Below are 144179 nucleotides of genomic sequence, written 5' to 3'. Positions count from 1 at the left end.
ATGGACAATTTCATACTCTAGTGGAACTGCAGCGCTTTTTCCACCATTTAGCTGAGCTCCGACAACTTATCAGCACCCTTCACCCTTTCTTTTACATTGCTCTTCAGGAAACTCGGTTTCCAGCAATGCGAACCCCCGCCCTCCGTGGCTATCGGGGTTATTACAAGAACCGGGCAGCTTATGAAAGGGTGTCTGGTAGCGTCTGCATATATGTCCTTAACTCTCTTCACAGCGAGTCTGTCCCTCTACAAACACATTTAGAGGCTGTCGCTGTTCGGGTGTGGTGGACGCCACAGTCTGTCACCATCTGCAGTCTTTACCTTCCACCGGATGATGATGTTGCGCAGCATGTCCTGGCTGCACTGATAGCCCAATTGCCGCCCCCTTCCCTGTTACTGGGCGACTTCAACGCCCATAACCCTCTGTGGGGGGGGGTCGGTGGCGACAGGTCGGGGCGCCACCATTGAGCATTTATTGACACAGCTCGATCTTTCGCTTTTAAATGATGGTTCCTTCACACACTTCAGCGTGGCGCATGGCACGTACTCCGCCATCGACCTTTCGATCTGCAGCCCTAACATCTTACCGTCTGTCGACTCGAGCGTGCATGACGACCTGTGTGGTAGTGACCACTTTCTGATCTTTCTGTCACTGCCACAGCGTTAGTCTTCTGGGCGGCCTTGCAGGTGGGCCATGAATAAGGCTGACTAGGACTTGTTTTCCTCCACTGCCGCGATAGAGCGTCTCTCTAGTGATGACATTGATGCGGTGGTTCAATCGGTCACCACCGGCATCGTTACTGCAGCCGAATATGCCATTCCCCGTTCTTCTGGGTCCCCTCGGCGGCGGACTGTGCCTTGGTGGTCGCCTGAGATAGCTGAAGCGATTAAAGATCGCCGGTGGGCGCTCCAGCGTCACAAGCGACATCCCTCCATCGAACACCTCATCACCTTCAAACGGCTGTGTGCGCGGGCCCGCCGCCTTATCTTCCAAAGCAAGCAGGAGTGATGGGAGTGGTAAGTGTCCACCTTTGGCCTCCAGGTCTCGCCATCGCAGGTCTGGGCCAAGATCCGACGCCTCTATGGCTATCGGACCCCTGTCTGCGTCCCTGCGCTTTCACTGAATGGAACTGTTTGTATAGACTCCGACGAAATTGCCAACAGCTTGGCAGAGCATTTTGCTCTTAATTCCGCTTCTTCCAATTACCCACTGGCCTTCCGCTCCATTGACGAGCGGATGGAACGTCGGAGCCTTTCTTTTCGCACCTACCATTGTGAATCCTACAATGCTCCATTCAGTGAGTGGGAATTTCACAGTGCCCTTGCCGCTTGCCCTGATACCGCTCCTGGGCCCGATCGCATTCACTGTCAGATGCTGAAACACCTTTCAGTGGACTGCAAGCGACGCCTCCTCGACCTGTACAACCGTCTCTGGGTCGAGGGTGAGTTACCGTCGCAATGGCGGGAAAGCGTTGTCATCCCCGTTTTGAAACCGGGCAAGAGCCCTTTGGAGGTGGACAGCTACCGCCCCATTAGCCTCACCAACGTTCTTTGCAAGCTTCTCGAACGGATGGTGAGCCGGCGCTTGAATTGGGTACTGGAGTCTTGGGGCCTTCTGGCTCCGTGTCAGGGTGGGTTCCGTGAAGGCCGCTCCGCCGCCGACAATCTGGTGAGCCTGGAGTCGGCCATCCGTACTGCCTTTACCCGCCGTCAGCACCTAGTCGCTGTCTCTTTCGACATGCGGAAGGCGTATGATACGACATGGCGTCATCACATACTTTAGACGCTTCATGGATGGGGTCTTCGGGACCCTCTGCCACTCTTTATCCGAAATTTTCTGTCGTATTGTACCTTCCGCGTACAAGTCGCGGCCCCTCATAGTTCCTCCAGAGTCCAGGAGAACGGGGTACCATAGGGATCTGTCCTCAGTGTTCGCCTGTTTTTAATCGCAATAAACAGGCTAGCTGCAGCGGTGGGAAATTCTGTCTCCGCTTCCCTGTACGCTGACGACTTCTGCCTTTACTACAGCTCTACTGGCATTGCAGCTGTTGAACGTCAGCTACAGGGCGCTATCCGCAAGGCGCAGTCTTGGGCTGTAGCGCATGGTTTTCAGTTTTCGGCTGCCAAGACCCGCGTTATGCATTCCTGCCAGCGACGAACAGTCCATCCTGAGCGGGGGCTTTATCTTGCCGACGAACTCATTGCTGTGGTGGAGACCCACAGGTTTTTGGTTGTAGTTTTTGATGCCCGGATGACTTGGCTGCCTCATATTCGGCAGCTTAAACAGGCGTGTTGACGGCATCAAAATGCTCTGAGATGATTGAGCCACACGCGCTGGGGCGCCGACCGATCTACCCTGTTGCGGCTCAACCAGGCGGTATTCCAGTCCCGTCTGGATTATGGGAGCCTGGCTAATGGCGCAGCATCCCCATCTGCGTTGCGGGTGCTGGACCCAATACTACACAGCGGGATATGGCTGGCCACTGGTGCCTTCCGGACCAGCCCTGTAGACAGCATACTTGTGGAGGCAGGTGTCCCGCCACTGCGATTGAGGCGCCAACATTTGCTGGCGGCTTATGCTGCCCATGTTTTTAGCTTTCCCGGGCATCCAAACTATCGTCTCCTGTTCCCGCAATCGGTCGTCCATCTGCGAGAACGTCGGCCCCGGTCAGGTTGTACGATCGCGGTCCGTGTCAAAGAACTTCTCTCCGGGCTTCGGGTTTTCACTGTTCCACCTCCTTTCCGGGCCACTTTGCGTACACCTCCATGGTGTGTTCCTCGCCCTTGTCTTCAGCTCGACTTGGCACAGGGCCCGAAGGACTCAGTCCCTCCAGAGGCCTCCACCGCCGCTTTTATTCCATCCTGGCCACGTATCAGGGCTCGGACGTTGTTTACACTGACGGTTCGATGGTTGCTGGTCGTGTCGGTTATGCGCTAACTCTAGGGGACCATTCCGAACAACGTTCCTTGCCGGCTGGCTGCAGCGTTTACACTGCTCAGCTGGTCGCCATTTCTTCGAGCCCTAGAGTATATCCGCTCCTGCTCAGGTGAGTCCTTCGTGATCTGTAGCGATTCCCTGAGCGGTTTACGAGATCTCGACCATTGTTTCCCTCGTTCTCGTCTGGTGATGGCTATCCAAGAGTCCCTCCATACTCTTTCCCGTTGCGGCCGCTCCGTGGTCTTTGTGTGGACCCCCGGTCATGTCGGTATCCCAGGCAATGAACATGTTGACCGCCTGGCGAAAGAGGCCACCAGTCAACCATCTCTGGATGTTGGCCTCCCAGAGACTGATTTGAGGGCAGTCTTACGCTGCAAAGTTTTCGATTTATGGGACACTGAACGGTGCAACCTGCCCGTGAAAAACAAACTCCGTCGTATCAAGGAGACGACTATGCGAGCCAACCGCAGGGACTCAGTCGTCTTTTGTCGGCTCTGCATTGGCCACACCCGACTGACGCACAGTTATTTCCTGTGTCGTGAGGATCCACATCTTTGTCGTTGTGGGGTGTCCTTCCCGGTGGTCCATATTCTGTTGGAGTGAGCCCTTTTAACTGTGCTCAGGCAGACTTTTGCGCTGCCCGATACACTCCCTGCGCTTTTAACTGACGACTCTCCCATAGCGGACTTAGTTTTGCGTTTTATTCGGGCAGGGGGTTTTTATCATTTAATCTGAGTGTTTATGATTTTTAGTGTTGATTCTGGCTTTTAGCCTCTGATTTTAAACTGAGTTTTTAATGTGTTCTTGGTGGTCGGCTTTTCCTTTTTTTCTCTATGGTCGGCCAACCACCGTCACACTCTGTGTGTTTTCATTTGTTTTGTCTGATCCTTGTCGGAGTATTTCTTGTCCTGTGTTGTTTGTTGTCTCTGTTATCAGTCTTTTACTCTGTGTGGTAGTTTTTTAGGTTTGGAACAAGGGACCAATGACCGTTGCAGTCTGGTCCCTTTAATCCCACAAACCAACCAACCTATCAAGGAGATGACGAATGTGTGGCAGTCATCCATACGAGCCAATCGCAGGATCTCAGTTGTCATTTGTCGGCCCCGCATTGGTCACTAACACTTAACACACAGCGATTTACTGCACCATGATGACCAATCTCTGTCGCTGCGGATCCGCTTTGTTGGCGTTTTACATTTCGTTGGCGTGTCCTCTTTTTAACTGCGCTCAGGCAGACGTTTGCGCACTTCCAACATATGACACTGCCATGGCAGGCTTAGTACTGCGTTTTATTCCTGCTGGGGGCTCATATTACTTGATCTAAGAGTTTGTCTTTGTTGTGTTGAGACTGGCCTTTGGTCTACGATTTTAGCTAAGTTTTTTAGTGTGTTTCTTGGCGGTCGGCTTTTCCTTTTTTTGTCTCTATGGTCGGCCAACCACCGTCACATGCTGTGTGATTTTTACTTCCTTTTGTCTGGTCTCTGTCTCTGTCTTCTTCTCCTATGTCGTCTGTCGTCATCTTCATGCTTCGACTTTATTCTGTATGGGTGTTGGAGGTTTTGGAAAAAGGGACCGATGACCATAGCAGTCTGGTCCCTTAAATCCCACACACCAGCCTGAAACACATCAATTGCATCGGGATTGAATACAAAACGCACAATGCCGACTTCTGTCCAGGAGGAGTAACGCCTAAAAGAGTCGGTGTTATGAAAATTTCCTGGGATGCCAATGTTCGATTCCGATGCACCACTACAGGTTTTCTACAACCCTTGGACCTTCACATAGACGATGAAACTCAGAAATTGCATAGGGATTGAATACAAAAGGCACAATGACGACTTCTGTCCAGAGGAGTAATGGCTCAGAGAGTCGGTGCTTAGAACCTTTCCTTGGACGCCAGTGTTCGATTCCGATGCACCACTTCCTGTTTTCTGCTTCCCTTGGACCTTTACACTGACGATGAAACACAGAAATTGCATCGGGATTCAATACAAAAGGCACAATCCCGACTTCTGTCCAGGGGGAGTAACAGTTTAAAGATTCGATGCTTAGAATCTTTCCTGGGAGGACAGTGTTTGATTCCGATGCACCAATAGAGGTTTTCGGCAGCCCTTGGGCACTAACATTGACGATGAAACACAGAAATTGCATCGGGATTGATTACAAAAGGGACAATGGCGACATCAGTTCAGGGGGGAGGGGGTTACGCCTCAAGGAGTCGGTGCTATGAAATTTTCCTGGGATGCCACTGTTCGATTCCGATGCAACACTATAGGTTTTCTGCAACCCTTGGACCTTCTTACTGACGATTAAATCAGAAATAGCACCGGGATTGAATACAAAAGGCTTAATGGCGACTTGTGTCCAGGGGTAGTAATGCCTCAAAGAGTCGGTGCTTATTAGCTTTCCTGGGAGGCCAGTGTACGATCCCGAAGCACCACTACAGGATTTCAGCAACTCTTGGACCTTCACATTGACGATGACACACAGAAACTGCATCGGGATTGAATACAAACGGCATAGGGCCGACTTCTGTCCAGAGGGAGTAACGCCTCAGAGAGTCAATGCTTTCAAACTCTCCTGGGAATCCTGTAGTACGTCCCGATGCACCACTGCAGGTATGTTGTAACCCTTGGACCTTCACTTTTACGATGAAACACAGTAATTGAATTGGGATTGAAAACAAAATGTACAATGCCGACATCTGCCCAGGGGAACTGATGTTTCAAAGAGTCTAAATTTGGAACCTTTTCTGGGAGTCAAATTGCAGAACCCGATGGACCACTGTAAGTTTACTGTAACCATTGGACCTTCACAATGACGATGAAATACTAAAATTGATCGGGGATTGAATACAAAAGGCAAATTGGCGACTTCTGTCCAGGATGAGTAACGCTTTGAACAGTCTGTGTTGGAAAATTGCCTGGTAGTCCAGTAGTAGATTCCGATGCACCACTGCAGGTTTACTGTAACCCTCTGATCATCACATTGACGATGAGTCACAGATATAGCATCGGGATTGAATACAAAAGGCACAATGCCGACTTCTGTCCGGGAGAGTAACGCCTCAAAAAGTCGGTGCTATGATAATTTCCTGGGATGCCAGTGTTCGATTCCGATGCACCACTGCAGGTATTCTGCAACCCTTAAAAATTCTCATAGACGATGAAATACAGAAATTGCATCGGGATTGAATACAAACTTCACAATGCCGACTTCTGTCTAGGGGGTGTAACGCCTCAAACAGACGGTGCCATGAAAATATCCTGACTTGCCAGTGTACGATTCCGATGCTCCACTGCTGTTTTTCTATATCCCTTGGTAATTCACATAGTCGATTAAACACAGAAATTGCATCGGGATTGAATACAAGAGGCACAATGCTGATATCTGTCTAGGGGGAGTAACGCCTCAAACAGTCAGTCCTTAGAACCTTTCGTGGGACGCCAGTGTTTGATTCCGATGAAACACTAGAGGTTGTCTGCAACGTTTGGACCTTCACATTGACGATGAGACACAGAAATTGCATCGGGATTGAATACAAATGGGACAATGCCTACTTCTGCCTAGAAGGTGTAACGCCTCAAAGACACGGTGATTTGACAATTTACTAAAATGTAGTGTTCGATTCCGATGCACCACTACAGGTTTTCTGCATCCTTTGGATATTCACATTGACGATGAAATACAGAAATTGCATCGGGATTGAGTACAAAAGGCACAATGCCGACTTCGTCCAAGGAGGAGCTATGAAAATTTCCTGGGATGCCAGTGTTCGATTCCGATTCACCACTACAGGTTTTCTTCAACCCTTCGACCTTCACAATGATGAGGAAACACAGATACTTCATCGGGATTGAATACAAAACGCACAATGCCGACTTCTGTCTAGGGGGTGTAACACCTCAAAAAGTCGGTATTTAGAACCTTAATGGGGGGGGCCAGTGTACGATTGCGATGCACCACTACAGGTTTTCTGCAATGTTTGGACGTTCATATTGACGATGAGACACAGAAATTGCATCGGGATTGAATACAAATGTCACAATGCCGACTTCTGTCAAAGAGGAGTAACGCTTTACAAAGTCGGTGCTATGAAAATTTCCTGGGATGCCAGTGTTCGATACCGATGCACCACTACAGGTTTTCTGCAACCCATGGACCTTCACATTGACGATGAAGTACAGAAACTAAATCGGGATTGAATACAAAAGGCCCAATGCCGACTTCTGTCAACGACGAGTAACGCCTCAAAATGTCGGTGCTATGAAAATTCCCTGGGATGTGTTCGATTCCGGCGCACCACTAAAGGTTTTCTGCAACTCTTGGTCCTAACCATAGACGATGAAACACAAAAATTACATCATGATTAAATACAAAAGGAACAATTCCGACTTCTGTCATGGGGACAAACGCCTGAAAGAGTCAGGGATATGAAAATTTCCTGGGATGCCAGTGTTCGAATCCGATGCACCAGTACCGGTTTTCTGCAACCCTTGTACGTTCACATCGTCAATGAAACAAAGAAATTTCATCAGGTATGAATACGAAAGGCAGAAGCCTTTTTCTGTCCAGAGGCAGTAACGACTCATAGGGTCGGTACTTTGAACCTATCCTAGGAGACCATTGTGAGATTCCGATGCACCATTAGAGGCTTTCTTGAACCCATGGACCTGCACATTGACGAGTAAACACAGAAATAAATCGGGAATGAATACAAAATTCACAATGCTGACTCTGTCTAGGCGTGTAACGCCTCATAGAGCAGTGTTATGAAAATTTCCTGACATGCCAGTGTTCGATTGCGATGCACGATTACTGGTTTTCTGCAACCCTTGGAAATTCACATTGACTATGAAACACAGAAATTGCATCGGTATTGAATACAAAAGGCGTAATGGCGACCTCTGTCCACGAGGAGTAACGCCTCAAAAAGTCGGTGCTATGAATACATCCTGGGATGCCAGTGTTCGTTTCCGATGCACCACTACAGGTTATTTGCAACCCTTCAACCTTCACATTCATGATGGAACACAGAGATTGCATTGGGATTGAATACATAATTCACAATGACGACTTCTGTGTAGGGGGTGTAACGCCCCAAAGAGACGGTGTTATGAAAATTTCCTGACATGCCACTGTTCGATGCTGATGCACCACTGCAGGATTTCTGCAACCCTTGGAAATTCACATTGACGATGAAACACAGAAATTACATCGGGAATGAATACAAAAGTCACAATGCCAACTCTGTCTATGTGTGTAACGCCTCATAGAGACAGTGTTACGAAAATTTCCTGACATGCCAGTGTTCGATTGCGATGCACCAATATTGGTTTTCTGCAACCCTTGGAAATTCACATTGACGATGAAACACAGAATTTGCATTGGGACTGAATACAAAAGCCACAATGCCGACTTCTGTCCACGAGGATTAACGCCTCAAAGAGTCAGTGTTATAAAAATTTCCTGGGATGCCAGTGTACGATTACGATGCACCACTACAGGTTTTCTGCAACCCTTGTACCTTCACATTGACGGTGATACCCAGAAATTGCATCGGGATTGAATACAAGACCCACAATGCCGACGTGTGTCCAGGGGGAGTAACCCCCAAAGATTCGGTGCATTAAATTACCTGGGATGCCAGTGTTCGATTCTGATGCACCAGTACAGGTTTTCTGCAACCCTTCAACCTTCATATTCATGATGAAACACAGAGATTGCATCGGGATTGAATACAAAAAACACAATTCCGACCTCTGTCCACGAGGAGTAACGCCACAAAAAGTCAGTGCTATGAATATTTCCTGGGATACCAGTGTTTGAATTTCCAAGGGTTGCAGAAACCATGTAGTGGTGCATCGGAATCGAACTGACGATGAATCACGGGAATTGCATGGGGATTGAATACAAAAGTCACAATGCCGACCGCTGTCCACGAGGAGTAACTCCTCAAAGAGTTGGTGCTATGATAATTTCCTTGGATGCCAGTGTTCGATTCCGATGCACCAGCCCCCAGGGGCTCAGCATTCCTTTGCTGGGTACGGGATTGGCGATCCCGGGGTTCCTGAGCTGGGGACGGGTAAGCGCCGCCAGTCCCCTGTCACCGTAAGCTCTGAGCATACTTCAGCGACCACCATATTTCGCGGCGGTGGAACGATGTGTGTCTCAGGGAATGGGGATCTTGGCTTGACCGCCCGGATCACGAGGATGGAATAAACCTCTATAAAAAAACCTCAATCTCAAGGTATGCTGCGCGCCGCGAAATGCATGGATGTTGAGGTGGAACAGTCGTTAGCGGGCAACCTCTGGGGAGCCTGCCGCACCTCAGTTGTATAAGGCTTACCTAGGTATGCAGGGCGCTGTCTAGGTGGACTCCTAGTTCCCTAGCTGCTCGTGGGACTGAGATGGAACCCTCGAAGTTTTCTTCTTCTCCTCCCAGCGGAAAGGGTGGGCCGCTGGTAGGTTCTAACACCCAATCTCACAAGAGGGCTCGTGTAGCCAGTCCTCCTGATTCAGGTAATAGTAACAGAACGCATGGTGCTTCGCAGAATGTCTTTCTTATAATTAGAAGAAAAGATGGGAGTTTTGAAAAAGTTTCGCCAATTTATATACAGAAGGGCTTAGAAGGTATTGCTGGCACATTAAAATCTGTAAAGCGCTTGCGAAATGGCACCTTGTTGGTTGAAACATCTAGCTTCCAGCAAGTCCAGAACCTTCAGAAGGCATAATTTCTTGGGGAGTTTGCGATAGAGACTGAATTTCACTACACCTAGAACAACAGCAAGGGTGTTGTGACTTGCAGAGATCTCGTTGACATTCCCCAAGACGAACTGAAGGCTGAATGGTCCTGGGAAGGAATTGTCGACGTGCAACACGTTATGAAACGGGTGGATGGTACTCTCATAAGGACTAACTCATTTATCCTTACATTTAACAGCACCAAAATGCCAGAGCATGTGAAGGCAGGTTTCCTACGTCTCAGTGTACTGCCTTATTACCCCAACCCCATGCGGTGTTTTAAATGCCAACACTATGGACACACTACTCTCGGCTGTAGAGGGGAAGCCACTTGCGGGAATTGTGGTAACGCCGCCCATGAGGGCGTTAGTTGCTCCTCTCCTCCCAAGTGTGTCAACTGCTCTGGGGATCACCCTGTGTGGAGTAGGGAATGCAGAGTTTTCCTTGAGGAACGGAAGATCCAGGAACTTAAGACTACAAAACGCATCCCGTATGGCCAGGCGAAGAAAATTTACAAGTCCCTGCAGCCGCCCACGTTCGCTGCTTCCTTTTCTTCCGTTCTCAAACAGCCAGTCTTGAAAACCGATGCCGCTACACAAACGGAGGTTGCTACTGTCAGCACTAGTACCTGCGTTTGTCAATGTACGTGTGCTGCTGCCGTTACTGTGAAGCCTGCTGCTCCCCGCCGGCCTTCTGACCAGGCTGTGGTAGCTGACATCATGGATCTTCCTGCCCCTTCCCGGGTCCAGTTTTGTGCACTGCCCAGTGCTGCTACACCCCCTACTGCTTCTGAGGTTTTGGCTCCAATGCCACCTCAGGCCAGAAAATCGAAGCCAAAGACAAAGGTGAAGACTCGCCCACTAAAGGAGACAAGTTCTACAGTCTGCTGATGTTGATGTCATTCTCTCTGACGTCTCTCTCGACTCCTCTTCTGAGGCGATGGAGGTTGATGTCAGACTGGGGCAATCATCTCGCCCCAAAACTGAGCCTCCACCTGTTGTGGGCTCTCTTCCCCGACAAAAAGTGAGAACGAAGGTACTCCCACCCTGATAGATGGCTCCCATTATACAGTGGAACATGAATGGATTCCGGGCACACGTGGAGGAACTGAACCTCCTAGCACGGCAACGCCCCCTGTGCTTGTGTTTACAGGAAACGCATTTCAAACCATCTGATGCTCCTGTACTAAATGGCTATACGTTATATCACCGGGATGACCTGACTGGAGACAGGGCCAACGGCGAAGTCGCCGTGTTTGTCAATAATGAGCACCACTCCTCTGCTCTCCCACTGGATACTGACCTGCAAGCAGTTGCAGTTGAAATTCATTCCCGTCGGAGGCTTACCGTTTCCTCCCTTTATTTACCCCCTCTGGAAGCAGTGAACTTAGAGGCTCTCACAGACCTTATCGACCAACTCCCCCGCCCGTTTCTCCTCCTGGGAGACTTCAATGTCGATCATGTCCTGTGGGGCTCCACTTCTCTTTGCGCTCGGGGTCGAATTTTGGAGAGCCTCCTCACATCTCAAGTGTTGTGCATCCTCCACACAGGTACTCAGACTCACTTCTCTAGTGCTACAGGGTCATTCTCAGCCATTGACCTATCTTTCTGCTCTCCAACCCTCACTGACTCCGTTCACTGGGAGGTCACTGACGACCTACATTCCAGTGATCACTTCCCTATCCGCGTTCATCTCCTGGATGGTGTATTGCGGGAGCAGCGGCCACCATCGTGGATGATTGGCAGGGCTAACTGGCCATTGTTCACTCGGTTGGCTGTCTTTGACCGCCACAATAGCGTACAGGAATGGGTGGATCACATCATGCTTGTGATCCACCATGCTGCTGACCTGTCCATACCACAGTCTTCTGGCACTCTTAAGCGGCGCCTTGTGCCTTGGTGGACAGAAGAGTGCCGTTCAGCCATCTGGGACAGGCGTGCGGCTCTTCGCCGATTTAAATGCATCAATGGGGCTTTCGTGGCCGCCGCCCGATTTTCATTCGGTCTTTCCTGTCTCAGCGGTTTTTTCGGACCCGCGTTGGTAACACACTGTCTGATCGCTTTGAGCTAGAGAACGGTGCCCCCAGGGCAGTGTTTTAAGCGTTACCCTCTTTGCCATAGCCATCAACAGTATAACGTCTACAGTGAGGAAACCAGTACAGTGCTCCTTGTTTGTGGACGACTTTGCTGTTTTCTGTTCCTCCTCTAGTGTTGCATCCGTGAGCCGTCAATTGCAACTAACAGTGCGGCGGTTAGAGGAGTGGGCTGCAAACACGGGTTTTAGGTTTTCTGCCGATAAGTGTGTTTGTGTTCATTTTAATCGTTCTCGTCGTCTTTTTACGTTGCCTGCCTTGCATATGGGGGATACTGTCCTACATTTTAGAGACACAGTGCGGTTACTGGGCCTAATTTTTGACTCCAGGTTGTCATGGTTGCCACACCTATGTGACTTGAAAGCCAGAACCCTGAAGGCACTGAACATCCTCAAGTGCCTCTGCCACAGGTCTTGGGGAGCGGACAGGGCGCGTCTCCTTCAGTTTTATCGAGCTTTCGTGCGCTCACGGCTGGACTATGGGTGCACAGTATATGGGTGAGCGAGGCCGTCTTATTTGCGGATCCTTGACGCTGTTCACCATGCTGGGATTCGACTGGCCACGGGTGCTTATCGGACCAGTCCCGTACCCAGCGTCTGTGCTGAGGCTGGCGAACCGCCACTTACCATCCGGCGGCAGCTCCTGCTGGTGCGCCAAGCTTGTTAGTTTCTTGCAGCTCCCAGCTCGCCTGCTCACCATCTTGTGGCCCATCCACCTTTGGACCGCCTTTTTTCCCGCCGCCCCCGGGCTACGTTGCCGTTTGTGATCCGAGTGCAACGTGTGCTTGAGTCCCTTGGTGTGGAGTCTGTACAACCCCAAATCCTGGGTTTTAACCGCCTGCCACCCTGGTTACTGAAGAGGCCCCGTGTGATTTTGGATTTATTGCAGTACAAGAGAGATTGCACTCTTGCCACCGTTTTTAATGCAGCATTTTCTGCCATTTTATCTGAGCACCACGACTATGTAGCTGTTTTTATGGATGGGTCGAAACAAGGGGATTCCGTGGGTTGCTCAGTTGTTTCTCCGGATCGTGTCCTCAAGGTCCGACTGCCTCCGACTTTTACTGTCTTTGATGCAGAATTGTCTGCGATCTTGCGGGCACTGCAGCAGATGAGACTTTCTTCCTCTCCTAAATTTCTTGCCTGTTCCGATTCACTCAGTGCCCTTCACTCATTGCAACGTTTGTATCCAGCGGACCAAATAGTCCAGACCATCCAGGATGCCCTCATCCGATGACAGCGACTGGGGAAGGTTGTAGCTTTCTGCTGGGTTCCGGGGCATGTCGGCATTGCTGGGAATGAAAGGGCGGATCTCGCAGCCAAGGAGGCGTGTCCCGAACTACAAGTATCTCAGTGTGCTATCCCCTTGCACGCACTCACCTCGCTGTTGAGCTCACGAGTCATGCGTCGGTGGGAGGATGAGTGGCTGGAAGTGACTGACAATAAGCTCCGTATAGTCAAGCCCACAACGCGTGTGTGGTGTACTTCCTTCCAGCCCCATCGACGGGACGAGGTTCTCCTCACGCGGCTCCGGATAGGTCACAGCCCTATGACGCATGGCTTCCTGCTCCGGCGAGAGGACCCTCCAATGTGTGGTGCTTGCGGCGTCCAGGTCACTGTGCGCCACGTTTTATTGGATTGCGTTTTATTTTCTGACCAGCGGGCCGCGGCTGACTTGCCGGCGGAACTGCCATCTCTTTTAGGCAACACTCGGACCAATGTGGTTTAAGTTTTAAAGTTCTGTGCCATGTCACATGTTAAAATCCTCTCCCTAAAATCTTTGTAAAAACATGTTTACTGTGTGAAAAGCTCGCCCATATTTTATGTAAATGGCCAGCCAATGACAATTTCCTGTGGCATTCTTGTTGCTAAGTTTTCCCTTTCCTTCGGTTTTACTTTCTTATGTAGTCTTTTCCTTCATTTCCTGCTTTCTTTGAGTGTGTTTTTCAGTTTTATTAGGTCTGTCCACATTCGTTCCTTTTAATGGGTGTCAGGGCGCTGATGACCTCGATGTTGAGCGCCCATAAGCACACACACACACACACACACACACACTCCGATGCACAACTACAGGTTTTCTGCAACCCTTGGAAATTCACATTGGCGATGAAACACAGAAATTGCATTTGGATTGAATACAAAAGGCCCAAAGCCGACCTCTGTACACAAGGAGAAACGCCTCAAAATGTCGATGCATTGAAAATTTCCTTGGATGCTAGTGTACGATTCCGATGCACTGCAAACCTTGTACCTTCACATTGACGATGAAACCCCGAAGTTGCATCGGGATTGAATACAAAAGGCACAATGCCGACACGTGTCCAGGGGAAGTAACGCCCAAGGATTCGGTGCTATAAAATTACCTGGGATGCCAGTGTTAGATTCTGATGCACCAGTACAGGTTTTCTGCAACCCTTCAACCTTCACATTCACGATGAAACACAGAAATTGCATCGGGATTTAATACAAAAGGGAAAATGCCGACCTCTGTCCACGAGGAGTAACGCCTCAAAGAGTCGGTGCTACGAAAATTTCCTTGGATGCCAGTGTACGATTCCGATGCACCACAACTGGTTTTCTGCAACCCTAGGAAATTCACATTGACAATAAAAAACAGAAATTGCATCGGGAATGAATACCAAAGGCGCAATGCCGAAATCTGTCCACGAGGAGTATCGCCTCAAAGAGTCGATGCTATGAAAATTTCCTCGGATGCCAGTGTACGATTCCGATGCACCAAAACTGAAAATCTGCAAACCTTGGACCCTCAGAATGACGATGAAACCCAGAAGTTGCATCGGGATTGAATACAAAAGGCACAATGCCGACGTCTGTCCAGGTGGATTAACGCCTCAAGGAGTTGGTGCTATAAAATTATCTGGGATGCACCAGTACAGGTTTACTGCAACCCGTGGACCTTCTCATTCACGATGAAACACAGAAATTACATTGGTATGAATACAAAAGGCAGATAGCCGACCTCTGTTCAGGAGGAGTAACGCCTCAAAGTATCGGTGCTATGAAGATTTCCTGGGATGCCAGTGTTCGATTCCGATGCACCACTACAGGTTTTCTGCAACCATTGGAAATACACATAGACGATGAAACACAGAAATTGCATCGGGATTGAATGCAAAAACACAATGCCGACCTCTGTCCACGAGGAGCAACGCTTCAAAAAGTCGGTGCTATGAAAATTTTCTTCGATGCCAGTGTACGATTCCGATGCACCACCACTGTTTATCTGCAACCCTTGGACCTTCATATTGACGATGAAACACAGGAATTGCATCGGGATTGAATACAAAGGGCACAATGCCGACCTCTGTCCATGAGGAGTAACTCCTCAAAGAGTCGGTGCTATGAAAATTTCCTGGGATACCAGTGTTCGATTCCGATGCACCACTACAGGTTTTTCGCAACCCTTGGAAATTCACATTGACGATGAAACATAGAAATTGCATCGGGATTGAATACAAAAATCACAATGCCGACGTCTATCAAGGGGGAATAACTCCCCAAGGCGTCGGTGCTATAAAATACCTGGATGCTAGTGTTCGATTCTGGTGCACCAGTACAGGTTTTCTGCAACCCTTCAACCATCACATTCACGATGAAACACAGAAATTACATCGGAATTGAATACAAAAGGCAGAATGCCGACTTCTGTCCAGTAGGAGTAACGCCTCAAAGAGTCTGTGATATGAAAATTTCCTGGGATGCCAGTGTTCGATTACGATGGACCACTACAGGTTTTCTGCAACCCTTGGAAATTCTCTTTAACGATGAAACACAGAAATTGTATCGGGATTGAATACAAAAGGCACAATGGCGGCCTACATCTACATCTACATTTATACACTCCTGGAAATGGAAAAAAGAACACATTGACACCGGTGTGTCAGACCCACCATACTTGGTCTGGACACTGCGAGAGGGCTGTACAAGCAATGATCACACGCACGGCACAGCCGACACACTAGGAACCGCGGTGTTGGCCGTCGAATGGCGCTAGCTGCGCAGCATTTGTGCACCGCCGCAGTCAGTGTCAGCCAGTTTGCCGTGGCATACGGAGCTCCATCGCAGTCTTTAACACTGGTAGCATGCCGCGACAGCGTGGACGTGAACCGTATGTGCAGTTGACGGACTTTGAGCGAAGGCGTATAGTGGGCATGCGGGAGGCCGGGTGGACGTACCGCCGAATTGCTCAACACATGGGGCGTGAGGTCTCCACAGTACATCGATGTTGTCGCCAGTGGTCGGCGGAAGGTGCACGTGCCCGTCGACCTGGGACCGGACCGCAGCGATGCACGGATGCACGCCAAGACCGTAGGATCCTATGCAGTGCCGTAGGGGACCGCACCGCCACGTCCCAGCAACTTAGGGACACTGTTGCTCCTGGGGTATCGGCGAGGACCATTCGCAACCGTCTCCATGAAGCTGGGCTACGGTCCCGCACACCGTTAGGCCGTCTTCCGCTCACGCCCCAACATCGTGCAGCCCGCCTCCAGTGGTGTCGCGACAGGCGTGAATGGAGGGACGAATGGAGACGTGTCGTCTTCAGCAATGAGAGTCGCTTCTGCCTTGGTGCCAATGATGGTCGTATGCGTGTTTGGCGCCGTGCAGGTGAGCGCCACAATCAGGACTGCATACGACCGAGGCACACAGGGCCAACACCCGGCATCATGGTGTGGGGACCGATCTCCTACACTGGCCGTACACCACTGGTGTACGGCCAGTGGGGACACTGAATAGTGGACACTGAATAGTGCACACTGAATAGTGCACGGTACATCCAAACCGTCATCGAACCCATCGTTCTACCATTCCTAGACCGGCAAGGGAACTTGCTGTTTCAACAGGACAGTGCACGTCCGCATGTATCCCGTGCCACCCAACGTGCTCTAGAAGGTGTACGTCAACTACCCTGGCCAGCAAGATCTCCGGATCTGTCCCCCATTGACCATGTTTGGGACTGGATGAAGCATCGTCTCACGCGGTCTGCACGTCCAGCACGAACGCTGGTCCAACTGAGGTGCCAGGTGGAAATGGCATGGCAAGCCGTTCCACAGGACTACATCCAGCATCTCTACGATCGTCTCCATGGGAGAATTGCAGCCTGCATTGCCGCGAAAGGTGGATATACACTGAACTAGTGCCGACATTGTGCATGCTCTGTTGCCTGTGTCTATGTGCCTGTGGTTCTGTCAGTGTGATCATGTGATGTATCTGACCCCAGGAATGTGTCAATAAAGTTTCCCATTCCTGGGACAATGAATTCACGGTGTTCTTATTTCAATTTCCAGGAGTGTACTCCACAAGTCACCCAACGGTGTGTGGCGGAGGGCACTTTACGTGCCACTGTCATTACCTTCCTTTCCTGTTCCAGTCGCGAATGGTTCGCGGGAAGAATGGCTGCCTGAAAGCCTCCGTGCGCGCTCTAATCTCTCTAATTTTACATTCGTGATCTCCTCGGGAGGTATAAGTAGGTGGAAGCAATATATTCGATACCTCATCCAGAAACGCACCCTCTCGAAAACTGGCGAGCAACCTACACCACGATGCAGAGCGCCTCTCTTGCAGAGTCTGCCACTTGAGTTTATTAAACATCTCCGTAACGCTATCACGGTTACCAAATAACCCTGGGCCGAAACGCGCCACTCTTCTTTGGATCTTCTCTACCTCCTCCGTCAACCCGATCTGGTACGGATCCCACACTGATCAGCGATACTCAAGTATAGTTCGAACGAGTGTTTTGTAAGCCTTCTCCTTTGTTGATGGACTACATTTTCTAAGCACTCTCCCAATGAATCTCAACCTGGTACCCGCCTTACCAACAATTAATTTTATATGATAATTCCACTTCAAATCGTTCCGCACGCATACTCCCAGATATTTTACAGAAGTAACTCCTACCAGTGTTTGTTCTGCTATCATATAATCATACAATAAAGGATCCTTCTTTCTATGTATTCGCAATACATTACGTTTGTCTATGTTTAGGGACAGTTGCCACTCCCTGCACCAAGTGCCTATCCGCTGCAGATCTTCCTGCATTTCGCTACAGTTTTCTAATGCTGCAAGTTCTCTGTATACTACAGCATCATCCGCGGAAAGCCGCATGGAACTTCCGACACTACTTACTAGGTCATTTATATATATTGTGAAAAGCAATGGTCCCATAACACTCTCCTGTGGCACGCCAGAGGTTACTTTAACGTCTGTAGACGTCTCTCCATTGATAACAACATGCTGTGTTCTGTTTGCTAAAAACTCTTCAATCCAGCCACACAGCTGGTTTGATATTCCGTAGGCTCTTACTTTGTTTATCAGGCGACAGTGCGGAACTGTATCGAACGCCTTCCGGAAGTCAAGAAAAATAGCATCTACCTGGGAGCCTGTATCTACTATTTTCTGGGTCTCATGAACAAATAAAGTGAGTTGGGTCTCACACGAACACTGTTTCTGGAATCCATGTTGATTCCTACATAGTAGATTCTGGGTTTCCAAAAACGACATGAAACTCGAGCAAAAAACATGTTCTAAAATTCTACAACAGATCAGCGTCAGAGATATAAGTCTATAGTTTTCCGCATCTGCTCGACGACCCTTCTTGAAGACTGGGACTACCTGTGCTCTTTTCCAATCATTTGGAACCCTCCGTTCCTCTAGAGACTTGCGGTACACGGCTGTTAGAAGGGGGGCAAGTTCTTTCGCGTACTCTCTGTAGAATCGAATTGGTATCCCGTCAGGTCCAGTGGACTTTCCTCTGTTGAGTGATACCAGTTGCTTGTCTATTCCTTGGACTCTTATTTCGATGTCAGCCATTTTTTCGTTTGTGCGAGGATTTGGAGAAGGAACTGCAGTGCGGTCTTCCTCTGTGAAACAGCTTTGGAAAAAGGTGTTTAGTATTTCAGCTAAACGCGTGTCATCCTCTGTTTCAATGCCATCGTCATCCCGGAGTGTCTGGATATGCTGTTTCGAGCCAGTTACTTATTTAACGTAAGACCAGAACTTCCTAGGATTTTCTGTCAAGTCGGTACATAGAATTTTACTTTCGAATTCACTGAACGCCTCCCGCATAGCCCTCCTCACGCTAACTTTGACATCGTGTAGCTTCTGTTTGTCTAAGAGGTTTTGGCTGCGTTTAAACTTGGAGTGAAGCTCTCTTTGCTTTCGCAGTAGTTTCCTAACTTTGTTGTTGTACCACGGTGGGTTTTTCCCGTCCCTCACAGCTTTACTCGGCACGTACCTGTCTAAAACGCATTTTACGATTGCCTTGAACTTTTTCCATAAACACTCAACATTGGCAGTGTCGGAACAGAAATTTTCGTTTAGTTCTGTTAGGTAGTCTGAAATCTGCCTTCTATTACTCTTGCTAAACAGATAAACCTTCCTTCCTTTTTTTTATATTCCTATTAACTTCCATATTCAGGGATGCTGCAACGGCCTTATGATCACTGATTCCCTGTTCTGCACATGCAGAGTCGAAAAGTTCGGGCCTGTTTGTTATCAATAGGTCCAAGATGTTATCTCCACGAGTCGGTTCTCTGTTTAATTGCTCGAGGTAATTTTCGGTTAGTGCACTCAGTATAATGTCACTCGATGCTCTGTCCCTACCACCCGTCCTAAACATCTGAGTGTCCCAGTCTATATTTGGTAAATTGAAATCTGCACCTAAGACTATAACATGGTGAGAAAATTTATGTGAAATGTATTCCAAATTTTCTCTCAGTTGTTCTGCCACTAATGCTGCTGAGTCGGGAGGTCGGTAAAAGGAGCCAATTATTAACCTAGCTCGGTTGTTGAGTGTAACCTCCACCCATAATAATCCACAGGAACTATCCACGTCTACTTCACTACAGGATAAACTACTACTAAAAGCGACGAACACTCCACCACGGGTTGCATGCAATCTATCCTTTCTAAACACCGTCTTTACCTTTGTAAAAATTTTGGCAGAATTTATCTCTGGTTTCAGCCAGCTTTTTGTACCTATAACGATTTCAGCTTCGGTGCACTTGAAGTTCCGGTACTTTACCAATGTAGCTTCGACAGTTGACAATTACAATACCGATTGCTGCTTGGTCTCCGCATGTCCTGACTTTGCCCCGCACCCGTCGAGGCTGTTGCGCTTTATGTACTTGCCCAAGGCCATCTAACCTAAAAAACCGCCCAGCTCACGCCACACTACCCCTGCTACCCGTGTAGCCGCTTGTTGTGTGTAGTGGACTCCTGACCTATCCAGCGGAACCCGAAACCCCACCACCCTATGGCGCAAGTCGAGGAATCTGCAGCCCACATGGTCGCAGAACCGTCTCAGCCTCTGATTCAGACACTCCACTCGGCTCTGTACCAAAGGTCCGCAGTCAGTCCTGTCGACAATGCTGCAGATGGTGAGCTCTGCTTTCATCCCGCTAGCGAGACTGGCAGTCTTCACCAAATCAGATAGCCGCCGGAAGCCAGAGAGGATTTCCTCCGATCAATAGCGACACACATCATTGGTGCCGACATGAGCGACCACCTGCAGATGGGTGCACCCTGTACCCTTCATGGCATCCGGAAGGACCCTTTCCATATCTGGAATGACTCCCCCCGGTATGCACACGGAGTGCACATTGGTTTTCTTCCCCCCTCTTGCTGCCATTTCCCTAAGGGGCCCCATTACGCGCCTGACGTGGGAGCTCCCAACTACCAGTAAGCCCACCCTCTGCGACCGCCAGGATCTTATAGACTGAGGGGCAACCTCTGGAACAGGACAAGCAGCCATGTCAGGCCAAAGATCAGTATCAGCCTGAGACAGAGCCTGAAACCGGTTCGTCATACAAACTGGAGAGGCCTTCCGTTCAGCCCTCCGGAATGTCTTTCGCCCTCTGCCACACCTTGCGACGACCTCCCACTCAACCACAGGTAAGGGATCAGCTTCAATGCGGACAGTATACCAGGCAACCACAGTCGTAGTCCGATCGGGGGATGCGTGGGACGAGCTGGCCGTCCCCGACAAACCCCCATCCGGACCCCCACAGTGATGCCCATTGGCAACAGCCTCAAGCTGTGTGACTGAAGCCAACACTGCCTGAAGCTGGGAGCAAAAGGATGCCAACTCAGCCTGCATCCGAACACAGCAGTTGCAGTCCCTATCCATGATAAAAACTTGTGCAAAAAAACGTCTGAACTAATCTACAGAGAGCGCAAACAAATCGACAAAATTTAAACGGTTATTAAAATACAAGATTGCCTAGTAAATGCAGTAATGCTGCTACTTGCGCACTGCTGGCACACTGCTCGGCGGCGGAAGGAGACTACGCGATTTTACACTATTCAGGTACAAAAACGCGATCCTACAACTCTCAAATACTATAATACGTCCGAAATTTATGAATTAAACAATGCAAGTACCAAAAACACGCAAAGAAATTGAGAATTAAACTATGTAACAAATGAATGAGCTGAAGTATACGACTTGCTGCTGCAGCTGCTTATAAACGGCGGCAGGGAGCACACTGACTGTGACCAACCGACAACGGCCGTTCAAAACAAAAACAGAAGACAAACGACTACGCGACTTTACACCATTCAGGTACTAAAACGCGATGCTACAACTCCCAAATACTATAATACGCCCGAAATTTATGAATTAAACAATGCAAGTACCAAAAACATGCAAAGAAAGTAAGAATGAAACTATGTAACAAATGAGTGGGCTCGGAGTATACGACTTGCTGTGGCAGCTGCTTATCCAATGGCGGCAGGGAGCCTCTGTCACGAGAAGAAACTCCTCAAAAAGTCGGCGCAATGATAATTTCCTTGGATGCCAGTGTACGATTCCGATGCAACAAAATTGACGATGAAACCCAGAAGTTGCATTGGGGTTGAATACAAAAGGCACAATGCCGACGTCTGTCCAGGAGGAGTAACGCCTCAAAGAGTCGGTGCTATGAAAATTTCCTGGGATGCCGGTGTTCGATTTCGATGCACCACTACAGGATTTCTGCAACACTTGGGACTTCACATTGCCGATGAAACACTTATATTGCATCGGGATTGAATACAAAAGGCACAATGCCGACGTCTGCCTAGGGGGAGTAACCCCCCAAGTAGTCGTTGCTATAAAAACACCTGAGATGCCAGTGTTAGATTCTGATGCACCAGTACAGGTTTCCTTCAACCCTTCGACCTTCACATTCACGATGAACACAGAAATTAAATCGGTATTGACTACAAAAGGCAGAATGCCTACTGCTGTCCAGTAGGAGTAACGCCTCAAAGATTCAGTGCTTCGGTGCTATGAAAATTTCCTGAAATGCCAGTGTTCGATTCCGAAGCACCACTTCAGGTTTTCTGCAACCATTGAAAATTCACATTGAAACACAGAAATTGCATCGGGATTGATTACAAAAGGCAGAATACCGACCTCGGTCCACGAGGAGTAACGCCTCAAAGAGTCGGTGTTACGAAAATTACCTCGGATGACACTGTTCGATTCCATGCACTACTACAGGATTTCTGCAACCCTTGGAAATTCACATTGACGATGAAACACACAAATAGCATCGAGATTGAATACATATGGCGCAATGCCGACCTCTGTCCACGAGTAGAAACGAATAAAAATTTCCTTGGATGCCAGAGTACGATTCCTATGCACCATCACTTAAAAATATGCAACCCTTCGACCTTCACATTGACGATGAACCACATAAATTGCATCAGGATTGAATGCAAAAGGCACAATGCCGACCTCTGTCCAGGAGGAGTAACGCCTCAAAGAGTCGGTGCTATAAAAATTTCCTGGGATGCCAGTGTTCGATTCCGATGCACCATTACAGGTTTTCTGCAACCCTTGGAATTTCACATTGATGATGAAACACAGGAATTGCATCGGGATTGAATGCAAAAGGCATAATGCCGACCTCGGTCCACAAGGAGTAACGCCTCAAAGGGTCGGTGTTACGTAAATTTCCAGGGATGACACTGTTCGATTTCGATGCACCACTAAAGGTTTTGTCCAACCCTTGGACCTTCACATTGACGATGAATCACAGAAATTGCATCGGGATTGATAGCAAAAGGCACAATGCCGACCTCTGTCCACGTGGGGTAACGCCTCAAAGAGTCTGTGCTATGGAAATTCCCTGGGATGCCAGTGTTCGATTCCGATGCAACAAAATTGACGATGAAACCCAGAAGTTGCATTGGGGTTGAATACAAAAGGCACAATGCCGACGTCTGTCCAGGAGGAGTAACGCCTCAAAGAGTCGGTGCTATGAAAATTTCCTGGGATGCCGGTGTTCGATTTCGATGCACCACTACAGGATTTCTGCAACACTTGGGACTTCACATTGCCGATGAAACACGTATATTGCATCGGGATTGAATACAAAAGGCACAATGCCGACGTCTGCCTAGGGGGGGTAACCCCCCAAGTAGTCGTTGCTATAAAAACACCTGAGATGCCAGTGTTAGATTCTGATGCACCAGTACAGGTTTTCTTCAACCCTTCGACCTTCACATTCACGATGAACACAGAAATTAAATCGGTATTGACTACAAAAGGCAGAATGCCTACTGCTGTCCAGTAGGAGTAACGCCTCAAAGACTCAGTGCTTCGGTGCTATGAAAATTTCCTGAAATGCCAGTGTTCGATTCCGAAGCACCACTTCAGGTTTTCTGCAACCATTGGAAATTCACATTGAAACACAGAAATTGCATCGGGATTGATTACAAAAGGCGGAATACGGACCTCGGTCCACGAGGAGTAACGCCTCAAAGAGTCGGTGTTACGCAAATTCCCTCGGATGACACTGTTCGATTCCGATGCACTTCTACAGGATTTCTGCAACCCTTGGAAATTCACATTGACGATGAAACACACAAATAGCATCGAGATTGAATACATATGGCACAATGCCGACCTCTGTCCATGAGTAGAAACGAATAAAAATTTCCTTGGATGCCAGAGTACGATTCCAATGCACCATCACTTAAAAATATGCAACCCTTGCACCTTCACATTGACGATGAACCACATAAATTGCATCAGGATTGAATGCAAAAGGCACAATGCCGACCTCTGTCCAGGAGGAGTAACGCCTCCAAGAGTCGGTGCTATGAAAATTTCCTGGGATGCCAGTGTTCGATTCCGATGCACCATTACAGGTTTTCTGCAACCCTTGGAATTTCACATTGATGATGAAACACAGGAATTGCATCGGGATTGAATGCAAAAGGCATAATGCCGACCTCGGTCCACAAGGAGTAACGCCTCAAAGGGTCGGTGTTATGTAAATTTCCAGGGATGACAGTGTTCGATTTCGATGCACCACTAAAGGTTTTGTCCAACCCTTGGAAATTCAAATTGACGATGAAACACTGAAATTGCATCAGGATTGAATACAAAAGGAACAATGCCTACCTCTGTCCATGAGGAGAAACGCCTCAAAAATTCGGTGTATGAAAATTTCCTTGGATGCTATTGTACGATTCCTATGCACCACCACTTAAAAATATGCAACCCTTGGACCTTCACATTGACGATGAATCACAGAAATTGCATCGGGATTGATAGCAAAAGGCACAATGCCGACCTCTGTCCACGTGGGGTAACGCCTCAAAGTCTGTGCTATGGAAATTCCCTGGGATGCCAGTGTTCGATTTCGATGCACCACTACAGGTTTTCTGCAACCCTTGGAAATTCACATTGACGATGAAACACAGAAATTGCATCGGGATTGAATACAAAAGGCACAATGCCGACCTCTGTCCACGAGGAGAAACGCCTCAAAAATTCGGTGCTATGAAAATTTCCTTTGATGCCAGTGTACGATTCCTATGCACCACCACTTAAAAATATACAACCCATGGACATTCACAATCACGACGAATCACAGAAATAGCATCGGGATTGAATGCAAAAGGCACAATGCCGACCTCTGTCCACGAGGATAAACGCCTCAAAATGTCGGTGCAATTAAATTTCCTTGGATGCCAGTGTTCGATTCCGATGGACCACTACAGGATTTCTGCAACCCTTGGAAATTCACATTGACGATGAAACACAGAAATTGCATCGAAATGGATTACAAAATGCAGAATGCCGACCTTGGTCCACAAGGAGAAACGCTTCAAAGTGTCGGTGTTACGAAAATTTCCTGGGATGACACTGTTCGATTCCGATGCACCACTACAGGATTTCTGCAACCCATGGCCCTTCACATTGACAATGAAACAACGAAATAGCATCGGGATGGAATACAAGAAGCACAATGCCAACTTCTGTCCAGGTGGAGTAACGCCACAAAGAGTCAGTGCTATGAGAAATTTTTGGGATGCCAGTGTTCGATTCCGATGCACCACTACATGTTTTCTGCAACCCTTGGACCTTCACATTGACGGTGGAACACATACATTGCATCGGGATTGAATACAAAAGGCACAAAGTCCATCTTCTGTGCAGGGTTACTAACGCCTCAAAGATCGGTGCTATAAAAATTCCTGGGATGCCAGTGTTCGATTCCCATGCTCCAATACAGGTTTTTCTGCAACCCTTGGACCTTCGCGTTCACGATGAAACAGAGAAATTGCATTGAGATTGAATACAAAAGGCCCAATGGCGATTTCGATACAGGGGAGTAACGCTTCAGAGAGTCGGTGCTTTGAATCTTTCCTGGGAGGCCAGTGTTTGATTCCGATGCACCAATACATGTTTACTGCAACCCTTGGACCTTCACAGTGACAATGAAACACTGGTATTGCATCGTGATTGAATACAAAAGGCACAAAGAAGACTTCGGTCTAAGGGGAGTAACGCTTCGAACAGTCTGTTTTGGAACGTTTATTGGGAGACAAGTATTAGAATCCCATGCAACACTGCAGGTTTACTGTAACCCTTAATCGTTCACATTGGCGAAGAAACACAGAAATTGCATCGGGATTGAATACAAAAGGCTCGATGCCGACTTCTGTCCAGGGCGCGTCACGCTTCAAACACTCTAAGTTCTGATTCTCTCCTTGGAGACCAGTATTAGATAATAATGCATCACTGCGAGTTTACTTTAACCCTTGTAGCTTGACACAAAAGGCACAATGCCAACTTCTGTCCAGGGAGAGTAACTCCTCAAACAGGCTGTGCTTTGAGGGTTTCCTGTGAGACCAGTATTAGATTCCGATTCACCATTGCAGGTTTTCTGTAAACCTTAGACCTACCCATCGATGATGGAACACAATAATTGCGTCTGGTTTGAATGCAAGAGGCACAAGGCCGACTTCTGTCCTGGGGGGCGACACGGCTCAAACAGATTGTGATTTTAGCCTTTCCTGGGAGTCCAGTAGTACATTCCGATACTCCGCCGCAGGTTTTCTGTAACCCTTGGACCATCACATTGACGATAAAACACTGTCACACAGAAATTGCATCGGTATTGATCGCAAAAGGCACAATGCCGACTTCTGTCCAGGGGGAGTAACGCTTCAAACGGAATGTGCTTGGATCATTTCTTGGGAGTCCAGTAGTAGATTCCGATGGACCATTACAAGCTCACTGTAACCCTTGGACCTTCACACTGACGATGGAATACAGAAATTACATCGGGATTGAATACAAAAGGCTCAATACCAATTTCTGTCCAAGGGGGTGTAACGCTTCAATCAGTCTGTGCTTTGAAACTTTCCTGGGAGACCAGTATTATATTCTGATGCACCACTGCAAGTTTACAGTAAACCTTGTACCTTCACACAAAAGGCACAATGTGGACATCTGTCTAGGGGGAGCAACGCTTCAAACGGTCTGTGATTTGAACCTTTAACAGGGTCTAGTAGTAGATACCAATGCACCACCGCAGGTTATTTCTATGTTATGTTATTTCTAAAAGGTGGATATGTTCCGCCACTTGACTTTATATTTACAGTGCAGCTTATGTATGATTTACATGCATATCCCGTATCAGAGCTGTCGATGAGTTTGCAGTTCAAAAGTTTCTAGCTATATAAAAAAAAATAGCATTCCGCAGAAAATATCCAGTGAGACAAAACACTGTTTTCGATAATTTACTTTTAGAACCAGTGTTTCAAACCCCTTACTTAGGCGTCGATACTGAAAATTTTATTTTCAAATTAATGCACATTCGAACTATCTTTGGAACCAATAATAGACAAATGACCCCTAAAGTGCAAAAAGAAAGCACTACGAAATTTTATAAAGTGATGGTGATTACTTCCTTAGACCTGCCAGGTTAGTCAAGGGCGTTAATGCGCTGCTTCCTGGACTCGGGTAGTCGCGCCGGCCCTGGATCGAATCCCCCCGGCAGATTACCGACGAGGGCGTCAGCCTGGATGTGGTTTCTAGGCGGTTTTCCACATCCCACTAGGTGGATACTGGGCTCCCTCCGCCCCCCCCCCCCCCCGCCACCCTTACGTTTCGCATACACTACTCGCAGACATTTGAAAACGTTCGCACTATTTCATGGCTTACACTAGACACATACAGCTGGGGTACACCAATTCCATCCCAGGGAGTACGGAGTACAGCAGGAAGTGCATCTGGCCATACTCTGACCCTAACATCGCCAGATCCATGGTAACAAGACCGACTCCACGCTAAAGTGTGACAAAGACCCAAAGGAAATTAATGATGATGATTACTTTGTTACACTAGTACGGGGTACAGCAGGAAGTGCATCTGGCCATCCTCTCACCCTAACATCGCCAGATCCATGGTAAGAAGACCGACTCCACGCTAAAGTGTGACAAAAACCCAAAGGAAATTAATGATGATGATTACTTTGTTACACTATGTAAATGAAACTTTGGAGACCATGAAAAGAAAGAAAAGAGACGTGATAGGAAATGAAGGAACAAAATTAAATATTCTCAACATGAAAATCAAATGTATCTTGAAAAATAGACACAAAACCTGATGAGAATGCCAGGTTCTCCCGAAAATCGTGAACTACAATTCGAATGGGAAAAGAGTTGTTGGAGGACTTCAGAAAAGATTGAAATGATTCTGTTTGTTAGGTATGGAAGGGGCAATAGCCTAATTCTTGAAAGGAAAATGATGATGTGATGTGTATCCATTGGCGTAAAGCATTTTTGGTTAATCGTTATTGGGTAGAGGGGATGAAAAATCGCATTCCTGACTATGGTTACAAAGTTAATGTTAAGTTTGTGGTCATGGATACCCAACCCATTACGTTCAGACTTTATAGTATGGCCCATTTTTGGATGTACGATCTTATTGACTTTATCTATAAAACTGAAATTTAGGAATAAATGAAACACTAAAAGTATTTCTTACTCATATTTGCTGCGGACATTGTAATATTACTGATGTTAGGCAAATGATATTACAACCAGTGTCTGCTGATATCAACATGAATAAAGATTACAAGTCAACCACATATGCAACGGTAGTTTGACGTGTGAGATGCATAAGAGAAGGTAAATGTGCACTTACCCTGCGTATGTCCTTTTTATTGCAAGAGTTCCCGTGAAAAATGGTAGGAAGTGAACACGGTGAATAATTAGCGGATGTGGATAAAGAACAATACTGCTTCTTCGTAACTTTCTGTGTTTCATAAACGAAGTTGATTTATACTTTCTTTCACTCGGAGCAATTTTAACCACAATTTCGTAAATGGAGATATAGTCGGAAAAAAACCGAAGAGACTGGTGATAGTACACAGTAGCAATTGAAAATCAGACTGGCTACGACGTACGACAACGAATTACCAACAGGAACGTACAATGGTTGAGCTGCACACGCTATACGTTCACGTCAGTTCAGCAAATTGTTAATGAAACGCAAAATAGATACAAAATGGAAGCTACAGTGATTAAATTCTAGCACTTCGAAATGTGTATGAACGATAAGGGAATTTTGATAGTCATATATAACGTCTTTTACATTTCGTCTATTTACGAACAGCGTAGCAAACAAAACCACGCAAATCGCTCCGCATTTCAAGCAAAGAAATAAAGACTACACTGCACTTCAGTATCTTTGTCTCTCATAATAAGTAATATCGTTGAATGAAATTCCAAAGTCGCTGAGTCCATGAAAGTGGGGCGGTGCACACTGCATGCGAATGCTGCAACTTCTAATCAGTGCACTTTCCACTGCTACGTATCTTACCTGAAGCCGTGTGCAACACATCACTTACCTTTCCGTACTCGCGCCACGGCGAGCAGTACGGCTTTCTCTTCGCCTCGGGCACAGCGACAGGAACACTTCCCGACGCTCTCCGTCATCTTCAAGCGACTGAAGGGATGCGATTCCGCGGATATGACTTCAGCGATCGTCAACTGTCATTCGTTGTTGCGTGTGCCGTGGGTTCGATGTTATCGCTTTGGAGGATGAAAGTCAAGCCGTCACATAGACTCCGTGACCAAGAATAGCGCGTGTAATCATTTCAGAGTGTTAAACCGGTAAGGAGATTCTCGCAAGTGACATGCGAAACCCGCATACAGCCGCGCAGGAAGTATTTGAGGCTTCTTTTACACTGTTTGTCTCAGTTGTTTATGTCAATAACTAACCACACCCGTTAGCAAAAGGTGAGCTTCGAGCTCAATTGACATCCAACTATAATATTTGTGTCGAAAACTGAATTTAACTTTGCCGTAAATAGGATCGATCTAAAATTGTTACCACTCTCCGAGAGATTATTAGTTGGCTTTTTACCGACGAGTTAAAAAGCATGTAATATTTTGGATCTTTACATTAAATGAATATAGTTTCTGGATAATCGAAGCTGTTCATTCGAAAACCTTTTTTTTGTGTGTGTGTGTGTGTGTGTGTGTGTGTGTGTGTGTGTGTGTGTGTGTGTGTGTGTGGTGACCACGTGTTTCATCTCAGTTATTTGATGTTTTCCCTTTGAGAATGCTATATGTCTACATCAACACCTACAAAGAGGCGTCACGGCTTAGGAATAGTCTGAGGTAAAGCCATGAAACTTAGTAGGTAGTAAATAAATTTTATATGCAATCCAATTTCTGAGTAAAAAGTAACAATAATTCAATTTTTTCTTTCGTACGGGAAACGTACCGTACTCTAAAATCTGTGCCAATCATTCTACAAACGACGACCTAGAAGTGAAGATAGTTTTAATTACAGCTATTCTCGTTACAATTTCCAATTGGGAAACATTAAGCTGAATGGTTTTAACGCACAACAGAGTCGGTTAAAGGTGGTTGCGTTGTTAGAGTAAAGACAGTGTTTTGCCTGGCAACAACACTGTCTTGCCACTGTATAGTAAAAATCCTATGTGCAAAATCTTCATAACAAATTGTGCTGTCGTCCTGCAGCAGAAGAAGTGGAAATACGAATGAAACGGTAATCTTTTGTGATTGGAGTTTAGTGTCGCACCACACGCGTAAAAGTTTTTAGAGTACTGCGTGTGCCGAGTAATGGAAAATTGTCTTGTTTAAGCAGTTATTTTCCCACAAGTTTCGTACCAGATTAGAATACAGAAAAGTGTTGGTAATTGTACAGCGCCGCTCCTTGTTGACACGACTCATTAAAATTACAGGTGGACTATAGGTGTGATAACATTGTCGTCCCGGATGCCCGGGTCCGATTCTGGCGGGGTCAGGGATTTTCTCTGCCTCGTGATGACTGGGTGTTGTGTGATGTCGTTAGGTTAGTTAGGTTTAAGTAGTTCTAAGTTCTAGGGGACTGATGACCATAGATGTTAAGTCCCACAGTGCTCAGAGTCATTTGAACCATTTTTTAAACATTGTCGGCCAGTCACTTTCTCTTACTAAATGCGCAACCTGTGCATTTGTCCAAATGATTAGCAGTTTTCATACACTACCAAGATATGTCTTATATTCTACCAATTCTCGTATTTCACATATTTATTGCTAAATCTATCGTGATTATGCAATACTGGGAAAGGAAAATTAACTGGAGTGACTCAGATTGTTTTACATTGCGATGCCAGTTCCTTAGTAAACGCTGAAGCAGTGCAGGATAACTTTTTATATGAATTCTCTAGGAACGTCATCATTTACATTCAAGTTATCGCTACGTGTTTTCTGTTGTTATCTTCGCCAGTTGCCCAATTAACTGAAAGAGCAATTGCCGGCCGCAGTGGCCGAGCGGTTCTAGGCGCTTCAGTTTGGAACCACGCGACCGCTACGGTCGCAGGTCCGAATCCTGCCTCGGGCATGGATGTGTGTGATGTCCTTAGGTTAGTTAGGTTTAAGTTGTTCTAAGTTCTATGGGACTTATGATCTCAGATGTTAAGTCCCATAGTGCTCAGAGCCATTTTTTGTAAGAGCAATTCTATGAAAGACATAACAATAAAATAAAAAATAAGAATGACCATGAGGCACAGCGTTTCATTACGCGCCCATGTTATGTAAGAAACTCGCAGCGGGGAGCAGCTTTCAACAGCGAGTCATGGTTTTCGTTATGTCTGAGGTCGAAACGCATCAGCTTCTTATGGACTATGAAATTATCCGGTAGTTAAAACATAATTTCGAAACAATACTGTGGCCATTATGCTTATTACGTCATTAATTATTGCTAATTTGTTTGATAATTAGAAACCACTCAGCCTGCAAATCCGGGCAATCACAGAGGGTGGGATTATCGGTAGTTCGGAGCTCCAACTTTATGCCCCTTAGGGACTTAGCTGACAAGAAGGGAAGGAAAACCAATGTTCAATCCGTGTGCATACCGGGTGGAGTCATTCCAGATGTGGAAAGGGTCCTCCCGGATACCATGAAGAGCAAAGGATGCAGCCAACTGCAGGTGGTTGTCGGTAGCAAAGATTTGTGTCACTATGGATCAGAAGAGATTCTCGCTGATATCGTGCTGCTAACAGAAGTGGTAAACGCTGCCAGTCTTGCTTGCAAGAGCAAGGCGGAGCTGACCATTAGCAGCATAATCGACAGGACCGATTGCGGACCTGTGGTACAGAGCCGGGTGGAGGGTCTGAATCAGAAGCTCAGACGGTGCTGCGACCGTGGAGGCTGCAGATCCCTCGACTTGTGCCAAAGTGTGGTTGCGTTTCGGGTTCCGCTGACTGGGTCAGGTGTCCACTATACGGAGGAGGCTGTTACACAGGTAGCAGGGACTGTGTGGCGTGGACTGGGCGGTTTTTTTGGTTAGAGGATCTCGGGAAATCACAAGAAGGGCTTCAGTCACAAAGGGGCAGGGCGAACACAAGAAAAACGTAGATAGAGGAACCATTGGTATAACAGTTGTAAATTGTCGTAGCTGCGTTGGGAAAGTACCAGAGCTCCAAGCGCTAATAGAAAGCACTGATGCTGAAACCGTTATAGGCACAGAAAGCTAGCTAAAGCCGGATATATGCTCAGTCGATATTTTTGCGACGAACCTAACGGTGTTTTGAAAGGATAGGCTAAACACTGTTGGCGGTGGCGTGTTTGCTGCTGTTAGAAGTAGTTTAACTTGTCGCGAAACAGATGTAAATACTTCCTGTGAGTTAGTATGGGCAGAGGTCATTGTTGGCTACCGAAACAAAATAATAATAGGATCCTTTTACTGACCTCCCAATTTAGATGGCGCAGTTGCTGAAAGGTTGAAAGAAAACTTGAGTTTGATTTCAAACTCGTACCAGGGTCGTACGGTAACAGTTGGTGGTACCCTCGATATGTTGGCGAAAATACATGTATAAATCCGGAGGTACGCATAAAATATTATCCGAAATTGTGCTAAACGCATTCTCTGAAAATTATTTCGAGCAGTTAGTTCATAGGCCCACGTGAATCGAAAACGGTTGTGAAAACATACTTGACATCTTAACAACAAATAATCCTGTGTTGATAACGAGCGTCAAAACGGATACAGGGATTAGTGAACACAGGGTTCCCGTAGCGAGATTGAATATTGTAACCCACAAATAGTCCAAAATTAAACCAATAATATACCTATTCAAAAAGGCAGATAAAAATTCACTTGACGCCTTCCTGAGAGACAATCTCCACTCATTCCAAATTAATAATATAAGTGTAAACCAGATGTGGCTTGAATTCAAAGAAACAGTATCGGCGGCAATTGAGCGATTTAGACCAAATAAATTAACAAATGACGAAGCTGATCCTCCTTGGTAGACAAACGGGTTAGAACACTGTTGCAGAAACAACGAAACAAACATGCCAAATTTATACAGACTCAAAATCCCCGAGATTATTATAAGCATCTCGCATTGAAGTCCGCGCGAAATTTCAAGCTTCTGTGAAAGTTCGCCAGTTTCCACAACGAAACGTTGTCCCGAAACCTGACAGAAAATCCAAAGAGAATCTGGTCGTATGTGAAGCATGTTAGCGGCAAGAAACAATCAGTGCCTTCTCTGCGCGATTGCAATGGATATACTACTGAAGACAGTGCTGCCAAAGCAGAGTTACTGAACACAGTCTTCCGAAATGCCTTCACAAAAGAAGACGAAGTAAATACTCCACAATTCGAATCGAGAACGGCTGGCAACATGAGTAACGTAGAAGTAAATATCCTCAGAGTATTGAAGCAACTTAGATCACTTAATAAAAGCAAGTCTCTGGTCCAGACTGTATACCAATTAGGTTCCTTTCGGAGTTTTCTGATGCATTATATCCATACTTAACAATCATATACAACCGTTCGCTCGGCAAAGATCCGTACCCACAGACTGGAAAGTTGCACAGGTCACACCAATATTCAAGACGTAGGAGTAATCCACTAAATTACAGGGCCATATCGTTAACGTCGATATGCAGCAGGATTTTGGAACACATATTGTGTTCGAACATTATGAGTTACCTCGAAGGAAACTATCTATTGACACACAATCAACATGGGTTTAGGAAACATCGTTCCTGTGAAATACCACTAGTTCTTTATTCACATGAACTGTCGAGTGCTATTGACAAGGGATTTCAGATCAATTCCGTAATTCTGCGCTTCCGGAAGGCTTTTGACACGTTACTACACAAGCGGCTTATGGAATACCGTCTCAATTATGTGACTGGATTGGCGATTTTCTGTCAGAGAGGTCACAGTTCTTAGTAATTGACGGAGAGTCATCGAGTAAAAAAAAAGTGATTTCTGGCGTTCCGCGTGGTAGTGTTATAGGTCCTTTGCTTTTCCATATCTATATAAACGATTTGGAAGACAATCTGAGCTGTAATATTAGGTTGTTTGCAGATGATGCTGCAGTTTATCGACTACTAATGTCATCAGAAGATCAAAACAAATTGCAAACCGATTTAGAAAATATATCTGTATGGTGCGAAAATTGGCAACTGGAACTGGAAGGAACACATAGAAAATGTTGTGGGAAAGGCTAACCGAAGACTGCGTTTTATTGGCAGGACACTTGGATAATGTAACAGATGTACTAAGGAGACTGCCTACACTACGCTTGTCCGTTCTCTTTTAGAATACAGCTGCGCGGTATGGGACACGTACTAGGTGGGACTGACGGAGTACATCGAAAAAGTTCAAAGAAGTGCAGCACGTTTTGTATTATCGTGAAACGTGGGAGAGTGTGTCACAGAAATGATACAGGATTAGGAATTTCGTGAGAAGAGTCCGTCGCAGCTAAACACGCCTTACTTTATGTGATGTCCAGCCCAATCACCAACTTTCTCCTTCGAATGCGAAAATATTTTACTTACTTACATAGGGAGAAACGATCATCACGATAAAATAAGGGAAATCAGAACTCGTACGGTAAGATATTGGTGTTCATTCCTTCCGCGCGCTATACGAGATTGGAATAATAGAGAATTGTGATGGTGGTTTGATGAAACCTCTGCCAAGCACATAAATGTGATTTGCAGAGTATCCATGTGGATGCAGTCGCAGAATGATGGTGTGAATGGGAAGTAAGATATTACATGATTATTATTATGCCTATTGACTAAGTACACATAAGCGTGAGAACTGTGATTGTACAGAAAAAGTAAATTACAGTCTCAAAGATATTTTGTAATGTACAACAATGGAAGTTATGGTATTGGGAAAACAAGAAATACATTTCGAAAATTCTGTTATTTAACCCTCCGTTAGAAAGGTGAATCCTATAACACCAACAGAAAGGAGGGGTGAGGCATACATTTCATTGTTCGAAGTGTGTGAGCGCTCGGATGTAGGGAGTTTATGTAGTTTAAAACGGAAATGAAGGAAAGAAAACCATTTTACCATGTACTTTTGTCCGTCTGTTATCACAGTAATAGCTTCGAAGTATACCAATATACTTGAGATCCATATAAACCTGTTCAGAGTTGCATTAATTAAACGCTAGTGATGATACAGCTTTGCGGTCTAATACACATTTAAAATTTCATAGATATAAGAGTGAACGTGAGACACGAAAAATAATACAAGCTGACCTACTCTCTCTTTCTTACCACGCATTAATTCCGACTTGCGGGGTCTGCTGTTTTGCTGCATCTCCTTCATTTCTCCCTGTCGTTGACATCTTCTGGTGTTAAGCCAACAACGTGCTTGTCACCCCTGACATTGTCAGTCCATCTCTTTGCCGGTCTTCCTCGTATTCTTGTTCCTCCAGGGTTGATGTGGAGCGCTGTTTTTGCGACTGAGTTGTCTTGCTTCCTCATGACACAAGCTAACCTACTGCACCAGGAAAAAATATCACTCTTGTTTTTGGTAGAAAGTACTGTGACTAAAGAAGTTCAGAATAAATTTTGGCTTTGACACCGATTCACCGTTACGGTATTAAACCAAGAAAAGGAAATATGTAAAGCATTCATTCCTTGTACACTTCAGTGCATTCTCGCAAAAAGCAAAAATAGCATACAAAGAACACGCATTGTACAAGCACAGTTTATGAAAATACAACTCTCGTACCAGCAGTTTGGCCCCAGTATGTATATGTCATATACAAGATATGTAAGAAAAAACTTCACTCTCATTACTTTTGTATCATAGTTTTAATTTTTTCAACAAGAATATTGTCCACTCCTAAGTAGTTCCGTTCAGGAGGTGCACTCCGGTGGAGTCACTCCAGTCTTGGTATAAGACCTGAAGGGCTTCAATTGTTAGGTCATTTAACATGGTTGTCACAGTCCTTTGAATGTTGTTCAGAGTTCTAAAATTACGCCCATTTAAATTATTCTTCAGTTTTGGGAAAAGAAAAAGTGGCAGAGACTCAAATCAGGTTAATAGTAGGGGTTATGGAACAACAGAAATGCCGTTTGATGTCAAAAAATCTGTGATGGATGAGACCACTTGAAGTGGACTGTTGTCATAATCCAGCAGCATCCACCTGCCTGTAATGTCCAGACTCACTCGATTCACCCTTTTCGTGGCTTTTAAAGGACAACTTTGTGAAACTCTTGCTTGATGGTTTGTCGTGGATGAAGTATCTCACAAGAGCCCACACACGTTCGATCTTTTGGCCGGATTTTGAAGTTGAAGGCTCTCTCTGAGCACAGTCCTTCTTCAACGTGTTCTCGGTCTTCCTAAATCTATTAGTGAGAGTGAAAAACTTGCGTTCTTTGTAGAATTGTTTCTTAAGGACCAGTTTCTAGTTATCTAAGGTCACACTCGCGGATTCCCCAATTCAACATCAAACTTGATGGCATAACGTTGCTCTAAATTCCGCCGTTCCATTTTCGGACCAGACAATAAAAACTCAACACCACTGATGGCACTATCAGGAATCACATAATGTGTGTACAGAGGTGAAACTCAGAGTATCAGGGAGGTATTAAAGCATTGGTCTACGCAAGAACAACAAAACAGCGTTTCCAGATCTCTCGCATTGTTGCACACACTTTGCTGCAGAGTTAAAATCTCATTCAGAAAAGCAACGAGACTGACAACACTGCGAACAGATCTGGCAACGCTGTCAAGTTCTACTTGTGCAGACCAACGTGTTCATCCCTTCCAGATGCTCATCCGAGTTTCAGCTCCATGCAGCCATGAGGGGATGTTCGAGGGTGCCATCAGCGAAGTAGTATCCTTGTTGTGTGTTACGAAAATGGAACAGTGGAATTTAGAGCAACGATATGTCACTACGTTTAGTGTCGAACTTGGGCAATCCACATGTGTGACCTTTGAGAAGTTGAAACAGGCCTATGGGGAACATTTATAATAAAAGGCCCAAGCTTTTTGATGGCACAAGTCATTTTTGGAAGGCCGAGAACACGTTGAAGATGAATCTCCCTAAGGGAGACCAGTTTCATAAACCAATGAAAACAAGGGAAATGTGTGTGCTGTTGTGAGACTGCTGCTCCTGGAAGAACTGACAACCAAGAGTTGTAAAAAGCTATCTGTGAAAGACTCAGGGAAAGGGTGACACGAGGGAGACCAGACACTACAGACAAGTGGATGCTGCGTCATGGCAATGCCCCATGGCACAGGGCCACTTCCATCACGGAATTTTTGGCCTCAAAAGGGACCCCTGTCATTGAGCAGCTCCTGTTTTCGCCTGATATAAGTCCTTGTAACTTTTTTATTCACCCTAAACTGGAAAATGTCTTAAAAGGACGTTATTTTGGTATTTTGTGACTTGGAGAACACTGTCAAGAATGTGCCCGGCACGTTAAAGGCCTTTCAGCGCCGCTACCAAGACTGGAACAACGACTCCACTAGTGTGTATCTGACGAAGGGAAGTACTCTGAAGAGGAAAATATCGTTGTTTGAAAGCAATATAAACATTGGTAGATAGTAAAATCAGTCTTATTGCTTTCCTTACACATCTCGTTAATTCACTCATAGCCCTGTGCCACATTCATCCAGCTAACGGCACCCAGCGTTAGATGGCATTTGGAATACGGCTGGCAGCCAGTGGCCACTGAAGGCGAGGAACCTCTCAAGCATAAACTGTTCTGATCTTGACGCAGCCGCGAGCTGTTTTAAAGAATAGTTTCTGGAAGGTTTTGTTATTACAACTGGATTAGAAGGTGAAGCGTACCATATTTCAGTCAATCTAAATGCTATTTGAAAATAAAGGGAATGGAGTGAACAAAACTCGAAACTTTATACCTACATTGGACGGTGCCTAGCACTATCCCCTGAGCAGACACAGCACTGAGACAGCTCGTGGAGGGTGACAGCACTTCCTCCATACACGTTTGCATCCTACAGTGTTGCCAGATAGTGCATATGGCCAGACATAGGAAGCTTATGGGCGGCTGGTTATAGTGGCCATCTTGAGTGAACGATTCTGACAGCCTTTGCGGGAGCTGGACACGGGCCAGGTTTTACGTCTAAGACTGTACACGATCCCTGGTTGTAGACAGTTCCATAGGCAGTCAGCAAACAGCATCTTGAACCATGGTTCATCAGGATTTCAGCTCAATTTTTTCGGGAATCCCATTTAATTGGGTATTGTTCCTTTCACGTCCTACATCCTGCTTTACTGCAAAGTTTTCACTGCGTGCAATTCCATCTGTATCTGCGAGATTTTTTCTCACAGTCTGAGACTTAAGCCTCGATGTCCTCCGTATTTCACAAAACGAAACTCACAATACAAAACAGGCACTGTTTGTGTGAAGGTGTTTAATTCACGGCAAAGTTCACTTGTACATATGGCCACATGCTGTGATGTCAAAGCAGTCTTACGTGAGTACTTAATTTTGTACTGAGGTTGTAATACAGACAAATACTTATTGCAATAGCTATCCATATGGGGCAACATAAATTTATTACTTGTGAAATACTGAGTATTCATTGAAACGGAGTGTGTGTAGATACTGACACGAAGATTATAAAAAAGTGTGTCAGTGCTTTACGTGTGTTGTGATGATCGACGTGGATGAAGGGTATCAGACTGATGCCATATTCCTTGACTTCCGGAAAGCTTTTGACTCGGTCTCCCGCAGCAGACTCCTAACTAAGGTACAAGCATATGGGATTGGTTCCCAAATATTTGAGTGGCTCGAAGACTTCTTAAGTAATAGAACCCACTACCTTGTCCTCGACGGTGAGTGTTCAACGGAGCTGAGGGTATCATCTGGAGTGCCCCAGGGAAGTGTAGTTGGTCCGCTATTGTTTTCTATCTACATAAATGATCTTTTGGATAGGGTGGATAGCAATGTGCTGCTGTTTGCTGATGATGCTGTGCTGTACGGGAAGGTGTCGTCGTTGAGCGAAAAAATGGTTCAAATGGCTCTCAGCACTATGGGACTTAACTTCTAAGGTCGTCAGTCCCCTAGGTTGGTTAGGTTTAAGTAGTTCTAAGTGCATCACGCACATCCATGCCCGAGGCAGGATTCGAACCTGCGACCGTAGCGGTTGCGCGGTTCCAGACTGTAGCGTCTAGAACCACTCGGCCACTCCTACAGTCACTCAACGAAGCCGGCCGGAGGATACAAGATGAATTGGACAGGAATTGTGATTGGTGTAAAGAATGGCAGCTAAATCTAAATATAGATAAATGTATATTAATGCAGATGAATAGGAAAAAGAATCGAGTAACGTTTGAATACTCCATTAGTAGTGTAGCGCTTGACACAGTCACGTCGATAAAATTTTTGGGCGTAACATTGCACAGCCATATGAAGTGGGACAAGCAAGTAATGGCAGTTGTGGGGAAGATGGATAATCGTCTTCGGGCCATTGGTAGAAATTTGGGAACATGTGGTTCATCTGTAAAGGAGACTGCTTATAAAACACTTATACGACTCATTCTTGAGTACTGCTCGAGCGTTTTGGATCCGTATCATGTCGGATTGAGGGAGGACAAATTTTTAGTCACCACTGGTTGCATAGCCTAAAGCTTTCTTAGTACGTTACCTCTGTGACTCGTGTGTTGACGGCTTCTTCGCGCAGCCCCTCCATCCACCTGCAGCGGTCCTGGGCGCTTCCGAAATGCTTCAGCACCCACGCAGACACCATCTCGTGCTTCTCCTTCGTGTAGGTTTCCTGCAACAGAAAACCACAGATTAATTCAGGATTACTTTCCCCGTTAACGAAACATGTACCGATCACAACAAAGAGGTGTCACTGTTTGTATTCCAAAAGAAAACCGATTTTCCGATCTTCTGATATTCATCTAGTCTACACTTCCGTCCTGCAACAGGTGACGACACTGAAGTCAGTATAGGGTTAACGAACCGCTAGGTCTGTTTAAATAAAACTTTTCTTTATACTGAGTGTTAGATCACTGTTGTAAATGGTGGCGTGAACGAAGAATGCATAGAGAATGCGAGCCATTCGGTGTTGGTCCGTAATGATCTTACAAACTCTCAGAGGTGATGGAGAGGGATATATATATATAAATCCGACGCATCTCGTCTTAATTTGCAAGCGAAAGTACTTTTGATACCTCTGACAGTGGACTACTTCTACTGTAAATTCTTGGTTTTTCATGTTTTGGGATTAGGTAGTGTGAACCAAAACAACAAAAATATCCAGTAAACAAGGGCTCTAAAACGCATACCTAATGAACCATGAGTAGTTTTTCAGCAGAAGAGATCTATTTCACAGTAGCAAAAGTTAACAACTGCTCATAGCTCTTCAGGTAAGCATATTTACTGAACCATTTTGATTTTTTCGAGCCATTCTAATTTCTCCCCACGTACGACTACGAAGGATCTGCAGCAGAAGGGCGACTGACAGACACACCGGAGCAATTTCCGCTTATAACATCCGATTCGGTCGTTTCCTGACCATGGCTGCTTTCGTCCTGTTGATACAGTCTACAGTCTGATTCCATGATGAAAGTAGGCCTAAAAGCTCTCAGGATTGATAGAAAAAGATAAATGAATGTTATCCTCCAATGATAACATTGCCGATAAGTACCATTTGTATACTTCATGGGGACAATATTATGGACTTTGTTTATGATTCAACACTTCATACAGTAGCATCTATGCTTCCTATTGCTAATATATGAAGAGTTGAATGAGAAACAAAATATGTCTACATTAACGCATCTTCTTGTATATGTAACTAATCAAAATGGTCAGTACTCACACACCCTTTCATTAACGTATCTACAATGTGTGTATTAATGCGTCAGGTAAATTGAGAAATACGTGACAATTGTGAAATTTTGTGTTGATTACGCCTGTTCTGTATGTATCAACGTGCGATATAGAGGAATAAAGACAAGAACTTTTCAGATTGTATGCTAGTATGTAAAATCCCAGCCCGTCTTTATCTGCAGGAAATCCCAACGTCTAACGCAAGTCCTTGTGTCCTTAAATATGTAGCATTTCTGGTTGACATATGAGAACACATCAGTTTGGATGTTACCAGCCAGCAGCTAACGCAAGTGCAATTTGACCTATGATATACCCAGAAGGTTTAATGTAGCCAGGGGATTTCTTGATTTCGAATAACGGAGAGGTGGCTGCAATAGCTTACAAACAAGACAGATCTCCGAAAACAGTGGACAGAACCAGGCAATTGTAACCCCCTTTAATTTTGATTAGATAGAAACGTGACCCAGCAGGAATTATCAAGGGCATATTCCTAAGCATGTGTAACAGGGCAGAGTCGGTGATTTTCCTGACGAGTGTTACAGGTAAACTGCAAATGGTGAGAAGATAGTGAAGATTACTGAGTTACAATATCAAGGCTATCAAAATTTCGTCTCAGAAAATGTCACATTCAGTAAAATAAATTAAAAATTATTCCTATTCCCCTGTTGCAAACAAGTATTTCGAAAGCTTACCTTAATTTAAAGACATATTCCAATCTGGAAAACTTCGCTAAATATTTCCAGATGGGGAACCGTCTGATTACTACCAAGTCAGCTGCCCTGTAATTGACTGTGACTGTGGATCCTACCTCAGACAACCAACACTACTATATGTGGTAGAGAATGAAAAGTATAAAAAGATGATAATTTCAAATTTTTACTTTTTACCATTTCCTTAATTGCAGAATATCATTTCTTTTACAGGTAGAGCCATGGTTATATCGTGACTCATACATTAGACCGCATACGCAGACTGAGTTACTATTTATTGCTAGTGTTTTTTCAATTAAGCTTCGCTAGGCTTCTGTCGTGATGAGTACAATTAACCATATATTTTCTTTCAGGTGAAATGATGCCAAGTACCCTCTATCATTACGCAGATAACTATTAATCAAACTAAAGAAATGGCTAGGGAACAAGCAGTGACATCTTACATGCCTTTACAAAGATGTCATAAGTTTTGTATGTGTTTCTTTCAATACATACTGGGTTTTTGTTGGCTGCGCTCACTTCCTTAGGCTGACTACCTAGTGTCGGCGTTTCTTCAGGATGAACTCTGAAATAAATTAAATATTTTTAGTTTTATTTATTCGTAAATTTAAAATCGTTTTTACACAAATTATTCATACAATAAACTAGGCATGTAGCTTCCATGCAAAACTGTTATATAGTTATCTTTACATTATTTTGATTAAAACACATACATGATTATCTCACATAAATAACCCAAACTCGTTGATACTTGAGTTACTGTTACAATTTGAATTTTTCTCATTCTTCACAGGCATTCTTTGAACTTGATTGAGCTATTTCCCTACAATCAAAATTCTGAAGAATGATAATTAACACTCAAGTCCCTGCACACAGCTTCAGAACATAAATTTGGATAATCCCAAACACCCCTCCCGCACTCCCTCCAACCCTAGAGGTCACTGTGTGGGACAGTAATGACGGCATATTCACGAACTGAGCTGCGCTACACGGTAAGTGCCACGCTGAAGAATTCTGTAGACATGGCACAACAGGCGAGACTCACCTGCTGGTCCTCCTGGACCTGCGGCCTCCTGGCAGCCTAATGCAGAGGCAGGCCAGCAGCCGCCGCGGCTGGACTTGGCCTCCCTCACCTCCTCCTCCTCACTCTGCCTCAACCACATCGCGGTGCTGCTGCGGCTGCTGCTGCTGGGCTGTTTCGCCTCCGCCTTGCCTCTCTTGCACCTTACCTGCCGCCACGTTTCGTACTACGTACGTGAGCGCGGGTCTCGGGGATGGCCCAAACTACGTCGTGGCGGTAGAAGTGTCCTGAAAAATAAAAGTTCACCACTAATATCAACAACATGTATCCGCCAAAGGTCACTGTCATCCACTGCTACAGACTAATAATGTGTCATCATTGCAGTATGTACTGTCTTAGTCTCCGTGGCGGCCGGCTGGCGGTCAGTTTTTATGTCTAAGACTGTACATAGACAGCAGTAATCCAGAATGAGATTTTCACTCTGCAGCGGAGTGTGCGCTGATATGAAACTTCCTGACAGATTAAAATTGTGTGTGGCAGACCGAGACTCGAACTCGGGACCTTTGCCTTTCGCGGGCAACTGCCCTACCATCCATCTTTTTTTTCCGTTGCATCTGCTCGGGGCGGACGTCGTAAGAGACCCGTTTAAGCCTCTTGTTGATGGCTTAACTCAGTTTTTTTTATTACAGAGGGCAGCTAACTCTCTGACCGAAGCATCTGAGCTACCCAAACACGACTCACGCCCCGTCCTCACAGCTTTACTTCTGCCAGTACCTCGTCTCCTACCTTCCATACTTTACAGAAGTTCTCCTGCCAACCTTGCAGAACTAGTACTCCTGAAAGAAAGGATATTGCGGAGACATGGCTTAGCCACAGCCTGGGGGATGTTTCCAGAATAAGATTTTCACTCTGGAGCTGAGCGTGCGCTGATATGAAACTTCTTGACAGATTAAAACTGTTTTCTGGTACACACTTTTAATCTGTCAGGAAGTTTCGACAGCTATAATACTTGATATTACTGCTCGTGCATGTCAGAAAAGGTGAATACATCTTCTAGTACTTACTGCTATCCAACGTTGCTGACGCAGTTGGCGGACAAATAATAATGAAGTTAGTACCGTCTGTGAACAGAAATTTATTTGACATGATCAAATAATCATGAAGTGATCTAGTGTTTAAGAAGTATGAGACACCAGTGATGACCATCTCCTTTCCACTAAATACTGTACTGCTAATGGACAGTACACTGTCCTCTATGACACAACCTTCTGTTTTAGAACCTCTGTAGTGTATTAAGATCTCCTCGTTGTTTTCTCTAACTTTGTTACTACCACATGGATCTAGCTGATAGTTACATCAGGAAGGAGTGCACTCAATGACAGAGGAGTAGCTAGGACAAAGTCCATGAATTCCGTCTGTCAGGCTAATGAAGAGAATACGACCTGTAAAAAGTTGATACTCAGATACAAGTGGTCGGTACAGAGCTATTTGCTGTAAGACTAGCAGAACTGAATATCCTTCCCATAGCAAATATAACAGATTCCCCAAATCACGTTACGTATAAAGCAGACTACAACAAAGTAACAAAGAAGTTCCAACGCTACATTCATTTCGTGTTTATTTGAGCAGACACAGATGGGATACGGAAACAAGTTGCTGATAACAAACGTAAGCTGTGTAACAAAGCCACTTCATCAAAACCATTACACTACTAGAATCATTACTACTCGTATCCTCGGCACACCAAAAGGTACTCACGGTACTGGAACAAGACCCCCACGTCTTGCTCCCGTACAGGCCGTAGAGGTGGATTGGTCCTACGCTCTTCATCACTACTCGTGACAGAGATAATGAATGCAGTGAGTAATTGGTGTCACGCTAAATAAGAAGACACGGAATTTTATGAATAGAAGTAAATGTTTGTAAAACCTCCAGAAAAAACTTTTGACCGATATTCAATCCAGTAATAACTCCTACACAGTGATATTAGGACAAACTCGTATGCAATATTGTGAATGCGAAAAAGGGAAAAATCGTCTGCTTGCATCGATATAAAAAGGAATTCTTTTAGCCATTTGTTAGTCATGACGATAGTTTCCGAGTAGGGCATGTCGGTAGAATGTACCTACATTCGGCAGCAGTACTTACGACCTGGAACAGAGACACAGAATGCAATGACTGAGGAGTATTATGCTGTATCAAAAGTGACGGTATTTTCTCAATGTTAATCAACATATTGTAAAACTCACATCAAAATTTTTGTCAACATTCAGTTCAGTAATTGTTATAAAAAGTATTTCATCATGCACCATCATTAATAAGAACAAGATAAAGCGTCTTGCACCGACGTGCTAAGTGAAACTTTCAAGATTCTTATGTAAATTACGTATAAAGCACTTCGAATGAATGGTTATTAGTCATATATCTAGTTATGTCCCTATCTCCTATTAAATTACTGAATAATATTGCGGAAAGATTTTCTGAAGTAACATTATATATTTTTATTTCTGTACCAGCAGAGCTGCAAATTATTTATCAGTGTCCAAGGCGTATGAAGAAACGCAGCAGGACCACGAAACTATACGAAGAGTTATGCGGTAATCGCAATCGATTTTTGAAACACGATTTGCAACACCAAACATCTACTAGGACATTATCCTTTAATCACATTACTTTAGGTTCCAGAATTACGAAAAATTGTAGCTCGCAATCACCAAACCTCAGTCGTATGATTTAATTTCTTCTGCTTTTCTAATTGTAACATTACAATACAACATAATTGAAGACAGAGAATAGTTTTACTGAAAGTGACCTGCAGATGAGGAGGCCGATCCACAGGGGGAACCTCCGTCGTCGTTCTGCTCATCCACTGTGTTAGAGATTAAATGGCGAGAACACAGATAACATCAGATTACGTGTCATACGCTGCCATTACAACTAACCGACACTTCTTATAACCTTCGTCGAATCTTCTTGCGTTTTGAGCTAAAAAAGCATTTTAACACTCAAACGAAGTAAACGTTTCTAAGCGATATTTGTCTACCAACACCATTTTGTGTGGTGCATCACAAAATTTGTGAGTTTCTAGCCTGTACTACCGGAAAAGAAATATCCTTTTCGATTAAGAAAATTGGAATGGACAGTGTCTTGGAAGAAGGATACAAGATGAACACCAACAAAAGCAAATAGAGGGTAATTGAATGTAGTCGAATTAAATAAGGTGACGCTGAGGGAATTAAATTAGAAAATGAGACAGTTGAAGTAGTAGAGGAGTTTTGCTATTTGGGAAGCAAAATACCTGATAATGGTCGAGCCAGCTGGAGTGGCCGTGCGGTTCTAGGCGCTACAGTCTGGAACCGAGCGACCGCTACGGTCGCATGTTCGAATTCTGCCTCGGGTATGGATGTGTGTGATGTCCTTAGGTTAGTTAGGTTTAATTAGTTCTAAGTTCTAGGCGACTGATGACCTGAGAAGTTAAGTCGCATAGTGCTGAGAGCCATTTGCACCATTTGATAATGGTCGAAATAGAGAGGACATAAAATGTTTCTGAAGAAGAGAAATTTGTTACCATGGAGTAAGGATTTAAGTGTCAGGAAGTCTTTTCTGAAAGTATTTGTGTTGAGTGTTGCCATGTATGGAAATGAAACATGGACGATAAACAGTTTACACACGAAGAGAATAAAACCCTTTGAAATGTAGTGCTACAGAAGAATGCTGAAGATTAGATGGGTGGATCACGTAAGTAATGAGGAGGGTACTGAATACAATTGGTGAAAAGAGAAATTTGTGGCCCACCTGACCAGAAGAAGGGATGGTTGTGTAAGACATATTCTGAGGGATCAACCGATCACCAATTTAATACTGGAGGGATTCATGAGGGGTAAAAAGCGTAGAGGAGACCAGGAGATGAATACACAAGCAGATTGAAAAGGGTGTAGGTTCCAGTAGCGACTCGGAGATGAAGAGACTTCCACAGGATAGAGTAGCATGGAGAGCTGCATCAAAGCACTCTTTGGATGGGATATCACAACAACGGCAACAACAGCAACAAACAAAAATTTTCACTGCTTGGCTTAGCATTCGTCAAACAATTTAACATTTACCATATATCTTACAGACAATTACCATGTGCTTCTAACAATTTATTGTTCGCTGTCTAATTGAATGCAGAAACTGCACGGTAATAATTCATACTGATGGAAATAAAATCAGACTGACAACCCCTTCTAGAAAAATCTGTAGAAACTTTGTCGCAAAACTGTGATTGTTGCCAATATCAAGTAATTGTAAAAAAACGTCTTATGTTGAGATTTATACTGAGAAAACGAGACACTTAAATTCAATGCAGCTGCGCAATACACACATCAAAAAAGTTTTGCATCATCCCGGTTTCCAGACCTCTTGAAGATAGACGTTGATTGTGGATACTGTATCACAGACACAGTCCCTTTGACTGTTCAGAGATGTTACTAAACCCGCCCAAAGATGTAAACAACTATGCATGAGCAGCGCCTATTAGACGGAGGGCGTCCGCTAGCCGATCAGTTCCAGTCATTCCACCAGGAGGGAGGTACACGGCTCGTAGTCAACCATGCCTAGACGGTTAATACCGCGGTTCGATCACGTCCGCATTGTTACTTTTCCCTTGTTGATAGCCCTTCCTGGGATGGTGTCCAGGCGTTTCGGAGTGAACCAAAGTGATGTTGTTTGCACATGGAGGAGATACAGAGAGACAGGAACTGTCGATGACATGCATCTCTCAGGCAGTCCAAGGGCTACTACTGCAAAGTATGACCGCTACCTTCGGGTTTTGGCCTGGAGGAACCCAGGCAGCGAAGCCACCATGTTGAATAATGCTTTACGTGCAGCCACAGGACGTCGTATCCAGCTCAAACTGTGCACAATAGGCTGCAGGATGCGGGAATTCTCTCCCGACGTCCATCGCGAGGTCCATCTTTGCAACCACGACACCATGCAGTACGGTGCAGATGAGCCCACCAACATGCCGAATGGACAACTCAGAATTGGCATCATGTTCTCTTCATCGATGAGTGTAGCAAACGGCTTCAACCAGACAATCGTCGGAGGCGTGTTTGTGTCTAAAGCGTACAGCCTGACGTGGTTACCCCCATTGTCCAGCGAGTGCCGCAAACTGGAGGTTCCCTGCCGTCTTGGGTGGGATTATGTGGGGACGACGTACGCCACTGACGGTCATGGAAGGCGCCGCAATGATTGTACGATACGTGAATGCTATCTTCCGGCCGGTACTGCAACTATATCAGCAGCATATTGGCGAGGTATTTGTCTTCAGGGCGACAATTCGCGCACCCATCTGCACATCTTGTGAATGACTTCCTCCAGGATAAATACAACGCTCGACTAGAGTGGCCAGCATGTTCTCCAGACATGAACCCTATCGCAGATGCCTGGGACAGATTCAAAAGAATTGTTTATGGACGACGTGACCCACCAAACACTCTGAGGGATCTGCGCCGAATCGCCGTTCAGGAGTGGTCCAATATGGACCAACAGTGGTTTGATGAACTTGTGGGTAGTATGACATGACGACTACAGGCATGCATCAATGCAAGAGGATTCGCTACTGGGTATTAGAGGTACCGGCGAGTACAGCATTCTTGACCACCACTTCTGAAGGTCTCGCCGTACGGTGGTACAACATGCAATGTCTGGTTTTCATAAGGAATATAAACGGCGAAATAATGTTTATGTTGATAAGCCAAACACAGAATCGATATGCAAACGCATCTCACACCTCCTGTCTTGTCAGGACTCACTTCATTCACCCTGGTTGCTACACAGCATCGGTATAAGCCCAAAGTAGTTCACCGGAAAGACACATAGCGGATTCGTTCTCAAATCTTACCGCAAACAGAATCAAATACCGTCAGATCAAGTTGTTCCGCAAGCCAATTTTGCAATTCGAGGTACCTTCGCGCCTTTCAGTCGAAGCGTTGTTGGGAAGATCGTGGTTAAAGTGATTTTCTTGTCGATGCAACAAGTAGTGATGAACTTGTGTTTCAACGAAGGTATATTAATTAATAATGGACCAAACGCGGGGGAGGGGGAAAACGAGAGGCACTTTATACCCGCCTTTTCGAAATATTGCTATCGAGTCATTTACTAGACTTGTGTAGACTTAGAGAAAGCTTTTGACAATGTTGACTGGAAGGAGTAAAACACACGGAGCGAAAGGCGATTTACAATTTGTACAGAAATCAGATGGCAGTTATAAGAGTCGAGGGACAAGAAAGGGAAGCAGTGGTTGGGAAGGGAGTGAGACCGGGGTGTAGCCTCTCCCCGATGCTATTCAATCTGTATATTGAGCAAGCCGTAAAAGGAACAAAAGAAAATTTCGGAGTAGGTATTAAATCCACAGAGAAGAAATAAAAATTTGAGGTTCGCCGATCACATTGTAATTCTGTCACAGACAGCAAAGGACTTGGAAGAGCAGCTGAACGGAATGGACAATGTCTTGAAAGGAGGATTTAAGATGAACATCAACAAAAGCAAAACGAGGATAATGGAATGTCGTTGAATTAAATCGGGTGATGCTGGGGGAATTAGATTAGGAAATGAAACACTTGAAGTAGTAAAGGAGGTTTGCTTTTTGGGGAGCAAAATAACTGATGATGGTCGAAGTAGAGAGGATATAAAATGTAGACTGGCAATGGCAAGAAAAGCGTTTCTGAAGAAGAGAAATTTGTTAACATCGAGTGTAGATTTAAGTGTCAGGAAGTCATTTCTGAAACTATTTGTATGGAGTGTAGCCATGTATGGAAGTGAAACATGGACGATAAATAGTTTAGACAAGAAGAGAATAGAAGCTTTTGAAATGTGGTGCTACAGAAGAATGCTGAAGATTAGATGGGTAGAGCACATAAGTAATGAGGAGGTATTGAATAGGATTAGGGAGAAAAGGAGTTTGTGCCACAACTTGACAAGAAGAAGGGATCGGTTGGTAGGACATGTTCTGAGGCTTCAAGGGATCATCAACTTAGTATTGGAGGGCAGCGTGGAGGGTAAGAGTTGTAGAGGGAGACCAAGAGATGAAAACACTAAGCAGATTCATCTCCCAGTACCTACTGCAACCTACATCCTTCTGAATAAGCTTGCACATGGGAGAGTTGCATGGAGAGCTGCATCAAACCAGTCTCAGGACTGGAGACCACAACAACAACAAGAGTCTTTTACTTTACATTTTAAAATTTAGAATGAAATTGTTGTTTTTAATTAATTGTCCTACCAGATTACATTTTTTTTAATTTTTCACTTAAATTTAACCCAAAAATTTAAGCTGTAATTGTGGAAGCCATTTCTCTGATGTATTTTCAAGTTGAGGACATCACTTACGCATCTGTACCTCTTTAAATAGTAAGTTGTGAGTAAAATTCAAATTTGCGTTTCTTAAATAAAGTAAAAAGACCAGTTTGGATTCCGTAAAGATAGAGGAACCAGAGAAGCAATATTTGCTCTAAAACTAATAATAGAGAAACGACTAAATAAGAACCTGGACATCTACATTCGTAGATGTAGAGAAATCCTTTGATAATGTTAAATGGAATAAGATATTTGAGGTACTCAAAAAAGTAGGAATAGACCATAAAAATACAAAACTGATATGGAACCTGTACAAAAAACGAGACAGCAGTTATCCATGGACGGACAAAACAAGAAGAGGTGCAGATACGGAAAGGTGTCCGACAAGGTTGCGCACTATCCCCTGTTATCTTTAACGTATACAATGAAGAGGCGCTGAAAAAAGTAAAGGAAAACTCACAGACATGTGTAGTAATTCATTTCCAACGAATAGATATGATAAGATATGCCGATGATATAGCTGTCCTGGCTGAAAGTGAAGAAGATCTTGTAGTCCTACTGAATAGAATGGATAAAGTTATGGGTGAAGAATATAACATGAGAATTAATAAAGCAAAAACAAAAGTAATGGCATGCGACAAAGAAGGTAAAGTGAAAGTGAAAGTCCAAGTTCATGTAGGCAATGAACTGCTTGAACAAGTTGATAAATTTACTTATCTGGGCAGTAATATTACAATGGGTGGAAGGAGCAAGGCAGAAGTGAGAAGTAGAATAGCTCAAGCAAAGGCTGCTTTTAGCAAGAAGAAAAACATATTAACATCTAAGAGCATCACCCATGAAATCAGGAAAAGATTTTTTAAATCATATGTGTGGAGTTTGGCATGCTATGGGTGTGAAATATGGACTCTCGGGACAGAGGAAGACCAGAAGCTAAATTCTTTTGAAACGTGGTGCTATAGACGCATGTTCAAAATAAAATGTATCGACAAGGTCACAAACGAAGTGATTCTGGAAAGAGCAAGTCAGAAGAGAAGCTTCTGGAGTTTCATTGTTAAAAGAAGAGTCCAGTTTACAGGCCATCTATTAAGACATAAAGGACTCCTGAACACAATCATAGAGGGATATGTCGAGGGAAAAAGACCAAGAGGAAGACCACGACTGAGATACATGGATCAAATCGTGAAAGATGTGGGATGTAACACCAATAAAGAAATGAAGAGAAAAGGTGAAAGGCGCACAGAATGGAGTCAAGCTGCCATTGTAGCTGCTGCAAACCAATTCTTGGATTGACCACTACAGAAGAAGAAAAATAATGTACCCCATCCCGTTTGTAGTACACGTTACTGAAGGTGTGTTGTTATTGTGAAGTGTGCTAAGAGATATTTGCAGGTTCTGGAGCCTACTTAACATCAGTATGTCTTCAAAAACTATGTTGCTGATACAGCTCAAAAATAAATAACGAATTTTAATAATTATTTCGATACTATTTTAGGGTTGACAGTAAGTACGCCAAACCCGCTGCCCTTGGTGAAGCGCGTTATGAAAATTCGTTGGTATTAATACTGCCAAATTTCTCACCAGATGTGAGCTGTCACTTGATCGGAAGCCACTTGAAGTGAGAGTTGTGCTAATGCATTACTTTTGTTGTATTAACAAAGACATGTTCGTAAAAGAGGTTTGGAAGGTAGGAGACGAGATATTGGCAGAAGTAAACCTGTGAGTACCGGGCGTGAGTCGTGCTTCGGTAGCTCAGATAGTAGAGCACTTGCCCGCGAAAGGCAAAAGTCCCGAGTTCGAGTCGCAGTCGGGCACACAGTTTCAATCTGCCAGGAAGTTTCATATCAGCGCACACTCCGCTGCAGAGTGAAAATCTGATTCTGGAGACATGTTCGTACATTGCAAGAAATACAGAACCGAGGTCATTATGTCAAGCAGGCACAGAAAGGGGCAAAAGATATTTATTTAATGTACTGCAGCGTCATTCATTAATATTTTCAAAGTACCCAGGTGTGATTACAAATTCTTCTTTTCAGTTTATATGGCAGGAGCATAGCAAGTTCATTGTCAGGCCCTGATCTGCACCATAGGCTTATATAGGCAGGATACAGGCAGAAATAGAAAAGGTATTACAGCAGCGTGTCATTGAACCAACGGTTAGGTCTTACAATAATCTGTTGTTAATTACCCCAAAGAAAAGAGTCAGAATTTTATCGTCCACTGATTTGAGATAATGGTATTGGCAGAAACGGTTGCATCCGTCATGTCCAAGATATACGTCATCTTTGTGTAATGCCTCTTGTCATTACCTTCACAAACTGCCGCTTAGACTGACGATAAGTTTGGCTACTTCCATTAGATGTTTCAGTATTATTTTTCGTTCTGATTTAAGACAGTGTGTAAGAATGGATCTTCATGATATCTTGAAATCAGAAAATTGTTGGTACAGGCATATTGATGGGTTAGATTTTTAAGCGTGATTGAAAACTGTAGGGTGCATGGTAACACAGAGAAAACAGATTTTAGTATGTGGGGCTTCTGTACCCTCCCACATCAGAATGTTCGTTACATTTTGGATATGTTTCGTTTTTCTATTGCAGGGTGTGATCTGCCAGTTTTTGTTTTGCCAGATTATAAACGTTTGATGAACATAAATATTTTGGCTACTCCTTTTGTTTGTGGACAAAATGGTAAAAATACCCCATGTACTAGGGATGCCCAGGTGCAAACTGACTGCAGTGTGAAACACGTTTATTATGAGGCTCCTCTCTTAACACAACTTGATTTGAGTAAGGATCTTTCTGTTTCGTTGAACAGTTGTAGAACTGGTCTTAGTCTAGAGCTCTTTGAAGAGTTAGAAGTCGATGATGTTATGTGTCATCTAACTGTTGTTTCTGAGAGCTGAGTACTCACAAAATTTGAATGTTACTATATAGTTATTGCACTGGAACATTGATGGTTACATGGGGATTTGTTAATTTCGTTCTTATCTGTTCGGTTAGGCGAGCAAGGTACCCATGCACCACAGAGCTTTACAGTTTCTGATGAGTTTAAACATCCGTGATTTATCAGATGAGTGCTATAACTGATTTGATTTCACTGTTACTAAAATCCTAGGAAAAAATGTATTACTACTGATACTCTCCAGCGCTGCATAGTGAGAGCAAGGAGAGTCATAATGAGAATAGGTTAATTTTCTTTTATTTGCCGGGATTTCTTTCCGAAAGTTTTATTACACGTTCACTTGCAAGAAGTGGTAACAAATGGTACAAGAATCCTTCTTGGAAGGGAGTGAATTCAAAGCGGATAGTTCACTTCACTATTGCAATTTGACAATACTAGGTAGTTGAAAATGACATTTTCTTTATGAGAAAGTATATCAGCAATTAGTGTAAGGGGACTTTTATACCGTCTTTATAATACCTGCTGCTTCGTTAACATAGAGAAAAGATTCAGTAAGCCACAGCTTCACGAAAATCTTGCCTGAAAGGTAAAGCTAATGACTCTACCTCAATGCTGCCTGTACCTGCGATGAAACATCACTATCCTAGCAGCTATGTTTCAGGAGATTGTGCCAATGCCTGGTGTTTGAAAATTAAAGCACTGTAACATGGTGGTCTCTTCAACTCATCGCACATCTTGCATTTCTTTCCCACGTTCTCAGTATAGCCCATCGCATATTCCTATAACATAATTCACACTGTAACAAAGGTGCTGGTGAAATCTCAAAAGTTAACAAGCAAGATAAATACATTGCCACTTGAGTTTTTCCTGTTTTATGCCGAACCAGTTTTGGTAATGTAAGTGGAGCAATGTAATGCTGAGGACAAAACTGTGTTGTGCCCTAGAACAATGTACCGAAACCTGGAAATTGTCTGTCACATTTGCGCTTTCCATTTCTGAATTCCGAGCATTTGCTGAAAAGTAATGAGTCCACACTTTTTATGTGAAATCTCTGAACTGAATTCCGTATGTTTATTGTGAGGATAATGCATTTCAGATGTGTTTGAAATTGCTTTCACTGACAAAGTTTCATGAGCAGCAGTGTTTTTTTGAAAATATGTAAATAACGCAATGTTGTAGTAATAACTTATAGTTTGAAGAGACAGGGAGGATTATTTTTCTCAATTAAACGTGTGCTGTTGTATACAAATTGTTGTTTATAAAACACTTCCCTCTGGGTGAAGCTGACGTCTGTGTCTGTATTAATTGTATTGAAATGTATATATTTGTAATTTTTCGTCTCACGAACTGTAAATTTTCAGTATCTGGCAGCTCAATGTCAACGTCTCGCGTCATTTCAGTTAACGCTCTGCAAGGTGTTCATTGCATGTTCAGTAGTGAAGTGTAAAGATAGAACTAACAGTACTTCTACATCTCCAGCTACAGCCACAAGTCACTGTATGGCGCACGGTGCAGGGTACCTTGTACTACTAGTCGTAGTTTCCTTCCTTTTTCCACTCGTAAATGGAACGAGGTATAAACGACTGTCTATATGCATCCGTGGGGACACTAGTTTCTCTTATCTTGCCATTGTGACCGTAACCATAATGTATGTGGTGGTAGTAGAATCGTTCTGCAGTCAGCTTCAAATTCCGGTTCTTTAAAACTTCTCGGTGGTGCTTCGTGACAAAGGAAGTCGTCTTCCCTCAAAGGATTCCCATTTGAGTTCCCAAAGCAACTCTGTAATACCTGCAAGATGATCTCACGTATCGAAAACAAGTCTAAGCGGCACACGTCAGAACTGCTTTCTTTCTTTCTTTAATCGCACCTGTTGGGAATCGCACACAGTTGAGCAATACTGAAGTATTCCTTGAAAAATGAGTGACGTTTTCCTAAAATTCTCCCAGTAAGCCGAAGTCATCCATTCTCCTTCGCTACCACGGCCCTTACGTGCTCGTTTCATTTCAAATAGATTTGTGACGTCACCCCTACACAGTTTAACGACGTGCACACCACTCATGCTTTATTCGATCGTTACAGGATTGTTTTTCCTTCTCATCCGCATTAACTTACATTTTTCAACTTTTAGAACATGCTGCCATTCGGCACACCAACGTGAAGTTCTGTCCAATTCATTTTGTATCCTCCTATAGTCGCCTAACGATGACACCTTCCTGTACACCACAGCATCACAAGCAAACAGCCGCAGATCTCTGCCCACCCTGTCCACCAGATCATTTACATATACAGAGAATGAGGGCGCTCCTGTCACACTTGTAGGACGCAATCCTGACGACGCCCTCCCTCTGACGAATACCTGCCGTTGAGGACAACTCACTGTGTTCTATTGCTAAAGATGTCCTTGAGCCAATCACGAATGTGAGAATATAATCCGTATGCTCGGACTATATCATTCTGCAGTGGACACTGTACCAAACGGTTTCCGAAAATCTAGGAATATGGATTCTATGTGTTTCTCTTCACCCATGGTTTGCAGGAAATCACGTGAGAAACCAGTAAGCCGTGTTCTGCACGAGCGTTGCTTCATAAATCGGTGCTGGTTTACGGAAAGTAGCTTTTCTGCCTCAAAAAAATTTATTATATTCGAACTGCGAATATCCTCAAGAATTCTGCAGGAAACTGATATTAAGTGTATTGACCAGTAATTTTTCGGCTCCATTCATTTAGTCACATCATACACATGAGCCATTCGAGGTTTGATCCCAGATAAGGGAGGGTTTCGCAATAAATTCAAGCTAAGGAAATGTCAAATGCCGAACAGTCCTTGCTATAAAAATAAATTGTGTTTCTACCCGGTACAGGCGGCTTGTTTTCAAATTTTTCAGGACGTATGTTTCACTATCCCCCTCACGGGAGTCTGCGCGACGCTCATACGATTCTCCTTAATGAGTGATTTTTTAAACAAAAATTAAAATTTCAGTCTGGAAAGAAACCGTCGACTCGTTCAGTGGTTACTATATAACGATGGAAATTGTTGTATGCTTCGGGGCTCGACCTTTTTCTACATGCACGAATTGCTAATTTTGCCTGTCGATATTTCCGCCTTCCTTTTCTAATTCTGAGAATTTTCTGAATGTTGTTATTAAACCACGATGGGTCTTACGCGCTTAGTCGCCACATGATACTCCAGAGCGCGATTTGCAGCCAGATTAGTCTTGGCCAATGATGTATCCACGCTAATCGTATTGGAACTAAGTGCTGTTGATTTATAGTCTATGTGGAATGCTAACAACTGTTGATCCGCTCTTTGGAGTTTAAAGAACGGTCCTAGCTTTCTTGATCGACTGAATTTAAACTTTGTATTATTTCCAGCTACTCGGTTCAGCACCAATGACTACGGTAGATTTTAATGGCATGTGTCTATTCTAGCATCTTCAGAAACCACATTTATCTATCTGCGCCTCATATTCTCGCGAGTCAATGTCCCTTTTATCTTTCCTCATCCGCATCAGAGACTTTCACAATGAGTGAAAATTTAAGTTCGTCATTGCTCTCTCAGTCATTCCTGGAAACTCCCTCCTGACGACAAAAATAAGACAGAGGTAGTGTCATTGTCTCTCCTCCCACGACGTGGGTGTCGGGTCTTACCCAAAAACGTTGCTCACTGCTGTTCTATTCCTATCATGAATGGCTTCTGTGGATCTTAGCTGCAGACGAATTTAGAAAGATAACGAGAATTAGTTCAACTGCAGAGGAATTTGGTGAGTATACAACAGAACGACAGGTGTTTGAATGGTAACGAGATAAATTGCGTAACGGTGATAATGTAAATAGATAGAAAGACCAGTGGGTTCTACACAAAGGTATCTTGTTTAATACATGCAGATATGGTTTAGAACGAAGGAGAGTGTGTATTCCTTTGGATTATAGATGTGAATTCATTTGGTATATCTACTAGACTTACGGTCATTTTGGTATTAAGAAATATATAGCTCACTTAAGGAGATATCACTATTGTAAAAGCATTAATCGAATTATCAGACAGAAATTAAGTACATGTAAGCTATGCCAACAAACCAAGTATGCATTAGACACTAGGCTGGTACTCATTTTCCATTTATACGTAGGAAGTACGCTGACATTTCTTCAACTGACACGTTTTGCCGGTTACCGAGAGGAATAGATGGTATATGTTAAATTATAGTCACAGTAGACTTATGTTCGAAGTTCCTTACATTACATCCTATCAAAGCTGCCACTGGCCAAGCTGTTTCTATCGGGATTCCATATCTAATGCTGGGAAACCTGAGAGGTAACATCTGACATTGGAGTGCAGTTTATATATAGAGAATTAAAGAATTCAAAAAATAACTGGTGTAGCACGTGGCTACATTCAGCACCCACACCTAATACGTTCCATACCCACTTACTCCTAAATATAAAAATCAATGCCAATTTTGAGCACACTAATTAAAATCTATATAGAAATTAAAAAAAAAATTATTTTTAAATGTTTGCCATCCTGAGCGAACTAGAATTAAAAAAAAAAATAATTTGATGTTCAATAGCATTAAATATTATTTTATAATCAGTCAACAAATTTTCAGCAACACCTTTTGATTGGAAACCTACCAGGTTTTTTTCTGGTGGTACTCTCTTTATTTCATTCAACCCACTAATTTTTTTTTAGTCAGTATCGCTTTTGGACTGCGATTCACCCATCGTCTTCTTCTTCTTGTTCTTCTTCTTCTGGCATCCTCTTGGCAACAATTTCTGCAGATGGTGCAGTTGCTAATAACAGATGTCCTCATTTTCTTTTTGATGTGCTCAAGCAAATAACAATAGTATTGGCCAGGCAAATGTAAACGTTATTTGCTTGCCTGTGGAGACAGCTGAATAGCTGTAGGTTTTAAGTTGTATGTACAGTTAGTATTTGAGAACAAAGCTGATTGAAGAACAAAAATGAGACACCAGCTTGCGGTTTCCTGGTCCAGCTCCAGCTGCTAAGGCTGTCCAGGAAGCTGTGGCTGCACAGCACGGCGCGGCATCCCCGCCTCTCCGGATGGCGATCAGAATGTGAGAGAGACACAGGTCACTCAGGAGGCAGGTGCTAAGCTATATTTCACGCCAGCCAGCCTGCTGAATTGATCTAATTTCTTTGATTTTTCAGCCAAATATTAACCAGTTTTAAAAATTAAAAATTCTGGTATAATCTACATGAAAATGGATGTTGTTGTGGTCTTCAGTCCTGAGACTGGTTTGATGCAGCTCTCCCTGCTACCCTATCCTGTGCAAGCTTCTTCATCTCGCAGTACCTACTGCAACCTACATCCTTCTGAATCTGCTTGGTGTATTAATCTCTTGGTCTACCTCTACGATTTTTATCCTCCACACTGCCCTCCAATACTAAATTGGTGACCCCTTGATGCCTCAGAACATGTGCTACCAACCGAGCCCTTCTTCTAGTCAAGTTCTGGCACAAAGTTCTCTTCTCCCCAATCCTATTCAACACCTCCTCATTAGTTATGTGATCTACCCATCTAATCTTCAACATTCTTCTGTAGCACCACATTTCGAAAGCTTCTATTCTCTTTTTGTCTAAACTATTTAGCCATGTATGGAAGTGAAACATGGACAATACACTCCATACAAATACTTTCAGAAACGACTTCCTGACACTTAAATCTGTACTCGATGTTAACAAATTTCTCGTCTTCAGAAACGCTTTCCTTGCCATTGCCAGTCTACATTTTATATCCTCTCTACTTCGACCATCATCAGTTAATTTGCCCCACCAAATAGCAAAACTCCTTTACTACTTTAAGTGTCTCATTTCCTAATCTAATACCCTCAACATCGCCCGACTTAATTCGACTACATTCCATTATCCTTGTTTTGCTTTTATTGATGTTCATCTTATATCCTCCCTTCAAGACACTATCCATTCCGTTCAACTGCTCTTCCAAGTCCTTTGCTGTCTCTGACAGAATTACAATGTCATCGGCGAACCTCAAAGTTTTTATTTCTTCTCCACGGATTTTAATACCTACTCCGAATTTATCTTTTGTTTCTCTCACTGCTTGCTCAATACACAGATTGAATAACATTGGGGAGAGACTACAACCCTGTCTCACTCCCTTCCCAACCACTGCTTCCCTTTCTTGCCTCTCAACTCTTATAACTGCCATTTGGATTCTATACAAATTGTAAATTGCCTTTCGCTCCCTGTATTTTACCCCTGCCACTTTCAGAATTTGAAAGAGCGTATTCCAGTAAACATTGTCAAAAGCTTTCTCTAAGTCTACAAATGCTAGAAACGTAGGTTTGCCTTTCCTTAATCTAGCTTCTAAAATAAGCCGTAGGGTCAGTATTGCCAGACGTGTTCAAATATTTCTACGGAGTCCAAACTGATATTCCCCAAGGTCGGCTTCTACTAGTTTTTTCCATTCGTCTGTAAAGAAATCGCGTTAGTATTTTGCAGCCGTGACTTATTAAACTGATTGTTTGGTAATTGTCACATCTGTGAACACCTGCTTTCTTTGGGATTGGAATTATTACATTCTTCTTGAAGTCTGAGGGTATTTCGCCTGTATCATACATCTTGCTCACCAGATGGTAGAGTTTCGTCAGGACTGGCTCTCCCAAGGCCGTCATTAGTTCTAATGGAATGTTGTCTACTCCCGGGGCCTTGTTTTGACTCACTGCGTGAAGAGTTTGACAGAGCACTGAAAGACCTATCATATCTCCCATTTCATCTTCATTTGCATCCTCTTCCATTTCCATAATATTGTCCTCAAGAACGTCTCCCTTGTATAGACCCTCTATATACTCCTTCCACCTTTCTGCTTTCCCTTCTTACTTAGAACTGGATTTCCATCTGAGCTCTTGATATTCATACAAGTGATCCTCTTTTCTCCAAAGGTCTCTCTAGTTTTCCTGTAGGCAGTATCTATCTTACCTCTAGTGAGATAAGCCTCTAAATCCCTACATTTATCCTCTAGCCATCCCTGCTTAGCCATTTTGCACTTCCTGTCGATCTCATTTTTGAGACATTTTTATTCCTTTTTGCCTGCTTCATTTACTGCATTTTTATATTTTCTCCTTTCATCAATTAAAATCAATATTTCTTCTGTTACCCAAGAATTTCTACTAGCCCTCGTCTTCTTCTCTACTGGACCCTCTGCTGCCTTCAATACTTCATCCCTCAAAGCTACCCATTCTTCTTCTACTCTATTTCTTTCCCCCATTCCTGCCATTTGTTCCCTTACGCCCTCACTGAAACTCTGTGCAACCTCTGGTTTAGTCAGTTTATCCAGGTCCCATCTCCTTAAATTCCCACCTTTTTTGCAGTTTCTTCCGTTTTAATCTACAGTTCATAACCAATAGATTGTGGTCAGAGTTCATATCTGCCCCTGGAAATATCTTGCAGTTTAAACCTGGTTCCTAAATCTCTGTCTTACCATCATATAATCTATCTGAAATCTGTTAGTATCTCCAGGCTTCTTCCATGTATACCACCTTCTTTTATGATTCTTGAACCAAGTGTTAGTTATGATGAAGTTCTGCTCTGTGCAAAATTCTACCAGACGGCGCCCTCTTTCATTTCTTACCCCCAATCCATATTCACCTACTACGTTTCCTTTTCTCCCTTTTCGTACTACCGAATTCCAGTCACCCATGACTATTAGATTTTCGTCTCCCTTCACTACCTGAATAATTTCTTTTATTTCATCATACATTTCTTCAATTTCTTCGTCATCTGCAGAGCAAGTTGGCTTATAAACTTGTACTACTGTAGTAGGCGTCGGCTTCGTGTCTATCTTGGCCACAATAATGCGTTCACTATGCTGTTTGTAGTAGCTTACCCGTCTTCGTATATTTTTATTCATTATTAAACCTTCTCCTGCATTCCCCCTATTCGACATTGTATTTATAACCCTGTATTCGCCACACCAAAAGTCTTGTTCGTCCTGCCACCGAACTTCACTAATTCTCACTATATGTAGGTTTAACCTATCAATTTCCCTTTATAAATTTTCTAACCTACCTGCCCGTTTAAGGGATCTGACATTCCACGCTCCGATCCGTAGAACGCCAGTTTTCTTTCTTCTGATAACGACGTCCTCTTGAGTAATCCCCGCCCGGAGATCCAAATGGGGGACTATTTTACCTCTGGAATATTTTACCCAAGAGGACGCCATCATCTTTAACCATACAGTAAAGCTGCATGCCCTCGGGAAAAATTACGGCTGTAGTTTCCCGCCGGCCGCGGTGGTCTCGCGGTTCTAGGCGCGCAGTCCGGAACTGTGCGACTGCTACGGTCGCAGGTTCGAATCCTGCTTCGGGCATGGATGTGTGTTATGTCCTTAGGTTAGTTAGGTTTACGTAGTTCTAAATTCTAGGGGACTGATGACCACAGCTGTTAAGTCCCATAGTGCTCAGAGCTATTTGAACCATTTTTTGTAGTTTCTCCATGCTTTCAACCGTTCGCAATACCAGCACAGCAAGTCCGTTTTGGTTAGTGTTACAAGGCCAGATCAGTCGATCATCCAGACTGTTGCCCCTGCAACTACTGAAAAGGCTGCTGCCCCTCTTCAGGAACCACATGTTTGTCTGGCCTCTCAACAGATAACCCTCCGTTGTGGTTGCACCTACGGCATGGCCATCTGTATCGCTGAGGCACGCAAGCCTCCCCACCAACGGCAAGGTCCATGGTTCATGGGGAGAGGTGAAAATGGATGTTCAGAAAAATTATAATGAATAAAATTGGATATGACAAATATACAATTTTTCTGTTTAAATGTTTTCAGTAGGTATTCTGTGTTGAGCTTCCCATCTAAGTTTATTCTTACTATACATGAGTATATAGAGAAGTGTGTCTTTTGATACCTTATCATTAAACGGACCCGCCAAATTCATTGGTGTCTTTTGATTTGTAACTATTTTGTCCAAGTGTCATGTTGATCACATATGAAGGACAATGTGTTATGAAATTAGGGGGATTTATACCACTACCTCTTTTGTTGAGTAACTCGTTTAAAATAAAGAGAAGTGTCACAAGCTTTCAGATAATTATCTACAGGTTCTAAATTCCAAGCTTCTTATGGAAACATGTCCTTTTTTCCGATTTTCATATACAGATTATACAGCCTTATACGATCATAAATTGACTATCAGGAAACTGGAGGAGGGAGTCACTGCTCAGAATAACACCAAATTTGAGTAACATATTATTGATGCAGCGGGGAAATGTCATGGGATAAAGAACATTTAACGAAAATTTGACCAATAGATGGCACTGTAAGCATCAGAATCTGCTTACCAATAGACGCACAGCACATAGCCCTCCCAGAATTGCGATTCATCTGCCAACGATAGCCGATTCCAGTTATGTTAAGACCCTTACAGCGCCATCTGGTGGGAATATTCGTCTCCATGATGTTTCCCCCTGTGTCAATAATATGTAGTTCAAATATAGCGTCAATCTGAGCATTGTTTCTCATGCTACGGCGTTTTGAAACTAAAAATTTAATTACGGACATCCTATGTGTGTGTATGTATGTACGTATGTATGTATGTATGTATGGTCCACAGCAGTTCCTAAATCACAGTCCCGATTTCAATCACAATTGGTACAAATACCATTTACGATCTGGAAAGAAATACTGTCGAGTTAAGAACTGTCAGCCTCCTAGTGGGGTGGGGTCGGTAACTTAAGAGAGTGAATGGGGGAGGAGTAGGCTGTCACAAACAGGGGAAGGAGGAGTTGTGCAGAGAGAACGGGGAAGAAGAAACAGGCCGAGACTGGGGGATGGAGGATAAGGTTGGTGATGATGTTTGGTTTGTGGAGCGCTCAGCTGGGGGTTGGAGGAAGTGGATAGGGAGCAGAGTCAAGGGAAGCAGGAGACAGATGGGATGGTGGTGAGGGGGGAGAGAATGTGATGGACAGAGAGAGGGGTAAGGGGGAGATGGACAGAGAGAGGTGAAGGTGGAGATGAACGCTTACAAGACTGGGATGAACACATATGTGGGCCATACCAGTTACTCAGTAAGTTCATTATAATTTGCTTCATTGGCAAAAAGCCAGGAACGATCGAAAGCCCATTTTAGTGTTCAGTACACTATCTGTCTAAAATAATGTCCTAAACTCTTACTTCTATATTGTTTTGTCTTACATAATAACTGGTTCCTAAACAATAGTATGCTCCAACGATTACATGTGAAGGTAATGTTCATCTTCGTATTTCGGTGTAGCCTGACCAATCACCACCACTTCCATGTTTCCAAGATCGTAATTTTATAATGTAAGACGGAAAGTCTTTGTAGAGGTCTACGATCATGATGCATTGATACAAAAATGTCAGTCTAGCTCGCACTTTCTTTTTTCAAATAGATAAGGCGTTTTACCAAACTGTCATTACGAAATTTGTCATAAGACAAAAAAGGAAAGAGCACTGCGTACACATTGTTTCACGTGACATTAAAAATAAGGTTTACCCAATAACTGATAAAAGAAAATTTCCTTCTAAAGGAATTTGAAAATTATTTCATCGTATTTCGTAAAATGGAATACGATAGCAGCGAGTATAAGAGCATTTTGGTTATATCATACACAGAGGATAATAAGTTAATTGTACATTCGCTACCAGTTGGCGCCCACAATAAAAGAAAAACATTGTCTACATTAATAGAAGAACAACAGACACAAACATCATAAAATATCGACATCACTTTAGCTTATACAGTAGATGCGCGCCGTGTGAAAGGCAGGAAGGTTGACAATGAAATGACGTCAAATTACAATACCATACACTATACCACCACTGAGAGGGAAATCCAAGAAGCACAAGGCCCAAATACAACATCATGAAGAGTAATTGGGAAGAACTAAGAAGGGTGTTTCAGCGTCCGGAAATTTCATCGCCCAAGAACTGACAGTCCGGATGCGATGTACTCCTTTAGAATGACCTGCGCTGGCAGGTAATGGTACCTCCATTGCTCTATGTATAGCGACTGAGGTGCTGAACGAACTAAGATGTGAAGTAGGAAGAGCCAGGAAGCTATACCTGAACAGCACGACCCAAGGAGAAAGAATCTAAAGGTTGCATAGATACAGATACGTTAAGTAACATTTTACGGAAGACAAATGTAGGAAACAAAAATGGAACGATAAAAGTAGTCCGCGGAGGCCAACTTAGAAACCGATCCTTGGGGTAGACCGTATAAAATAATTTGCGAGAAAATACGATCATTGGCAGTTTTGGCCACGCTCAAAACATATGATGGACAGTAACAGGAAGTTGGCAACAGTCAGCTGCCCTACTAATGGAAACACTACTTCCTGATGATGGAGATGACAGCTAGACAGAAGGTGACCATAGTTTACAAAACTGTTATGGGAAGACTACAGAAACAATAAAGTTGTGAAACCCTTCGCACAAGAAGACACTAGCCAAATAATTTTAAGGTTGAAGAAGAAGAATAAAACCTCCAGGAACGAAGAGATCTCTGCTGAAGTAAAACAAGCCCTATGTAACCAATTAGATGGTTACTTGTGCGAACTATACAATGAATGTCTCTTGCAAGGAAGGATCCGTGTACAGTGCAAGAATGCTGAAATGGTAGTAATTACTAAAGGGCAAGACAAGGATACCCGAATCCTACATACCAATCTGTCGAATGCAAGTTTTCCACAAGACATCTGAAAACAATTATTCAAATCGTTACAAGGTTATTGGCTGCTACATGGGATAAGCCGTCACGAGTATGGTCTCAGAGGAGGCACGACAACTGAAGACGTAATTAATAAGGCGATTTCGCTAACGACAGATACTCATTCTATGTACTCTCTAGCGATGGTCTTCGAACTGAGTGTCCTGGAGCACCGTGCCACTGCCTCAGAGATTATTGCCACCTTTGACGCGCTTCTTTAACATGCCCAGGAAAGACAATAACGAAGAGACTAAGAAAAGATTGTCCACAAGGATCACTGGGTGGTCCAGAATTTTGGGATGTAGCACTGGAGCCTATGCTACAAAAGTTGCATGATAGCTGCAACATAATCTGTGTGGTAGCTTTTGCAGTTACGCGTTAAGAGAAAACAGACAGAAAAGGTACAAACTTGATTATAACCAATGCAAATAGGCTCTTTCAGCTTCCCTTGAAAACAATCAGAGTTCACCACCAATATATATTAGCATTAGTCGTGGGATATGGTGCGAGCTTTTGGGCCGGTAGATTGCAGATAGCCAAGCTAGCCTCAGTAGTAAGAAGAGTTCAACGAGGAATGTTAGTAAGATTAATGTGCGCCTGCAGCGGTACCCCGAATGATACCTTTGTAGTAATTCTAGGAATATGCGTACTTGACTTGCAAATTAGGAAAAGGCGAGCCTTTTACTGGGTAAAGAACTGCAGTGAAATGTAAGTACGAAGGGTGCATGAAATTGAGGCCAATTCGAAAAACGCAATAAAAGATCGCGTATTACAACTATGGCAAAATGAATGGGACACTTCGGGCCCAGGCATGAGAACATACGAATTTCTCTCTAACATCAGAGACAGACTAAAAATCATATTTCTTAACCCATCCAGTGAATTGCTAAATTACCTGACGGACCATGGCCCATATTCTGTAGGTCTATTCAAAATCAGAAGACAGATGAATGATAGCAGCGCTTTATCGAGATGGGGTGCGCAATGGAGTAACGCTTCAAACGGTCATTGCTTGGAACCTTTCGTGGGAGTCCAGTAGTAGATTCCGATGCACCACTACAGGCTCACTGTACCCCTTGGATCTTCACAATGATTATGAAAAACAGGAATTGCATCGGGATTGAATACAAAAGGTACAATGCCGACTTCTGTCTAGGGGGATAACACTTTAAACTGTCTGTGCTTTGAACCTCTCCTGGGAGACGAGTATTAGATTCTGATGCACCACTGCAGGATTGCTGTATCCCTTGGTCTTTCACATTGACGATGAAACACAAAAATTGCGTCGCGATTAAATACAAAAGGCATAATTCCGACTTCTGTCCCGGGGTAGTAACGCTTCAAACAGTCTGTGCTTTGCACCTTACCTCGAAGACCACTATCAGGATCTGATGCACCACTAAAGGTTTACTATATCCCTTGGACCTTCACATTGACGATGAAACACAGAAATTGCATCGGAATTGAGTACAAATGTCACAATGCCGACATATGTCCATGGGGAGTAACGGTTCAAACTGTCTGTGCTTGGAACCGTTCCTGGGAGGCCATTATTTGATTCCATTGCACCACTGAATGTAGACTGTAACCAATGGACATTGAAATAGAGGATGAAACACAGAATTTCCATCGGGAATGTGTACAAAAGGCACAAGGCCGACTTTTGTCCAGGGTGAGTATCGCTTCAAAAAGTTTGTGCTTTTAACCTATCCTGAATGTCCAGTAGCAGATTCCGTTGCACCACTGCAGGTTTACTGTAACCCTTGGACCTTCGCACTGGCCATGATGCACAGAAATTACAAATACAAATGGCACAATGCCATCTTCTGTCCACGTTGAGTAACGCCCCAAACAGTCTGTGAATTGAACCTTTCGTATGAGACCACTAGTAGATTCCGATGCACCACTGGAGGTTTACTGTAACACTTGGTTCTTTACATTGACCCTGAAGCACAGAAATTGCATCGGTATTGAATACAAAACGCACAATGCTGACTTCTCTCCAGGGTGAGTAACGCTTCAGACAGTCTGTGTTTGAACCTTTCCTGGGACACCAGTAGTAGATACTGATGCACCACTGCAGGTATACTGTAATCCTTGGACCATCACATTGACGATGAAACACATAAATTACATGGTGATTGAATACAAAAAGCACAATGCCGACTTCTGTCCAGGGGGAGTAACTCCTCAAACAGGCGGTGCTTTGAACCTTTGCTGGGTGTCTAGTAGTAGATTCCGATGCACCACTGCAGTTTTACTGTAACCCTTGTACCTTCACATTGACGATAAAACACCGCCACAACAAAATCATATTCAGATGCCACAAGGGAATTGTGCACAAACACGCAACACAAACCAACAAATGACATCAGTCAACGGAAAACAGACAGGCGATTGGCAAAGACAAAATCCTAATGTAAATATTATTGTGGTAGCTAATGAAACTAAAACTACAATTACCAATGACCAGGCAAACTAGAACCAGTGATTACTGAGCCCTAGGTCGTGACTGAGTAACGTTTGGGTGCCAACTTCAATTTAGAAACTATGTTTGAATACACTCTTGCTAGTGAAACTGTGAAACAAGAAAAATTATCATTTACACAACAAGAGTTGCCTACACTATTCTTAAGATATAATTAAAGTGGAAACTTAGCTGATGATCTTATAAATGACAACACACAATGTAAAGAAAGTATTGGTTCTGTCTTCCTCCTCAGGCATTGTTGGAGGTATACCTATTAACGTAATTATTGATACAGGAGCTGCTGTCAGTGTGATTTCTCACAGTTTTATACTATGATGAAGGAAACTTATATGATACGAGAGTTCCCAGTTCAAAACTGTTTAATATTAACTGCATTAGGTAATAAGTTAAGTAGGGTTAACAAGCAGGTATTAGTGACTGTTAATATGGGAAATGGAATCGTACAAAAGCCTTTCCTAGTTGTCCAAAACCTTGCTGCCAATTGTGTATTGGGCTTTAGTTTTCTTTGCGAGAAGGACTGCACTATAGACTTCTCCAAAGGCATTTGTTATTTTAAGTATGAAAGCAGATACATAGTTTTGAACTTGGACACTCGACTAGTAGACCATAACATGCACTGTTCTGGCTACAAGATACAGATTATACATGAGACTGACGTAGATTCCACACAAAACCTGCATAACACTGTGAGGTAGTGAATGATAGAATTAATTTGTTTAAGTACAAGTTATCAGAATGTGATGCTATTAATGAAGAGGAGAGGTCCCGTCTTAAACATATTTTATTTAAGAATAAGGATGTTTTCACTAGTAAGCCAGGTAGGATTAACACATATATGTATACGAAGTCAAGGCTCACCAAATCTATTACCGTTAAGTCATACCTCTACCATACCTCTAGCTCTGCGACCTGCGGTTTGGGAAAAACTAAAGAAAATGATTACATGGAGTATTATAGAACCATCAACACTCCATATTGTAGCCCTTTGCATGTAGTGAAAAGACACCATGGAAGTATCAGGTTAGTATTAGATGCAACAGCTATCAACCAAATTATCTTACCTGTGAGGACACAACCAGAGAATTTTTAGAGAATTAAACGGATTCATGAGAATATATACCTCAACACAGCACACAAACAGGCTACATTGCCTAGCACTTTTGGGGGAAATACACAACAATTTAAGTATATACAACACACCCTACACTCCCAGAGAAATCATGTTTGACGCAAAGGAAACTAATGAATGGAGCAACCCACTACCAAAATTTTCTGACACCAAAACTTCACACGAGGAAAAGATAAGGGATGTACTCATCGCAAGTACTGAACAAGCTAACATTAGAAATAAGAACTATGAAGCTAATCTTAAAAGAAGGCAAAACTTTACACTTGGCATGCAAGTTTTACTTAAGACCCACTATAAATCGTCATCACCTCTAAAACGTAATGTTAAGTGGCGTCCATTATATGAAGGTCCTTAAACAATCATTGATATACCACACACTGGAGCATATCTTCTACAAAACCGCAACAATAAGATAATTTTAGGTTAGTACCCTCACAAAGATTTGAAAACCTTAAGCCTTAGCAGAGTATGCTGATACAACAACAAGGTAAGTCACATCTGGTGCATCAAGCTGGAAGAAGAAGAAGACATAAGCTATAATCTTAAGTATCTACATTTTACAGCACCAGCAACGACAGCAGCGTCAAGAAGATAAGACACAGGAAGAACTAACAATTTTCATACAATGCACAGCTACAGATTATATTTATTAATACCCTGCAGACAAGCTGACAGACTAAATGACCGGAGACAATTTCTGCCCTGAACCTGATATATTAATTGGCATGATAGACACTTGATTTGCTATTCACGCTCACACCATAATCCACATGAACAAACATGCACAAAAAACACTGAACAAGGAATGACAAATGAGATTAATTGAGCAAGGCTATATACTTTATTTTATTTGTAAATGATACTTTGTGCATGTGCTAATTTGTAAATGATTGTGGGTGTGACGTGTTGTGTCTTATTGTAATCATGACTTTTCAGGACAGATCATCTCCAAAATGTTTTCTAATCTACTATTAAAGTTTGTGTTGCATGAAACATTTAATGAGGAAGAACACTTATTGTCTAGTACTGATGTAAAGGAAAATATACTTAAAAGGAAAACGTTATTTTTTAAAAAAAAAAGAAACACTGGACCTATAAGATAATATTTTCTATGTCTGACCTATATGTATTTGTAAATATCTAGTTTAATGCAACTGCAAAATGTAAAATGTGTATATGTATTACCAAACAATGTAATGTCAATGTATAGGTACATGTTTCACAGAAAAGTTTTTATATCTACGTAGATATGTAATAGAACACTTTACTCAATGTGAAGTATAAATTGTTATGTTTTGTGCTCTCTGTTGTGAACGAACATATTGTTTTGCAATTAACAATGTATGAACAAGTTGTGTGCAAATTGTTAAGAAAACGGTATACTGCGCTCATGATGGGACACTTTAGGTGACGTGAGTCGCAAAACCACGGAACTCTTTTCGACGAAACGACGACACAATATCCAGGAGACGACATACGCCTTTCGGAAGACGAAATATGGAGGTTATTGACTAGATGTAACACGGACTGGTCAGTATGGAACCACTGACACCATGTATTCCTACCAAGACGAAACCACATTTTAACTACGTCTTCCAAAGCACACTTCATTGCGGGATTGTTGATCTCCAACTTATTTCTTCAAGAACTTTCGTCTCAACGTAAACTAAACGTGTGACATGTGATGTTTATTTTAAAGTGCAAAGACTTTAGCACAGTATAAACCATTTCTAACAAGCGACATTCTACAGAGAATACGTTCACATATCTTTGAATATGCACAAAAAACGTTAATTATTTTTATTCATTGAGTGAACATGTGAAATAACAATTTGAAGTGAAAGAGAACATTTGACTATACACCCAACAATTTTTTACAAAGTAACAGCACAAATGAATACGAACTGTGAAATGAATGTTAAGGTCTATCTTGTACAATAGCGAGACACTTGTAGCAACAAGCATCAGTAATATCAGTCTGGCTTTAGCTGTCGCCGCGGTCGCACGCTCCTCAAGTTTGCTACGTGAACGTTCAGTGTTTACGCCAGTGTTTTCGTGTTTCGTGATTGTTTATTGGCGTTTTTCACGTGAATAAATAGAGGTCTTGGTCTTCGTTCGTGTCGTCTTTCTACGCAGTGCCGTTGGGATTTCGGCGTTGTCCGAAATTTCTTCGCTGCAAAACACCATGGCAAACTCCGTGAGAAAAAACACCGTGATTTTCACTTTCGACAAGTACATCCGTCGAGAACAGCCCTCTGCACTTGAAATACACGACTGGATTACCGACGTAATTGGCCTTCATTCTGAATCTGTTCATACCATGCAGCTAGACTCCTATGAATACTGCATTTTTGTATGTTAACAGTCCCGTAAGTGTAGACTGCTTTCAGGAAAGATTTGGTTATGAAACGGAATTTATACACCGTGATGGTACAAAAAGTACTGTAAAACTCAGGAATTATGAGTCTGTAATTAGAAATGCTAGGTTTATGAATATTCCTATAGAAGTAGACAACTCGAAAATTAAAGATGTCCTTTCAAAGCATGGGGTTGTGAGGCAAATAGTCAACGAAAGGTGGGCTTCGCATTTCAAGCTGCAGTGCTTTGATGGCATTTGCTCCGTGGAGATGAAAGTGAAGGCAAACATTCTCTCCCACATCTTTGTTGACGGGTACAAGGCGCATGTTATTTACTCAGGGCAAACCCCTACATGTCATGTAAGTAACGAGCCTGGTCACCTCCGTCAGCCGGCCGGTGTGGCCGTGCGGTTCTAGGCGCTTCGGCCTGGAACCGCGTGACCGCTACGGTCGCAGGTTTGAATCCGGCCTCGGGCATGGATGTGTGTGGTGTCCTTAGGTTAGTTACGTTTAACTAGTTCTAAGTTCTAGGGGACTAATGACCTCAGAATTTCAGTCCCATAGTGCTCAGAGCTAGAGCCACCTCCGTCGGGACTGCCCTCGCCGTATTTTTGTGCTAAGAAATAACCTTACGCAACGCCGGAAATTAACAATCAACGATTTGTTGCCAGCCAGTAATACAACTGAGCCGGCGGCTGCCGTGGATCCTGTTACTACCTCTTAAAGACTGAAATTCATTAACATTGAGTGCAACATTTTCAAACCTGCTTTAACTGCTGAAATTCCGTCCCGTGACAGCGAGATTCCCACCAAAAAGCGTCCTCTATAGGACACTGAAAAAATGTTGATGAAGACTCTCTCCCTGTGAAACACCCGTTGCCAGGAAGCAGAAGCCAAGTCCTGAAGATTTGTTGGAAGTGAAAAAGAAGAAGAAATGCAGGTCTATGTGGCTCCCACTTACGCATAAGGAATTATGCAGCCACGAAAAAGATAGTGACGCAGCGGGTTGTTACCTTTAACAGAAATGTGACCCTGAGCCTTAGGTCACAGCGGCAATAACCGCATCAAGTGCGCAGCCCATACAGTGGGAACAGTACGAGGAAGTACCAAGTAAACAACGTGCTGACACCGAAGCGCAACACCGCGCCGAAAGAGGAAATAAACAAGCATCACCGCCTCGCCAGCAAGACAACACAACAGACAACACGCCGGAGCCAAATACCGACGACTGGCAAGTCACCGCCGTTGCGCCAGACGGCCACCGTCGGCGGCTGCGACCGAAGCCAGGTTTTGCTGCCACGCGTCATCGTGCAAAAGCCACACCAGAGAAGAAAGACACCAAGAAAAAGAATAATAAATATGAAGTCATCAGGGCCAACACTGACGAGGAGAAAGAGAATGACCACAGTGACTTATAGCAATGCATTGTCAGAATTTCAGGATAATTTTCTTTTCAAGCACCTTGTTTAAAAGCAGTAAAAAATTTTTCTACGAAGTTGGTACTTGTAATGGGCACACAGCTTGTAAAGATCGTGACTTGTAACGAAGCACGTTGCTGCTATGATCATACCGATCCTCATCCCAAATAGCTTCTTCTGGCATGTCTGTGATGAAGCTTATAGCATTACTACTATTAACATTAATAAAATACAGTCACCCTCGAAATTGGCAGCACTAAAAGAATTCTTGTACCAGTGTGGGACAGATCGCGTTGCTACAAGAAGTTGCGATAACGGAATTTCGGATCCCAGGCTTTTTTGAAATTTTTGGTGTTTCTACGGAAGCCAATAGCGGTACAGCCATTCTTATAAGGGACGGCATTCCAGAGACTGAAATCGAACGACTAGAATCAGGAAGAGCCGTAGGCATAAAAATTTTCGATGTGACCGTGCTTAACCTTTACGCCCCTTCAGAAAATTCCCATAAATTGGATCGTGCGAAGTTTTTTCAAGATGAACTAATTTATTTATAGAGGAAAAATCCGTGTTCTCTTATACTAGGTGGGGATTTTAACTGTGTTTTAAACCAGAAAAATGAACAACCCAGTTTCAACTACTCGCCACAGTTAAAAAAGTTAGTAAGTTATCTACATCTTAAGGATGTGTGGGAACTTCAGTACCCGACGTCAGTCGAGTTCACGTGTACAACCAGCCACTCCCGCAGCAGACTAGATAGAATTTATGTGTCACCAAATTTGCAAAATTTTTTATTAAACGTTGGAACTGTTCCCGTGTATTTTAGCGAACACAGTACACTTTGAGGCACAGTCGATTCAGAGGCCAATGGAATTTGAATATCTCTGTTTTAACTGACGAGGAACTGGAACAGGCAATAAGAGTAGCGTGGACTATGTGCCTCCGCACAGCAGACAAGTACCCAACAGTCATTGACTGGTGGACTAGGAGGGCTAAGCCGAAGCTGCGGAAAGTTGTCATTTAGTATAGTGTAGCGAGGCACAAGGAGTTGAGGAATACAATGGAGTTTTATTATAATGTATTAAGAGACTTATATCAACAGGCACATGATGACGTAATTCGTCTGAATGATACAAAAAAATAAAAGCCAAGTTATTAAGAATTAAACAGCAACAGATGGAGGTACTAAAAATTAAATCGAAAGCCACATCAGTAGTAGCAGATAAAACAGCTTCTCTGTATCACTTGGTGCGACATGCTAAAAACAAACGTCAAACTTTTATTGATGAAGTTCAGACGCATACTGGTACTAGGCTCACATCCCAGAAAGAAATACTGGACGGAGTCCACAGGTACTATGACAACTTATATGCCCCTACCACAGTGGACGATGCAGCTCTCGATGACTTTCTCACTATTTTAGTTCCACAGTTGTCGGTAACAGAAAACGCTGACATCCTGTCACCTATTACTAAAGATGGAGTGCATGAAGCAGTGCGTAACTCACCTCTCAAAAAATCTCCGGGACTTGATGGCCTCCCTGTGGAGTTTTATGCCCGCTACTGGTCCATAATTAGGGACAAGATCATTTCCATGGCGAATGACGTCCTAAATGGAAAAGTGGTCCCTGCAGAGTTTAAGGAAAGTAAAATAGTACTGATTCCTAAGAGTAAAGGCAAAACTAACTTAAACAATTTTCGGCCTCTTTCGCTACGAAATTCTAATTACAAAATAATTTCGCATTGCCCTTTTTCAACAAAATATTGAATCATCATCAATCTCGTTCTCCAGCCAGAACGATATTCGAAAGGCTATCTGCATACAGAGACGTCATTGCAATTACCACAGTGACGAGTGTAAAATGTGCTTTAATCTTCATAAATTTCAACAAAGCTTTTTACCGCGTTAGTCATAGATACCTCTTTGCGACACTGTCAAGAATGGCTTTCCACCCTCAGAGCGTCAACATGCTAAGAAATACAGGGTGTTACAAAAAGGTACGGCAAAAGTTCGGGAAACATTCCTCACACACAAACAAAGAAAAGATGTTATGTGGTCATGTGCTCGGAAACGCTTAATTTCCATGTTAGAGCTCATTTTAGTTTCGTCAGTATGTACTGCACTTCCTCGATTCACCGCCAGTTGGCCCAATTGAAGGAAGGTAATGTAGACCTTGGTGCTTGTGCTGACATGCGACTCATTGCTCTACAGTACTAGCATCAAGCACATCAGTACGTAGCATCAAATCACATTAATCATGGAATGGAAACACACAGCAACAGAACGTACCTGCATGACTTCAAACACTTAGTTACAGGAAATGCTGAAAAACTCCTCGTTGGCGGGGATACATGCATCCACCCTCCGTCGCGTGGAATCCCTGATGCGCTGATGCAGCCCTGGAGAATGGCGTATTGTTTCACAGCCGTCCGCAATACGAGCACGAAGAGTCTCTCATTTATGGGGGCATTTAAAAGCTCTTGTCTACGCAACCCCGGTACCAAATGTAGAGACTCTTCGTGCTCGTATTGTGGACGGCTGTAGAGCAATGAGTCGCATGTCAGCAGAAGCACCAAGGTCCACATTACCTTCCTTCCATTGGGCCAACTGGCGGTGAATCGAGTAAGTGCAGTACATACTGACGAAACTAAAATGAGCTCTAACATGGTAATTAAGCGTTTCCAGGGACATGTCCACATAACATCTTTTCTTTATTTGTGTGTGAGGAATGTTTCCTGAAAGTTTTGCCGTACATTTTTGTAACACCCTGTATTACAACAGGTATAAATGCGAAAATAGCAATCAATGGCCAAACATCTAAACACATACAGATAAGGCGAGGGGTTCCACAGGGCAGTCCCTTATCTATGTTTTTGTTTTCCGCATCATTAGAGCCCTTTCTCAGCACTGTCCACGCAATATTAACAGGCATAACATTGAATGGCGAGAAAACTGTCATACGACCTTATGCTGATGACGTGGATGTTGTAATAAGGAATAAGGAGGAGACAGTTACACTGGAAAGAGAAATCCAAAAGTATTGTCTAGCATTGGGAGCGACAACAAATGATAACAAAAGTAAGGTATTGAATCTGCGGGGCCTAAATCACCTCCGACTGGCATGACCAAAAAAAGGCAACAAACATAAAACTTTGAGAATAACCTTAATGGCATGTCCGATGAGGATGGCTGCTTTTAACTGGACGAAAACTAGGAGGTAAGTTCATGGTGCCGTAATGGAGTACATCCATCGAACTATGAACCAGGTGCAAAGAGTGAGATTCATCAACTACTGCATTCTGTCTAAAGGGTTTTCCACTGCACAGGTATTTCCAATCTCCAAACTACTAGGAAAGGGATCATGTCCAATGTTACCAATTATTTATGGTGAGGAGACATATTCAGGGTTGGTGCGACTACCGTTATACTGGATGTCAGAAACGGTGACCTCGGTTTTGTGGATATTCGAAATAAAGCATCTGCTCTGTTCCTAAAATGGACTTTCCATATACTCAGAGAATTTCCACAATGTGTAAAAGCAAAGCTCTTTGAGGCTGTGACACCCCATAGACTGCAAGCACCGATTGATGGGCGAAGCATTAATGCCCATCTTTAGTTAAAAAAAATGGTTCAAATGGCTCTGAGCACTATGAGACTTAACATCTGTGGTCATCAGTCCCCTAAAACATAGAACTACTTAAACCTAACTGACCTAAGGACATCACACGCATTCATGCGCGAGGCAGGATTCGAACCTGCGACCGTAGCAGTCACGCGGTTCCGAACTGAGCGCCTAGAAGCGCTAGACCACCGTGGCCGGCTAGATGATATTTAATTTACTGAACATAGATTATATGTATCGATTTCTTAAAACAAGAGAACGCAAAACAAAGGAATTAACACCGCTCTCTTTTCGCAGCCAGTAGGCATCAACTCACTCTTATGTCATTCGTTGCCCTAGAAGGACGTAATATTTTGTGTAGCTCCAAATTGATACTTATTTGAAGAAAAGAGGAGCAGAATTAATAAGTCGCTCTCATTTGTGAATTATCAGCAATTATTTAACTAGAATTTTACGTAAGTGTCATTAATATCGTAATGTATATGTTAAAACGAATACATGTTTTATTTAATCGTATATTTTTCTCTTTTTTAGTAGTTTTAGCCACACCATTGTCATGATTGAAGCTGAGGTCAGATATCAGACTTTGTCTAAGAAAATATATAATGAGCCCTGGCTACGTTGAGTACATCTTCGGACGTGCGAAGCTCGATAAATTTGCGGCGTAAATTACATTTAGTTTATTGTGTGACCTCAAAGAACAATGCTACGTAAGACTATATGAAACATTAAGCAACTCAATTCCAGTCTTAAACGCGAAACAAACTTTAATCTCTCAATTAGTTATCCAAACAACAAAAATTATTGTTATTAAAAATTATTATTATTATTATTTTATTTTTCATTTTATTGGTTAAAGAGTACGGTATTAGAATCAGATGCACCACTGCAGGTTAACTGTAACCCTCGGACCTTCACATTGACAATAAAACAGAGAGACTGCGTCGCGATTGAAAACAAGAGGCACAATGCCGACATCTGTCCATTGAGAGTAACGCTTCAAACAGTCTGTGCTTAAAACCTGTTCTGGGACTCCAGTAGTAGATACCGATGCACCATTGCATAGGTATTGAATACAAAGGGCACGTTGCCGACATCTGTTCAGGGAGAATAAAGTCTCAAACAGTCTGTGCTTTGTTCCTTCCCTGGGAGTGCAGTAGTAGAGTCCGATGAACCACCGCCGGTTTCCTGTATCCCTTCTACCTTCACATTGACGATGAAACACAGAAATTGCATCGGGATCGAATACAAAAGGCACAGTGCCGACTTCTGTCCAGGGGGATTAACGCATTAGTCTGTGCTTTGAACTTTTCTGGGAGACCAGTATTAGATTCCGATGCACCACTGTGGGCTTACTGTTACCCTTGGACCATAACATTGACGATGAAATACAGAAGTTGATTCAGGATTGAAAACAAAAGGCACAATATCGACTTCTATGCAGGGGGTGTAACGTTTCAGACGGTCTGTGTCGGAAACGTTCCTGTGAGACCAGTATTAGATTCCGGTGCACCACTGTAGGTTTTCTGTAACCTTTGTGTAGACTTATCAGTCCGTCGCTGACACAGAAGACTGCAAACCTCCCTTCCTTCCCGTCTGGGCATCCTGTGCAGTGACTAGAGTACATGTAAAGCTTGCTGGGACAGGGTAAATGCCAGCTACAATGAAGTCGGGAATTCGATCGTATTATTGCCATTTCAAATTTGTATTCCCCACAACTGACAAAGTCTACAAAAAAAATGTGAATCTCTTGTCCATCCACACACTCCTGAGAATGGCTCATTAACAATTTCCAGTTTCGCGCCCCTATAACCGGCAGCTGCGCTGATAAATACTCGGCACCTCGCAAGGCTATCTTCTGGATCGAGAGTATTGGGTAAGTTGTTGGAAGTGGTTGGGCGTTGGTGAAAATCTCGCTTCTAAGCTCACAAAGATCTCTAACCGCAGAACTCTGCACGGAACACGCGTTGGTGCAATGCTGCGATACAGGACGTATATCTTCCTACGAAAACGATGGCCAAGACGCCGTCTCCAAGGCCGTACCGCTCGATGGCTGAAGGCGAAGTCCTTCCACAATTCTCTCGGCTCGCACGCGCACGAAAAGGCGGCGGAAAAATACTCAATTTCGGCCAATGTCGATCGCTCTATCATCCCGGAGATCCCTCCACTGAGATCTACCCAATGATCGAGTAGGTCATAACGCCCCTTGGCAAACGAAACTCCCGTCCTCGCAACGTATTGCCCAGCACAGATGGCTCCGGATGCTACCCCTAAAACCGCCGTATTGTCCCGCGTTTCCGGTGACCGCTAACTACCGCCCACGGCGGCCCGGCGAGCTACGGCCATCTGCAGACTTTACGTTCCGCAACTCTCAACTTCCAACGCTTTTCGCCAACACTTTAAGATAGTGGCTCAATCCTGCAGACATGCAGGGAGTACCGCTCGAGAGTGCCTCATATTTAACAATATTCTATAGAGTCATGATCTGATGCCCCTGCCAGTCCCTTTATTATTAATACTAATGTCGGTAAGCTAATGTGTAAGTGCCCATGTCCTGGCACCTTACACAGCCCCCACCTTTGTAAAAAAAAATTGTTAGTATCAGTGAACCAGTGGTTATGGTGAGCGAATGGAAAAATTTTTCAGGTGTCCCGAGACTAGATACTACCCATGTGCCATTCTCCTTATTCACACACTCATACAATCTTTGTGAGACATGAATTAATGGGAAATCTACGAAAAGCAGGACTGAATCCCATTAGTTTTACCGACACTGCTTGATGGGAGCTTGTTTCCGTGCCGTCCCCACGAACATTCCCCTACCAAAATGTAATCTACATAGCACGTGACGCGCTCATTCAACGTCTCATTCATATCGTTCCCAGACCGCGAATGAATGCAGCTGAAGATACATTTAGCCCGAATGGTAAACATCGGAATCTAGTAACATCGGCCGAATGCTAGAAAGGCTGTATATTTGCGACACTCTGGCGCCAACTGTATTTGCCAAAAACTATTTCGCAAATCGATCGAAGAAAAGATCGATACGCCGTCAAACTTCAGCAACAGCTCTTCTAGCTTCTCCGATCTATCCGTTTCTGGAATGATGACGGTGTTAATTTCACGGGAGTCTAGGACCATGCGGATTTTTCCATTCTTTTTCTCTACTACACGCAAGGGGCTGTTGTACGTGGACGCAGCCTCTTCTAATACTCCGTCTCTTAGCATTTCCTGAAGTTCGAGCGCCACCTGTTTCCGATATACCAGTGGAGTGGGATAGGGAGATACACGGAAGGGAACATGCGTCCTTAATCTAAACCTATATTGAAACCGTTTTATTTCTCCTGGTTTCGAAAGAAATACCTCCGCATTTCTTCTGAGTACTGTCTCTAATTCTATTCTCTCTGCAGCAGTTATGTCTTCCAGTAACGCCACTTTTCCTTGTATTGCATCATGGATTTCTGCCAGTGCTTCGTCTCTATCCTGACAGCTCTTTTGTAATTGGTCCTGTGCAGAATACGGTCGCACACCCTGACTCTGGTCTCCAGTAATCCTTAGATTCAGACAATCCACTGGTAGTTCACCTTTCGTCTTTTATTCTGCAAACCTAATGCACGTTTCGCCCTTTTCTCCTAACGGCAGTGTGCCTAGGCCCATATTGATTATCGCTTTGTGTTGGGTCCTAAAATCAATCCCAATGATCATTTAAACCGCGAGATGTGGTACGATGAAAAAATTTCCGTGTTGTACATACCCCTGACAACTAAACTCCAGTCTTGTCTCTCGCCTAATTTCAGTGGGTTTCCCTCTGACGGCACCTCGGATTTTAATCTTCTGGGCCTTTAGTGTCGGAGGTTTCAACATGTTGCATCTGTCAAATAGGGTTTCCGAGATCGCTCAGATTTCGCTCCCGCTATCTAGTACAGCCTCAGCTGTTACGTCACCTAGTTTAATCTTAACGACCGCGTGCAGATCTCGCGCAACATCTTCCTCCCTCTCTTCTAAGAGCGATTCCCTAATATCCTCATCCATGAGCATGCAGCTGTGGCGGTTTCCGATACGTGGTGCGGGTTTTTGTGCCACCGTTCCCGCAACGTTGGCTAGTCATGGCTGTTCGTGCACCTCTTCTATCTGTGCACGCGCAGGATTTGGCCCTCTAATATCTATTGTCTGCGGATTTTTTTCTCGCCTTTTGTGAGATGCAAAGTTCGGTTGTGGGTGTCCTTGCGACCACGGCTGGTTGTTACCCCACTTTTCTTTCTTCCATCTATTACCGATATTCGTTTTTGCTTCCTGTTGACCGTTATGCATTTGCCAGCTCTTACTACTATGCCATTGGTTCATCCGTTTATGATCTGCTTGTGCAGTGAAATTTTGTGACTACTTTCGTTTCTGTATCACTCTTACGGTTACGCGCCAGCTCCTCGTTCAACACCAATTCGACTTCTTTTAGTATATTTCTGAAGCCCTCCACATCGTCTCCGCATTTACCTATAAGATTTTGTTGGTGACGTGAGAGAAGCTTCATGCAGCAAATACGGATAATCTCGTTATTCGTATACGGGTTGTCTAGGAATTCATTCTTCTTGACCTTCTGGTCGAGGAATTTCACTGTGCTCTTAAAGCCTGCAGTTTCCATGTCCTTATCCATCATCATTTCGTGTTTTATTCTGGTCTGAGTACTTTGTGACCTGTATCGATTGAGAAATATTGGCGAAATTCTTCGAAAGACTCGCAAGACATCCCACACTTAAGCATCGTTTCTGCCACTAACCCTTCTAAATGTGCACATACAAACTTGATCTGTTTCCACGCTCGCCAATGCGGTGGAAATGCTTCTGTGGTTTGGGAGATAAAAGTCCGTGGGTGCATAACATTATTGTCCTCTCGGTAGTGTTGGAATCTTCTTAGGCTTAAGTACTTTTCATGGCCGAACTGCTCCTCGTATCTTGGAGTACGTTCATTTCCATGACCCTGCTGTATATTGTAGTGTGTCGGCGGTGTACTGTCTCCTCCGTTCGTACTGATTTGTGTTTCCGTACTACCGGAATTTCCGCTCTGCGAGTTGCACCGTTGCAGAGGTAAACTGTTCTCATGGCTGCTTCGTACCGACCTCGGCTCTGCAACCATGAGAGCCACCGTACCTTTCCTCATCACGACCTGTCTAGCTGCTTGAGTGGGACTTGGTTCGTAAGTGGGAGGTGGAGGACCTGATTGCTTCTGTCCCGCGCTACCTGCACTGCCACCGTTCAGAAACTCTGTGTCCCCAGTTAGCGGTGTTACATTTCCTGCACTCTCTTTTGATTGCACCGCGTCCCCAGTTATCTGCGTGCGAAGATATTCGCGTTCTTGCTGCACGACCTGCACGACCCTTTCGTCGATGGACTTTTCCATCTCCGCCACTCTCTCTTCAACTACTTCCTCGACATGAATCTGTAATGATTTTCCCGCAACTTTCGCTAGTTTGTCCAGGCGATGTTTCAGTTTAGTCAGTTACTTTGTTCCGACGGAGGTCGCCGTCTTAGTAAGCTCGCGAGCCTCTTGGGCAAACCGTTTCGTACCGCGTGCGTCTCGTCTCGCCAGAACTGCGTCCCCCCCTGCGGGTCTGGGGGTTAGAATAGACCCGAGGTATTGCTGCCTGTCTTAAGAGCCGACTAAAAGGAGTCCATCCCCCTCAAGGGGGTAGTTAGCACCTGCGTCCGGAGACGGACGGTTCCACGACCCATATTTGCGGTCATTTTGGTTTTTCACTTATTCTGGTTTCTTCCTTCCTTTGGATGGTTCCTTTCTTTGTTCTTCTCCATCTCACTGTCTTACTTACTCTTTCCCTTGCCTTCTTCTCCTTGCTTTCTTCTCCTTGCCTTCTTCCCCTTGCCTTCTCTGGTCTCCGCCTCGGCGTTTGAGACAGTCCTTTCTCTACCTCTCTCCCTCTTCTTCCTTCCTCCCTGTGCGTGCCTGAAGGCCGACCCACGCGTTCGCACGCGTAGCCGGTGACGTGGTAACGCGTAATTCCCCGCCCTGGGTAGACAAGTAAAGCACGCATGTACCCCCTGGTAAAGGCCAGGCCCAGGAAGGGGTGATTGCCTGAGTAAGCATCTTCCGACCATGCCGATTGGTCCCTCCGTCCGTTTCTCGGGAGGTGTGACCTGAGGTGTAAACATTCACCTAAGGCGGGAGTGCCCTCTGAGAGGGTCCCCACAAGGAAGGAGCGCGCCATCGGAGATGCTGGCAATCATTGGGGATTCCTACGCAATGGATTTCTCTCCTTCTTCTCTCTCGACTTCTGCCCAAAAACGGAAACTTGACCAGCCACCAATGACAAAAGTACTACCGCCTGCCCCACAGTTCCTCGTAGTTTCTCGATCTGAGGACGAAAAGGATTTTTCCTGTGTCAACCCTTTCGTTATATAGAAGGGCGTAGATGCCATAGCTGGTTCTGTCAAGTCTTGTACCAGGCTGCGTAACGGTACCTTGTTACTAGAAACTGAGAGCGCCTTTCAGGCACAAAAACTGCTTCGGGCCACATTCCTGTACACGTTCCCTGTCCGGGTGGAGGCTCACCGCACTTTGAATTCGTCTCGTGGTGTGGTATATACTGGATCATTCGACGGATTGACTGACGAGGAGATTCAGTCTTTCCTCGCTGAGCAGGGCGTGACAGCTGTCCATAGGGTCATGAAAAATGTCAAAAATGACCTTGTACCGACCTGGACACTTTTTTTGACCTTTGATAGTGTTCAGCTGCCGTCGCGCATCAAAGCGGGCTACGAGGTTATTTCTGTTCGCCTCTATGTCCCGACACCTACGCGCTGCTATCAGTGTCAGCGTTTTAATCACACTCGCCAGGCTTGTTCAAATGCGGCTAAATGTGTCACTTGTGGCACGGATGCCCATGAGTGTGACTGTCCACCTCCGTCTCCTCGTTGTGTGAACTGTCAGGGTGACCATGCAGCGTCCTCCCGCGACTGTCCCATTTACAAGGAAAAACGCTGTATACAGGAAATTCGGGTCAAAGAGAAAGTGTCCACCTCGGCTGCTGGCAAGATATTTGCTAGTAGGAAACCCACACTGCCCCCAAACGGGGAAATACGGTACCGTCCTCGCCTCTCCTCTGGCAACGCAGACATGCGATCTGACCTTCAGTACTATGGTCGTCCGTTCGGCCAGTGCTAAGATCGCCCAGTCAACGTCTTCTCTTCCTCCCGTCACCCCTCAGACACGAGCACCTTCATCAGCTTCTGCCAAGAAGACCCAGAAGTCAGATGCACGGGCCTTCAAGAAGGAACTGTCCCGTGCAGACTTCCTACGTACCTCGAACTCTCACCCATCGACCAGTACTTCCACCAAACGACCTTCCAAGAAGGCTCATAGGAAGCAAAGTTCTCCTTCTCCGCCACGGCGCTTTTCTTCTCCTGGGCCACCCAGTGGTTGCCGCCCCAGGCCGTCATCCGTTTCGCCTGGCCGCACCGCTGGTTGCCGAACATCTGGCCGTTCACCGGCGGAGGAAGCTCCCCCTCCCGGCCATCTTAACAAGGTGGACGACGACTGTCCGCCTACTGATAGCGGTGGCAGTGCTAGCTCGAAGCAAGGCGCTCAGTGGCCTTCGAGGTGACCCCTTCTTGCATCTTCTTTTTCTTTTTCTTCTCACGATGGCACTTATTCACTGGAATATTCCCAGTATTCGCTCCAACCGAGAGGACTTGAAGTTCCTGCTCCGCTTGCACCGTCCGCTTGTCGTAGCCCTCCAGGAAACGAAGCTACGCCCATGAGATCAAATTGCCTTGGCACACTACACCTCTGTGCGTTTTGACCAACCCCCTGTGGCAGGTATTCCGGCTCATGGAGGAGTTATGTTGCCGGTCCGGGATGATATTTACTACGATCCCATCACATTGCACACCGGCCTGCAGGCAGTTTCCATCCGAATTACTCTCCCCACTTTTACATTTTCCATTTGTACCGTTTACACTCCATCGTCGTCTGCCGTTACCAGGGCAGACATGATGCAAATTATTGCTCAGGTACCTGCACCATTTTTGTTGACTGGAGACTTCAATGCCCACCATCCCCTTTGGGGCTCTCCAGCATCCTGCCCGAGGGGCTCCCAGATAGCAGACCTTTTCAAGCAGCTCAGTCTTGTCTGCCTCAATACTGGCGCCCCTACTTTTCTTTCGGACACATCTCACACCCATTCTCATTTATACCTCTCTATATGTACTACCCAACTTGCACGCCGGTTCGAGTGGTATGCACTCTCTGATACTTATTCGAGCGACCACTTCCCGTGTGTTATTCATCTCCTGCCTCCTGCATCATACCCCCTCTCCGTGCTCAACTAGTTGGAACATCTCCAAAGCAGACTGGGGGCTCTTCTCTTCCAGGGCGACCTTTCAGGATCAAACCTTCACAAGCTACGATAGTCAGGTCGCACACCTCAGGGAATTCATTCTCACTGCTGCTGAATATTCCATCCCTCACACTACTTCTTCTCCACGTCGCGTACCGGTCCACCGGTGGTCCGCAGCATGTATAGATGCTTTACGAGCTCGTCGACGTGCTTTACGCACCTTTAAACGCCACCCTACGGTGGCGAATTGTATCAATTATAAACGATTACGTGCGCAGTGTCCTCGTATTATCAAAGAAAGTAAGAAAGCGAGCTGGGCTGCTTTCACAAGCACCTTCAACAGTTTTACTCCTTCTTCTGTTGTCTGGGGTAGCCTGCGCCGGATATCTGGCACTAAGGTCCACTCACCAGTTTCTGGCTTGACGGTCGCGAATGACGTCCTTGTGGCCCCTGAGGATGTCTCCAATGCCTTCGGCCGCCTTTTCGCAGAGGTTTCGAGCTCCGCTCATTACCACCCTGCCTTCCTCCCCCGAAAACAGGCAAAGGAGGCTAGGGCAATTAACTTCCGCTCCTCGAATCATGAAAGTTACCTGTGTTGCATCGTTCTGCCTGCATTTGCTCATGCTCAAACGGACCCTCGTGAACTTCTGCGGCTACCAACGTTCTATTTTCCTCACTATGGCCTTCCATATTTCTCTCACGAGCCTGCGTTCGCACTTCGGCCTTGGCCTGGCTACGCGTCCTCATGAACTAACGATTATTGAACCCAAAATAACAATTAACTACACAAAATGCAGCACATAAAACACAAATCAAATCACAAAAGAATTCAAATACAACTTACAGCAAAAGACAAGAAGAAGAGAAAAACAAAATATCAACGATTTTGCGAAAACTACACTTATGCACGATATAGGAAGCCCATCACATGTGCGATTTCTGTGTCACTGTCCCACCAATATTTCAACATAGTCGTAGGCTACTGTCTCGCCTCAATACGTATACAAGAACATACAAACTACATAATGTATCTAATATCCTGAAAAACGGAAAAAAATCACAACGATTCAGCAACAACACAAGAAATCATTTATCTTATGTCGCACAATTGCTGCTTCAAACCTCCTACATTATTCAGTAGCGAGAGTTTACAACACCACAACCAATCGCTGAAATTAAGGTCACCTTTAACAAAAATTTAGAAAATATGACAACGTCACAAAAAATGCCTATTTATGAACAATCCTGGCTCTGATGCACCTTGTGTAAACTTAGCAGTCCGTCGCTGACATAGAAGACTGCAAACCTCCCTTCCTTCCCGTCTGGGCAAGCTGTGCAGTGACTAGAGCACATGTGAAGCTTACTGGGACAGGGAAAATGCTAGCTATAATGAAGTCGATAATTCGATCGAAATACTGGCATTTTAATTTGATATTCACCAAAACTGACAAAATTTACAAAAAAAAATATGAATCTCTTTGTCCACAAACTCACTCCTGAGAATGGCTCATTAACAATTTCCAATAACGTGCCCCTATTAGCGGCAGCTGCGTTGATAAATACTCTGCACCTAGCAAGGATAACTTCTGGATCGAGAATATTGGGTAAGTTGTGAGAAGTGGTTAGGCGGTGGTGAAAATCTCGCTTCTGAGCACACAAAGAGCTCTAACCGCAGAACTCTACACGGAACACGCGTTGGTGCAATGCTGCGATACAGACCGTATATCTCCCTTCGAAGACGATGGCCAAGACGCCGTCTCCAAGTCCGTACCGCTCGATGGCTGAAGGTGAATTCCTTCCACAATTCTCTCGTTTCCCATGTGTACGAAAACGCGGCGGATGAATACTCAATTTCGGCCAATGTCGATCGCTCTATCATCCCCGAGATCCCTCCACGGAGATCTACCCAATGATCGAGTAGGTCATAACGCCCCTTGGCAAACGAAACTCCCGTCCTCGCAACGTATTGCCCAGCACAGGTGACTCCGGATGCCGGGCTACCCCCAAAACCGCCGTACTGTCCCACGTTTCCGGTGACCGCTAACTGCCGCCCACAGCGGCCCGGCGAGCTACGGCCATCTGCAGACTTTACGTTTCACAACTCTCAACTTCCGACGCTTTTCGCCAACACTTTAAGATAGTGGCTCAATCCTGCAGACATGCAAGGAGTACCGCTCGAGAGTGCCTCATATTTAACAAAATTCTATAGAGTCATGATCTGATGCCCCTGCCAGTCCCTTTATTATTAATACTAATGTCGGTAAGCTAATGTGTAAGTGCCCATGCTCTAGCACTTTACACTTGTACCTTCACATTTACGATGAAACACAGAAATTGAATCGGAATTGAATAAAAAGCCACTACGACGACCTCTATCCAGGGAGAGAAAAGCCTCAAAAAGTGTGTGATTCCACCGATGTACCAGGGCAAATTTACTGTAACCGTTTGTCACTGAAATAAACGATGAATCACAGAAATTGCATTGGGATTGAATACAAAAGGCACAAAGCCGACTTCTGTCAATGGGGAGTAAATCCTCAAGCTGTCTGTGCTTTGAATCTTTCCTGGGAGTGCAGTAGTAGATTCCGATGCACCACTGCAGGTTTACTGTAACCTTTGGACATTCACATTATCGATCAAACAAAGAAACAGCATCGGGATTGAATACATAAGGCACATTGCCCACTTCTGTGAAGGGCGAATAACGCTTCAGTCAGTGATTGAACCTTTCCTGCTAGACCAGTATTAGATATCGAAACACCATTACAAGTTTCATCGTCAAAGTGAAGGTCCAAACGTTACAGTAAACACAGAAATTGCATTGGAATTGAATACAACAGCCAAAATGACGACTTCTGTATAGGGGGAGTAACGCTTTAAAGAGTCTGTGATTTGAACCTTTCCACGTAGTCCAGTAGGAGATCGCGATGCACCACTGCAGTTTTACTGTAACCCTTCGACTTTCACATTGACGATGAAAAACAGAAGCCGGCTGGAGTGGCTGTGCGGTTCTAGGCGCTACAGTCTGGAGCCGAGCAACCGCTACGGTCGCAGGTTCGAATCCTGCCTCAAGCATGGATGTGTGTGATGTCTTGAGGTTAGTTAGGTTTAAGTAGTTCTAAGTTCTAGGGGAATGATGACCTAAGGTGTTAAGTCCCATAGTGCTCAGAGCCATTTGAACCATTTTCTTGAAAAACAGAAATTCCATCGGGGTTAAAAACAAAAGGCACAAAGCCGATTACTGCTTAGGGCGAGTAACTCCTCGAACAGTCTGTGCTTTGGAACTTCCTGGGAGGCCAGTGTCCGATTCCGATGCACCACTAGAGGAGTTCCGGAATCCTTGGACCTTCAAATTGACAATGAGACACAGAAATTTCATCGGGATTGAATACAAAAGGCACAAAGCCGACTTCTGTCCAGGGGGAGTAACACCTCAGAGAGTCGGTGCTATGAAAATTTCCTGGAATGCCAGTGTTCGATTCCGGTGCACCTCTACAGATTTTCTGCAACCCTTCGATCTTCACATTGACGAAGAAACACAGAAATTGCATCGGGAGTGAATACAAAAGCCACAATGCCGACTTCTGTCCAGAGGGACAAACACCTCAAAGAGTCGGTGCTTGAAACCTTTCCTGGGAGGCCAGTGTTCGATTCCGATGCACAACTACACGTTTTCCGCAACCCTAGAACCTTTACATTGACGATGAAACACAGAAAATCCATCGGGTTTGAATACAAAAGGCACAACGCCGACTTCTGTCCTGGTGGAGTAACGCCTCAAAGACATGGTGTATGAAAATTTCCTGGGATGCCAGTGTTCGATTCCGATGCACCACTACAGGTTTTATGCAACACTTGGAACTTTACATTGACGATGAAACATACAAATGGCATCGGGATCGAAAACAAAACCCACAATACCGACTTCTGTCCAGGGGGAGTAACGCCTCCAAGAGTCAGTGCTATGAAAATGCCTGGGAGGCCAGTGTTTCGATTCCGATGCACCAGTACAGGTTTTCTGCAACCCTTAAACGTTCACGTTGACGATGAAACACAGAAATTACATTGCGATCGAATACAAAAATCGCAATGCCGACTTCTGTCCGAGGGGTGTATCGCCTCAAAGAGTCGATGCTTAGAACCTTTCCTGGGATGCCAGTGATAGATTCCGATGCACCACTAGAGGTTTTCAGCAACCCTTGGTAGTTCACATTGACGATGAAACACAGAATTTGCATCGGGATTGAATACAAAAGGCACAGTGCCGTCATCTGTCCAGGGGGAGTAACGCCTCAAAAAGTCATTGCTATGAAAATTTCCTGTGATGCCAGTGTTCGATTCCGATGCACTACATCAGGTTTTCGGCAACTCTTTGACTTTCACATAGAAGATGAAACACAGAAATTACATTGGGATTGAATACAAAAGGCACAAGGCCGGCTTCTGTCCAGGGGGAGTGACGCCTCCAACAGTCGGTGCTTAGAACCTTTCCTGGGAGACCAGTGATCGATTCCGATGCACCACTACAGGTTTTCTGCAATCCTTGGACCTTACCATTGACGATGAAACACAAAAATTGCATCGGAATTCTGTACAAAAGGCACAATGCCGACTTAAGTACAAGAAGACTGACCTTTCTTAGTGTCTATGATTTGACCATTTCCTGTGAGAGCGGTTTTAGATTCCGAAGCTTCACTTCAGGTTTACTGTATCCCTTGGACATTTGCTTTGACGATGAAACACAGAAATTGCATTGGAATTAAATACAAAAGGCACAATGCCGACTTAAGTACAAGAAGACTTAGTCTTCTTACAGTGTATGTATTGAGCCTTCCCTGTGAGACCAGTTTTAGATTAGGATGCTTTACGTCAGGTTTACTACAACGCTTGGACCTTCACTTTGTCGATGAAACACAGAAATTGCATCGGAATTAAATACAAAAGGCACCATGCCGTCTTAAGTACAAGAAGACTGACTTTGCTTAGTGTCTATGTTTGAGCCTTTCCTGTGTCACTGGTTTTAGCTTCCGATGCATAACTGCAGGTATACTGTATCCCTTGGTCCTTCACATTGACAATGAAACACTGAAATTGCATCGGAATTAAATACAAAAGGCACAATGCCGACTTAAGTACAAGAAGACAGAGTCTTCTCACTGACTATGTTGTGAGCCATCCCTGTGAGACCAGTTATAGATTCGGATGCTTCACTTCAGATTTAATGTATCCTTTGGAACTTCACTTTGACAATGAACCACAAAAACTGCATCGGAATTATATACAAAATGCACAATGCCGCCTGAAGTACAAGAAGACAGACTTTTCTTAGTGTCTATGTTTGAGCCTTTCCTGGGTCACCAGTTTTAGATTCCGATGCACAACTGCAGGTTAACTGTATCCCTTGGTCCTTCACATTGACAATGAAACACAGAAATTGCATCGGAATTAAATACAAAATGCACAATGCCGACTTAAGTACAAGAAGACCGAGTCTTCTTATCGTCTATGCTTTGGACCTTTCCTGTGAAACCAGTTTTAGATTCCGATGCATCACTTCAGGTTTACTGCAACCTTAGAACCTTCACTTTGACGATGAACCACAAAAATTGCATCGGAATTAAATACAAAAGGTACAATGCCGCCTGAAGTACAAGAAGACTGACTTTTCTTAGTGTCTATGTTTGAGCCTTTCTGTGTCACCAGTTTTTGATTCCGATGCACAACTGCAGATCTACTGATCCCTTGGAACTTCACATTGACAATGAAACACACAAATTGCATCGGAATTAAAGACAAAAATAGCACAATGCCGAGTTTAGTACAAGACGACTGAGTCTTCTTACTGTCTATGTTCTGAGCCTTCCCTGTACGACCAGTTTTAAATTCGGATGCTTCTTGTGAGGTTTTCTGTATCCCTTGGACGTTCCCTTTGACTATGAAACACAGAAATTGAGTCGGAATTTAATACAAATGGCACAATGCCAACATAAGTACAAGAAGACTGACTTATCGTAGTGTCTGTGTTTGAGCCTTTCTTGTGTCACCAGTTTTAGATTCCGATGCACAACTGCAGGTTTACGGTATCCCTTGGACCTTCACGTTGACGATGAAGCACAGAAATTGCACCGGAATTAAATACAAAAGGCACAATGCCGACTTAAGTACAAGATCATTGACTTTTCTTAGTGTCTATGTTTTCAGCATTTCCTGTGAGACTAGTTTTAGATTCCGATGCTTAACTTCAGGTTTACTGTATCCCTCGGAACTTAACTTTGACGAAGAAACACAGAAATAGCATCTGAATCAAATACAAAAGGCACAATGTCGACTTAAGTACGAGACGACAGAGTCTTCTTACTGTCTATGTTGTGAGCATTTCCTGTGAGACCAGTTGTAGATTCCGATGCTTCACTTCAGGTTTACTGTATCCTTTGGACCTTCGCTTTGGCGATGAAACACAGAAATTGAATCGGAATTAAATAGAAATGGCGCAATGCCAACATAAGTACACGTAGATTGAGTCTTCCTATTGTCTATATTTTGAGCCTTTCCTGTGTCACCAGTTTTAGTTTCCAAAGCTTTACCTCAGGTATACTGTATTCCTTGGACCTTCACTTTGACGATGAAAAACAAAAATTGCATCGGAATTAGATACAAAAGGCACAATGCCAACATAAGTACCAGAAGACTGACTTTTCTTAGTGTCTATGTATGAGCCTTTCCTGTGAAACCAGATTTAGATTCCGATGCTTCACTTCAGGTTGACTGTATCCTGTGGACCTTGACTTTACGATGAAACACAGATATTGCATCGGAATTCAATACAAAATGCTCAATGTCGACTTAAGTACAAGAAGACTGAGTCATCTTACCGTCTATGTTTTGAGCCTTTCCTGTGAAACCAGTTTAAGATTCCGATGCTTCACTTCAGCTTTAATGTATCCCTTGCACCTTCTCAATGGCAATGAAACACAGAAATTGCATCGGAATGAGATACAAAAGGCACAATGCCGACTTAAGTAGAAGAAGACCGAGTCTTCCTATCGTCTATGCTTTGGACCATTCCAGTGAAACCAGTTTTAGATTCCGATGCTTCACTTCGGGATTACTGCAACCTTTGGACCTTCACTTTGACGATGAACCACAAAAATTGCATCGGAATTAAATACAAAAGGTACAATGCCGCCTGTTGTACAAGAAGACTGACTTTTCTTAGTGTCTACGTTTGAGCCTTTCTGTTTCACCAGTTTTTGATTCCGATGCACAACTGCAGGTTTTCTGTATCCCTTGGTCCTTCACATTGACAATGAAACACAGAAATTGCATCGGAATTAAATACAAAAGGCACAATGCCGTCTTAAGTACAAGAAGACTGAGTTTTCTCACTGTCTATGTTGTGAGCCATCCCTGTGAGACCAGTTATAGATTCCGATGCTTCACTTCAGGTTTACTGTATCTCTTGGACCTTCACATTGACGATGAACCACAAAAATTGCATCTGAATTAAATACAAAAGGCACAATGCCGTCTTAAGTTCAAGAAGACTGACTTTTCTTAGTGTCTATGTTTGAGCTTTTCCTGTGTCACCAGATTTAGATTCCGATGCACAACTGCAGATCTACTGTATCCCTTGGAACTTCACATTGACAATGAAACACACAAATTGCATCGGAATTAAAGACAAATGGCACAATGCCGAGTTAAGTACAAGAAGACTGACTCTTCTTACTGTCTATGTTCTGAGCCTTTCCTGTGAAACCAGTTTTAGATTCCGATGCTTCACTTCAGGTTTTCTGTATCCCTTGCACCTTCACAGTGACGATGAAACACAGAAATTGCATCGGATTTAAATACGAAAGACACAATGCCGACTTAAGTACAAGAAGACTGAGACTTCTTTCTGTCTCTGTTTTGAGCCATCCCAGTGTCACCAGTTTTAGATTCCGTTGCATCACTTCACGTTTACTGTATCCCTTGGACCTTCAATTTGACGATGAAACACAGAAATTGCATCGGAATTAGATGCAAAATGCACAATGCCGACTTAAGTACAAGAAGACCAACTTTTTTAGTGTCTTTGTTTGATCTTTTCCGGTGTCACCAGTTTTAGATTGCGATGCACATCTGCAGGTTTACTGTATCCCTTGGACCTTCACTTTGACGATGAAGCACAGTAATTGCATCGGAATTAAATACAAAAGGCACAATGCCGACTTAAGTACAAGATGATTGACTTTTCTTAGTGTCTATGTTTTGAGCATTTCCTGTGAGACCACTTTTAGATTCCGATGCTTAACTTCAGGTTTACTGCATCCCTCGGATCTTAACTTTGACGAAAAAACACAGAAATTGCATCTGAATCAAATACAAAAGGCACAATGTCGTCATAAGTACGAGAAGACAGAGTCTTCTTACTGTCTATGTTTTGAGCCTTCCCTATGTGACCAGTTTTAGATTCCGATGCTTCACGTCAGGTTTAGTGTAGCCCTTGGACCTTGACATTGACGATGAAACACAGAAACTGTATCGGAATTAAATACAAAAGGCACAATGCCGACTTATGTACACGAAGACAAAGTCGTCTTACTGTCTATGCCTTGAGTCTTTCCTGTGTCACCAGTTTTAGATTCCGATCCTTCACCTCAGGTTTACTGTATCCCTTCGACCTTTACTTTGCGATGAACCACAAAAATTACATCGGAATGAAATACAAAAGGCACAATGCAAACTTAAGTACAAGAAGACAGACTTTTCTTTGTGTCTATGTTTGAGCCTTTCCTGTGAAACCAGATTTAGATTCCGATGCTTCACTTCAGGTTTACTGCAACCTTTGGACCTTCACTTTGGCGATGAACCACAAAAATTGCATCTGAATTAAATACAAAAGGTACAATGCCGCCTTAAGTACAAGAAGTCCGACTTTTAGTAGTGTCTACGTTTGAGCCTTTCTGTTTCACCAGTTTTTGATTCCGATGCACAACTGCAGATTTACTGTATCCCTTGGTCCTTCACATTGCCAATGAAACACAGAAATTGCATCGGAATTAAATACAAAAGGCACAATGCCGACTTAAGTACAAGAAGACTGAGTTTTCTCACTGTCTATGTTGTGAGCCATCCCTGTGAGACCATTTATAGATTCCGATGCTTCACTTCAGGTTTACTGTATCTCTTGGACATTCACATTGACGATGAACCACAAAAATTGCATCTGAATTAAATACAAAAGGCACAATGCCGTCTTAAGTTCAAGAAAACTGACTTTTCTCAGTGTCTGTGTTTGAGCTTTTCCTGTGTCACCAGTTTTAGATTTCGATGCACAACTGCAGATCTACTGTATCCCTTGGAACTTCATATTGACAATGATACACACAAATTGCATCGGAATTAAAGACAAATGGCAAAATGCCGAGTTAAGTACAAGAAGACAGAGTCTTCTTTGTGTCTATGTTGTGAGCCTTCCCTGTGCGACCGGTTTTAAATTCGGATGCTTCTTGTTAGGTTTTCTGTATCCCTTGGACGTTCACATTGACGATGAAACACAGAATTTGAGTCGGAATTAAATACAAATGGCACAATGCCAACATAAGTACAAGAAGACTAAGTCATCCTACTGTCTATATTTTGAGCCATTCCTGTGTCACCACTTTTAGTTTCCAATGCTTTACTTCATGTTTACTGTATTCCTTGGACCTTCACTTTGACGATGAAACACATAAATTCCATCGGAATTAAATACAAAATGCACAATGCAGACTTAAGTACAAGATGACTGAGTCTTCGACCGTCTATGTTTTGAGCCTTTCCTGTGAAACCAGTTTTAGATTCCGATGCTTCACTTCAGGTTTTCTGTATCCCTTGCACCTTCACATTGACGATGAAACACGGAAATTGCATCGGATTTAAATACGAAAGACACAATGCCGACTTAAGTACAAGAAGACTGATACTTCTTTCTGTCTCTGTTTTGAGCCATCCCTGTGTCACCAGTTGTAGATTCCGATGCTTCACTTCACGTTTACTGTATCCCTTAGACCTTCACTTTGACGTTGAAACACAGAAATTGCATCGGAAATAGATGCAAAATGCACAATGCCGACTTAAGTACAAGAAGACTAACTTTTTTAGCGTCTTTGTTTGATCTTCTCCTGTGTCACCAGTTTTAGATTGCGATGCCCAACTGCAGGTTTACTGTAACCCTTTGTCCTTCACATTGACAACAAAACACAGAAATTGCATCGGAATTAAATGCAAATGGCACAATGCCGAATTAAGTACATGAAGACTGAGTCTTCTCACTGTCAATGTTGTGAGACATCCCTGTGAACCCATATATACTTTCCGATGCTTCACTTCAGCTTAACTGTATCCCTTGGACCTTCACTTTGACGATGAACCACAAAAATTGCATCGGAATTAAATACAAAAGGCACAATGCCGTCATAAGTACAAGAAGACTGCCTTATCGTAGTGTCTGTGTTTGAGCCTTTCTTGTGTCACCAGTTTTAGATTTCGATGCACAACTGCAGGTTTACTGTAACCCTTGGTCCTTCACATTGACAATGAAACACAGTAATTGAATCAGAATTAAATACAAAAGGCACAATGCCAACATAAGTACAAGATGATTGACTTTTCTCAGTGTCTATGTTTTGAGCTTTTCCTGTGAGACCAGTCTTAGATTCCAATGCACAACTGCTGGTTTACTGTTCCCTTGGAAATTTACATTGACGACGAAACACAAAAGTTGCATCGGAAATTGATAGAAAAGGCACAATGCCGACTTAAGTACAAGAAGATTAAGTCTTCTTACTGTCTATGATTTGAGCCTTCCCTGTGAGACCTGTTTTAGAGTCTGATGCTTCACGTCAGGTTTACTGAAGCCCTTGGACCTTCACATTGACAATGAAACACAGAAATTGCATCGGAATTAACTACAAAAATCACAATGCCGACTTAAGTATAAGAAGACTGAGTCTTCTCACTGTCTATGTTGTGAGCCATCCCTGTGAGACCAGTTATAGATTCCGATGGTTCCCATTAGGTTTACTGTATCTCTTGGACCTTCACTTTGACGATGAATCGCAAAAATTGCATCGGAATTAAATACAAAAGCACAATGCCGACTTAAGTACAAGAAGACTGAGTCTTCTCACTGTCTATGTTGTGAGCCATCCCTGTGAGTCCAGTTGTAGATTCCGATGCTTCACTTCAGGTTTACTGTTTCCCTTGGACTTTAACTTTGACGATGAAACGCAGAAATTGCATCGGAATCAAACACAAAATGCACAATGCCGACTTATGTACAAGAATACTGAGTCTTTTTACCGTCTATGTTTTGAGCCTTTCCTGTAAAACCAGTTTTAGATTCTGATGATTCATATCAGGTTTACAGTATCCTTTGTACCTTCACTTTGACGATGAAACACAGAAATTGCTTCGGAATTAAAATACAGAATGCACAATGTCGACTTCAGTACAAGAAGACTAAGTCTTCTTACCGTGTATGTTTTGAGCCTTTCCGCTGAAACCAGTTTTAGATTCCGATGCTTCGCTTCAGGTTTACTGTATCCTGTGGACTTTCACTTTACGAAGAAATACAGATATTGCATCGGAATTAAATACAGAATGCACAATGCCGACTCATGTACAAGAAGACTGAGTCTGCTTACCGTCTACGTTTTGAGCCTTTCCTGTGAAACCAGTTTTAGATTCCGATGCTTCACTTCAGGTTTACCGTATCCTTTGGACATTCACTTTGACTATGAAACACAGAAATTGAATCGGAATTAAATACAAAAGGCACGATGCCGCCTTAAGGGGCTCCAGAAAGGCTCAAAATCATGAAAAGTTCAATTTTTACTTTTTTGTGTTTTCTGAATCTGCAGACTATTAATAGACATATAATTTATTCAATTCCGAAGACTACAACTATTTTTAAATTTTTTATTGAAATGTGTTGTACATGGGCGTGACCCACTGTGGCGCTGTTAAACTGCTGTCCAATGGTGTTATTATTAACATCCGGTTTCATCAGGTACATTTTAGTGATGTGAGATAAAGTATGTGTTGTGGCTAACCTGTGATGGATCAATATATATCGCTGGTGTGATTGTCGATTGTTTCATGTTTATTTACTCAGTCGTTATCTCGAAAATATTCGTAATTAATTCTGTTTCTTGAGTCTCAGTTTTGTTGAAGTATAATAATGAGTAAAATTAAAGTTATTAGAAATCCTCTGAAGGCTTTTAAGAAAAGGAGAAATGTTGGAAAGCCAAAGGTATGTGTTATTACTGTAAACAATAAAGACGATAACCAAGTGAGTGAACCTAACCTCTGAAGTACACCTGCCCATAGCAGTCAAAGTGGGAAAGAAAATACTTCACAGAAGAAGCTTGGTTCAATGAGTGAAAACTATGAATGTTTTATGGGCGAATCGGATGTGAATGAAATATTTGATATGTTGGTTCTCAATGGAATGTTTTCAAACTGTGTCTGATGTATTCATTGTAGTGAAGTTGGTCTGGAACTCTCCATAATAAAGCACGTAGGACTTGCTAGTGAAATACAACTGAAATGTGATAAGTGTTCATACATGACAACCTTTTGGAACAGTGTTGCAGTAACTGCAACTGAAGAAAATGGTAGCAAAATCTACGAACACAACAACGAGCGATGCTTGCTTTAGACAAGGAACGCCTTTGGGCTGCAGACAGGACTGTAAAGAGTCTAGAAATACAAGCAAGGGTAAACAGGAGGAGGAACAAGAGGACGCTGGAGGAGGAGTGTGCAGATGATGAAGATAATCCATCCTATGGACCTGGAATGCACTAAAAAGTTAATCCAATCTTTGTCGCTCGATACCCAAAACTTTTATTTTCTCATACTAATTACATGTTTTCTATGGACCTTCCAAACATATTTGTTTCAAACTTTCAGTAAATGTTACACAGTACCTTCTGCATAATCTACCACAGCCTTTTTCCAAAAAACTATATATTTTTGAATATATAAATAAAAAATTGCAAAAAAAATGTTGTGAATTTTCATTACAATTGAAAAAAAATCATCTATAATAACTGAACTAAAATTTTGTAAAATCCCTGTGTTAAGCGGTAGCCCATATTCCAATAAATAATCTGTAAAATGTTCAACTTCGTACCTCAAATACTTTGTGAGGAAAGATGTAATTTAAAAGCGTTATTTTAACATTGCAAGTATAGGGCGTTTCGGAGCCCCTTAAGTACAAGAGGACTGACTTTTCGTAGTGTCTTTGTTTGAGCCTTTCCTGTGTCACGAGTTTTAGATTCCGATGCACAACTGCAGGTTTACTGTATCCCATGGACCTTCACTTTGACGATGAAACACAGTAATTGCATCGCAATTAAATACAAAAGGCGCAATGCCGACATAAGTACAAGAAGACTGACTTTTCTTAGTGTCTATGATTTGAGCTTTTCCTGTGTCACCAGTTTTAGATTCCGATTCACAACTGCAGATTTATTGTATCCCTTGGACCTTCTCATTGACGGTGAAACACAGAAATTGCACCGGAATTAAATACAAAAGGCACAATGCCGACTTAAGTACAAGAAGACTGAGTCTTCTCACTGTCTATATTGTGAGCCATCCCTGTGAGACCAGTTACAGATTCCGCTGCTTCACTTTAGGTTTACTGTATCCTTTGGACCTTCACTTTGACGATGAAACACAGAAATTGCATCGGAATTAATTACAAAATGCACATTGCTGACTTAAGTACAAGAAGACTGAATTTTCTTACAGTCTTTTTATTCAGCCTTCCCTGTGAGACCAGTTGTAGATTAGGATGCTTGACGTCAGGTTTACTACATCCCTTGGACCTTCACATTGACTATGAAACAAAGAAATTGCATCTGAATTAAATACAAACGGCAGAATGCCGACGTATGTACGAGAAGACAGACTATTCGTAGTGTATATGTTATGAGCCTTTCCTGTGAGACCAGTTTACGATTACAATGCTTGACTTCAGGTATACTGTATCATTAGGACCTTCACTTTGACGATGAAACACAAAAACTGCATCGGAATTAAATACAAAAGGCGCAATGCCGACTTAAGTACAAGAAAACTGACTTTTCATGGTGTCTATGATTTGAGCCTTTCCTGTGTCACCAGTTTTAGATTCCGATGCACAACTGCTGGTATACTGTTCCCTTGGACCTTTACATTGACGACAAAACACAAAAATTGCATCGAGATTGGATACAAAACGCACAATGCCGACATAAGTACAAGAAGATTAAGTCTTCTTACTGTCTATGATTTGAGCCTTCCCTGTGAGACTTGTTTTAGATTCCGATGCTTCACGTCAGGTTTACTGTAGCCCTTGGACCTTCACATTGACGATGAAACACAAAATTGCATCGGAATTAAGTACAAAAGGCAAAATGCCGGCTTATGTACACGAAGATGAAGTCTTCTCACTGTCTATGCTTTGAGACTTTCCTGTGTCACCAGTTTTACATTTAGATCCTTCACCTCACGTTTACACTATCCCTTGGACCTTCACTTTGACGATGAACCACGAAAATTGCATCGGAATTAAATACAAAAGGCACAATGCCGACTTAAGTACAAGAAGACTGACTTTTCTTAGTGTCTATGATTGAGCCTTTCCTGTGTCACCAGTTTTAGATTCCGATGCACAACTGAACGTTTACTGTATCCCTTGGACGATCACTTTGACGATGAAAGACAGTAATTGCATCGTAATTAAATACAAAAATCACAATGCCGACTTAAGTACAAGAAGAGTGACTATTCTTGGTGTCTATGTTTTGAGCTTTTCCTGTGTGACCAGTTTCAGATTCCGGCACAACTGCAGATTTACTGTATCCCTTGGACCTTCACATTGACAATGAAACACAGAAATTCCATCGGAATTAAATACAAAATGCACAATGCCGACTTAAGTAAAAGAAGACTGACTTGTCTTATTGTCTATTTTTTGAGTTTTTCCTGTGTCACCAAATTTATATTCCGATTCACAACTGCAGATTTACTGTATCCCTTGGACCCTCTCATTGACGATGAAACACAGAAATTGCATCGGAATTAAACACAAAAGGCACAATGCCCCCTTAAGTACAAGAAGACTGAGTCTTCTTACAGTCTATGATTTGAACCTTCCCTGTGCGACCAGTTTTAAATTGCGATGCTTCTCGTCAGGTTTACTGTATCCCTTGGACCTTCACTCTGACGATGAAACACAGAAATTGCATCGGAATTAAATGCAAAAGACACAATGCCGACTTAAGTAAAAGAAGACTGAGTCTTCTCACTGTCTATGTTGTGAGCCATCCCTGTGAGACCAGTTGTAGATTAGGATGCTTGACGTCAGGTTTACTATATCCCTTGGACCTTCACATTGACGATGAAACACAGAAATTGCATCGGAATTAAATAAAAAAGGTAGAATTCCGACGTAAGTACAAGAAGACTGACTTTTCTCAGTGTCTATGTTTTGAGCTTTTCCTGTGAGTCCAGTTTTAGATTGCGATGTTTCACTTCAGGTTTACTGTATCCCTTGGACCTTCGCTTTGACTATGAAACACAGAAATTGCATCGGAATAAAATACAAAAGGCACAAAGCCGACTTAAGTACTGGAAGACTGAGTCTTCTTACCGTCTATGATTTGAGCCTTTCCTGTGTCACCAGTTTTAGATTCCGATGCACAACTGAACGTTTACTGTATCAATTGGACCATCACTTTGACGATGAAACACAGTAATTGCATCGTAATTAAATACAAAAATCACAATGCCGAATTAAGTACAAGAAGACTGACTTTTCTTTGTGTCTATGTTTGAGCCTTTCCTGTGAAACCAGATTTAGATTCCGATGCTTCACTTCAGGTTTACTGCAACCTTTGGACCTTCACTTTGGCGATGAACCACAAAAATTGCATCTGAATTAAATACAAAAGGTACAATGCCGCCTGAAGTACAAGAAGACCGACTTTTAGTAGTGTCTACGTTTGAGCCTTTCTGTTTCACCAGTTTTTGATTCCGATGCACAACTGCAGATTTACTGTATCCCTTGGTCCTTCACATTGCCAATGAAACACAGAAATTGCATCGGAGTTAAATACAAAAGGCACAATGCCGACTTATGTACACGAAGACAAAGTCGTCTTACTGTCTATGAATTGAGTCTTTCCTGTGTCACCAGTTTTAGATTCCGATCCTTCACCTCAGGTTTACTGTATCCCTTCGACCTTTACTTTGACGATGAACCACACAAATTACATCGGAATGAAATACAAATGGCACAATGCAAACTTAAGTACAAGAAGACTGACTTTTCTTTGTGTCTATGTTTGAGCCTTTCCTGTGAAACCAGGTTTAGATTCCTATGCTTCACTTCAGGTTTACTGCAACCTTTGGACCTTCACTTTGGCGATGAACCACAAAAATTGCATCTGAATTAAATACAAAAGGTACAAAGCCGCCTGAAGTACAAGAAGACCGACTTTTAGTAGTGTCTACGTTTGAGCCTTTCTGTTTCACCAGTTTTTGATTCCGATGCACAACTGCAGATCTACGGTATCCCTTGGAACTTCACATTGACAGTGATACACACAAATTGCATCCGAATTAAAGACAAATGGCAAAATGCCGAGTTAAGTACAAGAAGACAGAGTCTTCTTACTGTCTATGTTGTGCGTCTTCCCTGTGCGACCAGTTTTAAATTCGGATGCTTCTTGTGAGGTGTTCTGTATCCCTTGGACGTTCACATTGACGATGAAACACAGAATTTGAGTCGGAATTAAATACAAATGGCACAATGCCAACATAAGTACAAGAAGACTAAGTCATCCTACTGTCTATATTTTGAGCCATTCCTGTGTCACCACTTTTAGTTTCCAATGCTTTACTTCAGGTTTACTGTATTCCTTGGACCTTCACTTTGACGATGAAACACAGAAATTTAATCGGAATTAAATACAAAATGCACAATGCAGACTTAAGTACAAGATGACTGAGTCTTCGACCGTCTATGTTTTGAGCCTTTCCTGTGAAACCAGTTTTAGATTCCGATGCTTCACTTCAGGTTTTCTGTATCCCTTGCACCTTCACATTGACGATGAAACACGGAAATTGCATCGGATTTAAATACGAAAGACACAATGCCGACTTAAGTACAAGTAGACTGAGACTTCTTTCTGTCTCTGTTTTGAGCCATCCCTGTGTCACCAGTTGTAGATTCCGATGCTTCACTTCACGTTTACTGTATCCCTTAGACCTTCACTTTGTCGTTGAAACACAGAAATTACATCGGAAATAGATGCAAAATGCACAATGCCGACTTAAGTACAAGAAGACTAACTTTTTTAGTGTCCTTGTTTGATCTTTTCCTGTGTCACCAGTTTTAGATTGCGATGCACAACTGCAGGTATACTGTAACCCTTGGTCCTTCACATTGACAACAAACCACAGAAATTGCATCGGAATTAAATGCAAATGGCACAATGCCGACTTACGTACATGAAGACTGAGTCTTCTCACTGTCAATGTTGTGAGACATCCCTGTGAACCCATATATACTTTCCGATGCTTCACTTCAGCTTAACTGTATCCCTTGGACCTTCACTTTGACGATGAACCACAAAAATTGCATCGGAATTAAGTACAAAAGGCACAATGCAAACTTAAGTACAAGAAGACTGACTTACCGTAGTGTCTGTGTTTGAGCCTTTCTTGTGTCACCAGTTTTAGATTTCGATGCACAACTGCAGGTTTACTGTAACCCTTGGTCCTTCACATTGACAATGAAACACAGTAATTGAATCAGAATTAAATACAAAAGGCACAATGCCGACATAAGTACAAGATGATTGACTTTTCTTAGTGTCTATGTTTTGAGCATTTCCTGTGAGACCAGTTTTAGATTCCAATGCTTAACTTCAGGGGTACTGTATGCCTCGGACCTTAACTTTGACGATGAAACACAGAAATTGCATCGGAATAAAATACAAAACGCACAATGTCGACTTAAGTACGAGAAGACAGAGTCTTTTTACCGTCTATGTTTTGAGCATTTCCTGTGAGACCAATTTTAGATTCCGATGTTTCACTTCAGGTTTACCGTATCCTTTAGATCTTCACTTTGACGATGAAAAACAAAAATTGCATCGGAATTAGATACAAAAGGCACAATGCCGACTTAAGTACAAGAAGACTGAGTCTTCTTACCGTCTATGATTTCAGAATTTCCTGTGATACCAGTGTTAGATTTCGATGCTTCACTTCAGGTTTACCGTATCCTTTGTACCTTCACATTGACGATGGAACACAGAAATGGCACCTTAATTAAATACAAAGGGCACAATGCGGACTTAAGTACAAGAAGACTGAGTCTTCTCACTGTGTATGTTGTGAGCCATCCCTGTGAGACCAGTTATAGATTCCGATGCTTCACTTCAGGTATACTGTATCCCATGGGCCTTCACATTTACGATGAAACACAAAAATTACATCTGAATTAAATACAAAAGGCACAATGCCGACTTAAGTACAAGAAGACTGAGTCTGCTTACCGTTTACGTTTTTGAGCGTTTCCTGTGAAACCAGTTTTAGATTCCGATGCATCACTTCAGGTTTACTGTATCCTTTGGACCTTCATTTTGACGATGGAACGCAGAAATTGCATCGGATTTAAATACAAAATGTACAATGCCGACTTATGTACAAGAAACTGAGTCTTCTTACCGATTATGTTTTGAGCGCTTCCTGTGAAACCAGTATTAGATTCCGATGCTTCACTTCAGGTTTACAGTATCCTTTGGACCTTCACTTTGACGATGAAACTCAGATATTGCTTCGAAATTAAAATACGAAATGCACAATGTCGACTTCAGTACAAGAAGACTGAGTCCTCTTACCGTGTATGTTTTGATCCTTTCCGGTGAAACCACTTCCAGATTCCGATGTTTCAATTTAGGTTTACTGTATCCTGTGGACTTTCACTTTACGAAGAAACACAGATATTGCATCGGAATTAAATACAATAGGCACAATGCCGACTTAAGTACAAGAAGACTGAGTCATCTTACAGTCTATGTTTTGAATCTTCCCTGTGCGACCAGTTTTAATGTCCGATGCTTCTCGTCAGGTTTACAGTATCCCTTGGACGTTCACATTGACGGTGAAACACAAAGTTGCATCGGAATTAAATACAAAAGGCACAATGCTGACTTAGGTACAAGAAGACTGAGTCTTCTCACTGTCTGTGTTGTGCGCCATCCCTGTGACACCAGTTATAGAATCCGATGCTTCATCTCAGGTTTACGGTATCCCTTGGACCTTCACTTTGACGATGAAACGCAGAAATAGCATCGGATTTAATTACAAAATGCGCAATGCCGACTTAAGTACAAGATGACTGAATCTTCTTACAGTCTATGTATTGAGCCTTCCCTGTGAGACCAGTTGTAGATTAGGATGCTTGACGTCAGGCTTACTACATCCCTTGGACCTTCACTTTGATGATGAAACACAGAAATTGCATCGGAATTTAATACAAAAAGGCACCATGCCAACTTAAGTACGAAAAGACTGACTTTTCTCAGTGTCTATGTTTTGAGCTTTTCCTGTGAGACCATTTTAGATTCCAATGCACAACTGCTGGTTTACTGTTCCCTTGGGAATTTACATTGACGACGAAACACAAAAGTTGCATTGGAAATGGATAGAAAAGGCACAATGCCGACTTAACTACAAGAAGATTAAGTCTTCTTACTGTCTATGATTTGAGCCTTCCCTGTGAGACCTGTTTTAGAGTCCGATGCTTCACGTCAGGTTTACTGAAGCCCTTGGACCTTCACATTGACAATGAAACACAGAAATTGCATCGGAATTAAATACAAAAATCACAATGCCGACTTAAGTATAAGAAGACTGAGTCTTCTCACTGTCTATGTTGTGAGCCATCCCTGTGAGTCCAGTTGTAGATTCCGATGCTTCACTTCAGGTTTACTGTTTCCCTTGGACCTTCACTTTGACGATGAAACGCAGAAATTGCATCGGAATCAAATACAAAATGCACAATGCTGACTTATGTACAAGAATACTGAGTCTTTTTACCGTCTATGTTTTGAGCATTTCCTGTGAGACCAGTTTTAGATTCCAATGCTTAACTTCAGGGGTACTGTATGCCTCGGACCTTAACTTTGACGATGAAACACAGAAATTGCATCGGAATAAAATACAAAACGCACAATGTCGACTTAAGTACGAGAAGACAGAGTCTTTTTACCGTCTATGTTTTGAGCATTTCCTGTGAGACCAATTTTAGATTCCGATGTTTCACTTCAGGTTTACCGTATCCTTTAGATCTTCACTTTGACGATGAAAAACAAAAATTGCATCGGAATTAGATACAAAAGGCACAATGCCGACTTAAGTACAAGAAGACTGAGTCTTCTTACCGTCTATGATTTCAGAATTTCCTGTGATACCAGTGTTAGATTTCGATGCTTCACTTCAGGTTTACCGTATCCTTTGTACCTTCACATTGACGATGGAACACAGAAATGGCACCTTAATTAAATACAAAGGGCACAATGCGGACTTAAGTACAAGAAGACTGAGTCTTCTCACTGTGTATGTTGTGAGCCATCCCTGTGAGACCAGTTATAGATTCCGATGCTTCACTTCAGGTATACTGTATCCCATGGGCCTTCACATTTACGATGAAACACAAAAATTACATCTGAATTAAATACAAAAGGCACAATGCCGACTTAAGTACAAGAAGACTGAGTCTGCTTACCGTTTACGTTTTTGAGCGTTTCCTGTGAAACCAGTTTTAGATTCCGATGCATCACTTCAGGTTTACTGTATCCTTTGGACCTTCATTTTGACGATGGAACGCAGAAATTGCATCGGATTTAAATACAAAATGTACAATGCCGACTTATGTACAAGAAACTGAGTCTTCTTACCGATTATGTTTTGAGCGCTTCCTGTGAAACCAGTATTAGATTCCGATGCTTCACTTCAGGTTTACAGTATCCTTTGGACCTTCACTTTGACGATGAAACTCAGAAATTGCTTCGAAATTAAAATACGAAATGCACAATGTCGACTTCAGTACAAGAAGACTGAGTCCTCTTACCGTGTATGTTTTGATCCTTTCCGGTGAAACCACTTCCAGATTCCGATGTTTCAATTTAGGTTTACTGTATCCTGTGGACTTTCACTTTACGAAGAAACACAGATATTGCATCGGAATTAAATACAATAGGCACAATGCCGACTTAAGTACAAGAAGACTGAGTCATCTTACAGTCTATGTTTTGAATCTTCCCTGTGCGACCAGTTTTAATGTCCGATGCTTCTCGTCAGGTTTACAGTATCCCTTGGACGTTCACATTGACGGTGAAACACAAAGTTGCATCGGAATTAAATACAAAAGGCACAATGCTGACTTAGGTACAAGAAGACTGAGTCTTCTCACTGTCTGTGTTGTGCGCCATCCCTGTGACACCAGTTATAGAATCCGATGCTTCATCTCAGGTTTACGGTATCCCTTGGACCTTCACTTTGACGATGAAACGCAGAAATAGCATCGGATTTAATTACAAAATGCGCAATGCCGACTTAAGTACAAGATGACTGAATCTTCTTACAGTCTATGTATTGAGCCTTCCCTGTGAGACCAGTTGTAGATTAGGATGCTTGACGTCAGGCTTACTACATCCCTTGGACCTTCACTTTGATGATGAAACACAGAAATTGCATCGGAATTTAATACAAAAAGGCACCATGCCAACTTAAGTACGAAAAGACTGACTTTTCTCAGTGTCTATGTTTTGAGCTTTTCCTGTGAGACCATTTTAGATTCCAATGCACAACTGCTGGTTTACTGTTCCCTTGGGAATTTACATTGACGACGAAACACAAAAGTTGCATTGGAAATGGATAGAAAAGGCACAATGCCGACTTAAGTACAAGAAGATTAAGTCTTCTTACTGTCTATGATTTGAGCCTTCCCTGTGAGACCTGTTTTAGAGTCCGATGCTTCACGTCAGGTTTACTGAAGCCCTTGGACCTTCACATTGACAATGAAACACAGAAATTGCATCGGAATTAAATACAAAAATCACAATGCCGACTTAAGTATAAGAAGACTGAGTCTTCTCACTGTCTATGTTGTGAGCCATCCCTGTGAGTCCAGTTGTAGATTCCGATGCTTCACTTCAGGTTTACTGTTTCCCTTGGACCTTCACTTTGACGATGAAACGCAGAAATTGCATCGGAATCAAATACAAAATGCACAATGCTGACTTATGTACAAGAATACTGAGTCTTTTTACCGTCTATGTTTTGAGCCTTTCCTGTGAAACCAGTTTTAGATTCTGATGATTCATTTCAGGTTTACAGTATCCTTTGTACCTTCACTTTGACGATGAAACACAGAAATTGCTTCGGAATTAAAATACAGAATGCACAATGTCGACTTCAGTACAAGAAGACTGAGTCTTCTTACCGTGTATGTTTTGAGCCTTTCCGCTGAAACCAGTTTTAGATTCTGATGCTTCGCTTCAGGTTTACTGTATCCTGTGGACTTTCACTTTACGAAGAAATGCAGATATCGCATCGGAATTAAATACAAAATGCACAATGCCGACTCATGTACAAGAAGACTGAGTCTGCTTACCGTCTACGTTTTGAGCCTTTCCTGTGAAACCAGTTTTAGATTCCGATGCTTCACTTCAGGTTTACTGTAGCCTTTGGACCTTCACTTTGACGATGAAACACAGAAATTGAATCGGAATTAAATACAAAAGGCACAATGCCGCCTTAAGGGGCTCCAGAAAGGCTCAAAATCATGAAAAGTTCAATTTTTACATTTTTGTGTTTTCTGAATCTGCAGACTATTAATAGACATATAATTTATTCAATTCCGAAGACTACAACTATTTTTAAATTTTTTATTGAAATGTGTTGTACATGGGCGTGACCCACTGTGGCGCTGTTAAACTGCTGTCCAATGGTGTTATTATTAACGTCCGGTTTCATCAGGTACATTTTAGTGATGTGAGATAAAGTATGTGTTGTGGCTAACCTGTGGTGGATCAATATATATCGCTGGTGTGATTGTCGATTGTTTCATGTTTATTTACTCAGTCGTTATCTTGAAAATATTCGTAATTAATTCTGTTTCTTGAGTCTCAGTTTTGTTGAAGTATAATAATGAGTAAAATTAAAGTTATTAGAAATCCTCTGAAGGCTTTTAAGAAAAGGAGAAATGTTGGAAAGCCAAAGGTATGTGTTATTACTGTAAACAATAAAGACGATAACCAAGTGAGTGAACCTAACCTCTCAAGTACACCTGCCCATAGCAGTCAAAGTGGGAAAGAAAATACTTCACAGAAGAAGCTTGGTTCAATGAGTGAAAACTATGAATGTTTTATGGGCGAATCGGATGTGAATGAAATATTTGATATGTTGGTTCTCAAAGGAATGTTTTCAAACTGTGTAAGATGTATTCATTATAGTGAAGTTGGTCTGGAACTCTCCATAATAAAGCACGTAGGACTTGCTAGTGAAATACAACTGAAATGTGATAAGTGTTCATACATGACAACCTTTTGGAACAGTGTTGCAGTAACTGCAACTGAAGAAAATGGTAGCAAAATCTACGAACACAACAACGAGCGATGTTTGCTTTAGACAAGGAACGCCTTTGGGCTGCAGACAGGACTGTAAAGAGTCTAGAAATACAAGCAAGGGTAAACAGGAGGAGGAATAAGAGGACGCTGGAGGAGGAGTGTGCAGATGATGAAGATAATCCATCCTATGGACCTGGAATGCACTAAAAAGTTAATCCAACCTTTGTCGCTCGATACCCAAAACTTTTATTTTCTCATACTAATTACATGTTTTCTATGGACATTCCAAACATATTTGTTTCAAACTTTCAGTAAATGTTACACAGTACCTTCTGCATAATCTAACACAGCCTTTTTCCAAAAAACTATATATTTTTGAATATATAAATAAAAAATTACAAAAAAATGTTGTGAATTTTCATTACAATTGAAAAAAAATCATCTATAATAACTGAACTAAAATTTTGTAAAATCCCTGTGTTAAGTGGTAGCCCATATTCCTATAAATAATCTGTAAAATGTTCAACTTCGTACCTCAAATACTTTGTGAGGAAAGATGTAATTTAAAAGCGTTATTTTAACATTGCAGGTATAGGGCGTTCCGGAGCCCCTTAAGTACAAGAGGACTGACTTTTCGTAGTGTCTTTGTTTGAGCCTTTCCTGTGTCACGAGTTTTAGATTCCGATGCACAACTGCAGGTTTACTGTATCCCATGGACCTTCACTTTGACGATGAAACACAGTAATTGCATCGCAATTAAATACAAAAGGCGCAATGCCGACATAAGTACAAGAAGACTGACTTTTCTTAGTGTCTATGATTTGAGCTTTTCCTGTGTCACCAGTTTTAGATTCCGATGCACAACTGCAGATTTACTGTATCCCTTGGACCTTCTCATTGACGGTGAAACACAGAAATTGCACCGGAATTAAATACAAAAGGCACAATGCCGACTTAAGTACAAGAAGACTGAGTCTTCTCACTGTCTATATTGTGAGCCATCCCTGTGAGACCAGTTATAGATTCCGATGCTTCACTTTAGGTTTACCGTATCCTTTGGACCTTCACTTTGACGATGAAACACAGAAATTGCATCGGAATTAATTACAAAATGCACATTGCTGACTCAAGTACAAGAAGACTGAATTTTCTTACAGTCATTTTATTCAGCCTTCCCTGTGAGACCAGTTGTAGATTAGGATGCTTGACGTCAGGTTTACTATATCCCTTGGACCTTCACATTGACTATGAAACACAAAATTGCATCGTAATTAAGTACAAAAGGCAAAATGCCGGCTTATGTACACGAAGATGAAGTCTTCTCACTGTCTATGCTTTGAGACTTTCCTGTGTCACCAGTTTTACATTTAGATCCTTCACCTCACGTTTACACTATCCCTTGGACCTTCACTTTGACGATGAACCACGAAAATTGCATCGGAATTAAATACAAAAGGCACAATGCCGACTTAAGTACAAGAAGACTGACTTTTCTTAGTGTCTATGATTGAGCCTTTCCTGTGTCACCAGTTTTAGATTCCGATGCACAACTGAACGTTTACTGTATCCCTTGGACGATCACTTTGACGATGAAAGACAGTAATTGCATCGTAATTAAATACAAAAATCACAATGCCGACTTAAGTACAAGAAGAGTGACTTGTCTTAGTGTCTATTTTTTGAGCTTTTCCTGTGTCACCAAATTTATATTCCGATTCACAACTGCAGATTTACTGTATCCCTTGGACCCTCTCATTGACGATGAAACACAGAAATTGCATCGGAATTAAACACAAAAGGCACAATGCCCCCTTAAGTACAAGAAGACTGAGTCTTCTTACAGTCTATGATTTGAACCTTCCCTGTGCGACCAGTTTTAAATTGCGATGCTTCTCGTCAGGTTTACTGTATCCCTTGGACCTTCACTTTGACAATGAAACACAGAAATTGCATCGGAATTAAATACAAAAGACACAACGCCGACTTAAGTAAAAGAAGACTGAGTCTTCTCACTGTCTATGTTGTGAGCCATCCCTGTTAGACCAGTTGTAGATTAGGATGCTTGACGTCAGGTTTACTATATCCCTTGGACCTTCACATTGACGATTAAACACAGAAATTGCATCGGAATTAAATACAGAAGGCAGAATGCCGACGTCAGTACAAGAAGACTGACTTTTCTCAGTGTCTATGTTTTGAGCTTTTCCTGTGAGACCAGTTTTAGATTGCGATGTTTCACTTCTGGTTTACTGTATCCCTTGGACCTTCGCTTCGACTATGAAACACAGAAATTGCATCGGAATAAAATACAAAAGGCACAAAGCCGACTTAAGTACAGGAAGACTGAGTCTTCTTACCGTCTATGTTTTGAGCATTTCCTGTGAGACCAGTGTTAGATTCCGATGCTTCACTTCAGGTTTACCGTATCCTTTGTACCTTCACTTTGACGATGAAACACAAAAATTGCGTCGGAATTAAATACGAAAGGCACCAAGCCACTTAAATACAAGTAGACTGACTCTTCTTACAGTCTATGTATTGAGCCTTCCCTGTGAGAACAGTTCTAGATTCCGATGTTAGACGTCAGGCTTACTACATCCCTTGGACCTTCAAATTGACGATGAAACACAGAAATTGCATCGGAAGTGAATACAAAAGACAGAATGCCGACTTGAGTACAAGAAGACTGACTTTTCTTAGTGTCTATGATTTGAGCCTTTCCTGTGTCACCAGTTTTAGATTCCGATGCACAACTGAACGTTTACTGTATCAATTGGACCATCACTTTGACGATGAAACACAGTAATTGCCTCGTAATTAAATACAAAAATCACAATGCCGAATTAAGTACAAGAAGACTGACTTTTCTTGGTGTCTATGTTTTGGGTTTTTCCTGTGTGACCAGCTTTAGATTCCGAGCACAACTGCAGATTTACTGTATCCCTTGGACCTTAACATTGACAATGAAACACAGAAATTGCAACTTAATTAAATACAGAAGGCACAATGCGGACTTCAGTACTTGAAGACCGAGTCTGCTTACCGTTTACGTTTTGCGCCTTTCCTGTGAAACCAGTTTTACATTCCGATGCTTCACTTCAGGTTTACTATATGCTTTGGACCTTCATTTTGACGATGGAACACAGATATTGGACCGGACCTAAATTCAAAATGCACAATGCCGACTTAAGTAAAAGAAGACTGATTTGTCTTAGTGTCTATTTATGAGCTTTTCCTGTGTCACCAAATTTATATTCCGATTCACAACTGCAGATTTACTGTATCCCTTGGACCCTCTCATTGACGATGAAACACAAAAATGGCGTCGGAATTAAATACAAAAGACACAATGCCCCCTTAAGTACATGAAGACTGAGTCTTCTTACAGTCAATGATTTGAACCTTCCCTGTGCGACCAGTTTCAGATTCCGAGCACAACTGCAGATTTACTGTATCCCTTGGTCCTTCGCATTGACAATGAAACTTAGAAATTGCATCGGAATTAAATACAACAGGCACAATGGCGACTTAAGTACAAGAAGACTGAGTCTTCCCACTGTCTATGTTGTGAGCCATCTCTGTGAGACCAGTTATAGATTCTGATGCTTCCCATCAGGTTTAATGTATTTCTTGGACCTTCAGTTTGACGATGAACCACAAAAATTGCATCGGAATTAAATAAAAAATTCACAATGCCGACTTCAGTACACGAAGACTGAGTCTTCTAATCGTCTATGTTTTGAGCCTTTCCTGTCAAACCAGTTTTAGATTCCGATGCTTCGTTTCAGGTTTACTGTATCCCTTGGACCTTCACAATGGTGATGAAATACAGTAATTGCATTGGAATTAAATACAAAAGGTACAATGCAGACTTAAGTACAAGAAGACTGACGTTTCTCAGGGTGTATGTTTGAGTTTTTCCTGTGTCACCAGTTTCAGATTCCGATGCAAAACTGCAGATTTACTGTATCCCTTGGAACTTCACATTGACAATGAAACACAGAAATTGCCTCGGAATTAAATACAAATGGCACAATGCCGACTCAAGTACAAGAAAACTAAGTCTTCTTACTGTCTATGTTTTGAAACCTCCCTGTGCGACCTGTTTTAAATTAGGATGCTTCTCGTGAGGATTACTGTATCCCTTGGACGTTTACATTGACGATGAAACACAGAAATTGAAACAGAATTAAATACAGAAAGCACAATGCCGACCTAAGTACAAGAAGACTGAGTCATCTTACCGTCTATGGTTTGAGCCTTTCCTGTGAAATCAGTTTTAGATTCCGATGCTTCACTTCAGGTTTACTGTATCCCTTGGACCTTTCTCATTGACGATGAAACACAGAAATTGCATCGGAATTAAATACAAAAGGCACAATGCCCCCTTATGTACAAGAAGACTGAATCATATTACCGTCTATGTTTTGAGCCTTTCCTGTGAAATCAGTTTTAGATTCCGATGCTTCACTTCAGGTTTACTGTATCCGTTGGACCTTCTCATTGACGATGACACACAGATATTGCATCGGAATTAAATACGAAAGGCATAATGCCGACTTAAGTACAAGAAGACCGACTTTTCGTAGTGTCTATTTTTTTGAGCTTTTCCTGTGTCACTAGTTTTAAATTCCGATGCACAACTGCAGATTTACTGTATCCGTCGGACCTTCTCATTGACGATGAAACACAGAAATTGCATCGGAATTATATGCAAAAGGCACAATGCCGACTTAAGTTCTAGAAGACTGACTTTTCTTAGGATCTGTTATTTTAGCATTTCCTGTTTAATATATTTTGTGTGGAATCTAAAATTTAAAAACCTCTCTCACACCGGCCTGATTTAGCTTCACTGATCAGGATAGTAGAAACATGCCTATGTTAAGTGAATTTTCATTCACAAGGCAGGCTTATCACTTTCACACAGTTCAATACTGTTCTGTCCTGATTAAATTGAGCTCAACGTAAATTCCTTAAGGCAGTGAAGCCCTTTCGAAGTCTCGGTGTGAGAAATATTTTTATGTTTTAGATTCCACACAAAAAATATATTAGATTTGCCTCATAGCAAAAAAAAAAAAGGCTTTTCTAACTTCTTAAAATTTATAGGAACGTATGTTTCACAAATTCTAACGAGTTAGCTAAGCCAATAGTTAGCTCGCAAGGTGGATGCATATCAACTTTGCTCGCTGCGAGGGGCGATGTAATGTCTCTTGCAGCGGTCTCTCCGCGATATTTTCAGAAATTTTATAAATTATATAACTCAGTACATATCTCGAAATATCTCTTCTTATCTTACCGATTAGCAATGCAAAGTAGTTTCAAGCCCAATTATTCCTTGGAGCGTCCATTTACTCCATGGAATAGCTTCTCTGCTATCTATGTTTTCTCTTAGGGAAGAGAATAGAGGACTTCTTGCCGATTAGTCGTGAAAGGAGGATGTATATGTATGTATTGTTGGGCTAGTCGCCATCTTGATGAGATTCTGAGTGAGAAGAAATTTAAACATGAACTAAACTAAAGTAAGTGTGTTCGCGTATTATTTAACTAATTATTATTGACAGTGTCTGCATACTACGCTGTGTTGCACGGGGTCAGTGGGGAACGTCTGATTTACACTGGACGAACCTGCCGTTTTCTATGCTCAAGATATCCAGTTACTTCAAATAAATAGGCTAACACGGTCTTACCAGCAGATCTCCGGTCTTCCCCATGTGATCACCGAAAGTTAATAATTATTACAAATGTTTGCAGGAGATCGACTGACAATTTTCATCGCACCGAGTCTTCGAAATGGCTTCACTGCCTTATGGAATTTAAGTTAAGCTCAATTTAATCAGGATAGAACAGTATTGAACTGTGTGAATGTGATAAGTCTGCTTTGTCAATGAAAATTCCCTTAATATACGCATGTTTTTACTATCCTGATCAGTGAAGCTAAATCAGGCCGGTGTGAGAGAGGTTTTTTAAAATTTAGATCCCACACAAAATATATTAAATTTGTTTTTTTACAACACTGACATCTGACCACCGAGATGCTACGCTGCTAATAGTACAGGTGGTGCCACTGACGAAACACATACAGCACTGCTGACCACTTTGGCAGAGTACGTAGGTAGGAACAGAGTATTAGGGTGTTAAAAAAAATAAATAAGTATAGTGCGAAAAACAGTATGCCTCAGCTACTGTGATAGGTTAATTGACAGCATGCCAAGCATCTGTGATAGTTTAATGAACAGTAAGCGATTGCTTCTGTGATAGTATAGGAATATTTAGAAAAGTAAGTGGAACTGTAGCTACTGCTGCTGTGAAGACTTACGGATTATCTGTCTACACGATGATCACCAAAGAAGCTTGTGCATGTGAAATAATATACATTCAGGGAGTGTTAATCTCCAGTGAGAATAAGTTTACTGAAACTATATGATCGAATACGGTGCTTGCGTGTGAAGTTAGTGTTTGTAAACTGACAGTCCACAGGAGAACAAATGAACCGCGTTAGGAAATTAGAATGGATTGCTACTGTCCACAGATATAAAGACTCGCTGTTTTTTTTTTTTTTTTTTTTTTTTTTGGCGCGAGCTAAATATTCTATTCAAGAGAATTTAAGTAACCAGCTTGGTGTGTGTCTATAAAGTTAGAGTTAATAAGAAAGTTCTTCACTGAATTTGTAATAATGTGTCATTTTCCAGTTGGATTTGTTTATTGTTATATTGCATTCATATATGTTCATGAGAAAATGCGGCATTTGGAGTATAAAAGAGAAAAATTTTATCGTCAATAACAAAGATTAATTTCAGCTGGAGAGATCATGCAGCAAGACTTAATTAAACGTTCTCTTTCAGCAAAATTTCAATTTAAACATGTATGACTAAGATATAATTTTTTTTGGAAATTGTCTCAAATAATAAAGATTTTAATATTCTGACATGCTATCCACATTCGTACACGAAACCAAATTAGGAAAGATTCAGATTTACTTCCACCTGGAAAAGCCAACGAAAAAAAATTAAATAAATAAATAATTAAAACCAGGATTAGAACCTTTTGGCTTACTCAAGAAGATGGATGAAATCATCCATGTTTTCAAAAATTGTTTTCCGAACTGGAGTTGTGATATTGTGCAACCACAGTATCGGTTAAGACACCTAGGTGTGGAAAGTATAAGGCGAATGGATTTTCCCATTCCTCAGATGGAAGATTGGATGGATCAGGTCCATATTTGAGTTCAAAATGAATCTGGAAAATTTCGACCAACCATTCTCTTCCAGGAATCTTTAATAGTTAACCATTCCATAGACGGATTTCGATTGTTTCATGCCACAATCCTGAGTGCCTGTTCCTGAGGTTCCTTCTGGTCTCTCAAATCCCTTACGTCTCCTGTCCGGTACGCCAATGCGACGACTGTCCTCCGTGCCATGTCCCATGTTCCTGTTCTATCAGTTTCACCGCAGTTCAGCAAAACATCGATGAAGAAAATATTTCAGAAGATTGTAAAAAAAATTTGCATGTGTAAAGTTTTTTTTTTTTTTTGGCTATGAGGCAGATTTTATCTTTCCTATGAATTCTAGATAACTCTCAAATTTCTAAATTTTTCTCTCTTTCCTATCATCTGTGATACCTAGTTGGGGTCTAAGCCTCCAGGTTTTACGGGGTTACCCTGTGAAGGCCAGTTCCTGAATAGGTAGACCTGATTAACAACTATGTAAGTCCATCTTCCCTGGTTGTGTACGTGAGATGCGGGTCCGACCCAGTACACGTGAAAGCAAAAACTAGGTATCTAATAACGAAGATAATTAAATACAAAAGGCACAATGCCGACTTAAGTACAAGAAGACTGTGTCCTCTTACTGACTATGATTTCAGCCTTTCCTGTGAGACCAGTTTTAGATTCCGATGCTTCACATCAGGTTTACTGTATCCCTTGGACCTTCAGAGTGACGATGAAACACAGAAATTGCTTCGGAATTAAATACTTAGGGCACAATGCCGACTGAAGTACTAGAAGACTGAGTCTTCTTACTGTCTACGTTTTGAGCCATTCCTGTGAGACCAATTTTAGATTTCGATGCGTCACTTCAGGTTTGCTGTATCCCTTGAACTTTCACTTTAACGAAGAAGCACTGAAAGTGCATCGGAATTATATACAAAATTCACAATGCTGACTTAAGTACGAGAAGACTGACTTTTCTTAGTGTCTATGTTTCGAGCCTTTCCTGTGTCACCAGTTATAGATTCCGATGCACAACTGCAGGTTTACTGTATCCCATGGAGCTTCAGACTGACGATGAAACACACAAATTGCATAGGAATTAAATACAAAAGGCACAATGCCGACGGAGCGAGGTGGCGAAGTGGTTAGCACACTGGACTCGCATTCGGGAGGACGACGGTTCAATTCCGTCTCCAGCCATCCTCATTTGGGTTTTCCGTGATTTCCCTAAATCGCTTCAGGCAAATGCCGGGATGGTTCCTTTGAAAGGGCACGGCCGATTTCTTTCCCAATCCTTCCCTAACCCGAGCATGATCTCCGTCTCTAATGACCTCGTTGTCGACGGGCCGTTAAACACTAACCACCACCACCACAATGCCGACTTAAGTACAAGAAGACTGGGTCTTCTTACTGTCTATGTTTTGAGCCTTTCCTGTGAGACCAGTTTTAGATTCCGATGCTTCACTTCAGGTTTAATGTATCCCTTGGACCTTCACATTGACGATGAAGCACAAAAATTGCATAGAAGTTAAATACAAAAGGCACAATGCCGACTTAAGTACAAGAATACTGACTTTTCTTAGTGTCTATGTATTGAGCCTTTCCTGTATCACCAGTTTTAGATTCCGATGCACAACTGCAAATTTACTCCATCCCTTGGACCTTCACATTGACGATGAAACACAGAAATTGTATCGGAATTAAATACAAAGGGCACGATGCCGACTTTAGACTGACTGTTCTTAGTGTCTATGTCTCGAGCCGATCATGTGTCACCAGCTTTAGATTCCGATGCAGAACTGCAGGTTTAGTGTATTCCTTTGACCTTCACATTGACGATGAAACACAGAAATTTCATCGGAATTGAATACCAAAGGCACAATGCCGACTTCAGTAGAAGAAGATTAAGTTTTCTTGCTGTCTTTGATTTGAGCCTTCCCTGTGAGACCAGTTTTAGATCCCGATGCTTCACGTAAGATTTCCTGTATCCCTTGGACCTTCACATTGAAGATGAAACACTGAAAATGCATCGGAAATAAACACAAAAGGCACAATGCCGACTTGAGTGCAAGAGGACTGAGTATTCTTACCGTCTATGCTTTGAGCCCCTCCTGTGAGACCAGTTTGACATTCCGATGCTTCACTTCAGGTTTACTGTAGCCCTTGGACCTTCACATTGGCGATGAGACACAGAAATTGTATCGGAATTAAATACAAAAGGCACAAAGCCGACTTAAGTACAAGATGACTGACATATCTTAGTGTCTATGTTGCGGGCCTCTCCTGTGTCACCAGTTTTAGAATCCGATACTGAACTGCAGGTTTACTGTCTCGCTTCGACCTCCACATTGACTACGAAACACAGAAATTGCATAGGAATTAAATACAAAAGGCACAATGCCGACTGAAGTACAAGAAGACTGACTCTTGTTAGTGTCTATGTTATGAGCCTTTCCTGTCTCACCAGTTTTAGATTCCGATGCACATTTGCAGATTTACTTTGTCCCTTGGTACTTCACATTGACGATGAAACACAAAAATTGCACTCGAATTATATACGAAGGGCACAATTCCGACTTAAGTATAAGAAGACTGATTTTTCTTGCTGTCTATGTTTTGAGAATTACCTGTGAGACCAGTTTTAGATTCCGATGCTTCACGTTATGTTTACGGTATACCTTAGACCTTCACACTGGCGATGAAACACAGAAATTGCATCGGAAGTAAATACAAAACGCACAATGCCGACTGAAGAACAAGAAGACTGAGTCTTCTTTCTGTCTATTTTTTGAGCCTTTCCTGTGTCACCAGTGTTACATTCCGATGCACAACTGCAGGATTACTGGATCCCTTAGACCTCCACTTTGACGATGATACACCGAAATTGTATCGGAATTAAATACAAAATGCACGATGCCGACTTAAGTCGGACTTTTCTTAGTTTCTATGTTTCGAGCCGTTCCTGTGTCACCAGTTTTAGACTCCGATGCACAACTTATGGTTTACTGTATCCCTTGGACCGCCACATTGACGTTGAAACACAGAAATTGCATCAGAATTGAATACAAAAGTCACAATGCCGACTTAAGTAGAAGAAGACTGAGTTTTCTTGCTCCCTATGTTTGAGCCTTTCCTGTGTCACCAGTTTTAGATTCCGATGCACGACTGCAGGTTTACTGTATCCCTTGGACCTTCACTTTGACGATGAAACACAGTGATTGCATCGGAATTAAATACAAAAGGCATATTGCAGACTTAAGTACAAGAAGACTGACTTATCTTAGTGTGTATGTTTGGAGTCTCTACTATGAGACCAGTTTTCGATTCCGATGTTCACTTCAGATTTGCTGTATCCCTTGGACCTTCACTTTGACAATGAACCACACAAATTGCATCGGAATTATATACAAAATGCACAATGCCGACCTAAGTACAAGAAGACTGAGTTCTCTTACCGTCTATGTTTTGAGTCTTTTCTGTGAGACCAGTTATAGCTTCCGATGCTTCACTTTAGGTGTACCGTATCCCTTGAACCATCACATTGACTTTGAAACACAGAAATTGCGTCGCAATAAACATAAAGATCACAATACCGATTTAAGTACATGATGACTTACTTTTCTTAGTGTCTATGTTTCGAGCTTTCCCTGTGATACCAGTTTCAGATTCCGATGCACAACTGCAGGTTTACTGTATCCCTTGAACCTTCACTTTGACGATAAACACTGAAATTTCATCGGAATTGAATACAAAAGACACAATGCCGACTTAAGTACAAGAGGACTGACACTGTAACTCTCTATGATTTGAATCTCTCCTGTGAGTCCAGTTTTAGATTCCGATGCTTCACTTCAGGGTTACTGTATCCCTTGGACCTTCTTATAGACGATGAAACACCGAAATTGCATCCAAGTTTAATATAAAAGGCACAATGACGACTTAAGTACAAGGGGACTGACACTCTCACTTTCTATGATTTGAACTTCTCCTGTGAGTCCAGTTTTAGATTCCGATGCTTCACTTCAGCTTTACTGTATTCCTTGGACCTTCATATTGACGATGAAACACAGGAATTGCATCCGAATTTAATACAGAAGCACAATGCCGACTTAAGTACAAGAGGACTGACACTCTCACTTTCTATGATTTGAACCTCTCCTGTGAGTCCAGTTTTAGATTCCGATGCTTCACTTCAGGTTTACTGTATCCCTTCTACCTTCTTATTGACGATGAAACACAGAAATTGCATCGGAATTAAATACAAAATGCAAAATGCCGACTTAAGTACAAGAAGACTGACATTTGTTAGTGTCTATATTTCGGGCCTTTCATGTGTCACCAGATTTAGAAGCCGATACAGAACTGCATGTTTACTGTATCCCCTGGACCTTCACTTTGACGATGAAACACAGAAATTGCATCGGACTTAAATACAAAAGGCACAATGCTGACTTAAGTAAAAGAAGACCGGGTCTTCATACCGTCTATGTTTTGAGCCTTTCCTGTGAGACCAGTTTTAGATTCCGATGCTTCACTTCAGGTTTACTGTATCCCTTGGACCTTCACTTTGACAATGAAACACAAAAATTGAATCGGAAAGAAACATAAAAGGCGCAATTCCGACTTAAGTACAAGAAGACAGACTTTTCTTAGTGTCTATATTTTGAGCCTTACCTGTGAGACAAGTTGTAGTTTCCAATACTTCACTTCAGGTTTACTGTATCCCTTCGACCTTCACATTGACGATGAAACACAGAAATTGCATCGGAACTAAATACAAAATGCACAATGCCGACTTAAGTACTAGAAGACTGAGTCTTCTTACCGTCTTTGTTTTGAGCCTCTGCTGTGGGACCAGTTTTAGATTCCGATGCTTCACTTCAGGTTTCCGTATCCCTTGCACCTTCACACTGACGATGAACCACAGAAATTGCTTGAGAATTAAATACAAAAGGCACAATGCCACCTTAAGTACAAGAAAGCTGACTTTTCTTAGTGTCTATGTTTCGAGCCTTTCCTGTGAGACCAGTTTTAGATTCCGATGCTTCACTTCAGGATTACTGTATCCCTTGGACCTTCACAGTGACGATGAAACACAGAAATTGCATCAGAATTCAATACAAAAGGCACAATGCCGGCTTAAGTACTAGAAGACGGATTCTTCTTATAGTCTATATTTTGAGCCTTTCCTGTGAGACCGGTTTCAGATTCCGATGCTTCACTTCAGGTTTACTGTATTCCTTGGACCTTCACCTTGTCGATGAAACACAAAAAATGCACCGGAATTAAGTTTAAAAGGCACAATGTCGACTTAAGTACAAGAAGACTGAGTCTTCTTACTGTCTATGTTTTGACTCTTTCCTGTATCACCAGTTTTTGAATCCGATGCTTCACTTCAGGTTTACTGTATCCCTTGGACCTTCACTTTGACGATCAAACACAAAAATTGCATCGGAATTAAATACAAAAGGCACAATGCCGACCTAAGTGCAAGAAGACTGACTTGTTTAGTGTCTATGTTTTGAGCCTTTCCTGTATCACCAGTATTAGATTCCGATGCACAACTGCAAATTTACTGTACTCCTTGGACCTTCACATTGACGATGAAACACAGTAATTGCATCGGATTTAAATGCAAAATTCACAATGCCGACTTAAGTACAAGAAGACTGAGTCTTCTTACTGCCTATGATTTGAGCCTTCCCTTTGAGACCAGTTTTAGATTCCGATGCTTCACGTCGGGTTTACTGTATTCCTTGGACCATCACGTTGACGATGAAACACTGAAATTGCATCGGAATTAAATACAAGAATCACAAAGCCGACATAAGTGCAAAAAGACTGAGTCTTCATACTGTCTATGTTTTGAGCTTTATGTGTGTCACCAGCTTTAGATTCCGATGCTTCACTTCAGGTTTACTGCAACCCTTAAACCTTCACATTGGCGATGAAACACAGAAATTGCATCAGAATTAAATTCATAAGGCACAATGCCGACTTAAGTACAAGAAGTCTGACTTTTCTTTGTGTCTGTGTTTGAGCCTTTCATCTGACACCAGTATTAGATTCCGATGCAGACGTGCTGGTTTACTGCATCACTTGGACATTTTCATTGACGATGAAACACAGAAATTGCAATGGAATTAAATACAAAGGGCACAATGCTGACTTAAGTAGATGAAGACTGAGTTTTCTTGTTGTCTATGATTGAGCCTTCCCTGTGGAACCAGTTTTAGATTCCGATGCTTCACTTCAGGTTTACTGTATCCCTTGGACGTTCACTTTGACGATGAAACATAGAAATTGCATCGGAATTAAATACATAAGGCACAATGCCGACTTAAGTGCAAGAAGACTGAGTGTCCGTATGGTCTATGTTTTGAGCCTTTTCTGTGACACCAGCTTTAGATTCCAATGCTTCACTTCAGGTTTACTGTATCCCTTGGACCTTCACATTGACAATGAAACACAGTAATTGCATCGGAATTAAAAGCAAAATCCACTATGCGGATTAAGTACAAGAAGAGTGAGTCTTCTAACTGTATATGTTTTGGCCTTTCCTGAGAGGCCAGTTTTAGATCTCGATTCCACGCTTCAGGTTTACTGAATCCCTTTGACATTCATTTTGACAATGGAACACAAAAATTTCATCGCAATGAAATGCAAAAAGCACAAGGCCGCATTAAGTGTAAGATGATTGAGTTTGCTTAGTGTCTATGTTTGAGCCTCTCCTGTGTTACCAGTTTTAGATTCCGGTGCACGATTGCAGGTTTACTGTATCCATTGTACCTTCACTTTGACGATGAAACACAGTAATTGCATCGGAATTAAATGCAATGAGCACAATGCCGGCTTATGTACAAGAAGACTGACTTTTATTAGTGTCTATGTTTTGAGCCTTGCCTATGAGTAAAGTTTTACATTCCGATGCTTAACATCAGGTTTACTGTATCCCTTGGACCTTCACTTTGACGATGAAACACAAAAATTTCATCGGAATTAAATAAAAAATGCACAATGCCGACTTAAGTACAAGAAGACTGACATTTCTCAGTGTCTATGTTTAAAGCCGCTCCTTTGTCACCAGTTTTATATTTCGATGCACAACTGCTGGTTTACTGTATCCCTTGGACCTTCTCATTTACGATGAAACACAGTAATTGCATCGGAATTAAATTCAGAAGGCACAATGCCGAATTAGTGCTAGAAGACTGACTTTTCTTGGTGTCTAAGCTTTGAGCCTTTCCTGTGAGACCAGTTTTAGATTCCGATGCTTCTATTCAGGTTTACTGTATCCCTTGGACCTTCACATTGACGATGAAACGCAGAAATTGCATCGGAATTAAATACACAAGGCACAATGCCGACTTAAGTACAAGAAGTCTGAGTCTTCTTACCGTCTATGCTTTGAGCCTTTCCTGTGAGACCAGTTTTAGATTCCGATGGTTCACTACAGGTTTACTGTATACCATGCACATTCTTATTGACGATGAAACACAGAAATTGCATCCAAATTTAAAACAAAAGGCACAATGCCGACTTAAGTAAAAGAGGACTGACACTCTCACTTTCTATGATTTGAACCTCTCCTGTGAGTCCAGTTTTAGATTCTGATGCTTCACTTCAGGTTTACTGTATACCTTGCACCTTCTTATTGTCGATGAAACACAGAAATTGCATCGGAATTAAATTCAAAAGGCACAATGAAGACTTAATTACAAGAGGACTGACACTCTAACTCTCTATGATTTGAACCTCTCCAGTGAGTCCAGTTTTAGATTCCGATGCTTCACTTCAGGTTTACTGAATACCTTGCACCTTCTTATTGGCGATGAAACATAGCAATTGCATCGGAATTAAATCCAAAAGGCACAATGCTGACTTAAGTACAAGAGGACTGACACACTCTATCTTTCTATGATTAGAACCTCTCCTGTGAGTCCAGTTTTAGATTCCGATGCTTCACTTCAGGTTTACTGTATCCCTTGGACTTTCTTATTGACGATGAAACACAGAAATTGCATCCGAATTTAATACAAAAGGCACAATGCCGACTTAAGTACAAGAGGACTGACACTCTAACTTTCTATGATTTGAACCTCTTCTGTGTGTCCAGTTTTAGACTCCAATGCTTCACTTTAGGAGTACTATATACCTTACACCTTCTTATTGACGATGAAACACAGAAATTGCATCGGAATTAAAATCAAACGGCATAATGCCGACTTCAGTACAAGAGGACTGACACTCTATTTTTCTATGATTAGAACCTCTCCTGTGAGTCCAGTTTTAGATTCCGATGCTTCACTTCAGGTTTACTGTATACCTTGCACCTTCTTATTGTCGATGAAACACAGAAATTGCATCGGAATTAAATTCAAAAGGCACAATGCCGACTTAATTACAAGAGGACTGACACTCTAACTTTCTATGATTTTAACCTCTCCTGCAAGTCCAGTATTACATTCCGGTGCTTCACTTCAGGTTTACTGTATCCCTTGGACCTTCTAATTGACGATGAAACACAGAAATTGCATCCGAATTTAATAAAAAAGGCACATTGCCGACGTAAGTACAAGAGGACTGACACTCTCCCTCTCCATGATTTGAACCGCTCCTGTGAGTCCAGTTTTAAGATTCCGATGCTTCACTTCAGGTTTACTGTATCCCTTGGACCTTCTTATTGATGATGAAGGACAGAAATAGCATCCGAATTTAATACAAAAGGCACAATGCTGACTTTGTAAAAGAGGACTGACACTCTCACTATCTATGATTTGAACCGCTCCTGTGACACCAGTTTTAGATTCCGATGCTTCACTTCAGGTTTACTGAATACCTTGCACCTTCATATTGACGATGACACACAGAAATTGCATCCAAATTTAATACAAAAGGCACAATGCCGACTTAAGTACAAGAGGACTGACACTCTCACTTTCTATGATTTGAACCTCTCCTGTGAGTCCCGTTTTAGATTCCGATGCTTCACTTCAGGTTTACTGTATCGCTTGGACCTTCTAATTGACGAAGAAACACAAAAATTGTATCCGAATTTAATACAAAAGGCACAATGCCGACTTAAGTTCAAGAAGACTGACACTCTAACTATCTATGATTTGAACCTCTCCTATGAGACCAGTTTTAGATTCCGAAGCTTCACTTCAGGTTTACTGTTTCCCTTGCACCTTCTTATTGACGATGAAACACAGAAATTGCATCGGAATTAAATTCAAAAGGCACAATGCCGACTAAAGTACAAGAGGACTGACACTCTCTAATTTTCTATGATTAGAACCTCTCCTGTGAGTCAAGTTTTAGATTCCGATGCTTCACTTCAGGTTTACTGTTTCCCTTGGATCTTCTTATTGACGATGAAACACAGAAATTGCATCCAAATTTAATACAAAAGGCATAATGCCGACTTAAGTACAAGAGGACTGACACTCTATCTTTCTATGATTTGAACCTCTAGTGTGAGTCCAGTTTTAGATTCCAATGCTTCACTTCAGGTTTACTGTATACCTTGCACCTTGTTATTGACGATGAAACACAGAAATGGCATCGGAATTAAATTCAAAAGTCATAATGCCGGCTTAAGTCCAAGAGGACTGAAACTCTAACTTAATATGATTTGAACCTCTCCTGTGAGTCCAGTTATAGATTCCGATGCTTCACTTCAGGTTTACTGTATCCCTTGGACCTTCTTATTGACGATGAAAAACAGAAATTGCATACGAATTTATTACAAAAGGCACAATGCCGGCTTAAGTGCAAGAGAACTGACACTCTAAATTTCAATGATTTGAACTTCTCCTGTGAGTCCAGTTTTAGATTCCGATGCTTCACTACAGGTTTACTGTATCCCTTGGACCTTCTAATTGACGATGAAACACAAAAAATGCATCCGAATTTGGTACAAAAGGCACATTGCTGACTTAAGTACAAGAGGACTGACACTCTCACTTTCTATGATTTAAACCGCTACTGTGACTCCAGTTTTAGATTCCGATGCTTCACTTCAGGTTTACTGTATACCTTGCACGTTCTTATTGACGATGAAACACAGAAATTGCATCGGAATTAAATTCAAAAGGCACAATGCCGACTTAAGAACAAGAGAACTGACACTCTCTGTCTTTCTATGATTAGAACCTCTCCTGTGAGTCCAATTTTAGATTCCGATGCTTCACTTCAGGTTTACTGTATGCCTTGGACTTTCTTATTGACGATGAAACGCAGAAATTGCATCCGAATTTAATACAAAAGGCACAATGCTGGCTTAAGTACAAGAGGATTGACACTCTAAAATTCAATGATTTGAACCTCTCCTGTCAGTCCAGTTTTAGATTCTGATGCTTCACTTCAGGGTTACTGTATCCCTTGGACCTTCTTATTGACGATGAAACACAGAAATTGCATCCCAATTTAATACAAATGGCACAATGCCGACTTACGTACAAGAGGACTGACACACTCACTTTCTATGATTTGAACCTCTCCTGTGAGTCCAGTTTTACATTCCGAGTGTTCACTTCAGGTTTACTGTATACCTCGGATCTTCTTATTGACAATGAAAAACAAAAATTGCATCGGAATTAAATTCAAAAGGCACAATGCCGACTTATGTACAAGATCACTGACGCTCTAACTCTCTATGATTTGAATCTCTCCTGTGAGTCCAGTTTTAGATTCCGATGCTTCACTTCAGGTGTACTGTATACCATGCACCTTCTTATTGACGATGAAACACAGAAATTGCATCGGAATTAAGTTCAAGAGGCACAATGCCGACTTAAGTACAAGAGGACTGACACTCTCTAACTTTCTATGATTAGAACCTCTCATGTGAGTCCAGTTTTAGATTCCGATGCTTCACTTCAGGTTTACTGTTACCCTTGGACTTTCTGATTGACGACGAAACACAGAAATTGCATCCGAATTTAATACAAAAGGCACAATGCCGACTTAAGTAGAAGGGGACTGACACTCTTACTTTCTATGATTTGAATCGCTCCTGCGTGTCCAGTTTTGGATTCCGATGGTTCACTTCAGGTTTACAGTATCCCTTGGACCTTCTTATTGACGATGAAACACAGAAATTGCATCCGAATTTAATACAAAAGGCACATTGCCGACTTAAGTAAAGAGGACTAATACTCTCCCCCTCTATGACTTGAACCACTCCTGTTAGTCCAGTTTTACATTCCGATGCTACACTTCAGGTTTACTGTATCCCTTGGACCTTCTTATTGACGAATAAACACAGAAATTGCATCCGAACTTTTTACAAAAGGCACATTACCGACTTAAGTAAAAGAGGACTGACACTCTCACTTTCTATGATTTGAACCGCTCCTGTGAGTCCAGTTTTAGATTCTGATGCTTCACGTCAGGTTTACTGTATACCTTGCACCTTCATATTGACGATGAAACACAGAAATTGCATCGGAATTAAATTCAAAAGGCACAATGCCGACTTAATTACAAGATACCTGACACTCTGACTTTCTATGATTAGAACCTATCCTGTGAGTCCAGTTTTAAATTCCGATGCTTCACTTCAGGTTTACTGCATACCTCGGATCTTCTTATTGACGATGAAACACAGAAATGGCATCGGAATTAAATTCAGAATGCACGATGCCGACTTAAGTACAAGAGGACTGACACTCTAACTTCCTATGATTTGAATCTCTCCTGCGAGTCCAGTTTTAGATTCCGATGCTTCACATCAGGTTTACTGTATACCTTGGACCTTCTTATTGATGATGAAACACAGAAATTGTATCCGAATTTAATAGAAACGGCACAATGCCGGCTTAAGTACTAGAGGACTGGCACTCTAAATTTCTATGATTTGAACTTCTCCCGTGAGACCAGTTTTAGATTCCGAAGCTTCACTTCATGTTTACTGTGTCCCTTGGACGTTCATATTGACGATGAAACACAGAAACTGCATCCAAAGTTAATACAAAAGGCACAGTGTCGACTTAAGTACAAGAGGACTGACACTCTCGCTTTCCATGATCTGAACCTCTCCTGTGAGTCCAGTTTTAGATTCCGATGCTTCACTTTAGGTTTACTGTATACCTTGCACCTTCTTATTGACGATGAAACACAGAGATTGCATCGGAATTAAATTCACTAGGCACAATACCGACTTAATTACAAGATGACTGACACTCTAACTCTCTATGATTTGAACCTCTCCTGTGAGTCCAGTTTTAGATTCCGAAGCTTCACATCAGGTTTACTGTATACCTTGCACCTTCCTATTGACGATGAAACACAGAAATTGCATCGGAATTAAATTCAAAAGGCACAATGCCGACTTAAGTACAAGAGGACTGACACTCTCTAACTTTCTATGATTAGAACCTCTCCTGTGAGTCCAGTTTTAGATTCCGATGCTTCACTTCAGGTTTACTGTATCCCTTGGACCTTCTTATTGACGATGATACACAGATATTGCATCCGAATTTAATACAAATGGCACAATGCCGACTTAAGTACAAGAGGACTGACGCGCTAACTTTCTATGATTTGAACCTCTCCTGTGAGTCCAGTTTTGGATTCCAATGCTTCACTTCAGGTTCACTGTATACGTTGCACCATCTTATTGACGATGAAACACAGAAATTTCATCGGACTTAAATTCAATAGGCATAATGCCGACTTAAGTACAAGAGGACTGACACTCTAACTCTCTATGATGTGAACCGCTCCTGTGAGTCCAATTTTAGATTCCAATGCTTCACTTCAGGTTTACTGTATACCTTGCACCTTCTTATTGACGACGAAACACAGAAATTGCATCGGAATTAAATTCAGAAGGCACAAAGCCGACTTAAGTACAAGAGGACTGACACTCTAACGTTCTATGATGTGAACCTCTCCTGTAAGTCCAGTTTTTGATTCCAATGCTTCACTGCAGGTTTACTGTATACCTTCCACCTTCTTATTGACGATGAAACACAGAAATTGCATCGGAATTAAATTCAAAAGGCATAATGCCGACTTAAGTACAAGAGGACTGACACTCTATTTTTCTATGATTTGAACCTCTCCTGTGAGTCCAGTTTTAGATTCCGATTCTTCACTTCAGGTTTACAGTATACCATGCACCTTAATATTTACGATGAAACACAGAAATTGCATCCGAAATTAATACAAAAGACACAATGCTGGCTTAAGTACAAGAGGACTGACACTCTAACTTTCTATGATTTGAACCCTTCCTGTGAGTCCAGTTTCTGATTCCGATGCTTCACTTCAGATTTACTGCATCCCTTGGACTTTCTTATTGAGGATGAAACACAGAAATTGCATCCGAATTTAATACAAGAGGCACAATGCCGACTTAAAAACAAGAGGACTGACACTTTAACTTTCAATGATTTGAACCAGTCCTGTGAGTCCTGTTTTGGATTCCGATGCTTCACTTCAGGTTTATAGTATACCTTGCACGATCTTATTGACGATGAAACACAGAAATTGCTTCCGAATTAAATACAAAAGGCACAATGCCGACTTAAGTACAAGAGGACTGACACTCTCCCTTTCTATGATTTGATCCGCTCCTGTGAGTCCAGTTTTAGATTCCGATGCTTCACTTCAGGTTTACTGTATACCTTGGACCTTATTATTTACGATGAAAGACAGAAATTGCATCCGAATTTAATACAAAAGGCACAATGCCGACTTAAGTACAAGAGGACTGACACTCTCCCTTTCTATGATTTGAACCGCTCATGTGAGTCCAGTTTTAGATTTCGTAGCTTCACTTCAGGTTTACTGTATACCTTGCACCTTCTTATTGACGATGAAACTCAGATGTTGCATCCAAATTTAATACAAAAGGCACAATGCCGACTTAAGTACAAGAGGACTGACACTCTAACTTTCTATGATTTGAACCTCTCCTGTGAGTCCAGTTTTAGATTCCGATGCTTCACTTCAGGTTTACTGTATACCTTGCACCTTCTTATCGACGATGAAACACAGATATAGCATCGGAATGAAATTCAAAAGGCACAATGCCGACCTAAGTATAAGAGGACTGACACTCTCTAACTTCCTATGATGAGAACCTCTCCTGTGATCCAGTTTTAGATTCCAATGCTTCACTTCAGGTTTACTGTATACCTTCCACCTTCTTATTGACGATGAAACACAGAAATTGCATCGGAATTAAATTCAAAAGGCACAATGCCGACATAAGTACAAGAGGACTGACACTCTAGCTTTCTATGATTTGAACCTCTCCTGTGAGTCCAGTTTTAGATTCCGATGCTTCACTTCAGGTTTTCTGTATCCCTTGGACCATCTTATTGACGATGAAACACAGATATTGCATCCGAATTTAATACAAAAGGCACAGTGCCGCCTTAAGTACAAGATGACTGACACTCTCACTTTCTATGATTTGAACTTGTCCTGTGAGTCCAGTTTTAGATTCCAATGCTTCACTTCAGGTTTACTGTATACCATGCACCTCCTTATTGACGATGAAACACAGAAATTGCATCCGAATTTAATACAAAAGGCACAATGCTGACTTAAGTACAAGTGGACTGACACTCTCCCTTTCTATGATTTGAACTGCTCCTGTGAGTACAGTTTTAGATTCCGATGCTTCACTTCAGGTTTACTGTATCCCTTGGCCCTTCTTATTGACGATGAAATACAGATATTGCATCCGAATTTAATACAAAAGGCACAATGGCGACTTAAGTACAAGCGGACTGACACACTCCATTTCTATGATTTGAACCGCTCCTGTGACTCCAGTTTTAGATTCCGATGCTTCACTTCAGGTTTACTGTATACCTTGCACCTTCTTATTTACGATGAAACTCAGAAATTGCATCCAAATTTAATACATAAAGGCACAATGCCGACTTGAGTACAAGGGGACAGACACACTAACTTTCTATGATTTGAACCTCTCCTGTGAGTCCAGTTTCAGATTCCGATGCTTCACTTCAGGTTTACTGTATCCCTTAAACTTTCTTGCTGACGATGAAACACAGAAATTGCATCCGAATTTAATACAAAAGGCACAATGCCGACTGAAGTACAAGAGGACTGACACTCTAACTTTCTATGATTTGAACCTCACCTGTGAGTCCAGTTTTAGATTCCGATCCTTCACTTCAGGTTTACAGTATACCTTGCACCTTCTTATTGACGATGAAACACAGAATTTGCATCCAAATTTAATACAAAAGGCACAATGCCGACTAAAGTACAAGAGGACTGACACTCTCCCTTTCTATGATTTGAACTGCTCCTGTGAGTCCAGTTTTAGATTCCGATGATTCACTTCAGGTTTACTGTATCCCTTGACCCCTCTTATTGACGATGAAAAACAGATATTGCATCCGAATTTAATACAAAAGACACAATGCCGACTTAAGTACAAGCGGACTGACACACTCCCTTTCTATGATTTGAACCGCTCCTGTGAGTCCAGTTTTAGATTCCGATGCTTCAATTCAGGTTTACTGTATACCTTGCACCTTCTTATTGACGATGAAACTCAGAAATTGCATCCAAATTTAATACATAAAGCAGAATGCCGACTTGAGTACAAGAGGACTGACACTCTCACTTTCTATGATTTGAACCTCTCCTGTGAGACCAGTTTTAGATTCCGATGCTTCACTTCAGGTTTTCTGTATTCCTTGCACCTTCTTATTGACGATAAAACACAGAAATTGCATCGGAATAAAATTCAAAAGGCACAAAGCCGACTTAATTACAAGAGGACAGACACTCTAACTCTCTATGATTTGAACCTCTCCTGTGACTCCAGTTTTAGATTCCGATGCATCACTTCAGGTTTACTATATACTTTGCACCTTCTTATTGACGATGAAACACAGAAATTGCATCGGAATTAAATTCAAATGGCACAATGCCGTCTGAATTACAAGAGGACCGACACTCTCTAACTTCCTATGATTAGAACCTCTCCTGTGAGTCCAGTTTTAGATTCCGATGCTTCACTTCAGGTTTACTGTATCCCTTGGACCTTCCTATTGACGATGAATCACAGAAATTGCATCCGAAATTAATACAAAAGGCACAATGCCGACTTAAGTACGATTGGACTGACACTCTAACTTTCAATGATTTGAACCTCTCCTGTGAGTCCAGTTTTAGATTACGATGCTTCACTTCAGGTTTACTGTATCCCTTGGACCTTCTTATAGACGATGAAACACAGAAATTGCATCTGAATTTAATACAAAAGGCACAATGCCGACTTAAGTACAAGAGGACTGACACTCTCACTTTCTATGATTTGAACGTCTCCTGTGAGCCCAGTTTTAGATTCCGATGGTTCACTTCAGGTTTACTGTATACCTCGGACTTTCTTATTGACGATGAAACACAGAAATTGCATCGGAATTAAATTCAAAAGGTACAATGCTGACTTAAGTACAAGAGGACTGACACTCTAACTTTCTATGATTTGAACCTCTCCTGCGAGACCAGTTTTAGATTCCGATGCTTCACTTCAAATTTGCTGTTTCCGTTGGACCTTCATATTGACGATGAAACAAAGAAATTGTATCCGATTTTAATACAAAAGGCACAATCCCAACTTAAGTTTAAGAGGACTGACACACTAACTTTCTACGATTTGAACCTCTCCTGTGAGACCAGTTTTAGATTCTAAAGCCACACTTCAGGTTTACTGTATCCCTTGGACCTTCATATTGACGATGAAACACAGAAATTGCATCCGAATTTAATACAAAAGTCACAATGCCGACTTAAGTACTAACGGACTGAAACTCTAACTTTCTATGATTTGAACCTCTCCTGTGAGGCCAGTTTTAGATTCCGATGCTTCACGTCAGGTTTACTGTGTACCTTGGACTTTCTTATTGACGATGAAACACAGAAATTGCATCCGAACTTAATACAAACGGCAGAAAGCCGACTTAAGTACAAGAGGACTGACACTTTAACTTTCAATGATTTGAACCTCTCCTGTGAGTCCAGTTTTAGATTTCGATGCTTCACTTCTGTTTTACTGGATCCCTTGGACCTTCTTATTGACGATGAAACACAGAAATTGCATTCGAATTTTATACAAAAGGCACAATGCCGACTTAAGTACAAGAGGACTGACACTCTAACTCTCTATGATTTTAACCTCTCCTGTGATTCCAGTTTTAGATTCTGATGCTTCACCTCAGGTTTTCTGTATCCCTTGGACTTTCTTATTGACGATGAAAGACAGAAATTGCATCCGAATTTAATACAAAAGGCACAATGCCGGCTTAAGTACAAGAGGACTGACACTCACAATTTCTATGATTTGAACCTCTGCTGTAAGTCCAGTTTTAGATTCCGATGCTTCACTTCAGGTTTACTGTATCCCTTGGACCTTCTTATTGACGATGAAACACAGAAATTGCATCCGAATTTAATACTAAAAGCACAATGCCGACTTAAGTACTAGAGGACTGACACTCTAACTTTCAATGATTTGAACCTCTCCTGTGAGTCCAGTTTTAGATCAAGATGCTTCACTTCAGGATTGCTTTATCCCTTGGACCTTCTTATTCGCGATGAAACACAGAAATTGCATCCGAATTTAATACAAAAGGCACAATGCCGACTTAGGTACAATAGGACTGACACTCCATCTTTCTATGATTTGAACCTCTCCCGTGAGACCAGTTTAGGAATTGCGAATTTTCACTTCAGGTTTACTGTATCCCTTGGACCTTCTTATTGACGAAGAAGCACAGAAATTGCATCCGAATTTAATACAAAAGTCACAATGCCGACATAAGTACTAAAGGACTGACACTTTAACTTTCTATGATTTGAACCTCTCCTGTGAGTCCAGTTTTAGATTTCGATGCTTAACTTCATGATTACTGTATACCTTGGACCTTCGTATTGACGACGTAACACAGAAATTGCATCGGAATTAAATTCAAAAGGCACAATGCCGACTGAAGTACAAGAGGACTAACACTCAAACTTTCTATGATTTGAACCTCTCCTGTGAGTTCAGCTTTCGATTCCGATGCTTCACTTCACGTTTACTGTATCCCTTGGACCTTCTTATTGACGATGAAACACAGAAATTGCATCCGAATTTAATACAAAAGGCACAATGCCGACTAAGTAAAAGAGGACTGACACTCTAACTTTCTATGATTTGAACCTCTCCTGTGAGTCCAGTTTCAGATTCCGATGCTTCACTTCAGGTTCACTGTATCCCTTGGACCTTCTTAATGACGACGAAACACAGATATTGCATCCAAATTTAATACAAAAGGCACAATGCCTACCTAAGTACAAGAGGACGGACACTCTCACTATTCTATGATTTAAACCACTCCTGTGAGTCCAGTTTTAGATTCCGATGCTTCACTTCAGGTTTACTGTAGCCCTTGGACCTTCTCATTGACGATGAAACACGGAAATTGCATCCGAATTTCATACAAAAGGCACAATGCCGACTTAAGTACTTTGGGACTGACACTCTCACTCTCTATGATTCGAACCTCTCCTGTGAGTCCAGTTTTAGATTCCGATGCTTCACTTCAGGTTTACTGTATACGTTGCACCTTCTTATTGACGACGAAACACAGAAATTGCATCCGAATTTTATAATAAAAGTCACAATGCCGACTTAAGTACAAGAGGACTGACATTCTAACTTTCTATGATTTGAACCTCTCCTGTAAGTCCAGTTTTAGATTCCGATGCTTCACTTCAGGTTTACTGTATCCCTTGGACCTTCTCATTGACGATGATACTTAGAAATTGCATCCGAATTTAATACTAAAAGCACAATGCCGACTTTAGTACTAGAGGGCTGTCACTCTAACTTTCAATGATTTGAACCTCTCCTGTGAGTCCAGTTTTAGATTAAGATGCTTCACTTCAGGTTTACTGTATCCCTTGGACTTCATATTGGCGATGAAACACAGAAATTGCTTCCGAATTTAATACAAAAGGCACAATGCCGACTTAAGTACAAGAGGACTGACACTCTCACTTTCTATGATTTGAACCTCTCCTGTGAGTCCAGTTTTAGATTCCGATGCTTAACGTCAGGTTTACTGTATACCTTGGACCTTCGTGTTGACGATGAAACACTGAAATTGCATCGGAATTAAATTCAAAAGGTACAATGCCAACTTAAGTACAAGTGGACTGACACTCTAACTTTCTATGATTTGAACCTATCCTGTGGGTCCAGTTTTAGATTCCGATGCTTCACGTCAGGTTCACTATGTACCTAGACCATCTTATTGACGATGAAGCACAGACATTGCATCTGAATTGAATTCAAAAGGCACAAGGCCGAGTTATGTACAAGAGGACTGACACTCTAACTTTCTATGATATGAACCTCTCCTGTGAGTCCAGCTATAGATTCCGATGCTTCACTTCAGGTTTACTGTATCCCTTGGACCTCCTTATAGACGATGAAACACAGAAATTGCATCTGAATTTAATACAAAAGGCACAATGCCGACTTAAGTACAAGAGGACTGACACTCTCACTTTCTATGATTTGAACCTCTCCTGTGAGCCCAGTTTTAGATTCCGATGGTTCACTTCAGGTTTACTGTATACCTCGGACTTTCTTATTGACGATGAAACACAGAAATTGCATCGGAATTAAATTCAAAAGGTACAATGCTGACTTAAGTACAAGAGGACTGACACTCTAACTTTCTATGATTTGAACCTCTCCTGCGAGACCAGTTTTAGATTCCGATGCTTCACTTCTAATTTGCTGTTTCCGTTGGTCCTTCTTATTGACGATGAAACAAAGAAATTGTAACCGATTTTCATACAAAAGGCACAATCCCAACTTAAGTTTAAGAGGACTGACACTCTAACTTTCTACGATTTGAACCTCTCCTGTGAGACCAGTTTTAGATTCTGAAGCCACACTTCAGGTTTACTGTATCCCTTGGACCTTCATATTGACGATGAAACACAGAAATTGCATCCGAATTTAATACAAAAGTCACAATGCCGACTTAAGTACAAACGGACTGAAACTCTAACTTTCTATGATTTGAACCTCTCCTATGAGTCCAGTTTTAGATTCCGATGCTTACCGTCAGGTTTACTGTCTACCTTGGACCTTGGTATTGACGATGACACACAGAAATTGCATCGGAATTAAATTCAAAAGGCACAATGCCGACTTAAGTACAAGAGGACGGACACTCTAACTTTCTATGATATGAACCTCTCCTGTGAGTCCAGTTTTAGATTCCGATGCTTCACGTCAGGTTTATTGTGTATCTTGGACTTTCTTATTGACGACGAAACACAGAAATTGCATCCGAACTTAATACAAACGGCAGAAAGCCGACTTAAGTACAAGAGGACTGACACTTTAACTTTCAATGACTTGAACCTCTCCTGTGAGTCCAGTTTTAGATTTCGATGCTTCACTTCTGTTTTACTGGATCCCTTGGACCTTCTTATTGACGATGAAACACAGAAATTGCATTCGAATTTTATACAAAAGGCACAATGCCGACTTAAGTACAAGAGGACTGACACTCTAACTCTCTATGATTTTAACCTCTCCTGTGATTCCAGTTTTAGATTCTGATGCTTCACTTCAGGTTTCCTGTATCCCTTGGACTTTCTTATTGACGATGAAAGACAGAAATTGCATCCGAATTTAATACAAAAGGCACAATGCCGGCTTAGGTACAAGAGGACTGACACCCACACTTTCTATGATTTGAACCTCTGCTGTAAGTCCAGTTTTAGATTCCGATGCTTCACTTCAGGTTTACTGTATCCCTTGGACCTTCTTATTGACGATGAAACACAGAAATTGCATCCGAATTTAATACTAAAAGCACAATGCCGACTTAAGTACTAGAGGACTGACACTCTAACTTTCAATGATTTGAACCTCTCCTGTGAGTCCAGTTTTAGATCAAGATGCTTCACTTCAGGATTGCTGTATCCCTTGGACCTTCTTATTCGCGATGAAACACAGAAATTGCATCCGAATTTAATACAAAAGGCACAATGCCGACTTAGGTACAATAGGACTGACACTCTATCTTTCTATGATTTGAACCTCTCCTGTGAGACCAGTTTAGGAATTGCGAATATTCACTTCAGGTTTACTGTATCCCTTGGACCTTCTTATTGACGAAGAGACACAGAAATTGCATCCGAATTTAATACAAAAGTCACAATGCCGACAAAAGTACTAAAGGACTGACACTTTAACTTTCTATGATTTGAACATCTCCTGTGAGTCCAGTTTTAGATTTCGATGCTTAACTTCATGATTACTGTATACCTTGGACCTTCGTATTGACGATGAAACACAGAAATTGCATCGGAATTAAATTCAAAAGGCACAATGCCGACTGAGGTACAAGAGGACTAACACTCAAACTTTCTATAATTTTAACCTCTCCTGTGAGTCCAGTTTTAGATTCCGATGCTTCACTTCAGGTTTACTGTGTACCTTGGACTTTCTTATTGACGATGAAGCTCAGAAATTACATCGGAATTAAATTCAAAAGGCACAATGCCGAGTTAAGTACAAGAGGACTGACACTCTAACTTTCTATGATTTGGACCTCTCCTGTGAGTTCAGCTTTTGATTCCGATGCTTCACTTCACGTTTACTGTATCCCTTGGACCTTCTTATTGACGATGAAACACAGAAATTGCATCCGAATTTAATACAAAAGGCACAATGCCGACTAAGTAAAAGAGGACCGACACTCTAACTTTCTATGATTTGAACCTCTCCTGTGAGTCCAGTTTCAGATTCCGATGCTTCACTTCAGGTTCACTGTATCCCTTGGACCTCCTTAATGACGACGAAACACAGATATTGCATCCAAATTTAATACAAAAAGCACAATGCCTACCTAAGTACAAGGGGACGGACACTCTCACTTTCTATGATTTAAACCACTCCTGTGAGTCCAGTTTTAGATTCCGATGCTTCACTTCAGGTTTACTGTAGCCCTTGGACCTTCTCATTGACGATGAAACACGGAAATTGCATCCGAATTTCATACAAAAGCACAATGCCGACTTAAGTACTTTGGGACTGACACTCTCACTCTCTATGATTCGAACCTCTCCTGTGAGTCCAGTTTTAGATTCCGATGCTTCACTTCAGGTTTACTGTATACGTTGCACCTTCTTATTGACGACGAAACACAGAAATTGCATCCGAATTTTATACAAAAGTCACAATGCCGACTTAAGTACAAGAGGACTGACATTCTAACTTTCTATGATTCGAACCTCTCCTGTGAGTTTAGTTTTAGATTCCGATGCTTCACATCAGGTTTACTGTATACCTTGGACCTTCTTATTGACGATGAAACACAGAAATTGCATCGGAATTAAATTCAAAAGGCACAATGCCGACTTCGCTACAAGAGGACTGACACTCTACCATTCTATGATTTGAAACTCTCCTGTGAGTCCAGTTTTAGATTCCGATGCTTCACTTCAGGTTTACTGTATCCCTTGGACTTTCTTATTGACGATGAAACACAGAAATTGCATCCGAATTTAATACAAAAGTCACAATGCCGGCTTAAGTACAAGTGGACTGACACTCTCACTTTCTATGATTTGAACCTCTCCTGTGAGTCCAGTTTTAGATTCCGATGCTTCACTTCAGGTTTACTGTATCCCTTGGACCTTCTTATTGACGATGAAACACAGAAATTGCATCCGAATTTAATACAAAAGACACAATGCCGACTTAAGTACACGAGGACTGACACTCTCACTCTCTATGATTTGAACCTCTCCTGTAAGTCCAGTTTTAGATTCCGATGCTTCACTTCAAGTTTACTGTATCCCTTGGACCTTCTTATTGACGATGAAATACAGAAATTGCATCCGAATTTAATACTAAAGGCACAATGCCGACTTAAGTACAAGAGGACTGACACTCTCACTTTCTATGATTTGAACCTCTCCTGTGAGTCCAGTTTTAGATTCCGATGCTTAACGTCAGGTTTACTGTATATCTTAGACCTTCGTATTGACGATGAAACACAGAAATTGCATGGGAATTAAATTGAAAAGGCACAATGCCCACTTAAGTACAAGAGGACTGACACTCAAACTTTCTATGATTTTAAGCTCTCCTGTGAGTCCAGTTTTAGATTCCGATGCTTCACGTCAGGTTTACTGTGTACCTTGGACCTTCTTATTGACGATGAAGCTCAGAAATTGCATCGGAATTAAATTCAAGAGGCACAATGCCGAGTTAAGTGCAAGAGGACTGACACTCTAACTTTCTATGATTTGAACCTCTCCTGTGAGTCCAGCTTTAGAATCCGATGCTTCACTTCACGTTTACTGTATCCCTTTGACCTTCTTATTGACGATGAAACACAGAAATTGCATCCGAATTTAATACAAAAGGCACAATGCCGACTAAGTAAAAGAGGTCTGACACTCTAACTTTGTGTGATTTGAACCTCTCCTGTGAGTCCAGTTTCAGATTCCGTTGCTTCACTTCAGTTTCACTGTATCCCTTGGACCTTCTTAATGACGACGAAACACAGAAATTGCATCCAAATTTAATCGATAAGGCACAATGCCTACTTAAGTACAAGAGGACGGACACTCTCACTTTCTATGATTTGAACCACTCCTGTGAGTCCAGTTTTAGAATCCGATGCTTCACTTCAGGTTTACTGTATCCCTTGGACCTTCTCATTGACGATGAAACACAGAAATTGCATCCGAATTTCATACAAAAGGCACAATGCCGACTTAAGTACTTGAGGACTTACACTCTCACTCTCTATGATTCGAACCTCTACTGTGAGTCCAGTTTTAGATTCCGATGCTTCACTTCAGGTTTACTATATACGTTGCACCTTATTATTGACGACGAAACACAGAAATTGCATCCGAATTTTATACAAAAGTCACAATGCCGACTTAAGTACAAGAGGACTGACACTCTAACTTTCTATGATATGAACCTCTCCTGTGAGACCAGTTTAGGAATTCCGAAGCTTCACTTCAGGTTTACTGTATCCCTTGGACCTTCTTATTGACGAAGAAACACAGAAATTGCATCCGAATTTAATACAAAAATCACAATGCCGACTTAAGTACTAAAGGACTGACACTTTAACTTTCTATGATTTGAACCTCTCCTGTGAGTTCAGTTTTAGATTCCGATGCTTAACTTCAAGTTTACTGTATACCTTGGACCTTCGTATTGACGATGAAACACAGAAATTGCATCGGAATTAAATTCAAAAGGCACAATGCCGACTTAAGTACAAGAGGACTGACACTCAAACTTTCTATGATTTTAACCTCTCCTGTGAGTCCAGTTATAGATTCCGATGCTTCAAGTCAGGTTTACTGTGTACCTTGGACCTTCTTATTGTCGATGAAGCTCAGAAATTGCATCGGATTTAAATTCAAAAGTCACAATGCCGAGTTAAGTACAAGAGGACTGACACTCTAACTTTCTATGATTTGAACCTCTCCTGTGAATCCAGCTTTTGATTCCGATGCTTCACTTCACGTTTACTGTATCCCTTTGACCTTCTTATTGACGATGAAACACAGAAATTGCATCCGAATTTAATACAAAAGGCACAATGCCGACTAAGTAAAAGAGGACTGACACTCTAACTTTCTATGATTTGAACCTCTCCTGTGAGTCCAGATTCAGATTCCGATGCTTCACCTCAGGTTCACTGTATCCCTAGGTCCTTCTTAATGACGACGAAACACAGAAATTGCATCCAAATTTAATACAAAAGGCACAATGCCTACTTAAGTACAAGAGGACGGACACTCTCACTTCCTATGATTAGAACCACTCCTGTGAGTCCAGTTTTAGATTCCGATGCTTCACTTCAGGTTTACTGTAGCCCTTGGACCTTCTCATTGACGATGAAACACAGACATTGCATCCGAATTTCATACAAAAGGCACAATGCCGACTTAAGTACTTCGGGACTGACACTCTCACTCTCTATGATTCGAACCTCTCCTGTGAGTCCAGTTTTAGATTCCGATGCTTCACTTCAGGTTTACTGTATACGTTGCACCTTCTTATTGACGACGAAACACAGTAATTGCATCCGAATATTATACAAAAGTCACAATGCCGACATAAGTACAAGAGGACTGACATTCTAACTTTCTATGATTTGAACCTCTCCTGTGAGTTTAGTTTTAGATTTCGATGCTTCACATCAGGTTTACTGTGTACCTTGGACCTTCTTACTGACGATGAAACACAGACATTGCATCGGAATTAAATTCAAAAGGCACAATGCCGACTTCGCTACAAGAGGACTGACACACTAACATTCTATGATTTGAAACTCTCCTGTGAGTCCAGTTTTAGATTCCGATGCTACACTTCAGGTTTACTGTATGCCTTGGACCTTCTTATTGACGATGAAACACAGAAATTGCATCCGAATTTAATACAAAAGGCACAATGCCGACTTAAGTACAAGAGGACTGACACTCTCTCTTTCTATGATTTGAACCTCTCCTGTGAGTCCAGTTTTTGATTCCGATGCTTAACTTCAGGTTTACTGTATACCTTTGACCTTCTTATAGACGATGAAACACAGAAATTGCATCCGAATTTAATAGAAAAGGCGCAATGCCGACTTAGGTACAAGAGGACTGACACTCTAACTTTCTATGATATGAACCTCTCCAGTGAGACCAGTTTAGGAATTCCGAAGCTTCACTTCACGTTTACTGTATCCCTTTGACCTTCTTATTGACGATGAAACACAGAAATTGCATCCGAATTTAATACAAAAGGCACAATGCCGACTAAGTAAAAGAGGACTGACACTCTAACTTTCTATGATTTGAACCTCTCCTCTGAGTCCAGTTTCAGATTCAGATGCTTAAGTTCATGTTTACTGTATATCTTAGACCTTCGTATTGACGATGAAACACAGAAATTGCATGGGAATTAAATTGAAAAGGCACAATGCCCACTTAAGTACAAGAGGACTGACACTCAAACTTTCTATGATTTTAAGCTCTCCTGTGAGTCCAGTTTTAGATTCCGATGCTTCACTTCAGATCTACTGTATACCTTGGACCTTCTTATTGACGATGAAACACAGAAATTGCATCGGAATTGAATTCAAAAGGCACAATGCCGACTAAAGTACAAGAGGACTGACACTCTAACAATCTATGATTTGAACCTCTCCTGTGAGTCCAGCTTTAGATTCCGATGCTTCACTTCACGTTTACTGTATCCCTTTGACCTTCTTATTGACGATGAAACACAGAAATTGCATCCGAATGTAATACAAAAGGCACAATGCCAACTTAAGTACAAGATGACTGATACTCTCACTTTCTATGATTTGAACCTCTCCTGTGAGTCCAGTTTTAGATTCCGATGCTTCACTTCAGGTTTATTGTATCCCTTGGTCCTTCTTATTGACGAGAAACACAGAAATTGCATCCGAATTTAATACAAAAGGCACATTGCTGAATTAAGTAAAAGAGGACTGACACTCTCACTTTCTATGATTTGAACCTCTCCTGTGAGACCAGTTTTAGACTCCGATGCCTCACTTCAGGTTTACTGTATCCCTTGGACCTTCTTATTGACGATGAAACGCAGATATTGCATCCGAATTTAATACAAAAGGCACAATGCCGACTTAAGTACAAGAGGACTGACTCTCTCACTTTCCATGATTTGAACCTCTCCTGTGAGTCCAGTTTTAGATTCCGATTCCTCACTTCAGGTTTACTGTATACCTTGCACCTTCTTGTTGACGATGAAACACAGAAATTGCATGCGAATTATATACAAAAAGCACAATGCCGATATAAGTACAAGTGGACTGACACTCTAACTTTCTATGATTTGAACCTCGCCTGTGAGTCCAGTTTTAGATTCCGATGCTTCACTTCAGATCTACTGCATACCTTGGACCTTCTTACTGACGATGAAACACAGAAATTGCATCGGAATTGAATTCAAAAGGCACAATGCCGACTAAAGTACAAGAGGACTGACACTCTAACAATCTATGATTTGAACCTCTCCTGTGAGTCCAGTTTTAGATTCCGATGCTTCATTTCAGGTTTACTGTATCCCTTGAACCTTCTTATTGACGATGAAACTCAGAAATTGTATCCGAATTTAATTCAAAAGGCACAATGCCGACATAAGTACAAGAGGACTGACACTCTAACTTTCTATGATTTGAACCTCTCCTGTGAGTCCAGTTTTAGATTCCGATGCTTCACTTCAGGTTTACTGTATACCTTGGACCCTCTTAGTGACGATGAATCACAGAAATTGCATGGGAATTAAATTCAAAAGGCACAATGCCGACTTAAGTACAAGAGGACTGACACTCTAACTTTCTATTATTTGAACCTCTCCTGTGAGTCCAGTTTTAGATTCCGATGCTCCACTGCAGGTTTACTGTATCCCTTGGACCTTCTCATTGACGATGAAACACAGACATTGCATCCGAATTTCATACAAAAGGCACAATGCCGACTTAAGTACTTCGGGACTGACACTCTCACTCTCTATGATTCGAACCTCTCCTGTGAGTCCAGTTTTAGATTCCGATGCTTCACTTCAGGTTTACTGTATACGTTGCACCTTCTTATTGACGACGAAACACAGAAATTGCATCCGAATATTATACAAAAGTCACAATGCCGACATAAGTACAAGAGGACTGACATTCTAACTTTCTATGATTTGAACCTCTCCTGTGGGTTTAGTTTTAGATTTCGATGCTTCACATCAGGTTTACTGTGTACCTTGGACCTTCTTACTGACGATGAAACACAGACATTGCATCGGAATTAAATTCAAAAGGCACAATGCCGACTTCGCTACAAGAGGATTGACACACTAACATTCTATGATTTGAAACTCTCCTGTGAGTCCAGTTTTAGATTCCGATGCTACACTTCAGGTTTACTGTATGCCTTGGACCTTCTTATTGACGATGAAACACAGAAATTGCATCCGAATTTAATACAAAAGGCACAATGCCGACTTAAGTACAAGAGGACTGACACTCTCTCTTTCTATGATTTGAACCTCTCCTGTGAGTCCAGTTTTTGATTCCGATGCTTAACTTCAGGTTTACTGTATACCTTTGACCTTCTTATAGACGATGAAACACAGAAATTGCATCCGAATTTAATACAAAAGGCGCAATGCCGACTTAGGTACAAGAGGACTGACACTCTAACTTTCTATGATATGAACCTCTCCAGTGAGACCAGTTTAGGAATTCCGAAGCTTCACTTCACGTTTACTGTATCCCTTTGACCTTCTTATTGACGATGAAACACAGAAATTGCATCCGAATTTAATACAAAAGGCACAATGCCGACTAAGTAAAAGAGGACTGACACTCTAACTTTCTATGATTTGAACCTCTCCTCTGAGTCCAGTTTCAGATTCAGATGCTTAAGTTCATGTTTACTGTATATCTTAGACCTTCGTATTGACGATGAAACACAGAAATTGCATGGGAATTAAATTGAAAAGGCACAATGCCCACTTAAGTACAAGAGGACTGACACTCAAACTTTCTATGATTTTAAGCTCTCCTGTGAGTCCAGTTTTAGATTCCGATGCTTCACTTCAGATCTACTGTATACCTTGGACCTTCTTACTGACGATGAAACACAGAAATTGCATCGGAATTGAATTCAAAAGGCACAATGCCGACTAAAGTACAAGAGGACTGACACTCTAACAATCTATGATTTGAACCTCTCCTGTGAGTCCAGCTTTAGATTCCGATGCTTCACTTCACGTTTACTGTATCACTTTGACCTTCTTATTGACGATGAAACACAGAAATTGCATCCGAATGTAATACAAAAGGCACAATGCCAACTTAAGTACAAGATGACTGATACTCTCACTTTCTATGATTTGAACCTCTCCTGTGAGTCCAGTTTTAGATTCCGATGCTTCACTTCAGGTTTATTGTATCCCTTGGTCCTTCGTATTGACGAGAAACACAGAAATTGCATCCGAATTTAATACAAAAGGCACATTGCTGAATTAAGTAAAAGAGGACTGACACTCTCACTTTCTATGATTTGAACCTCTCCTGTGAGACCAGTTTTAGACTCCGATGCCTCACTTCAGGTTTACTGTATCCCTTGGACCTTCTTATTGACGATGAAACGCAGATATTGCATCCGAATTTAATACAAAAGGCACAATGCCGACTTAAGTACAAGAGGACTGACTCTCTCACTTTCCATGATTTGAACCTCTCCTGTGAGTCCAGTTTTAGATTCCGATTCCTCACTTCAGGTTTACTGTATACCTTGCACCTTCTTGTTGACGATGAAACACAGAAATTGCATGCGAATTATATACAAAAAGCACAATGCCGATATAAGTACAAGTGGACTGACACTCTAACTTTCTATGATTTGAACCTCGCCTGTGAGTCCAGTTTTAGATTCCGATGCTTCACTTCAGATCTACTGCATACCTTGGACCTTCTTACTGACGATGAAACACAGAAATTGCATCGGAATTGAATT

Source organism: Schistocerca serialis, unplaced genomic scaffold (assembly GCF_023864345.2).
Source record: "Schistocerca serialis cubense isolate TAMUIC-IGC-003099 unplaced genomic scaffold, iqSchSeri2.2 HiC_scaffold_871, whole genome shotgun sequence".
Taxonomy (NCBI): domain Eukaryota; kingdom Metazoa; phylum Arthropoda; class Insecta; order Orthoptera; family Acrididae; genus Schistocerca; species Schistocerca serialis.
Note: the sequence above shows the minus strand (reverse complement) of the source record.